The sequence below is a fragment of the Zingiber officinale genome, chromosome 5B (assembly GCF_018446385.1).
Source record: "Zingiber officinale cultivar Zhangliang chromosome 5B, Zo_v1.1, whole genome shotgun sequence".
NCBI classification, from domain to species: domain Eukaryota; kingdom Viridiplantae; phylum Streptophyta; class Magnoliopsida; order Zingiberales; family Zingiberaceae; genus Zingiber; species Zingiber officinale.
Window position 1 is genome coordinate 7,021,759 of NC_055995.1, and position 144,179 is coordinate 7,165,937.

Below are 144,179 nucleotides of genomic sequence, written 5' to 3' on the forward strand. Positions count from 1 at the left end.
CCAACGAAGCATCGAACTAATGGTCAGACCAAGCATCTACCCGCCAAAATTCGAAAGGGAATTCGCTTCCTGGAAAAAGCGAATGCAGGTATTTTTCAAAACCGACTTTGAATTACTTCTTATAATGGAATTTGATTTTGTAGCACAGGAGAGCAAAGAAAAATATCAATGGACGAAAAAGAAGCAGGCCGACTACGTGGCAAACCGCAAAGCACAGTACCATCTGCTGAGCGTTCTTTTGCTATAAGAAGTCAACCGAATCAGCAACTACGACTCCTGCGAAGGAACTTTGGGAGAAGTTCCTTGAGCTGCACGAAGGGACGTCCGAAGCCTTGCAAGACAGGATCTACTTCGCAACCAGCTCACCAACCTACGACTTGGAGAAGACGAAACAACTGCGCATCTCCACTCGAGAGTTAAAGAGCTTATCACCAAACTTTCGAATCTCGGAGAAAAGGTAAGTAATCGAGATTCGCTAAGGTACGCACTAAATTCTTTTCCTAGAAATACGAAATGGGCATCACTAGTAGATGCTTTTTATATTTCTAAAGATTTAGAAAAAATTACTTTAGAAGAATTATTCTCGACATTTGAAGTGCATGAATCAAGATGTGCAGGTACGAAGGAGCCCAAGCACAACGTCGCCTTCAAAGCGTCGAGAGACGAACTTGAGTCAGAGTCCTCTCTCGACGACGAGGAAATGGTTATGATGGTAAGATGTTTCAATAAACTTTATAAATCTAAAAATACTAACCATCCGCAGGGTAGAAAGAAAAGGACGATCCGCTGCTACCACTGCAACGAAGAAGGACACGTTAAGGACAACTGCCCCAAGCTGAGGAATAAGGACAAGGACAAAGGTAAGAAGTCTGTCCAAAAACGCAAGGTCTTAAAGGCGACGTGGGACGATACGTCGTCTGAATTGAAAGTTGAGGCCTTCTCCGGACTTGCACTAATGGCAAGTCATCAAGACGACGACTGCGAGCCAAGCTCTTCTGAAATGAGCATCAAGAGCATCGATGAAGGGAGAGCTACGTCGGAAGATAGCAGCAGTTTAGGGGGAGACACGGACAACGAGATCGACAAGGTAAGTCAGGTACGATTTCTTCCTCCCGATAAACTATTTAAGTTTATTAAACTGTTAACTAAGGATTGCTGTAAGTTAGAAAAAGAAATTAAAATTTTAAAAATAATACTAGCTAAATCTTGCCCTTTAGAAGAGTTAGATAAATTAAAATTAGAAAATGATAATTTAAAAATACAAGTAAATAACTTGAAAAACGGTGCATGCTCATCTAATACAAATGTTAGAAAATTTAATAATCTAAATTGGTATTTTAGATACCACAAGAGACAAATTAGGAATATTTTAAAAAGGCATGTCCCTAAGAAATTTTTAGTTAATCCAGTAGGTTGGAACCTATATTCACTACAAAAAAATACAGTTTTACTGACGGAATTACCGACAGGATTTATTATCCGTCGGTAATATTCGGATTTACCGACGGAAAATTGTTTCCGTCGATAACCCTAAATATTATCGACGGAATTATATATTACGTAGGTATATTCATAAGTTTACCGACAGAATATATAGTTTCGTCAGTAATATTTACGGTTACCAACGGAAACAATTTCCCGTCGATAAACACGCCTAAAAAAACCCTAGCGGCCCTTCGCCTTTCTTTCCACGCGCGCGGACGACGACGACGGGTTCTCCTCCGATCCGTGATTCGTGCCGGCCGGCAGCGGCCCGCTGGCCACTGTGCCACCTCGTGGCTACAAAGTTATTAGAGATGTCGGAGATACGTATGTATTTTTGTTATTAGTAATACAAGTTCATTGGTTTCTTCAATACTTTTCATATTTATTTTTTTCCTTGCAGATTTGTTCCTGATGACCACCGGATAGCCTCTTATATCACTACAAAGTTTAAAGAGCGAGTATGTGCTTCTAGTACTACATGGAGGCATGTAGACTAGGAAATGAAGACATTTTATTACAATGAATTTGTAGTAAGTAAAATTAATATATTTGGTATTCAATAATATATTTATCCTTTCATATACTAAAATCTATACTTATAATTACAGAAAAGATATACATGGGAAGATGGCCAAGAAGAACAATTCAAAGCTACATGGAATAGTTATTGTGCAAAACTTTACAGAGACCTCATATATTATATAAGGAAAAATTGCACTAGGCCGGCGTATATTTCAGAGACGACATGGAGTGCATGGACGATCACCAGGGCTACAGAAAGATGGCGAAAAAATGCAGAAAAGGCACGATCTAATAGAAATACAGAGCTAGTTGGCCGAGCACCGGAATCGCTCGGCATACGTTAGGATCGAAATCTATTGTTGAGCATGCTATGGATTTGGTAATTTAATTTAAAGTTATACTTTCTAACAATTTTTTATTTTATTATCACATTAATTTGTATAATTATGTCCCAAATTATTTGTGTATGCAGGAGCATGATCTGGTTCGGCAACCCACATGCATGGAGGTATTTCTGAAGACCCATAAGAAGAAAGATGAGTCATTTGTCGATTCTCGATCCCAGACCCTACACGTAAAATTATTAACTTTATTACATTTGTTCATGCATTTCTATTTTGATTAAATTTAATAATTGTTATCAAATTAAATATTGATCAATATTATAATTCTGAACGCAAGAGCAAATGACAGAAAGAGTGGCTCAGGTCTCTCAGCCACCATCAAAGGGGTAGGAGCCACAGTCTCTATCCACCGATGCGCTAAATGAGATATATTATGATGTTGTCGATGGAAGGACAAAAAACTCCACCCTCTACGGCCTTGGTTCCCAGGTCAAGTGACATTTGATCGTTTGAGGACTCCTAGGGGCAGTACTAGTTCCTCTTCTTCTAGTGAGGTGCAATCATTAAGACGCGAAAATGAAGAACTGCGCACTCAACTGAAGTCAATGGATGAGAGGATGGCTTCTATGGATCAGTGGAGGGTTGTTGAGGAGAAGAGGAGGACCGACTAGGATACTCTCTTTACCAGTATGTGAGAGATCGTGACAAATTTCACTCGCACCCAGATGCCACATGGTCTTGAGTCCCAAGAGACTCAAAACCCATCAGACCGTGGTGATTAGCATGTTTCGAGGTTTGTTCAACTACTATTTAATTCTTTATTTATCATACAAGTTACATGCAAAATATATTTGATTATTTTATTCTACTCTGCTTATTTCTAAATATTACATTATTATATGTTTCAGGCGTCAGGGTGTACATATTCAGCACGATCATCATCATCTTCTTTCTATCTAGGTATTTATTTTTTAAATGTAAATTCATTATACATATATGTAATATTTTGAATGATACATCGATATTAATCTCATCATAATTTATTGTATTTTATTTTTTACAGGATCTTACACTATTAGTTGTTTTTGGAGTATTTGTTATCATGATATGGATTTATATATTTGAGCACATAAATTCATTATGCTTTGTCCGTCAGTAAACACGCCTAAAAAAACCCTAGCGACCCTTCCCCTTCTTTCCACACGCACGGACGACGACGACGGGTTCTCCTCTGATTCGCGATTCGCCGGTAAGACGCCCGTCACTTTCCTCTTTCCTCTTCCCTCGGTGGCCACTATACCAGCCGCCAGCGGCCCGCCGTCCGCTGTGCTGGCCGCCAGCGACCCGCCGTCCGCTGTGCAGACCGCCGGCGGCCCGCCGTCCGCTGTGTCGAATGCTGGTGAGATATGTTATTTTTTTTGTACTAGTTATTTGTTTGAAAAATTTTGTACTAAATTATTTTTATTTTGTAAACAGATAGCATTTGCTGCTCTACTCCGATTGACCTACACATCTTCAGGTATAATTTAATAAATTATATTTTATATTATTTAGCATAGTTTAATTTAGATTTATGTTATGTTCGTATATTAATCTGTAACATAATATAGTTATTTTGTGTGTTTTGTGTTTGTACGTTAATATTTGTTAATTTCTAATTCTCAATTTATTTGCTAATGTTTGTACATATATTTGCTAATGTTTGGAAACTCTTAATGTTGATTAAATAGTTGCTAATGTGATGTTTGAACTGTTATTTTCTATATAATTTTGTATTGTGTTGCTAATGTTAATGTTATGTATGTGTGTAGATATATTTTTGTATTGTGATGTTAATGTTAATGTTATGCATGTTTGTAGATATATTATTACTAGTACATGCATGCTATGTTATTGTACAGATATATTATTATGGCTGAGCAGCAGACAGTAGCACCCCGTGGCTACAAGGTTATTAGAGTTGTCGGAGATACGTATGTATTTTTGTTATTAGTAATACAAGTTCATTGGTTTCTTCAATACTTTTCATATCTATTTTTTTCTTTGCAGATTTGTTCCTGATGGCCACCGGATAGCCTCTTATATCACTACAAAGTTTAAAAGCGAGTATGTACTTCTGGTACTACATGGAGGCATGTAGACAGGAGATGAAGACATCTTATTACAATGAATTCGTAGTAAGTAAAATTAATATATTTGATATTAAATAATATATTTATCCTTTCATATACTAAAATCTATACTTATAATTGCAGAAAAGATATACATGGGAAGATGTCCAAGAAAAACAGTTCAAAGCTACATGGAATAGTTATTGTGCTAAACTTTACAGAGACCTCATGTATTATATAAGGAAAAAGGACACTGGGCCGGCGTATGTTTCAGAGACGAGATGGAGTGCATGGACGACCACCTGGGCTGCAGAAAGATGGCGAGAAAATGTAGAAAATGCATGATCTAATAGAAATACAGAGTCAGGTGGCCCGAGCACCGGAATCACTCGGCATACGTCAGGATCGAAATCTATTGTTGAGCATGCTATGGATTTGGTAATTTAATTTAAAGTTATACTTTCTAACAATTTTTTATTTTATTATCACATTAATATGTATACTTATGTCCCAAATTATTTGTGTATGCAGGAGCATGATCTTGCTCGGCAACCCGCATGCATGTAGGTATTTCTGAAGACCCATAAGAAGAAAGATGAGTCATTTATCGATTCTCGATCCCGGACCCTACACGTAAGATTATTAACTTTATTACATTTGTTCATGCATTTCTATTTTTATTAAATTTAATAATTGTTATCAAATTAAATATTGATCAATATTATAATTTTGAACACTGGAGCAAATGACAGAAAAAATGGCTCAGGCCTCTCAGCTACCATCAGAGGGGGAGGAGCCATAGTCTTTATCCACCGACGCGCTAAATGAGATATATTATAATGTTGTCGGTGGAAGGACAAAAAACTCCACCCTCTTCATCCTTGGATCCCAGGCCAAAGTGGCATTTGATCGTTTGAGGACTCCTAGGGGTCGGGCTGGTTCCTCTTCTTCTAGTGAGGCGCAGTCATTAAGACGCGAAAATGAAGAACTACGCACTCAACTGAAGTCAATGGATGAGAGGATGACTTCTATGGATCAATGGAGGGCTGCTGAGGAGAAGAGGAGGACCGACCAGGATACTCTCTTTACTAGTATGCGAGAGATCGTGGCAAATTTCGCTCGCACCCAGACGCCACATGGTCTTGAGTCACAGGAGACTCAAGACCCATCAGATCGTGGTGATTAGCATGTTTCGAGGTTTGTTCAACTACTATTTAAATCTTTATTTATCATACAAGTTACATGCAAAATATATTTGATTGTTTTATTCTATCTTATTTCTAAATATTACATTATTATATGTTTCAGGCATCAGGGTGTACATATTCAGCACGATCATCATCATCATCTTCTTTCTATCTAGGTATTTATTTTTTAAATGTAAATTCATTATACATATATGTAATATTTTGAATTATACATCGATATCAATCTCATCATAATTTATTGTATTTTACTTTTTGCAGGATCTTACACTATTAGTTGTTTTTGGAGTATTTGTTATCATGTATGGATTTATATATTTAAGCACGGAAATATTGTGATCTATATATGAATGCTTTGTTTATATTATGTTTGTTTCTATATGTTTTTATAGGTATGGAGTGTTTGTTTCTATATGTATGGATTATGTTAGTTTGTTTGTATCTATATATGGTTTGTTAGGATTTGGAAACTGTGATTGTATGAATTGTTAGTATATGTAAAATATGATTGTGTGTATGAATTGTATAATATGATGTTTATATATATGAAATACCATCGATTGTGATGATTTTATATGGATATAAAATTTGTATACATGGTTGAATGGAAATACAGATAGGTGCTGCCAGTTTTTTTTTTTTAATTTTATGACGGAATACCGACGGAAATCGTATTCCGTCGGTACTTTTGTATCGTAAATTATCGACGGAAATAGCGTTTCCGTCGGTAATTTCCGACGAAATTGGTATTTCTTTCGGTAATTACCGACGGAATGGTTGTTTCCGTCGGCAATTACCGACGGAATTACTGTTTCCGTCTGTAATTTTCGACGGAATGGCTGTTTCTGTCGGTAATTACCGACGTAATTGCTGTTTCCGTCGGTAATTTCCAAAGGAACTACCAATTCTGTCGGTAGTTTACGATACAGGGCAAGTATTTTTTCGATACAGAAACCCTTGGCTCCGACGGAAGTTATATTTCCATCGGAAAACTTGGCGACAACTGTCCAACAGGGTTTACCGATGGGATTATAATTCTATCGGTATATTACCGACAGAATTTTTATTTCCTTCGGGAAAATAGGTTCCGACGCATATCCTCGCAACCGATTATTTTCCGTCGGAAATCCGTCGGTAAGGCCTTGTACCGACGGATATTTTCGTCGATAATCCTGGAATTTTTTGTAGTGATTGGGTTCCAAAGTCATGTTTAACTTGAACTATTAATTAGATTTAGAGCTTTCAGCCGGAAAATTAGACATTAAATTTCTTTATGAGGCTCTGTCTAAGAAAGTGGTTGTTGCTCCAATAACCAAAAATGTCTAGTGCCTCGCCACTACCTGGAAGCCAAAATATTGAAATAAAATATTTAATTAACTTTCTGATAAAGCATTAAGATTGAAATTTAATAATGTCTTACAATGTTTTTCAAACATTTTTTTGGAAAACTTTAAAAAATATTTTTTTATACTTAGAAAAAAGTAAAATTTTTACTTAGAAAAATTTTCAAAAAAATATTTTTGCCTAAGTTAAAATTTCTTCTGAAAATTAGAAATTGCTGCTTAAATTTCTTTTTACTCAGAAAATTTTCTTACCTAAAGTTTTGCTTAGAAAATTCTCAAAGATTTAAGTTAGAAAATTTCTTTCAAAAATATTTCTTTTACAAATTATCTAACTTACAATTTTTTTTAACTTAGAATTTTTTTTAAGAAACTTAGAAATATTATTGAAAATTATTACAAATTTTTAAGTAAAATCATTGAAATTATTTTCAAAATTTTCTAAGTTTTAACCCTTAGATTTTTTTCTTGAACCTCATTTTTTATGTGATCAAAGAGGGAGAAGAAAAAGTATAAGTCTAGGGGAAGGTAGACCAATTTTTTTCTACAATTTCTCTATCTTTTTGCACTTTATTGCAATATTAGTTATTTCTTTTTATGTCTATTTACCCTAACTTAACTTAGGTTGCTCACATCAAAAGGGGGAGATTGTTGGAAACCTAGGGTGATTTTGATGTGATCAACAAGTTAAGTTAAGTCATGTCGTGTTTTAACCTTGTGTCTAAATGTGCAGGAGCTTAGGAGCATAGGGAGTCGAGCAAAAGACGCATTTAGCGAGAAGGACGGCAAGGGAGGGAGTCGACGGGCTCGGTGCATTTGAGGTACGAGGCGTTGCGGAAGAGTACACGGGCGAACGAGAAGGAGGCGCGCGACGCTTCCGAGGGATGAGAAACTGGAGCGGAAGGTTGCTCGAGAAGACCGAAATTGGGTTCGGATGAGCCTTATTTCGGTTGGCTAAAATCACTCAAGCGAACGGAGTTGGAGCGAAAGACCCGGACCGAAGCAAGCAGCACCAGAGCAGAGGACCCAGACCAAAAGTCGACTTGGCTGACTTTAGTGGTCTGTACACTTGGATCCATTCCGGGCGCTCGGACCGTCTGGGCGCTCGGACCGTCTGGGCGCCCGGACCGTCCGAGCGCCCGGAGTTGGATTTTGACCAAGATCGCGTCAAACGCGATCCGTTGTGAAGGGGATAAAATTTTATCCCCTTCCAGGCGCCCCGACCAAGGCTATAAATACAGTCTTGGTCCAAAAGCTTCAAATCAACTCAAGAATTCTGTATTCCAACATTTGTGCACTTCCTTGTTAGTTTAGCTTCTGTTTTTTGTGCTTTCACTGCTGTAAGAGGCTTCTCCGCCTGAAGTAGATATTCTAGTGCTACACTTTCCTTGGATTAACAACCTCCCCGGTTGTAACCAATTAAAAACCCTTTGCCTCTTATTTTACTTTCTGTTTAGTTAATCTATTTTATGCAAGTGTTATTTTGAAAGATCGAGAAGGATTGTTTTTATTTTCGCAGGACTATTCAACCCCCCTTCTAGCCGATCGTCGCAATCCAACATACATATGTTTCTTGATTTATCCTAATGGTCAATAAATCATCCTAAATTCAATGTTACTTGGTCAATATAAATGCGTTAGATTCCATTCCAATGTATATTTGTATATATTAAGCAAGTTTGCCGCCTTTGAGTGTGAGATTAGATTTGTGGAATCAATAAAATTGTTGGCCTACTTAACTTTAATTGAGTTAAAGATAAGAATTAGAATATTATTTAAGCGGTTTTTGAAATAATACAAAGCACTATGCAGAAGAAATATGAGAATGTTTATACATCAACTTATTATAATAGCTAAGTAGAAATAACTATTTTGGTCTAATACTTGAATGAATTCATATGATATTTGCCTTTGTTTTGTTTGATGGTGTTTGACAACCTAACGAGAAATTGAGGATGTTAAGATAGATATATGAATATAAGAAAATGATTTTGTTTCGTCTGCTTTATGGACTATAGCCAACAAAATCTCCTTGTCGCCGGGAGCATTTGGATGAACTTTCCTTACTATTTTTTTTGTAGAATTCGAATCCCACAAGGGTTCTCCTAGTAATTACCATATAATAGTGTGATTCAGTTTGAGCAACTTCATTTCAGCAAACTATGTAGCTTTACACTTACTGGAGTAGAGAAATAAAGTGGTCAAACTATCCGCGATTGTCGATACATTTTTCTCCGGCGAACTTATGGACACCGAAACTCATTGCTGCTTGGTTAACATCTTTACAAGTCCTCTTATGATCTTTCTGAACCACATCACATTCATGATAAACAGCGTTGTCGGCACCATGAAAGTAAGGAAGTAGCCAAATTTGTGCATTTGCTCGATCTGTTAGACGAGGAACAACGCGTCAGAGTTCACAAGTATTGCGATATAATTAGTCAGATAAGAGGGATCCACACCTGATCATAGTACAAGTATAGGTTACAGAACAAGTAGATGAACAGCAGTATTCTTGCCACCTGCATAGAATTAATCTCTTAGCGTTCAAAATCTAACTAGTCGAGAGTTAGCAAGAACGAGTTTATCGTTTATCATCGACTCCGACTACACTTACTAGCCATGCAACGACCATCATCACACCATTGATGGTATATGCCCTTGAATTTTTCATTCCGGCGGTATCGAGGAACCTTCACAAAAGATGGAAAATTAAAGGCGAAGATGTTTTTGAGCAATTTGAATTACGAGATATTGCAGTGTCTTGTAGTTACCATCGTAGATTTATCCCGGGAGTGGTGGCTTCGGAAATGAGGACAATGTATGTGTATAGCTGCCCTTCTCCGGTCGAAATAGCATAAGAAACTGCTATTATCGATAGTAAATGATGGAGAACCTAGAGTGATGTCAAGTTTTCGAGTGTGAGTATAAGAAGTCAGCATACGGACCATCGTAGATTATGATCGTGTACTTACATACTCAATTCCACCGAGGGAAGGATATAGCCAGAAAATCATCGTAAGATCTGTAATGAAGTACCCGATCGAGATCTGCAAGGTCGTATCAAGATATGGACATATGAACCATATTGGAAAGTGAATTCTTAAAAATGTTTATACCCCTAATGAAAAATTAGAGACGCTTGAATTTCTAAATATGATGAGTCCATCCGGGCGATTTGCGAAGAGATCTGAGAAGAATACTAAATAAATTGACATCGCCGTGATGAAAACAGCATGTACACTAGACATTCCCCTGCAACAAGCGGCATTGGTAAATAGGGCAGCTTGCACACCAAAAAAAAGTTCTGAAATCATTTAGTGACTTCTCACCTGTTGTTCCACTCGACTTGCTGGATGTTTTTGAGAGATGAAAATCCTTTGTAGTAAGAACTAATGGAATTGGTAGCATTATATGCCTGAGAATCAGAGACTGTTACGAAGATGAATGAGACACTATCTCAAGCAAGCAAGAAAATACGGCCGGTAAATGTAATATGAGCTCAAAAGTTTTACACTAATAAACACAAGTTCTTTAACAAATGATACAATCAACTAGTAGTGCATATGCCATCTCTCTACTTCAATGAATTTATCCCAATTCAATCTTTTTTATTCTCGCAACCCACTTAGATGAAATTGACCTATCAACTCATAGGGCACAAGTTGTAACCAAACAGTTAGTAAATCAATAAGGAGCATACCATTTTGGACATGAAGATGCCTGCAATTATAGAGGTATATGGGACAACAGGATCTGCTAGCAAGTAGTTTCTAACCAGCTGGTCGACGCGGTAAATGTAGGCCTTCTCTGCTATCATCTTAGAAACTGCATTACAACATATCCAGACTCAACACAATGTGTAAGAATGTGAAGGGTAATTGCAGAACATTGAATACTCCTTGTATCAAGGCTGCAACCAATCATGTCATATATAAGGAAATCCCAGAAGAATACCTGCTGAACAAGCCCTAGTTTAATGAGAAAAAATGAGATCAAGCCTCCCAGTTGATGATGATGATGACGACGACAACAAACCCTGAGCCTTATTTGAAGGTGGCTACCTGAATTTTATTCTTCCAAATCCTCCAACTGCAAGACAGTAGTATTAAGTTATGATACACCTGTGGCTTCGGGAGCACTATGCTCTTCTTTAACTCTTTAATATAGAAGAGGCCTAACATGATTGTATATTATGTTGGAAATAAACACTCAATTATGGAGAGTAAACAGATGTTGTTTTGAAAATGAAACCACTTTCCTAGTTGTATCTGTGGCCGACTGCAAACAGTATGACTAGTATCAGGGTGTTATCATATGATCATTATGAGCCTTTATCACAATCTAGTAAATGTATCTAATTGACACTCGAATATCCTGTGGCTAACGAGAAGGGAGATTGGAGGAGAAATTAACAAGAGAAAACGCCTAAAACAAAGGGAAACTCGTCAGATTTATAAAAAAAAAAAACTTTGTTAATAATAGAGAGATTAATTCCCATACAACTATACATGTATTTATATAGATTCTAGAACCAATAACTAAGAAAGAAAAAAAATCCTAATATATATACTTCAATTCTAATCTTATAGAAAAAGAAAAGACATCTTTCCATAAAAAGAAATCTCTTGGAAAAAAATTGAAATTAACATAATAAGTTGCTAATAGAGACAAATTAGGACAAAAAAATACCAAAATTACCCTAAATACCATAAAAAAACAGAAATTACTAAAAAATAGTAACAAAATCTTTAGAGGCTCGGTTGAGGGCCTAAACGGCAGAATTTGGGCCCAAAAGTTTGTGGTTATGGGTACCAGTAATAAATGTAGATTTTTTAAATTCTGCAAGTGTGAAATTCGACAAAGCATGATTTAGAGTTCCAAGTCAAAAGTTATGCCCCTTTAAAATTTGGGTTGATCTTGCATTAATTACCCCGTGTTGAAAAGAACTCGCTATCAAGTTCAGAGTAGTCTCATCAGCATCCACCGAATAAGAAGTCAAATGCTTCACATTGAAGACATCAAACGTCTTCAAATGACTAGGAAGACATGACCTATAGGCATTGTCGTTAATTTTTTGCAGTATCTCACACAGTCCAATCTTCCGATCCTTGAGCTTGTTATACTCGCCCACAAGGAAACGATCACGAGTCAATACGACTCAAACAAAGTTACTAACATCAAATAGTACCTGACGATGATGACGATCAACCTAAATCTTTTACTTGGTGTTATTCTCTTGAATAGCCTGCTTCAATTGCTCTTGAATACCCCAAAGATGCTCTGTCATCTCATCTATTTAGAACTGAATTGACCGATACGTGGAACAGGAGCTAAGACCAGAACCCCAGTTGGGTTTCGTCCATATACAATCTCAAAAGGACTCAAACATGTGGTCCTGTTTCTGGATCTATTGTAGCTAAACTCCGCTTGAGGTAACGCCAAGTCTCACTGCTTCGGCATAGTTCCCGTTAAACATCTCAGAAAATTGCCCAAACTGCAATTCACCACCTCAATTTGCTCATATGTCTGAGAGTGGTAGGCACTCTTAAAATTCAATTGTATTCCTAGTTTTCCCCATAAGCTCTTCTAGAAATGGCTGATGAACTTGGTATCACAGTTTGAAGTCATGGAGTAAGGAATGCTATGTAAACGCACGATCTCCTTAAAATAAAGATGAGTAATCCGGATAGCATCTAAAGTCTTCCTGCAAGCTATAAAATGTGTCATCGTTAAAAATCTGTCAATCACAACTAGAATAGAATCTGAGGTTCGTTGGGTGCAAGGTAGCCCCAATATAAAGTCCATGCTGACATCGAACTAAGGAGCTTCAGGAATAGGTAAAGGTGGTTACAAGCTTGCAGTGGTGAGAATCCTCTTAGAACGCTTGCATATAAAGCATTGGTCTATAAAGTGGGCTACATCACTGGTTAACTTGGGCCAATAAAAATCAGCAGAGATGAGAGCTAGCGTCTTGTCACGACCAAAGTGTCCATCATTATGAAGTTCACCTATAATCTGTCACCTTAGTGAATAATCTGAAACACACCGAAACATATAACCATTATGCAAAATAAAATCGTAGCAAAGACCATCATGCACCTCATGGAATATCCTTCCAAATGAAAATCTACTGCGTACATATCTACGAAAGCCTCAAAATAGGCAACTTTGGTACTCATTATGGTAAGTAACAAAGAGTGACAACTCAGGGCATCCGCTACACAGTTCCGGCTCCCTGCTTGATGCCTCAACATAAAGGCACACTTTTGCAAATAAGTCACTCACTTAGCATGTCGCCTACTTAGCTTGTGTTAACCATTGATGTACTTTAAGGCTTTGTGATCAGTAAACAAGATGAATTCCCTTTGCACCAGGTAGTGCCACCAATGCTTCAGAGACTGAACAATGGCGTAGAACTCTAAGTCATGGGTAGAATAATTCTCTCGGACAGTTTTTCACTGAAGAAGGCAACCAGAAACCTAGACTGACTCATAACACCTCCTATACCAATGTCAAATGTATCACAGTTGACCTCAAACACTTAGTCAAAATCCAGAAGTGCTAGAACTTCTGCAAATCAATTGAAAATCATCCAGAAGTGCTCAAACACTTAGTGCTTCTTTGAAAATTTCATCCCTTGAGATACTCGGTGATAAGAGCAATTAGAGTTCTAAAGTTTATGATGAATCGACAGTAGAAAAAAAGTCAAGCCATAGAAACTTCTGATATCGTGCAAGGACCTTTGCTGAGGTCACTCTAAGACTACGTCTATCTTTGCTTGATTTGCGTGTACACCATTAATAGACACAATAAAACCAAGGAAAGTTACCGATGTAGTAAAGAAAATAAATAAGCACTCCGTCTTCAACTTTTCAAAAATAGCACGGAGGTGATCAAAGTGGGATGCCCATGTCAGACTATAGACAAGAATGTCGTCAAAGTAAACTACCACAAACTTTACCATGAAAGGCTGCATAATCTAATGCATAACCCTTATGAAGGTGTTGAGTACATTGGAGAATCCAAAAGTCATGACCATCCACTCATATAGCCCATGTTGTGTCATGAATGAATTTTTTCAGTCATCTTCAGGCCTTATTCTGATTTGGTGGTATCTGCTTTTAAGGTCAATTTTTGAGAAAATCTTAGAAATGGATAGTTGATCTAACATGTCGTCCCAGCCAGGAATTGGGAATTTATACTTCACTGTTATCTTGTTGATGGCAAGGCTGTCAATGCACATACGCCACGAACCATCTTTCTTTGGCACTAGTAGGGCTGGAACTGAACATGGGCTCATGCTCTCATGGATATAGCCCTTCTGTAGTACTTCCACCACCTGTCGTTGCAATTCTTCAGCCTCCTTGGGACTAAGGCGATATGCTGGTCGATTAGGCAAGCTTGACCTCGAAACACGGGCAATCTGATGCTGGATATCTCACATGGGTAGTTACCCAGAAGGAAGATCCTCTGGCATCAGCTCATCATAATTTGCTAGCAACTGCTGTGCTTCGGCTGGTAACTCAACGTTCGTAGCTAGGGCTTCGCTCTGGCGCAATAGCAAAGCATAGACAATGCCTCCATGCTCCATCTCATCTAAAAAGCTAGATATAGTAAGCAAATTATTATTCTTGGCTACTGAAATTGGAGTGATTCCTACCCGCTGTGGAGCCAACACAATCTTTTTTCCCTTGAGGTGAAGGGTATATGTATTCTTTCGTCCATCATGAACAGCACAACGATCATACTGCCAAGGCCGCCCCAATAACACATGACATGCGTCTATGGCCACCACATCACACCAAGCACTATCAAAATATTTGTCAATTGAAAAAAAAAAAAAACACAAGATATCGTCGGTTTACTATTACCTCACTATTTTTGTTTAGCCAAAATAACTTGTATGGTTTAGGATGACGGTCAACTTTCAAGCCTAAGCGGATTATACGTTCTCACAATTGTCGTTGTCGATGATCATCTTGCAAATTTTATCTGCGGTGGTGCAGGTAATATGAAAAATATTGGTTCTCAATCAATTTTCCTCCGAACCACCCGTGGAAGACTCTTGCGAATGACCAATGTTCATTAGACGCATCATACACCAGATCGCCAATTGTTGCGGTCTCTTTTTCCATGTCGTCCTCAATTAATAGATTTTTGACTTTCAAGTTTCCTACATCGGTTAGCCTTGTGCCCCTATTCACCACAATGATAACATAATGATAACACGTGACAAGAGTATTAGGATTAACCTATGAAGGTTGTTGCGGTATGGAACGTGAACCAGGGTGAACTAATCTATTGTTTTGGTCGCCTCTGTGGCTAGTGCGCGCTGGTAGACTTCTAACACCATCAAAAATGAATGAAAACTAAGGGGTTCTTGTAAGGGATGACGCAACCCCCCTAAGTATTGTGCGACCATCTTCTCCTCTATCTCGGATAGGTCGTTTCGTGCGGTCAGCTAGTGGAACCCATTAGTATATCCGTCGACCGCTCTCACGTCCTGTCTCAACGAGTGATGTCGCTGAAACAAAGTTTGGGTGTAGCTGAAAGGCAAAAAGTGACCCCTCAGCTTCTTCATGTTTTCCCTGTCATCTATTTTGGACTTGCCTTGTCTGTATCATGAACACCGTATCTGTTTCCACCACGTCGATGCTCGCCCCTTCAATCTGATGGCAATCAGCTTCACCTTCATCCGATCCAGAACCTGCTTATACTTAAGATTTGCTCCACTTCGTTAAGCCAATCGACAAAACTCTCAGCTCGTAACATACAAGAAAATTCGGGCAGTTCAACTCGAAAACCAAGGTCTTCATAAGGCTCCTCCTGAACATGACGTTCCCGACTTGTAGTCTGACGGTAATAAGGATTCTCAAAGGTAGACTTAGATTCTTGATCTCGATCTGAAATCTCCCGACCTTTAAGATTTCGCACCGCCACCATTGATATCATCTACTGGGTTAACTCTGCAACTTGCCTCTAAAAGTCTTCAATCGTTATTATTTCCTGAACACTACGCCCATGGTGCTCGGCTTCCTCAATCATAACCTACCTATTGCAACCGCAACCATGACAACCTTCCATTGGATATGATGCTCGACTTCCTCAATTAGACACGGTCGACTCTGATACCAATTGACGTCGAGCAGGATAGAGATTATCCTGCGGGCTAACAAGACAGAAGATTGGAGGAGAAATCAAGAAGAGGGAATGCCTAAAACAAAGCGAAACTCGTCAAATTTACCAAAAAAAATAAACTTTGTTAATAATAGAGGGATAGTCCCTACATGTGTTTATATAGATTCTAGACCTTATAACTAAGAAAGGAGAGAAATCCTAATATATGGACTTCGATTCCAATTTTATAGAAAAAGAAAAAGCATCTTTCCAGAAAAGAAAATCTTTTGAAAGAAATCAAAACTAACAGAATAGAACGCTGATATAGATAAACTAGGACCTACAAATACTAAAAATACCAAAATTACCCTAAATACCATAAAAATATAAATTCTAAAAATAGTAATAAAATCTTCAAAGACTTGATTGAGGGCATAAACGGAATTTGGACCTGAAAGTTGGCGATTATGAGTACCCCTGTAATAAATATAGATTTTTAAATTCTACACATGTGAGACTCGACGGAGTCTAATTCGAAGTCCCAAATTAAAAGTTATACTCTTTTGAAGTTTGGGTTGATCCTGCATCACTAATTCAACTCCATATCTCTGTAAAACAATACCAAGCCAGGGGTTTCAGCTATCAAACATTTGTATGTTTATCGACAATTTTCCCTGTATTCTACCAATCAGCAAAGAGGAATACAAAATATTCTGCAAAGTAAAAACTTGAAGAAGAAAACAATCCACAAACTAGATCAAAAGCGGTGGAAAACTAACTAGCAAAATCCTTCTTTTTCAATCATTTGATCAGCACTAGGGCACCAGGCCACACAATAAGACTAAAGTAACAGCCTTTCCGAAACAATCTCACTATAAAACCATCATCCACAATCTCAAAGACCAAACTTGCATCATCATCTTCATCGCAAAGCATGTCTCAGACCACCAAAAAGGGGGGAAAAGTACTGGTTTTGGAAGAGAAAAACACTACCTTGAGAAACGAGCTGAGAGCAGACTGCGTCACTAGAAACCAATAGGAGGAGCCGCAGAATCTCAGATGAAGACAAAGAGACAGGAAGAGAGAAGAGGGGTAGCGTGGCGATTGGAGAAGGAGAGAGAGAGACGGGGAAAACGCGAGGGTCTGGGCCTCGGGGGACGGACTAGCGCGCGCCATTTAAAGCGGAGTTGGATTGGAACGCAAGAGATTGAGACGGACGCTATCTTTATTCCCAACGCACATTAATCGCATGACCCTCAACGCAATCGTATAATAAAAATTTATTAATATAAAATAAAATTTAAATTAATAATCAGATTCCAGCTAAAAATTAAATATAAAGTATTCTATTTAATACATATTATTTTAATTAATATATATCGGTCAAAAAAAATAAATAAATATAAAATATTTCATTCTAACCATTTAATAGGCTCGTTGGTTGAATTTTGAGGAATCCAAAATGGATAAACTACGAGTAGCAATCACAGCAAACAAGAAAGAAAGACAAAATACTGCAGGATTGCGACGAGTTCTGAGAATAAATGTGTATTTGTTGATTTACCTTGGATACGGCCAAATCTAGTTGGGTTTCTAAATGCGGCGGATCTTTGTGGGAAATTTAATATTATGACTAATTTAGTAAAAAGAAATCACAGATGTTGGATTTGTAAAAGGCAACTTATGCCCACTAGCAAAGTCAACACGAAGAAAGTTTTTTCTTTTGATTTTTTGACCAATAAATGTATTGCTAGTTTATATACTATATGATAATTTATTGATATATATCAAATAATTAAATATTTAAATCGTTATTTTTAGGATAAAAGAGAATAACCGATACGCAAGGTTCTCTAGCCAAGTGACAAGAAAAAAGTGGATGCTTATTCTCGAGGGAAATCATGTGGGGAATTTGTTTCAATCCACATGAAGAAATGCATTTAAAAATCGATATTAAATCAAGTGAAATTTACAGTTAGAATCCGGTTTTCCTTTGACATGAGGATCTGATGTTTTCTATCCAACAAATTGGGAACATATTCAAAGAATTAACAAGATTTTATAGAGTTGCTTCCTATCCATGATTGCATTCTGATGAAGTTAACTCTCAAGAACATGGTACATATGGCTGCTGCGCCAACAGCATAAATCACCATTTCTGGATTTTGCATGAAGATTTTGCTCAAACAGCAACTAGATTCTGGCTTTCTGTAATTCGCGGCCTTGAACAATATCTCCATAAGAATGTCGGAGTATCAGCAACCACGACAGTGAGGATCGATGAAAGACTTGGGTAGCTGGGCCTTCATCGTCGCCTTTTGAAGGATCTTCTCCTTGGTGCCGAGCTACCAAATTTTGGACCATGGAACGGCGTGTTGGGTGCCCTGGGAGCACTTTGGCTTTGCTGAGTTTTCCTGTATTTCTGGACATGTGGAGTTTCAACTTCGGCTGAAAATAAGGATCTGAGGAAGGCCCCAGGCGGAATGAAGCCGGCTCGTCTTCTTCCCTGAATAGGTTTGTTCGTGTTCCCTGCATCTCCAACTGATGATCGGCCATCAAATGCTGCCTCGGAAAGTGCTCTGGGTAATCCATCATAAGAGAGAATGCAGGCAATGGCATACATTGACGCCCCTAAAGCAGGAGGCAGAACTGCCCGCGGATTCTTTACCTGCAAAGTTGTCAATAAGAATAAATGGACACTTCACTCAAAAGTTATACCTAAGATTAAGATATTTAGTTAAAGCGAGTTAAGTAAAAGAAAATTATCTACCATGCATACAAGATAATAAAAATTGGGGAATTTATTAGGGTCTTATTGCTAATAAATTTATATATTACTTGATTGTCATTCTACATTTATGTCTCTGAGTTTGGCACATTTCCAGGGAAACTCTAATCTATTTTAGAATTATGTTCTTAACCCACTCTTCAGTTAATTTAAACATATTGTAAAATCCCAGCTTAATACTAATACACTGGATTCTAAGAACTCTCGTTGAATTGATTAGTAATTATGCTAACTAATCTGTAGAGATAACAAAAGAAGTGTTCTCTTGAACTAAATTGTTTCTTAGATGAAGTGACAATCAATCTCAATATATTATCCAATCGTAAAAGACAATGAGCAACATTCAAAAGAACACCCCTAATTATCACTACTGTATCATTTAGTATTATCAATTAAGAATGAAACAAGTTGTTACTAATGTCGCATTTAGTGACAAATCCAGTTAATGCTCATTAATAGTTTGAACCAAACTTTCTATCATAAATGGTTATCACTATTGTGTTTAGTGATGATTCTATAAAATCTATTATCAATTACAACGAAAAAAAATTGTTAGTAATGTCATATTTAATGACAGATTCAATTAATACTCACTAATAGTTCTAGCCACGGGACTTAAACCGATGAATCTAGCAACAAAAGTATTGTAACTAAAGGAACTTTTAGTGACAAAAATGTTTGTTGTGAATACAATTCTTATGTAGTTTACTTCATACTGCTATTTTGTCTTTAGAATATTCACAAGAAAGTCCTAATTTCTTATGTAGGTCCCTAACAATACATGAACTATACAAAAGCAAAAACAGTGTCAAGATCCTCATAATTGAGCAAATGCAATAAAAAATTGTTCCTCCATTTACCATGATGGAAACAACATACCAACTCAAATATACAGCACAATACAGTGAGCCATCCCCCGACATCCAAGGAGGGGAACTCTTCACTGTGGATTTAAACATGCTTGATGTTATATGAATTCAATCCTTACATTGAACATTGTGGCACCATGAAGTTCCACTTCTTTCCTTCCCTGGAGGATAATATTATAGCTTCCTTTGATGGTGGCGTTAAATTTTCAAACACCCAGCTCTCGGAAAGATCAATGATCTGCTTGGTTTAGTGCTTGCCTCTAAACCAGTTCGTATTATTAGGAGTTGTACTCTAATACATCACCATAGGTAGGACTTACCAAACACAGGCTGATAAGCACAAAAATAGACAGGCTAAAAACATCAACAGAGAAGATATGCTATCTAGCAGTCTTCCTGTTTGTAAGAAATCATTTCGCTCTGCCATCTCCTAATGTTTTTAATAAGAACTAATAACATGTACTAGATGGAGATCCAACAGATGTCTAAACGATGACTGCGACTTCAAAGGCTGTTGAGGATACCTCATCAGGACACGTGAATGAGCTTCGTCAAAGCTCAGATTTTCTAAGCAACTAGTAAATTGAATAATTCTGTGCCTTGATAAAACTTATCTTATCAAAAGAAAAAAAAAATTGCAAGAGTAAGAGACGATCAAAATTGACAGAAACATTTTGAGATAAAATATGGGTATGAGAAAGAAAATGTATGCTAATTGATGAATCAAACAAACTAAAAATCTGTTTATATGATAATGTTTGCCAAATATCTAGCTGGTCAAAGAAGTTGGGAACTGAAAAAAGCAATTAAATCTATTGTGAAAACTATGTACAATGTCAAAACCATACCTTAAATAAGATTGTGGAAGATAGATGTTCCCGTAGGCAGTATATCTGAGCAACATCAAGGGCTGTTGATTCAAATCTCAACCATCCATCAACAAATACTGAAACATTATTGTCAGGAGAAGACATTATTTCTTCCCCACGTGTACTAGAGGATTTGTTTGGCCCCAACTCATCTCTCTCATTGCTAGAATCATCTACATCTTCATCATTTGCATCAAGGTCATCAGAAGGAGCAACAACCAATTCCTTCGCAAGCAATAATAATGGATATGGATCAACAAGAGAACAATTTTTTATGTACATCCCTCCATCCCCACGAGTAATTTCGTCATAAATAACAAGTGAACAAATAGCCTCCTTACTAAATGATAAATTAAAGTTAGAAGAATGTGGATGTAAGCGAACTTTGGCACCACTAGCAGTTTCCACTACAGTTCTTTTATCATTCTTCCGGCGAGGAAGAAATCTTCCTACCATTGGATAAGCACCAGCCATGAGCACTGCTCGAAGAATACCAGGATCATGAGCATTTAAACTACAATTAGATGCATCTTTTGGAATAAATCCATGTTTTGCTAGCTCACTCTGAAGCTGCTTCCTCATGTTACATAGCATATTCATTGTACCAGATGAGACAAAATACCTAGAACAGAATTGTGATTCCTGACCTCTTTCTTTTGCCTTCTTCCAACAATCAAATGCAGCTACAACAGCAAGTTGATCGCTGCACCCACCACACAAAGAGGCAAGTTCGAGTTTTGCAAGAGCAGCCTTCTTCCTCCCATCTGGAGCCATTGGGAGAAGGAATGGTTCTCGATAATCAGCTGCACATGCTAGAGTTAATGCAGGGTCCAAGCAATTCATCAGAATTGCAAACAAAAGCATCTTGCTAGTTGTTGGATGAACGGGAAGGGAACCAAGCTGCTTCCCAAGATCAGTGAGTCTTTCGTCGTCTGTCAAAGCACCTATATCTTGAAGAACAATAATTGCATTGCGAACTGTTTCTGAAACAGGAGGATCCAATGTTTTTTGTAGAAAGTCAGCTAGTCTACAACTGGGGTCAAGCAATTTTACCTGCAAGGGAAGAAACTAAGAGCAATCCAAACTTTAGTAGTAATTACAACAGAAGAGAGAAAAGAACTTGCCTGCAAGCAAAGTTCCTCAATAGGCATCCTCTTAATTTCAGGAACTTGGTAGTCTGGCAAAGATGCTGCACGAAATTTTGAAAAAAGATGGTAACAGGTTCCTGGTCGACAACGACCAGCACGACCCTCACGTTGTCTTGCACTAGCTTTTGACACCCAAGAAGAATGAAGTGTGGATACATTGCTATATGGATCATAACTTTTTTCCTTCATCCGGCCACTATCTATGACATATACAACGTCATCAATTGTAACAGCAGTCTCAGCAATGTTTGTTGACAGAATGATTTTACGAGCACCAACAGGCGGGCGTTTAAAAACCTTTTTCTGCTCTGCAGACGGAATCATAGAATGCAGAGAGATTATCCAAAACTTTGATTGGTCCTGAAAGAATGGTGATGCAACCAACCTCTCTCTGGTTTGGTTAATGTCATCCCATCCAGGAAGAAAAATGAGAATAGCTCCTTCTATTGGATCAGTGCAAATTTTCTCTAATAGTCGCTCTATAAGAACAGTATCAATGTGCTCTTGATTAACACTTGCAAGGTATTCATTTATTAGCTCCTCATCTTCTACTGATTTTGATTTATCTTTCTCCATATGTTTTTTGATAATTTCATATGTCTGACCTTGGTTCTCACATTCAGCCCAATCTAGAGCACGTTTACCACTGTTGTCACATAAAGAACAATCAGCACCATAAGAAAGAAGCATGCAAACATCACCAACTCTGCCCTTTCTAGCAAATACCATCAAGGGTGATACACCAGTAGAAGAATGCCTGTAGTTGTAGATTCTAGGTGTTTGCTCAGTAGAAATCAACTCTAGTAAAGGATCAAATTCTTCATTAGTTAAAGCCAAACAAATTGCTTCATCTAAGACACTTTTATCTTCTGCAGACAGAGGATTAGATTCCTCAGAATCATTCACTGCCACATGATTTAAATGGTTATCATCCACAGGTTTCAGGATAGAAAGCACATCTTCCAAATAAAAAGTCTTGACCTGAAAAAAAAAACTCAGTTGTTATTAGTTCATGTTACAGAGAACAATAAATACCAGTGGCGATGTAGTAATTGACACAGAAACATTCTCACAGGATATGTAAATCCTGGGACTTGAATAATCGGGCACCCATTGAAGTAATTGGAAAATCGCTCAGCATCAAGAGTAGCACTCATGAGCACCTGTTGGTTTTTAAAGGTACAAATCATTCATCATTATGAGACTAAAAAATGATTGCACATCATGCATGAGGAAATAGTCCAACAAAACGAGCATGGTATGGAACACAAAGTGCCAATGAAACTTGTACTTACCAGTCGTATATGTGGATAAGCAGGAAGCAAATCTCTGATGATCAAAACAGAAAACAGATAACTCAGAACAGGAAATAAACTTTTGTCCTATAAAAACTTTACTTTTATGATATTGCAGAAAAAAAAAAGAATGGTCACTAATTCACAATTCTATCAATCATGAATAATCATACAACAATTTCTTACTGCAAGACAAATTATAACTTCCAATCACCAAAGAAATCCAAATCTAAATACAGGGTTACTTGTCCTTCAGTAGAAATTTGTATAATAATATGTGAGCTCATTAAAGCAAACAAAGGGAACTAAAAGAGCATCCAAGTAGTGCAATCCAAATACCTGAGTATTGTCAGCATAAAATCAGAATATCTATCCCTCTCGTGAATTTCATCCTACAAAAGAATGTGGTTGGCAAGCAACAAGTTAAATGAAATCTAGCACAGAGCCAGCTAAAGCCACTAAAAGATTATTATAGATCTAGTATCAAAAGAAAATCAAATCATACACCTCATTCAATGTCAGTTAGACTAAAGTGAAATTACATTAGTTAAGGAACAACTAAAGCAACCACTTAAGCAGAACTACCAAATATCTAGAAAATGAAAGCCATTAAAAAAAAGCACAAGTGCACGAAGCTCCCTCTAATGCGGGGTTTGAGAAAGGATCTATTGTATGCACCCTTACCTTGCTTTGTAATAGGTTATTTTCAAGACTCGAACCCATGACCTCTAGGTCACACGACAACAACTTTACAATTGTGCTAAGACTCCCCTTCTAGAAAATGAAAACCATTCATTCAGAATATTGTTATTACATTGTATTAGAGAATTATAGGATGAGTTTGTGTGCATATCATGTTCATCAACATGTTTGTCCCTACTATTTATGGTTTGCTACTCAAATCCCATCACAACATTGAGCTCTTTGCAAAGTTATATCCCCGGTACCATTTCAATCAATTAAATCATCTCCCTCTACATGTCATAACATCCACTCTAATAAAAATGAACACCTATAACTATAAATTTATAGATTGCCTATTGAACATGTCCATCCGATCTGAAATTCCTCTCCAGTTTATTGTCAAATGGGGTACACCTAATCGTTCTCAGGTATTAATATATTTCATTGTTCCTTTGTACTAACTCAACACGTCCACTCTAGTGTTCTTATCCATGCTATATTGCATTTTTGAACATGTTGCTTCCTAACACCTATGAGGCATATGACAATCACAGTCTTATGTAAGACAATCACACAAGAAACTCAACCACTCATTATACTATTAATAAAATCTTCATCAATATCTCATTAAAATAGATCGAAGATATCTAACTCGTAAATTTATAGGAATTAACATTGATCTATCTTAATATTTTTCACATTCTTTTCTTATTACTGAAAATGGTGGTGAAAACGGTGGGCGAGTATTCTCCATTGTGGTAGGTTGAATTATAATCTTAACCTAAGAGGCATACAACAATCACACAAGAATCTCATTGTTAATTTAACCACTCTTTTTTATTACTATTAATGATATCTTCGTCATTATCTCTTCATCAAATAGTAAATCCAAAATATCAAAAACTCTTATTTGTAGGAATTTAATATTGATCCATCTCAACAATTTTTTTGTTTCTTATCTAGAATTCATAAAAGACAGCATGCTCTTAATAAAGTTTCTTTAAAAACAAGATATAAAGAAAAATCACTCTTTTTCTCCAAACTCTAGACCTGCAAAGAGGCGTTTCACATAGCTAGCACTGAAGAAGAAAAGGTTAAGAAATCAAGAAAGTTTATTATGCATATTCCACATGAAAAGATGCAATCAATGTGTTTGTTATCCTCATAGGTAAAAGGATAAATTTACTCCTAATGTAGAGATCACTTACAAATTTGTTTTCTGAACTTTTTGGAAACTTGAGGGGATAATATGGCTTAAAAAATGAAGTATACATGAGTTGCTCAATTCTGTTCAAGACAAATGAACACTAAAGTGCTATAAACAATCATTAAAAAATTTACTAAAAGAATATCTTTTTCAGTAAATGCTCTTATTTGTACATTCCAAAAGCATCAAGTCTGTTACTAAACCAGGCCTGCTAATAGACAAATGAACACTAAAGTGCTATAAACAATCATTAAAAAATTTACTAAAAGAATATCTTTTTCAGTAAATGCTCTTATTTGTACATTCCAAAAGCATCAAGTCTGTTACTAAACCAGGCCTGCTAATAGAAAAAGTTCTATCCCTCATAAAACACTATAAGACACAATTCAAACACTACTAGGCTAGAAATAAAAGACTCTCAAAGGCATCAAGTCCATTACTAAACCAGGTCTACTAATAGAAAGTTCTAGCCTTCAAAAAAACACTATAACACACTCAATTAAAAATCTGGCAGACTAGAAATACTAGGCATTACCACAATAACATGGGTTATTCCTTGCAAACAGTCCTCCAGTGAACTGTTTCCAGCATCAATGCTTGAAAAACTTGAACCTCTACTGATCAACAATCTCAAAAACACTCCATTAGTGCAGAATATGATCGAGGAGTGCTTCCCACCCTTGGACTCCAGTCGAATCTGAGTTCAAAGAAATAAAAACTGAACTTGAGTTTGCTAGGTGTATTTGCAACAACAGTTATACAGGACAGAAAAAGTGAGCACAGAAATTTAAAGAATAAAATATAAACATTTCCAATAACCAAGCTGAAAATGCATACGGAGATAACATCAAAACAAAAACGACAAAAAGAACCCAGTACAAACAAGGGACCAGTAGAGTGAATTGCATTGCTATCAGATTATCCTTGTCTAATACTAGAATATGAAACACAACAGAAAGGACCGGTAGAAACTTAAAATCAGTAAAAACAAAATGACATGCAATCTACTAGATGTATTGATATAACTCAATCAAGATTTAAGGGAAAAGGTGACTTTATCTAGTTGTTTAAGTCCATCCACTAACTATTAGCACATATATCATATCAGATTTGAGAGTTAGATTCACTCCAATCATCAACTATAAGTCGATAATCAAGAAAAGAAACTACTGAATATGAACTAATGTCCAAGCATGAAGGCTCTCTTGAAGAACTATGTAGTTTATTTTTAAAAAAAAATCTCATACATTATACATATGCCTATGCTTAAGTGTTAGGTTCCAAGTTAAGCACTTGACGAGCTCACCATCATCTCTGAATGTAATGTGTTCTTTTTGTCATACTGCATATTGATGACACATATGCCAACTCACCGGGTGAAATAACTCAATGCACACACATCATCCACGCACATCAATCAACTATCTAGTGCAATTTTTATGCATCTAAGAATAAGCATCTAAGCTTCCATAGGCAGAGCAATAAACCATGATGGTTATTCAGGTCAAACTTTCAGATAATAGGGATTAGTTTCAGTTAACTACAGGCAACCCATGTATGGCTGATCCTATTATAACAAGAATTGAATTGATATAACAGCTCCTCATTCTCTTGAATTTTCATCAAAGATGATATGATTTGGAGAAATACCTTGATGTCTGAGAACCAAATAGGAACAAGTGCAAATGTAGAAAGTATAAATAAGGAGAAAGAAATAACATAAGGGAAGAGAAGAAAAAGAAATTGTTCCTTGTTGCTAGTCCTACAGCTACCAGAACACTCATTAAACGGCAGTATAGAACTTACTGTTTCTCTTCTACTCTTGGGAAAAAGCATGATACACACAAGATAGATGAGACCCAAATAAACAAGAAAAATAAGAACAGATAACCACTGTCACTCATTAAAACACAGAAAACCAGATTAGGAGTCAAGGACATGCAAATGAAGCAGTAGCATAAAGCACAACTACAATCATGATTTATGAATCATTTGGGGTTAAAAATAAAAAAGATACAAGTTTGGAAGTATAAAACTATATGTTTCAATATATTAAATTCTATTTTGTGTTAATATATTTTAATTTTTGAATATTAAAATTATGGCCATATAGCTCAGGTAGTAAAGTGCCAGTTTTGCTACTTAAATCTAAGTTAGCTTAGATTAATTAATAATTAACTTGTTTATATTCAAGAGTTCAAGTTCATGCTTATATAGAATTTCACTATTAGAGTTGACAATTTTTCATATAATACAAAGAAATTCAACATAAATTGAAAAGAGTATATACATTTTGAGAATTAAACAATATCAAGAATTAATTTATAATGAATTAACATAATTGTCTTAATTTAACTATTATCGAGGAAGCGACTTACCAAGGGCAGTAACTGATAACCCTTGAAGATATTGTGATAAATGAATACAAAATATTAGATTGACGTGGACAATTGATATGTTCATAATTATATATTATAAAATACTATTATTTAATTTCATAGCAAAGCACCCAGGTCTTCAACTTGGTCCCGGTAACGCAGACTGCTGGGCCAGAGGACATGGATTCCAATAGAAATTATCAGATTATCTACTTCTGGAACTTTTAAGTTTTAACCAAAAAAATTCAAAAAGAGCAATTTTGGTAAAATTAGAAAATAGATTCCAAATATTTGCTGATAAAAATGTATACCTTATACCCAACAGTCTCTCCAACAGGTTCCCCTCTTTCATATGAGATCCTCTCAGCAACTGTTTAGACCCAAAATCTCAGATGATAACAGGATGTATAGAATGAAGGAAAAAAAAATTATACTATGAGGTAAAGAAACCTGAAATAGCTGAAATGCGTCTAGGTTGTGTGCATATGATCTTACAAACTTCACCTTTATCCCACATATGTTCCAACAGATACTGAGGAACCTGATTTCATTAAAGGCAATTAAGTGCAACCGAAGCAAATGATAAGAAAATGGGAAATACGCATAAAAGATATCAAATAGTAAAAACCTAAAAGCAATAAGAATAAATACACAGAGACACACATAATACCATTATGCTCCATATTATATCCAAGCAAGTTAAGGGTAGCTTTGGCATATAGAAGTAAGAATGATGCTCTAATGATAGAACCAGGTCGTGCCTGGCCTAGCATGCCTCTTGGCAAGCCAAGGCAAGCAATGGCTATTATCATGTCTAGGTAGATACCCACCCCAAAACCCATCGCCACCACATACTCAAAAGCAAAGCATACAGAAACAGTCTGCATCTGTAATCAGTTACATAGGAAAGTTATATCTGATTAAGACTAAACCCGCTAGAGACCAAAAGATAAAGATAATAACACTGGAAGTCACTGTCATCAACCAAGAAACCATGTATTTACATGGATATGGCAACCACAAGTACCAGCTACCTTGTGGTCCACTATTTACATGATCTAAGGCATTAGCAAGAAGTGGTTGCCTTCATCCACAGATTCTACAATCTTAGCTGATATGTTTGAGAAAAAAGGATCATTTCCTAGAAAACCACATTTTGGCCAAAATTATCAAACATTAAACACTGCATATATTTTTCTAATATATACATATTTCAATGCCATGCATAAAAATACATGTTTCATATTTTGGATAAATCATGAAAATTATTCAACAAACAAGACGAATCTTGAGCAGATGTGAGAAACATAAAAAAAATACACTTTGAACTATAGTATGATCAAATTATTGGAACCGTATGTGCAAGATTCATAAAAGGAAAATAACAAAGGAACCTGAGTAGTTTTTCCACAACCAGTCTCACCAGATATAAGTACAACCTGATCAAAAAGAATATATTAGCTAAACAAATACATCATGAATACATCTAAATAACTATCCACAAAAGGAACAAAAATAATAGCGTTGGTCTGTTTGAGACCTGCTATAGCAGTCATTTAGTCAATAACACGTGATTTTTGCAAAGTTTAAAATCTCCACCCGTGCCATGAACACTAGGGTCTTGGTATTGTATAATGCTAATATGATTTCAATATTTTTAAATATAAAATATATGAACTAAAACTAAAAAATTTAATCTAAATATTTTTAAAATAATATATATATATATAGGATAGTTTTATTAGAGTTTAATTAAGACTATTAAAATTATCCCAACTATAGCTAGGAGTTAATTGAAATTATTAACATAAATTATTTAATTAAAAGATAAGTTTCTTCTTATTCCCCGCCGTGCTCTGCATTGTCAGCCCGCACGAGCCTCGTGGACGCGAGATTCGCGTGTGGCATCCGCACCGATCACAAGGCACATGTGATGCCTTTGCGATGGCCGTGAGGCCTGCACGATGCCTCCGCAACTACGGTACCTTAGGCATACTGATGCGGTTTTGGTGGGCGGGCGGAACAAAATGTTTCGCCAGTCCCAAGCGAGACGACATGATATTTTAAACCATGATTAGCATTAATTCTTAATCAATATGCTTAACAAGTAAATAGTTCAACCTCTGCTATTCTACCCAAAAGTCAGGGCGCTAACACAAATACAAAGAAGAAAAAACATCCAATCCCTTCTAATAGTAGAAAATAACCTATTCTTTGTTATTTTCTTCCTATAAAGAAGTGAATTTGCTTAAATGTACAAGGTATTTTTTCCAAGTTTAAGAATGGTTCCATGCCAGGGTTCCATTCCGAAATGCTACAATTTCAACATTATACCATACCAACGCACTCGGCATGCTTCATCAACATCAAACCATGCCCAAATAAGTTCAAGTTATTAGTCCTTTAATCTCTTTTGCTAGGTGTATTTACTTTTTAAAAATTAAATTAGCATTAGACAAACAATTGAACTTATATAAACACCTGACAGCATGCAAAGATGAATAGTTTAAGTCAAGGTTTTAAATCTCAGCCCGTGACGAGGTTTCAGATTGGAACAATATAGTTTCAATATCTTATCGTGCTAATATGGTTTTGATATTTATATATTTATAGATATATAATAACTATTAGATAAATATGTTTATTGTGTATAATTTAAAAATAGGTTATATATTGATTTTATATAAGTTCCCAATTATTGAATAACTTAATACTATTATACAAAAACAATTAAATATATATTTTTTAAAGAAAATTGATCTATCAATAAGTCGGATTTAAATCGATACATCATAATATGTTACCTTACTAATTAATACCAGAAGGAGTAGCATGAATTAGATGGAAGCATTGATTCTTGCAATATTCTGGTTAAATCAATTCTATAGTTCTCCAACGCCCAAATTAAATAATCATCCCATGCAATGCAATATTGATTTCTCCACATGTCCATCAACATGTCTCGATTCACCATTGGAAGTTGGATTTGAACTAGCATCACTAAAATCAAAACAGGTACGGGCATAGGATAAACATATGTCTCCAGACTCTAGTACGATGGATCACCATATGATACATCAGAGTTATAATAAAAAGGTTGAGAGTATGATGAACTTCGATTAGAATTAATCGCAGTAAAACTCTCTCACATATCTTGATAATTATGAGCTTTTTTTTTTTGTTAGACGCGAAGCGCACCGAGGCGCAAAGGGCTCCTAGAGCCCGAGGCGCGCGCCTCTTGAACATGAGGTTGATGACTACTAACCTTTTGCATATTAAATCATTTTTATTATCCGGATTAACTCTTTGAAAATAATTCCATCCCGGATCTTTTGATATATATGTTGGAGTATCACTACTACCTTCCATGATAATTGAACAAGAAAATAATCTGAAAAATTAAAAATAAAATAAAATTAATATGGTACCAGCAATAGAAAAGTACTGTACACTGTACAGTACCAGCAATAGTAAAAAAACAAAAAGCAAAACAAGACAAATAAAAATAAAAAAACAGTAAAAAAATGAAATATCGGACAGCATACAGCAGACAGCAGCACCAATACGAACAGCATCACAGCAACAAAATTAAAAAACCGGATGGCAGTAGGAACTAGAAAGTAAAAATGCAACCTGCAAAAATTAAAAAATAGCAGCACCAATACGAACAGCAGCACAACAACAAAATTTAAAAACCGGACAGCAGTAAGCAAACACAACCTGCAAAAATTAAAAAACAGAAAACCAAAATAAAACAAAACCGGACAGTAGCACAGCAGAACACGAACTGAACAGAATCACAACAAAGCAGAACACGAACTGGACAGCAGCTCAGCAAAGCAGAACACGAAACTGGACAGCAGCAACACAGCAAAGCAGAACACGAACTGTACAGCAGCAACACAAAGAAAAGAAGATACAGAACTGCAGAAGAAAAAAAGATATAGAAACGAAGAAGAAAAAGAAACGAAGAGAAGAACAGAAAAAACAGGAAAAAAGAAGGAAAACATACTTGGATTTCTTCCTCAGCGATGGCGCGACAGCGATGGACTTGGGTTTCTTCCTCAGCGATGGTGCGACGGCGACGGATGAAAAAGGGTTCAGGTTTCTTCCTCCCTTCCTGCGTTTTCTTCTCCTATTTCCCGTGCCCTAATTCCAAATAACGTTGATTTGGAATGTTTTGATAATTATAGCTTTTTTTTTTGTCTGTCACCCTTATATCGACGTTGATATTGAATAGTTCTATCTTCCTAATCATAATCTTGAGTCGCATGTGTGTAATCTTTCTCACATGTCCATGCTCCGGTGTTGAAGTAGGGGGAACATAATTTTTACAACCACTAGATGCATCACCATTGTCATCACTTCCATAAGTACTTACACTGCTATCAACATCACTATCCTCATTTCGAACTTCTTGTCGGACCATAATGTAAGAAGGTGATGATGTTTCATCACTGTCATCATGTTCTTACTCATCAATTGTATCAAATGGATTTTCACTAATTCTCAATTGACCCCTTCCCCTGTAAGCAGGAGTTTTGCCTTTTTCTTTTTATAGTAAAAATTGCAAGAGTTTTGCCTTTGCTTTTGCCTTTATCTATGGACTTGGTTGAATTTGGAATTGGGATGTATGAGAACGTCTAGACTGAGATATAGAAAATCTAATTTTTTAATCAAAAGCTTCATCATCTTCTTCCTCACCGATATCTCCTCTAACTTGTATTTTTTCAATCTGGTGAGTAAGAAATTCAAATGGTCATGGTGGGTCTCATGCTTCATCAAAGATTCTCAACCTTAATGTTAGGAACCCAAAATTTAGAATGGAAGAACACACAAAACACAGAATTGTATTAAGATTAACACAAACAATCTGGTAAAGAAAACTCTCCACCAACCAAAGCCAATGCTTTCGTCAAAGCCAATAATTCTTAGATACCCTCCCCTTTAACTTCCCTCAAACTTATAACCACACACACTCTAAAACATGCTAACATAACTCCTATAAAGATATAACTGACTCAAAAACATAAACGCCCCTTTTGTTTTATCCTTCCAAGGCTTGTTTCCCTCATGAACCAATATGTTTCACCCATGATCCAGTACTTAGTCCCCATCTAGAACTTAGTTCCTATCATTACCACCTCCTGCAGCTCTAGCCTTGTCCTCAAGGCTAAGATAAGAAAATTGAGTTCTAAGAGTGAAATCATCCACCCACGTTGTGTCAATCATGCTCTTGCCTTTCCATTTGACTAGCCATTGACAAGTCACTTCACCATTATGAACAATGTCTCTACTAGCAATCACATATTATGGTTCTACATCATCTTCTAATGTTACCTCCAATCCATTGGGTAAATATGCTTGCACCCAATAGCTTTCGTAGAGTCACGAATTTTGTTAGAACCCCATCATGTTGTTGTACTTGTTCTACCCATTTGGAAAGACTAACCAAATTTCTTTTGAATTGAATTAGGCCCTATATATGATCGAAAACTACCCAACCTAGTGCTCCCTTAGCTGAAATTGCTCCATAACCTCTCCTTCCCTAATGTCTTTTGAGGGATCTCCCATTCCTCTAGCAATTCCTCGTCAACATCTTTTGCAATGCATATTAACTGCCCTCTAGACAGTGGATTCAACATTCGAACTCTTCTTTTGATCTAAGGTAGTAATCCACTCATGAAATAGCTAATATATTGCTCGTTTGGAAGACACAGAACTTGTGAAGAAATCAACTCAAAATCTTCAATAAATTCTTCCACATTTCCGGTATGTTTTAATGCTGCAAATTCTTCAAAAGGATTCTCATGTCTACACCTTCCATATGGGCTATGAGAGCACGTTTAAGTTTTTCCCAAGTTAGATTAACTTTGGTCTTCTTAAAAAGATTAAACCAATGAATTGTAGTGTCTTTCATACTTACATGTACCAACTTGACCTTCATTTCATCAGAAGTATTCCAACCATCAAACATTGGTAATTCCACTTTTTTAACCGATATCTTGTAGTCCTCCAATTAATCACTTTGATGTTCTTGAGGCTCAGATTGAGATGACTGATTAGCAGAAATGGATGACCCCTTCAATGGTGTTGCTTCAACCCTTGTTCCTAATTGCTTGTTGATCTCTTATAAAAGAGAATCATGTTGTTGTACTTTAGACATCAATCGTTGCATAATACCTCTGATTTCATCCATACTTCATGCATTGTCATCCTCTCTTCTAAAACATTAACCCTATTTGACATCTTTGGCATTCTATCTAAGCATACAACCCCTCGTACATATGGTAGGTCGGACCAATGTTAGGAACTCAAAATTTAGAATGGAAGAACACACAAAACACATAATTGGATTAAGGTTAACATAAAAATCTGGTAAAGAAAACTCTCTCCACCAGCCAAAGTCAATGCTTTCGTCAAAGCCAATAATTCTTAGATACTCTCCCCTCTAACTTCCCACGAACTTATAACCATACATACTCTAAAACATGCTAACATAACTGCCACAAAAATATAACTAACTCTGATCCGGTGGTAAGGTGGGACCCGTCCGGCAGAAGGTCAAAGTGGTCAATGTCCTAGGCATGAGTCCGATCGGGGCGAACTACCTTTCCCGATCAACATGAAGAGTAGCCAGTCCGACACTTCGACAGCTCGGTTAGACACCGAGCTTCCGAAGCTCATAAAGCTCAAGCAGGGAGGGACGAAGGCTGAGCGTCGTCCCGCTCGGCCAAACAGTGGACACAGCCTCGACCCGGCAGGCAGGGCTCCCTCGCCCGACAAGGCGGAGCCAGATAGCAGATCACTGGCCAAGCGGACGCTCGGCCTGGCCATTGTATCACCCGGACGACAGACTGGCCAAGCAGCTCTCCCGCTCGGCCTAATAACAGATGAAAGGGGCAGTTGGCGATGTCTTCCTAGTGACCAGTATCACCGATGGGCTGCATGGTTGGCAGCATGGTCAGACAGAGAATCATACGGTGGAAGCTTCTACTGTCACGTCAGGGATATGCTCGGGTTGTTAAGGTATGGCGTCAGGCACGTTTTTCTGACACGTCCTTTCCATGCATACTTTGAGAAGCGTGCACACCTTGGGAAGCGTGCATGCACCTCCTGGGAGCCCTATATAAGGATCCCCAAGCTTCGACGGAGATATATTCACTACTGTAGATACAGTTACGCTATTGCTCCTTTCTTCTCTACTTCATTCGCTTGCCGCACGTAACTGACTTGAGCGTCGGAGGGCCATCACCGGGGAACCCCTCCCTGGCTCGGCACTAACGACTTGTAGTTGCAGGCTTAGCTTGTCAACGTGAGCGCCAGCTCCCTAGCGTCCGTCGACTCACTCTCGGATAGGATCAAACTCTAAAACATAAACTACCACTATATATTAATTCTGTTCAGGACACTTTTTGTTTTATCCTTCCTAGAATATACAAGTCATGTTTTGGGCTTGTTTCCCTCATGATTTAGTCATGATCCAGCACTTGGTCCACATCTTCTGGAACTTAGTTCCTTTCACTTAACAACGTTCCACCAATCCATCATTAGATCATTCTCAATTTGGATAAACCCAATATCAAATAGATCTACCTCACCAGACTCTTGTTCTTCCTTCTCTTATGTTATTGCTTTTAATTGAAGACATATATTATAATGAATGTAGAACCTGCGACGATAAGAAAGACGATTTCGTAGTTTTGTATAAGGTAGAAAGTTATCAATTCCTTTCACAACCACTTGAAGACGTCTGTGAGAGAATTCGTAGTAAACTTTTTCAAATTTAAAGTTGATCCTCTATATTGTAACCACCACTCAGCTTGTAAGATAAATAAGAATAAAATTAAAATAACATTTATATTTGTTGACAATAATTAGTAATAATTTTTACTATATTTACCTATATCCATTTTATATTTGCATGACACTGCGATAGGATCGCTAAAAGAACCATATGTCTCTTGAAATAATCAACTTTCATTAATAGTCTCAGCAACTAATTCTCTATTTGTTTGTAGTCTTGATATTACATTTATGAGGGTCACTAATAAATCATCATTTGTGTCAAAATTATAACAGTATTGATATGCCGAATTAAGATAATAACCTAAAATATTTAAACATATATATTGTAATAATTTTTAATATTGTAATTAATAATTATATATGTTTAATTATTTTAGATTATTATATAAATCTACATATCGTTATAATCTTGGCATAAATGATAATTTATTAGTAGCCCTCGTAAATGTAATATCAAGACTACAAACAAATAGAGAATTAAAGACTATTAATAAAGCAATCCTATTGCAAGAAGGGGTGCCTTGGCACAACGGTAAAGTTGTTGTCATATGACCAAAAAGTCACGGATTTGAATCCTGAAAACAATCTCTTGAAAAAAAACAGGTAAGGCTGCGTACAATGGATCCTTCCCCGGAACCCCGCATGGTGGGAGCTTCGTGCATCGGGCTGCTCCTTTTTATTGCAATGTATATAAAATGGAAGCAAGTAAATATGGTAAAAATTATTACTAATTATTGTCAACAAATATAAATATTATTTTAATTTTGTTCTTATTTATCTTCCAGTTGAGTAGAAGGGAGCCTTGGGCTCAGTAAAGTTGTTGTCATATGACCAAAAGGTCACGGATTCGAATCCTGGAAACAACCTCTTGCAAAAAGTAGGATAAGGCTGCGTACAATGGATCCTTCCCCCGGACCCCGCATGGCGGGATCTTCGTGCACCAGGCTGCCTTTTTTTATCTTCCAATTGAGTGGTGGTTATAATATGGAGAATTAGCTCCACATTTAAAAAAGATTGCAATACGAATTCTCTCGTAGACATCTTCAAGTGGTTGTGAAAGAACTTGGTAACTTTCTCCCATACTCATACAAAAGTATGTAATCATCTTTCTTATCGTCGCTTGGAGAAGATGATCTACATTCATTATAATATGTCTTCAACTAAGAGCAATAACAGAAGAGAAAGAAGAACAAGAGTCTGGTGATGTAGATCCATTGATATTAGATTTGTCCAAACTAAGAATGATTCAATGATGGATTGATGGAGCGTTGTTGAGACTGAGAATCTATTACTTGATGAAGCAGGAGACCCACCACAACCATCTGAATTTCTTACTCAGCAAATTGAAAAAATATAAGATAGAGGAGAGATCGATAAGGAAAAAGATAACGTGAAACTTTTTATCAAGAATTTACATTTTCTGGATCTCAATCTAGACGTTCTCAAACATCCCAACCCCAAACCCAACCAAAGTCCATAGATAAAGGCAAAAACAAAAGCAAAGCTTCTGTAATTTTTACTAAAAAGAAAGAAAAAAGCAAAACTCCTGCTTTTACGAGAATGGGTCAATTGAGAATTAGTGAAAATCCACTCGATATAATTGATGAACAAGAACATGATGACAGTGATGAAACTTCATCACATACTAACACTGTAGTCCGACGAGAAGTTTGAAATAAAGATAGCGATGTTGATAGCACAGCAAGTATTTATGGAAGTGATAACAGTGGTGATGCATCTAGTGGTTGCAAAAATTATGTTCCCCCTACTCCAGCACCATAGCCATAAACATGTGAGAAAGAATACATACATGCAACTCAAGATTAAGATCATGGAGATAGAACTATTCAATATCAACATCAATAAAAGGATGATAAGATTAATTCTGATCGAAGTTCATCATACTCACAACCTTTTTATTATAACTTTGATGCATCATATGGTGATCCATCATACCAGAGCTTGGAGACATGTTTATCCTTATCCTATGCCCATACCCATTTCACACTGATGGACATGTGGAGAAATCAATATCAATATTGCATGTCATTAGATGATTATTTAATTTGGGCATTGGAGAACTATAGAGTTGATCTAACTAGAATATTGTAAGAACCAATGCTTCCATTAGATTCATGTCACTCCTTTTGGTATTAATTAGTAAGGTAACATATTATAATATATCAATTTTAATTCGAATTATTGATAGATCAATTTTCTTTAAAGCAAAATATATTTAATTGCTTTTGTCTAACAATATTAAGTTGTTAATAATTGATAACTTATATAAAATCAATATACAACTTATTTTTAAATTATACACAATAAACATATTTATCTAATAATTTTATATATATATATATATATATATCGAAATCGTATCGACACCGCACGATACCGAAATCATATTGTTCCGGTCTATGACCGAAACCTTGACATGGATTGAGATTTTAAACCTTGTAAGGATGCTATTCATGAATATGTTATGTTTTCAACGGAGTATTCAATAAAGATATCAGTTTAGTAAATTGATATGGAGGAATATGTAGAGCAAGGACCTGGTTATTTTCTAGTGTTGAAGTAATGGCATGTTTGAAGGATGCAATTGGAAGTTTAGCTCTGTCTTCTATAACCTGTAGAAAACATTCACAACTTGAATCCTCACCATAATCAAGTTGTAATAAACAAGAAGGTTAGCAGCTCAATGGAGACAAGAACAAGTAGATTAACTAATAAATTCAATCAAAATTTTGAAAAGGATAACCTTTCCCAGCTCCGCTGAATTACTTATTCTGGAGGATAACTCTTCCACCTTCTTTGCAATGTCAGACTTGCTAATTGATGGTTTACTAAAGGTGGCATCTTGCTTCCATTGTCGATTACCAATTTTTTCCCTCGTGTTCCTTACTGCATCATCACTCAGATCCATATCTTCAGGTGGATAATGCATGAAAAGATCTTGAAGAATATTTTTTGTATCTTCTGAAAATTGTAAGTATGTAGTAAATTCTTCCTTCTTAATGGATGCATTTTCCTTTTTGTTTTTGTACACAGAAAGGCACCTTCTTTCTCCACGCCTAAATGAGGTTCAAGGTATAAATCCCAGAAAATTCATTCTCACATTACTTCTTAGAAAGTAGAGAAACATGTAGGGAATCATGAATCATAAATGGATGGATCTTCTGATTCAATTCAAATGCCAATGTAACATCTAAAGGAAAAAAAATAATAAAATAGAATTTTAGAATACTACACAAGTTTTTTCTATATATTTAATTAGTTTACTTATTATTTGTGAGAGCAGGACATCGCACAGTATATCTATGCATGTCATCCATGTGGCTATTTAGCAATTTCATGCAACTAAAATAATCCTAATGTTGCTTCCATCTTTCATCTCACTACAGAGCAGAAGGCAAGGCTTGTGACGCAAACCAATGGATACTTCAATCACTCAAAATTTAAAAAAATAAAAATAAAGCATATGTCAATAGAAAGGTTTAATATAGTGAGTCGTGATGGAATTTCAGTCTCTTACAAAAATGATTCAGTTTTGGTATAGTATCTTGAGTTGGTAAGGTTTCAATCCTTAATTTAATTAAAATATTAATGATAACATGATCACTTTTACTTAGTATAAGTTATTCCATTCAGATTGAAATTTCGATACTAAATTTCCTTAGCTGGCGGAGGATATTAGATATCAAGTTGTTATCTTATTTGATTGCTTGTCGCAATTTATTTTAAATTTTGGATGATCAATTAAGCTAAACCGAACCAACTTATTAGCTTCGGGGATCTAGTGTGGTCTAATTAAGTTTTGGGAGGCTTCATCAAAAAGACACAAAGATTACAATCATGTGAGTCTAGCACAGGATCACTTTGGACTCATAACGAATAAATTAGAAGTAAACCAAGTTCATACTTGGGCTAAACTAGTTTAGTTGTGTTAATTAAATCAATTTTTAGGGAGAACATGAAAAAAAATCCTTTGCTCCAATTCATACCCACACTGCTCCACCTCTTCTTTCCCTCCTTCCCTCACACGGACATAGCGTCACCCTACTCCAGCAACTGGTCGCCTGACCTATGACCTTCAATCCTCCTCTATGTTGCTCTCCTCTCTTTCATGGTTCCTCTGTCACCCGATCTCTAACATGACATCTCTTTCTCCCACTGATCTCTCTCAGTGTGACTGTGCTCTTCCCCGCAATCCTTTGCATGGAAGTTGTTGTTGGTAAGGTTCAAAGATCACAATTTGAAACATTTTGCAATAGTTGTCGCCTCGCTTTGCTCCCTTGTCCGAAACACCTCGTGTTGCATCTACATCATCATTAAAGATTCAACTAAGCTCTTTCGAGACTTCATGTTAGTTGGTGGGTGGAATAAATGTTTCACCTGTGGTAATTTGGTAGCTATTTTGAAAAGGTGTATTATATTTTGGAACTAGTAGCATGAAGCTGAAGCGATCAAAATCAAGATACGTCCTTTGGGACACTGCCTTTGATAATTATACTTAAATTGGTAGCTATGAACAGAAACAGCTTTTGATTATTATACTTAAATTGGTAGCTATGAGCAGAAACAGGACTTGTGCTTCCAGTGATGTGGTGTAAGAAATAAACTAATTAAAGCCTAGAGAGACCATCACCAAGTGAATATCAACATGCTACAACAATCAAGTAGGCTAGTGGCTATCTACAATGCTAATAATCCTATTTGCTAGAGTGCACCAACCATGTATAAGTTGATTGACATTTAGTTATAGATGTGGTTATGCCCAGAAAAAAATATCAACACTCCATTTGCCTACTTGAATAAAACTTGCAAATTTCTTACATAGCCAATCACTTTGGCATGCTTTCAACAGCGTACCAATTAGGAAATGATTAATATCTACTCTTCACGCTCTCATTCTTGATTGCCATTCTATTCAGCATGTAGTGATTTCCAGAATAACACTGCATTTATCTACTTTGAAGAACAGAATGCAGGCTTCTGAGTAAACACTTATGTGGGCATAGTATTTAAGCCAGTGACAAAAGAAATAACTAATCCATCAGCTGAGAAATGACATGAGGAATGCTGTGGTAGGTTGGCTAAAAAAGATGCAATATAATGACAGTCTGCATAAGTTCCTATGCTAACTAAATTGAAACATATACGAGATGAAAGTGACATCCATATGAAGTAACTGTAGAAATCATGAGTAACAATCACAGAAATAAAGATAAGTGTCAACAAGAAAACACAATTCTGCAGGTTTACTCTCTGTTTCTTCTACTCACCCTGAACTTTTTGACAGCATACCCATTTTCCTGCACATAATATGGATTACTGCACGTTCTTCTTTTGACAATCCTGGTTCAAATGTATATACTGTAGACAAATACACAAAATTCATAGTTGGTCAGATTAGCATGTAGTGCTAAAAGAAAACATTCAATTATCATGCCAAAAAATAACTTATAGTATTCACATGCATGACCCAAGTATACAGAAACTGATATAACATTTAAACTGTGAGCACAATGATGCAGAGAACAGAGTATCAAATTGTGAATCATGAAAAAAGACCCTTGCATGAATAATGTCCAAAGCTATCCATTGGAAATCCAGGCAAGTACCAAATCAAGTGACTCCAGAATATATGAATCCCAGAGCATTTTATCCAAAAAAAAATATTGCTGCAAGAAGATCACATAGTGTTTGTTCGACACGGACTCCAAAACACACAAATCCTAGAGCATTTTATCCAGAAAATTATTGCTGCAAGAAGAGCACATAGTGTTTGCTCCACACCATAAGCATTCTGCCACATATCACCAATCTTCCACCCATATCTAAGCTCAAGCTTTTCATAATCAATTCTATAGCCCTCTAGATTCAAGCCTCCAGAGCTGTCGCACTAGATTTCAAGTTCATTTTCTACGGAAGTCTCTGTTGACTCTATAGCCAAGTCAACTGTACCTACCAGCTAGAATTACTAAGCCACAGACAAAGTTCATAGATAGTTCTGTCTTACTTCAACCTTCTCAATTGTTTACAAGAGGGACTTTCAGCGAAAGAACTTTGTTGGAGGCTCAAATGAAATTTGAGTTCAGCTCTGAGCATGACAGGCTCATCAATAAAGAAATATCTAGCCACAAAAGCTAAAGTTCTCACAGAATCACATTGTTTTAAGGTGCCCCAACCTGCTGAAGAATCAAGCAGAATTCACTGTGTCGTCAGATTCTCCACAAGACCAAAACTTGACTATTAACAACAGTCAAGAAAGGCGTGACCAAGTTTACATTTCCTATGAGCAACCTGGGTATAAATTAAAAATTGTATCTTTTCCAGCAAACAAGCAACTTTTATGTCATACATGTAAAGAAACGACAGCAACGGGAATCATCACCTTGAAAATTTGTTCCTTTGATATTAGGTCAATTGCTGGACCTATTATAATGGCATAAAGGATAGGACGCGAAGAAGTATAAAATAGCAAGAACAACTGTGACTGGCAACTATACTGGACTAATCGGCCATTACACAAACAATATATTCTGAGATCAACCAAATTATTTACAAGGCATTCGTATACTTCACACAGAGCATCCATATACTTCATCTCTAAAGTGCCTAGGTCTTCAAGTGCTACATGCTTATGTGACTTGCATGCCATTGTACAGCTTCAGCTTAATCAAAAACCAAGAAGCAGGGAAGAGAGATTGGTGTAAGTTCAGCAGTACTTCAAGGTCAGGTTAGCGTAAACTTAAATCTCGTAGAATGGTGACTAGGTATCAGTTTTCTTGCTCTTAGTTCAAATAATCAAATTCTCCAAAGTCTATTTATCAAGACCACGTCAAAGATTCTCTTTTTATTAGCTCTTAACTCCCCGTAGTATGCAGATACATCAAAGAAAATTTTCAATTCTTACACCATCCAACACTCCTATCATTGTTATTTTCAGACAGAGAAAAGAAGAGAGGAAAAGAAGCATGAATCAACAGTCCATAGACGTAGGTAACACTTCAACAAAGAGAATTACTTAGATAATGAGGGGCGAAAGTGAACAAGACTGATTTTTTATGAATGAAACCGGAAGGCACCTTCAGCTTGGGAGCCCCGGAACTCTTCAAGTGTCTTGGAAATCCGAACGCGGGAGGACTCAGTGACGAGGCCCGGCGGCGGCGGCTGGTGCTGCTGCACGCCTCCTCTTCCATCCTTCTTCCCCGTCCGTTTTCTTTCAAGCTCTTTCCCCATGCAGCTGCGAAACGCGAGACGGCGAGAGGGCGCCTCCTCCCGTCGGTGGCCGCCTTTTCTGTTCTTTCGGCCGCCCTCGAGCAGGCCACCTGCCGTTTCGAAACGTAAATGCCCAGGAAACCTAAACACAACGCGGGCGACGGCCATGTCTACGTCTTTCCCAGTCCAAAATTTAAAGATATTGGGCCGTAATGAATAAGCCCATAAAGTAACACAGGATTATCCAATTTCAAATAAAGTAATTATTTAATTTTGCAATAGTTATTATTTTACTTAAATAATTACCTAGATATAATATTATTTTTTACATATGGTTGCAATTTTTTTCCGGTGCACTTACTTTTTACCAATAAAAAAATATCTATAAAAATGTTGCATTTAATAGTCATTCAAAACCAATAAATAGGAATATAATCCGAAATATGATGGCTCGAAAAAGATAAGATTTTACGTGATTCTAAGATTTTCAAAATGAATATTCTAAAGATTAAACAAATAGCATTAAGCAAATGCACCTTTTAAACATGTTTAGTTAAAAATTATTATTAATAATTTTAATTATCTATCAAAGTTATGTTATTTAATCATGAATGTAATTAATATGTTATTTAATCCTGAATGTAATTATGGAGAGCAGATTCTCTAGATCGCTTTTTGCGATCCAAGGAATGATCTCTTTACATGTATTGACGGGGATGAATGATCCTCATCTATTTTATAAATGTGGATCATCTATTTTACCAATGCATGCAAAGACCATCCCTGGATAGTAAAAAACGATCCAAAGGATCCGGTCCCGTAATTATGTTGTTTAATCCTGAATGTAATTAATTCGAGTAATAAATGATTCTCAAGTAATAAAATATACTCGTCATGTTAGTAAATAGAAGATATAATCTGGAATATGATTACCTTGAAAATGTGATATTTTACATGATTCCTAGGTTAACAAAAAAGTTTTCCAATTTTTTGTCCTCAATGAGAATTGCAAAGGTTGAATCAAAAAATATTATAATATATTTTATTCCCCGTAATCTTGGTTATGTGATTATCTAATAATTACATAACATAATCACATAATCAAGACTATGCATATAACTTAACCAAACGCACCCTGATAAGCATTGACCATGGACATTTTGGTTTAGAAAGAACCGAAATATGCCACAATGAGGAGACATTCAAACAACTTGGGGAAATGAATGACCCAAGAATCACAAGTTTCTATATAGTACATGAGCTTTATGGTCTCCATGTTGTCTTCTGTGCACAGATCAGGCCTTCCTTGTCTTTGCCGTATGTCGTTCTGATGTCCCAGTAGAGTGACCTCAAGATTGCCTCCAAGGGGTCCAAGATCTCCAACTTATCGCGGATGATGACCCAACCACCTGGCCTTAGTATCCGATCCATCTCGACGACGATAACTACTGGCTGCTTGCACCTACATTGGATCAGAAATACTCAGCATTGTTGGCTAGCACTTCTACAATGTTATCTCAATGTTTGCATGATAGGCATGTATGGTGTTATATTATCTTTAGTGGGTTCGAGCAAAAAATTCGAGTGATTCTTATAAACCTTGATTGACTACATTGCTACAACCAAAACTTTGCCGAGTGCATACTTGAATTGAATTCTAACTAGTGCATTACCATCAGAAAGTCACCTGTTCTTGAGACGCGAGAATAGATGATCAGCATGCAAAAGATCATAGGACCTTGGATATGTGCTAAACGGTTCACACCAATCGTGATAGATACCGAGAAGCCCACGCTCGAAAATAATAGGAAGAGTATTTGGAGCATGAACAGGGACTACATTCATCACCCAGACTTTCTGAGATGCTAGAGCAGCTGCAAATCTGCATTTCCAGAATTTTTTTAGCTCAAGAACTGATGTGATCTTGATTGGATCAATTGAATTTTGAGAACAAAATGACCGAAGAAACGAGGAAAGAATGAACTAGAAACCGTATGTGAGTTTGAAAATTTCTTGCATACCCTCCATATATTGATTTCATGTCCATCACATTTCTGATGGTTGACCAATCAATCCCCAATCCGCCAAGGTATGATTTGTCAACTACAGCCTTCCAATGTTTATGATCTGCAGTCAACTTATCATGTGAATCAGCTAGCCATTCTGGAAAAGTGTCAAGCCTCTTCGGCCACTCCTCGGGCCAGTCAGTGCCTCGTTCTTCAATAGCTGCTGCAACCTTGTGGAGACATGGTTTTATAGGAGTGTACCTGTGGAAGGAATGATAACAAAGGTATACACCAAAAAGCAAAAACTAATGAAATACGAGTCTAAATAGTATTGGCAAGGAATACCATTTTCTAGCTTACCATGCAGCATCTTGATTTTCATTTTCCTGGCAAAAGGATGGTTTTTTTGTTGCTCTTAGCTCGTATACATCATTTGAAGTCGGCCTCTGGTATACTCTGATGTTTGTTTCACTATCTTCATCAGTTTTGTGGCCGAGATTACTCCAACAAATTGAGGCAATCAATGTCGACATGCCTGGATAAGAAATTAAAGAAAATTACTATAAATAAAACTCCCAAGTAGTTTAGAAGTGGCAGGTTGGACAATGGACACGCCAAGATAATGAGAGGATCGACAAATTATTGTGCTTTGTGAAGTTTGAGTATGTATTATATTATTTCAGACATGCACAAGATTGTAATTAGTGTAAGGAGGTTTATCAATTGAAATCTACTGCTGCAGGGATATAAGCAAGTCACGCGGCGATAAGGGCTTTTGGATTTTTTCATTCTTTTTCTCTCTTTTTAGAGTTGAGATGAGCAGAAGAAGGAAGGGGCTCTTTGTATTTCTGGACTCACACCGCCACCTAGGGAAGGGACTCACGTGATCTCTCTTTCTCTCGTCTCCTTCTGCATGCCGACGTCGGTCGCCTTTTCCCTCACGAAGACTTAGCCCCAATCACGTACGAGCCTCCGAACGCCCCCACAATCTCGCTCTCACACCCTCTCATCAGGCGGCCTCTCTCCCCGTCTATTAGGGACGCCGCCAACCAAACCGCCAAGGGCCATGGACCACAAAGCCTGATGCCATAAACGTTGCCGCCCTCCACCACTGTCGCCGGACTCGCTGCCCTCCACCGCTATCGCCGAACTCGCTGCCCCCGTCAAGCATCCCTGCATCTATCGACAGCCACTATCTCTGCCTCCCCTCTCTTGCCGTAGTTCACCTCCGTTGTCGAGCTCGCAGATGCTTTGGACGACCTCCGGCCGTGCCTCTCTCGCCACCTCTACCCATGACGGATCCGACCTCATGCGACCTCCAGCGCTGCATTGCAAATCCAACTGTCACTTCTGGCGCATATCCCACTATTGTCGCTGCTGCTTTGACTGGTTCCGCTATTGCCACCTCCTTCGATGCAGATCCAACCGCTGCCGATGCTTCCGACACAGATCCCACTGCCGCCACCGCCTTCGATGCAGATTGTTGCCGCCGCCGTCGCTTCCGATGTAGATCCCATCGTTGTCGTCACCCTCGGCGCAGGTCTCGACGACACCACCCTTTTCGTGAAGTCGCCTCCCTCGTCGCCACTTCCGCTGTCTCGCTGTCCTTCCTATGTTGCCTTTGTCGCCGACCTCACATCCTAGTTCTCCCTCTACAATGCAACCACTGGCCACACATCCGGCCACCTCCCTTCCGTCACTACCTCCGACGATAGATCTCGCCGGTGCTACGTACCTCGCACTGTTGTGCTCCACCTCCCGGAGCCCTCCAGCCATCGAGTTGTCACCGTCGTACATCCCTGTTATGCTCGGCCTCCCGGACCTCCAACCTTCGAGTCGTTGCTGCTGTGCACCCCAACTATGCTCCACCTTCCGAAGCCCTCCGCCTTCCGAGCCCTTGTCGCCATGTTGTTGCTTCGCTGACCAGATACTCTAATTCACCCCCACTTTGTGTTATAGAAAGTCCTGCCCCCACGGGCCAAGGTATGCGTACATATTTACACACGTCTATTTTCATTAGCCTACTACTGTGCATCTTTTTCATCTCCCTTGTTGGAGACTAACTTGAGTATCGAAGTGGATTAACCGGGGAACCCCCGACCTCCATTCTAACCCTCTCCTACGCTCATCTACTCCAAGTAGGCTCTCTAAACGATTCATTTCTCCCTACAACGCACGGTGACGCCCTTCTATAGCTCCTTAGGCATCTTCAATGATCCCACCTCCTTCCAGCTCACAGTGACTCCGTCAAGATAGGACAGTTCAGCCCTACCTTCTCCAGGGTCATGACAACTTTGTCGACATCATCGACACATCATTGGTGGCCCCTACGGATTGAGCTCCTTCTTTATCTTCTCCAACGATCTCTGAAAAGTAACGAATGTCAACAACTTCGTTGACTAGTGGATTGACCGTCTATGGTATATTGGCAGAACAAATTGGCGTCATATGTAGGAAACTCTGAGCCAAAATGCTGGAATGATTAACACTATAAGGACCGCTGATAATCGTAACTCCGGTGGAGAAAGAATCCGCGATTGAGAAGCGACCATCTCGCAAGAGAATGTTAATGTCACCGGCAAGATTGAGTCATTCTCTCCTTGATCGAGTTATTCTCTCAGCGAGATCGAGTCATTCTCTCCCTCAGTGAGATCGAGTTATTCTCTCAGCGGAATCGAGTCATTCTCTATTTCAGCCAGATCGAGCAATTAACTCCCTTAGCAAGATCAATATTACTCTTCTCTTCTCAAATTGGCGGATACTTAAGAGTCGAGGGATCGGGATATTATCTCCAGGACATGGCGCATCAAAGTTGTGCATTAGGTTCGAGTGTATTTAGTTATATATTCTGAAATATAAATTACAGCTCTTCCTTGCATCTTTATTTAAAGGTACATCGTAGTCGATGATTATTTCTCTTGGTCTCGGACTAGTGATCTCCATCAATAAATGTCCTTTTTAGGCCCAAACTCCCCCGACTCGTACATAGTTGGGATCGAGATCCTCCAGGCTAAGGTAGTAGATTCCCCTTCACACAAGGGTCAAACGAATATCGTATCATCTTGTCATATTCAGAGTCAGACTCCTCCAACTCGAACATAGTCGGGGTCAAGATCCTCCAGGCTACGGTAACAGACACCCCTTCGCATAAGAGTCGAGTCATGTAATGTCTTGTCCTTTCAAGGTCAGACTCCCCCGACTCAGATATAGTCAGAGTCAAGATCCTTAGGCTGCAGTAGTGAACTCCCCTTTACACAAGGGTCGAGCGAGTACCGTTTTCCCTTGTCGTTTTCAAGGCCCAAACTCCCCAGACTCAAACATAGTCGAGGTCGAGATCCTCCAGGCTATGGTAGCGGACTCTCTTTAGCACAAGGGTTGAGTAAGTACTGTATCGCCTTGTCCTTTTCATGGCCAGATTCCCCCGACTCGGACATAGTCGGGGTTGAAATCGCTGCAGTAGCACAGACTCCCTCGACTCGAACATAACCGAGGTTGATATCCTCCCGGCTATGGTAACAGTTGAGTGCGTACTGTATCGCCTTGTCCTTTTCAGGCTCAGACTCTCCCGATTCAAACATAATCGCTAATCGAATTATTATCTCTCCGACTCTGCGGGTATTCGAGAGTCGTGAGATCAATCATGATTATTCTCTCCCGGCTCAGACATAATCACAAATCGAGTTATTATCTTTTCGACTTCGCGGGTATTCGGAAGTAGTGAGATCGATCATTATTATGCTCTCCCGACTCGGACATAATCCCGAATCGAGTTATTAGCCTCTCTTCGGGAATAGTGGATCAGGCATAATGCTACCAATGCCGGTTAGCCTTCCCCTGAGCACGATGCCAGTAAGCATCTATCCCCGACTCCTCAGTCAAAAGTCATCAGCCTTACGATAGGCTCGCCGACTCTTTCCCTACTCCTCAATCGGAAGTTATTAGCCTTACAACGGGCTCATAGCCTTACGACAGGCTTGTAGCCTTATGAAAGGCTCACTAACTCTTTCCCGACTCCTCAGTCGAAAGTCATCAGCCTTACAACAGGCTCACCGACTCTTTCCCGACTCCTCAGTCAAAAGTCATCAGCCTTACGACAGGCTCACCGACTCTTTCCCGACTCATCAGTCGGAAGTTATCAGCCTTACTACAGGCTCGCCAATTCTTTCTCGAATTCTTAGTTGAGAGCGACACAACTTTACGACATGCTTGAAGCCTTAGGACAGGCTCGCCGACACTTTCTCGACTCCTCATCTGAAGTCATCAACCTTACGACAAGCTCGCCGACTCTTTCCTGACTCAGTCGAGAGTTATCAGCCTTACTATAGGCTCGTCGATTCTTTCTCAACTCCTTAGTCAAGAGTGACACAGCCTTACGACAAGCTTGCAGACTTTTTCCCAACTCCTCAATCAGAAGTCAAAAATCATCAGCCCTATGAGGCTCACCGACTCTTTCCCAACTCCTGAATCGGAAGTTATCAACCTTATTACATGCTCATCGATTCTTTCTTTAATCTTTAGTCGGGAGCGACAGAACCTTACAACAAGCTCGTAGCCATACGACAGGCTCGACGACTCTTGCCCATCAGTCTTACTACAGATTCACCGACTCTTTCCCAATTCCTCAATCGGAAGTAATCGGCCTTACTAGAGGCTTGCAAATTCTTTCTCGACTCCTTAGTCGGGAGCGATTCAGTCTTACAATAGGCTTAGCAATTCCTTCACTTACCGCCACAACACAACAGTTCAATCAGTCAGACTAACACTGTTGGAACCCCAAGGTTGGTTTTGGTGTGATCAACAAGTTAAGTTAGGTTCTGTTGTTTTCTTACCTTGTGTCTAAGTGTGCAGGAGCTTAGGAGCACAGGTACTCGAGCGGAAGACGCAGCTAGCGAGAAGGACGGCACGCGGTGCGTCCGAGGGACGAGGCGCTGCGGAAGAGTACACCGGCAGACGAGAAGGAAGTGCGCGCGATGGTTCCGAGGTACGAAAGCCGGAGCGGAAGATTGCTCGGGGAGCAAGAGACGCAGCTAGCGCGAAGGTCGGCACGGGGTGCGATCGAGGGACGAAGTCTGCGGATGAGTACGCTGGTGGACGAGAAGGGACACGCGGCAATTCCGAAGGACGAGAAGCCGGAGGGAAGCACGCTCGAGAAGATGGGTTCGGGTGAGCCCTATTCCGGATGTTAGAGATCACCCAATCAAGCGGATCCAGAGCAGAAGACCCGGACCGAGACGGGGACTTAACGGAGAAGTGGTCCCGGACAAAAAGTCAACCGGAGTTGACTTTTTGCTCCGGGGCGCCCGGACCCTGATTTTGACCAAGATCGCGATTTACGCGATCTGAACGTTGGGGGATAAAACTTTATCCCCCCAGGGCGCCCGGAACCCTTCCAGGCGCCCCGACCAAGGCTATAAATATAGCCTTGGTCCAGAAGCTCTTCATCAGTTCAGAAATTGTAAACAACACTTGTGTGCTTCCACTGTTTAGATTAGCTTCTTTACACTGCTGTAAAAGAGGCTTCTCCGCCTGAAGGAGCTCTTAGTGCGATCTTCATCCTTGGATTAACAACCTCCCCGGTTGTAACCAAGTCAAATTCGGTACCTCGTTTTTATGCTTTATTTTCTGTTTAATCTATTTTTTATGTGTTAGCTTAATCGTACGAGAAAGGGTTGTGTTTGATTTTTCAGGGCTATTCAACCCCCCCTTCTAGCCGGCCGCATCGGTCCAACAAGTGGTATCAGAGCCGAGGCGCTTCAGGAGGACTAACCGCCGAACGAAGCAACAAGATGGCCGGATCCAACATCCACGCACCAAAATTCGAAGGGGACTTCGCTAGCTGGAAAAGCGAATGGAGGTATTTCTTGAAACAGATTATGATTTATTACTAACAATGGAATTTGGCTATGAAGCACCAGAGGGCAAAGCAAGAAATCAATGGTCAAAGAAGGAGCAGGCTGACCACGTGGCAAACAAGAAAGCAGAATTTCATCTGCTAAGTGTACTTCCAACACAAGAAGTCAATAGAGTCGGTACCTACAACTCGGCAAAGGAGCTTTGGGAGAAATTCCTTGAGTTACACGAAGGAACATCCGAAGCCAAACTTGCAAGACGGGATTTACTTCGTAACCAGCTTACAAACCTCCGATTTGAAGAAGGTGAAACAATTGCACATCTACACTCGAGGATTCAGGAACTCATCACCAGACTTACGAATCTCGGAGAAGAGGTAAGTAACCGAGATTCGCTAAGGTATGCCCTAAATTCCTTTCCTAGAAACTCAAAATGGGCATCACTAGTAGATGCCTTTTACATTTCAAAAGATCTAGAAAAAATTTCATTAGACGAATTCTTTTCAACTTTTGAAGTGCATGAGTCAAGATGTGCAGGTCCGAAGGAGCCCAAGAATAATGTCGCCCTTAAAGCTTTGAGAGACGAACCTGAATCTTCTCTCGATGACGAGGAAATGGTAATGATGGTAAGACGATTTAAAATATTTGTAAATCTAGGAAATCTAACCATCCGCAGGGAAGAAAGAAAAGAACCATCCGCTGCTACCATTGCGATGAAGAAGGGCACGTCAAGGATAATTGCCCTAAATTGAAGAACAACGGGAAGGACAAGGGTAAGAAGCCTATCCAAAAGCGCAAGGCCCTAAAAGCGACGTGGGACGATACGTCGTCGGAATCAGAAGTCGAGGAGTTCTCCGGGCTCGCGTTAATGGCGAGTCATCAAGACGACGACTGCAAATCAAGCTCTTCCGAAATGAGCATCGAAAGCATCAATGAAGGGGGAGCCACGTCCGAAGAGAGCAGCAGTTCAGGGGGAGAAACCGACAACGAGATCGACAAGGTAAGTGAGGTACGATCTCTTCCTCCTAATAAAATGTTTAAATTCATTAAAATTTTAACAAAAGATTGCTACAAATTAGAAAATGAAAATAAAGATTTAAAAGCAATATTAGCTACATCTTGTCCGTTAGAAATGCTAGATAAATCAAATTTAGAAAATGAAAAATTAAAATTAGAAATTCAAAATTTAAAAATTCAAGTAGAAAACTTGAAAAACTCTGCTTGCTCATCTAAAACCAATTTTAGAAGGTTCAATAATTTGAATTGGTATTATAGATATCACCAGGGACAAATTAAAAATATCTCTAGAAAATATGTCCCTAAGAAATTTTTAGTTAATCCAGTAGGTTGGAACCTTTATTGGGTTCCTAAATCTTGCTTAGTGTAAATTTTAAAATCAAAGTTAGCGCTTTAAGTGAGAAAATTAAACAAAAATTTCTTTATGGGCTTTGACTAGAAAGTGGTTGTTGCTCCAATAACCAAGAAGGCCTAGTGCCTCGCCACTGCCTGGAAGCCGAATATTGAAATAAATGTTTAATTAATAAAACATTAATACTAGAATTATTTAATGCTTTAAAAAGTTATTCAAACATGGTTCAAAATTTTGACTTAAATTTTTTTAAATTCTATTTTCAAAAATAACTTTTACTTAGAGTGTTTAGAAAATTTTCAAAAATTATTTTTTCCTAAGTTAAAATCTTAAAAAAATAATAATAATAATAAATAAATAAAATAAATCTCAAAATTCTTTTACTTAAAATTTTACTTAGAATTTATTCTGCTTTTATTGATTCAAAAATATTTTTCAAAATATTTAATTAAGTTTTATTGATTGCAAAATTCTTTTTCTAACTTAGAATCTTTTGACTTAGAATTTTTTTTAAGGTAGCTTTTCAAAATTTTCTAAGTCTTTAACCCTTAGATTTTTTCTTGGAACCCCATTTTTTTTGTGATCAAAGGGGAAGAAAGATAAGTATAAGTCTAGGGGGAGGTAGCCTAAAACTATTTTTTCTTCTATCTTTGTGCACTAAATTGTAAATTTAGTTAGTTTATTTTTTGTCTAGTTAACCCTAGCTTAACTTGGGTTGATCACACCAAAAGGGTGGTTGGAACCCCAAGGTTGGTTTGGTGTAATCAACAAGTTAAGTTAGGTTCATTGTTTTCTTACCTAAGTGCGCAGGAGCTTAGGAGCACAGTACTCGAGCGGAAGACGCTAGCGAGAAGGACACGGTGCGTCCGAGGGACGAGGCTGCGGAAGAGTGACGAGAAGGAAGTGCGCGCGATGGTTCCGAGGTACGAAGTCGGAGCGGAAGATGCTCGGGAGCAAGAGACGCTAGCGAAGGTCGGACGGGGTGCGATCGAGGGACGAAGTCTGCGGATGAGTACTGGTGGACGAGAAGGACACGCGCGACGGTCCGAGGGACGAGAAGCCGAGAAGATGGGTTGGGTGAGCCCTATTCGGATGTCGAGATCACCCAATCAGCGGATCCGGAGCGAAGACCAACCGAGACGGGACTTAACGGAGAAGTGGTCCCGACAAAAGTCAACCGGAGTTGACTTTTTGCTCCGGGGCGCCCAATGGCGCCCGGACCCGATTTTGACCAAGATCGCGATTTACGCGATCCGAACGTTGGGGATAAACTTTATCCCCAGGCCTGGAACCCTCAGGGCGCCACCAAGGCTATAAATATAGCCTTGGTCCAGATTAGTTCATAAATTGTAAACAACACTTGTGTGCTTCCATTTCTAGATTAGCTTGCTTACACTGTTGTAAACGAGGCTTCTCCGCCTGAAGGAGCTCTTAGTGCGATCTTCATCCTTGGATTAACAACCTCCCCGGTTGTAACCAAGTCAAATTCGGTGCCTCGTTTTTATGCTTTATTTTCTGTTTAATCTATTTTTTATGTGTTAGCTTAATCGTACGAGAAAGGGTTGTGTTTGATTTTTCAGGGCTATTCAACCCCCCCCCTTCTACCCGGCCGCATCGGTCCAACAAACACCTCCTTCGACTAAACTTGAAGAGGAGATTTGTGATGCGGGGATATATGCATGTCATGTGGCGAGAAGGACTTTTTGGTCTTTTCCTTATTTTTCGCTCTTTTTAGGGTTGCGATGGCAGAAGGGGCTTTTTTCTTTCTGGACGCACACCGCCACCCAGGGAAGGGACTCACATTATCTCCCTCTCTCTCTCGTCTCCTTCCACATTCCGACGTCGGTCCTCAATTGTCGATTGTCTTTTCCCTCACAAAGGCTTCGACCCCCCCCCCTCCTCAAGTAGGGGCGTTCGGATGCCCCCATCATGCACAGGAGTCTCCTCCTTTACTGCCTCTCCCGCACGCCACCGCCATGGGAGAGGCCGCTGCGCATGGAGGCACCACGCCACCTCTACCTTTTGGTGTCGCTTCCAATGCCCCATGCTCCCGACACCTACAATGGGGATTCCTCATGCAAGGCGCGCCACCCCCTCTCTCTCTCTCTCCCCTTTCTCTCTCTCTCCCACTGCCTCTCTCTCTCACGATCTCCCTATCAGCCACTCTCTCTCTCACCATCTCCCTCTCAGCCTCTCTCTCTCACTCACCATCTCGTTGTCACGCCCTCTCATCAGGCAGTTTGTCTCCCCGTCTATTAGGGATGCCACCGACCAAACCGCCAAGGGGCCATAGACCACGCCGCTTAATGTCGTAGACGACGACGCCCTCCACCACTATCGGCGGACTCGTCGACTTCGCCGAGCATCCCTACATCTACCGGCAGCCACCATCTCCGCCTCCCCTCTTTTGCCATAGTTCACCTCCGCTGTCGAGCTCGCAGCCGTGTTGGACCGCTACCGGCCGTGCCTCTCTTGCTGCCTCCACCCGTGATGGATTCTCATGAAACCTCCATGCCGCTCTGCAAATCCAATCGCAGCTTCCCGTGCAAATCCTATTGTTGTTGCCGCCTTCGGCTTGGTTCCGCTATTGTCACTACTGCTGTCATCTCCGACGCAGATTCAACAGTTGTCGCCACTTCCAGCACAAATCCCATTGCTACCGCCACTTCTGGCGCAGATCCCACTGTTACCGCCGCCTTCGGCGCAGTTTGATGCCGCTAACGCCGCCTCTTGAGTAGATCTAGTTGTTGTCATCGCCCTCGGTGCAGATTTCGACGATGCCACCTATCTTGCGACGCCACCTCCCGCGTTGTCGCTTCCACTATCTCACCGTCCTTTTTGTGTCACCTTCACCTCCAACCTCAAAGCCTAGTTCTCCCTCTCCCTCTATGATGTAGTCGTCAGCCCCACATCCGGCCGCCTCTCCTCCATTGTTGTCTCCAATGACGAATCTTGTCGCTACTACGTGCCCCGCGCTGTTGTGCTCCGCCTCCCGGAGCCCTTCAGCCTTTGAGTCATCGCTGTCATACATCCCTATTGTGTTTCGCCTTCTAGAGCCTTTTGGCTTCCGAGCCCTCGCCACCATGTTGTTGCCCTGCTGACCCGACGCTCTGGTTCACCTCCCACTCTGTGTTATAGAAAGTCCCACTCTTGCGAGCCAAGGTACGTGTACATATTTGCACACATCTATTTCCATTAACTTACTACTATGCATCTTCTTCATCTCCCATGTCAGAGAGTGAATTGAGCGTCGGAGTGAACCAGTAGAGCACCCTCGGCCTCCATTCTAACCCTCTCCTGCGCTCCTCTACTCTTCGTAGGCTCTTGAGACAATTCAATTCTCCATGCAATGCATGGTGACGCAGTGACGCCCTTCTACAGTGCATCTCCGATGGCCCCACCTCCTAGCTCATAGTGACTCCGCCAACACAGGACAGGTCGGCCCCACCTTCTCCCGGGTCATGGCGACTTCGTCAACATCAGCGACACCTCACTGGAGCCCCACGGATAGAGGTCCTCTTTTATCTTCTCCAACTCTGAGCAGTAACGAATGTAGCAAGTTCGTTGATCGGTGGCTTGACCGTCCACGGTATATTGGCCGGAACATCTACCATCAATGCATATTTTCTTAGGCTTCGGAAAAGAGTACATTTTTCCACCTTCAATGGCACTTATGAGAAAGGCAATAGCTCTATATCCAATGGTACCTACACTAGGGAATTCAATTCTCTCTATCAAAACAGCACAAAAAGAGTAAAGTGGATGTTGAATATTAACCAGAGCAGTGAAAGTAGTTAAAAGTTACATTAAAAGAGGGAAGGATAGCATCCCAGCATTGGCGTGTTCAAGGCACCTACCATCAGTTCCCTAAAACATATTTAAATTAAATGAATTTCAGAATTTGAAGTCGTTACTTCCTAGCAATGATTATTGTAGAAATTAATCAATTCAAATACACTGGGAACTCCAACAGAGGATGACAGACAGGTTTTGAGAAAATTAGATAAGGTGTATGTATTTTTGTAAAAGATAATCCAGATACCCATACAATCCAAAAGCTTAAGGTAATTTGCAGGAGACCAATAAACATATATCCATCCGACTTCAAGGTGTGGTAATGTGGTATTAATCACTCCTGTGCCTCGCTGATTTCTTCTCAAGCTAGTCCCTACTGTATGTTTAATAACCACTCGTCTGTCAGTAAACCATGCACATTGCAATGATTCAGGAAAGGCATGCACAACTCAATCTGACAGCATGGCCAATCATCAGAACTTCAAAGTAATCCACATGTGTCCATGTTATACAGAATGATAATTTTGTAGGCTTGGATAATTCAGAAGTCATCATACACAACATCAGTAAACCATCCACTTTCTTTGAATTTGCAAAATTAAAAAAAAAACATATCCAAGTGGATTATGTGACTCTCTAACCATCCTTAAATAAGTAATGGGGTTAAGGTTAACTTTTTGGGAAAATAAACTTCTACATCTCGAGAGTTGCTCGAGACTGACGGAAGTATTTGAGTAATAGTTGTGAATTTAAAATAACACTCATTGAATTGTAAGTTCATAAAGGATTAAAAAGGAGTGATAGCTATTTAGATTTGATTAGTGTATTCAAATTTAAAGGTTTTCAATTGGAATGATGATTCTACAGTAAGATTTCCCTTTAGATCTATTAGCCAAATGATGCCTAATTTGGTACACTAAAGTAGTAAGAAACTAGGACACAAGTATCACATGCACATTAAAAACACCAATTAAGATTGAGACATATATGAGATCGCATTAAAACACCAATTAAGATTGAGACGTAAATGAGATCGCATATGTGCAACTAGGCTTAAAGAGCTCTGGATATGATGTTATTCATAGAAGTAGCTATAAATAAGTTTATTGGAAGAAAGATACTCTTTAACTTTTTCTTCAACATTATAGAACTCTGAAGATATTAGGAAAGTATAAATTATCAATGTACCGAACCTTCTTCAGAATCAATGTCTCCATTTTTGGTTGATGTAATGAAGTATCCTCCAGGGCGTAGAATTCTGTTCATTTCCAGAAGAAGCTTACCACCTACATGTCAAGTTATTCACAAACATCATAAGCATGCTCAACAGAAAACAAAACTTTATAATGCAACATTATTAACTATAGTTATACAGACCACTTGAGTGCCAAGGTATGCCACATTCACCACAATGAATTGCATCAAAAACACTACTTGGAAAAGGAAGTCTTCTTGATGCCAAATTCCCTAGCACTGCAGGGATACCCCTCTCAAGGGTGAGTTGAGCTAGATCTGTCTGATCACCCATCAACCCGAAAGATAATGTTATCACATTCTTTTCCAGAAGAGCAACTCCAAAACCCCCACCAGTACATCCAATGTCCAAGATTACACGGATATTCTTACCCCATTCTATGTCTGGAACCATCTAAATAAAAAAGAAACAATATCAAACATGAAGTTTATCCTTGATATCTACAAAACTGGTCTAACACACTTGATAGACAATTAATATGTATAACGGAGTGGAGCCACTTCTTTAAACAAAAATCCGGTAGAGGGAAGGAAGATTAGGAGCTTATTTTTCAAAGAACACATTGCTGAGATCACTGTGATTGAATGAGAGAAAGTTTATATAAAAACAGCTCATAAGTAATAAGATGATCTGCCATTTGTTCTTCACAAAAAGAAAAAGGTGTCAACAGTGGGGCAGGCTTTTTTTTCTGGTTGGCTATCTGATCTGTTTAATCAGGTTTGGATTGCGGTTAAATTGGTTGAAGAGATGGGACAAATTTGAATTGAGATGCCTGAATAAACAGTTAATTTTGAAAATATGTACATTCTTAAGGTCTCTATTTTCCTTTCTTTTCTTTTTTTTACTCTTTTGAATGTTTCTTGTTGAAATTTTGGTGGTTATTCACCAATACTTGACCAAATTATTCAGATATGGGTAGCCATTTTCGCGTAATGGAATGAGTATGACTAGAGCATAAAACTAGTGTGGCGAGTAAAAGATGGGTATTGGCTTTCTTAGATGCATATGAATAGTAGTGCAAAGTTCCAACAATCAAACATTTGCCATCTCTATAAAAAAATGAACCTCAAAGAAGTTAAAAGATTCTACAACCTTGGCACGAAACACTCAAGACCCAATTTAATCCATACACCAAGTTGATTCCTTGAACACTTAAAAGAAAATAACATAAAAATAGAACCTCCAATTTGGACACTCATAAATACTACTCTGGCAGTTGTTTGTTCAAAAGCAAATTTTTTCAATTACTTAATTCGTTCATGTGAAATAAAGAATTATTTTTTGCTAAATATTAAACAAGGGAAAATTTTGGGACAAATATATCAGCATACCATTCTGAGCTTATCAAAGAGATAATAAAAAGTTTCATTACCTCTTCAATCGAACTAACATACTGTTCAGCACCACCCTTGAACTCAGATGCCTTTGGAGGGATTAACAGATAGTCACCGGAGAGATTCAACCAGTTTTGAGTTTTGATGAATGCGGATAGCTTTGGGTGTTCCAGATTGCTGAACCAAATCTGCTGAAACAAGAAACTGTACATTTTGCCAGAAGAAATCAGGAAGAGATGCATAGTGAGGAAAAGAAAGGACCTTCGAATCTCTCCCAGGCCATGGCTCTGGAGACCTGTAATCCTTTGGAAGAGAAACCAAACACATTAATGGAGTTCGAGGGCAACTCCTCTTATGGTGTCGGTGCCCACCTTCCATATCCACACAGGGGATATAGTTTTGCCCAGTCTTTTGGCCGCAAAGCTTCCATGTATATCGCACTTTTGGATCAAATAAAGGGCCCAACTTTTTCTTCTTCTTAGCCTTGCTATTACTGGCTTCATCACCCCCGCCGACGCCCTCCGTATTCTCATCGCCATCATCTTGCATGTCTTCATCCGTCATATTCTCGTTATCCGCCACTTCTTCTAGTCCCTCCAACTCGACCTTCTCATCATCCTCCGCCTCCTCTACTAGCTCGCTCGTCTCATTCTTAGCCACCACCGCCTGCTCGATCTCTCCTCCTACTTTCTCCCTCTCCTTATTTTTCTCTTTTCTGGATCTATCTTCACTTTTCTTCAAATTATCATCTTTATGCGGCGGAATTGGAGTCTTATTCCGGTGGGTCTTCTTCTGGGTCTCCTTGTGCTTTTTCTTCGCGGCCGTGGTGGCGGGCGGCGCTTCGATTTCCCCGAAGCTGTTCCTTTCCAAGGACACGACGGAGGCCGAAGGGGAGGAGAATGCCCACCAGATAACAACAAAAGCAAGACCCAATAAGAACACCAGCGAAACTTTAACGCCGAAGCCCAAAGGCGGTCGCTTTATGCTCCGCCCCAATCGAGCGCTCACCATGGCTTGCGATGGCCAGCAATAAGCTACGACATTGATCTCCGAAGCTGAAAGATCTGGAAAAAAAGTAGCCCCCTTGTTGAAAAGAAGAAATCTTGAGCTATTCAGCGGTGAATTGAGGCCGCCGGAAAACGAGCTGGTAAGAAGTCCCTCTCTGTGTTAGTTCACGATGGACTATTTCTTTGGTGCTCGAGTAAAACGTAGAACGGAAGCATACGAGTTAAATATATCTGGTATTCACCCAAATACGACCCTACAAATTATTTTATCAAAAAAACACCCCGGCCTTTCCCCCATATTGTAATATACTTTACAAATCAGCTAAACATTATTATACATGACTCTGTTTTCAATCTAATCCAACTATTTAGATTCATTTTTTGCTGGATCGAAATATTTATATAGAAACTTACAATTTAGTAACCACTCATATCCCTCACATAATTCATTATTTTTAATGCATTTATCTCACTCCTTAATGCCACCCTAACTTTCCATTAATCTAATAAATACCCTAATTTTCCTTCTATACCATGTGGGCAATGAATTCATGTCCTTTCCCAAGAAATTTGTGAACTATTCATGTCTACCACTCTTTTCCTCCCTGCTCTATGCATAGAGGATTTGAATATCAAGAGCAGTTGAGACAGAACAGTATTGCATAGTTAAAACAAACAAGAGATTAACTGAAATGAGATCATACAGTGTTTGATTGTCCTTCTGCCTATATTTACCTGAAAGTAGTTTAGTTTCTTCTTTGAATGCTATTGGGCACTAAAGGAAATCCTTTATACCATAGTCAAAACCAATTCATCTATATTCAACTTCAATTTTCATACTTTGATCTTGTGAGAACATTTAAATTCCATGTTTTCCACTTTGCTATAGTAAGAGAGCTTCTAAGAGAATATATAGCTTGACTAGTAGTATCCTGAAGGGTAGAAATTAAATAGCACACACTTCTTTTCTAATGCTACAAGAAAATCATTTGCCTTGTTTGATGGGGTGGTCAAAAATAAAGAACACAAGAAATTCTAATTCCAAACAAAATGCAACACTCAATCAAGGCATAAAAATATTCACCATGAATGCTTTGATGGAACAAATAAAGTGGCTTTATATTATCATATGTTACATTACCTCTATTCATAAACAAGTGATAATAAATATCTGATACAGGGACTCCAGTAGGGAGGTCATATTTTTCATTCTGAGACTGAATGAAGAGATCTTAATAAAGGTTTATGAACACTTGACTGCAGTAGAGTTTTGCTAAGACAACAAATTGCATAAGCATTGATAGAAATAGTTGTGTAGTGTGAAACTACTTAGAGCTAGAGAACTAACTAACAGTTAAACTTCAGCCAAAATGACATTTGGTCGAGGAAAATGTAAACTGCTGCAATAATAGAGGAAGAAAGAGAAAGAATAGAGAAGCAAATTCTCTAAATCAATTACATTATTGATCCAGAATGTAAGTGCTTATTTAACTGAGGAACCATTCGATTCAGTGGCATATAACAGTATGACATGCAGCAATGCCTCATAACTAAATTCTTAAATAAAATTTCAACGATCAAGTTCCTTTATAGCTCTCACTGGGCATCAATATGAAACACTTTGGGCCTTGGCCTCCCAAGATGCAGTGCTAATCCTAAATTACATTAAGTCTCCTTAGATGAATGAATTTGCTTTGCCCCTAAAGGATGTAACATGCATCAAGCTGAAAAATAAATTCCTTACATGTGCAGAAAAGAAAAAAGTAATTGCTTGATACATAAATTTGGATACTAATACACAGCTTAATGATCAACAAGGTTCTTTTCCTTTTCTACAATTTGCATAACCATTGATAATCAAGCATTATTTAAATGGATATTCCAACCGTAGTTTGAATAATAGTATCCATGGTCTGTAATATATACTAAAGAAAATGAGATATGAATTGCTACATTAAAAAAAGGACAATGCTAAATGGCTAGAATCTGGTCAACCAGAATATACTTTGTAAATCATTATTAAAGATATTTTAGTAATATCATCTCTATATATTAATTATATACGTGCATTACAATTTAACTCTGGCCAGCCAGATTCTGACCAAATAAATTTACCGTTAAAAAAATAGAGAAACGAATTGATACACCAATGCCCTGAGAAATCAACCTCAAAACAATTGTTCAAAATTTTTGAGGGAGGAGAAAGAAAAGGTCCATGAAGTCCCTATCAAAAGTGAGATTAGTTAAGAATAGAAAATTAAATCTTGGAATGCACTCTGTAATCTGCATTGGAAAAGTAACCTTGAGAATCCAGTGCTTTGATTAAAAGCACTTTAGGCATAAGTTTATCAAACACATTATTAAAGCCCCAAAGTGCTTTGGCACTCAAAAAGTAATTTAGCAAAGCATTCCTAAAGAACTAGTAAATCCAGAACTTTTGTACTGATTTTAGATTTTTAAAAAAGTTAAAGGCTATAGGCATGCTTATTGAGAAGTACTCGTAACATATCCTTTTGTCACAAAGACCACAGTTTGTCAGAGAAGATAACCCCAAAATTTGGATTTTTCTAATTTATCGACTCATTAGGGATGAATGATCATGCCTATTTTCTAGAGCTGGTGAGTCAAGAAGGTAATCCATAAATCCACATAATTTCTTTAGTTGCTCTTCATACCTAGTACATGCTTTCAGTGATTGAATCTCAACCAGTGGTCTCCATTGCATACAAGATATTTGTAAGAACATAGAGGTATGATATGGGGGATATGACAAGTCTCCACATGTATTAGGAAGGTCAATAGCTATGCTGAGATTAAGTCGAAGTCAAAATAGCTCAACGGGACCGCTCCCACTCGGCTGACCCGAAGCGAGAAGCTTCATTATTCAGTTCAACTTACTCAAGGCGAGAGGTTCCACCGATCCGATCGTCGTCTCAGCTTCTCGACTCAACTCCATCAGCTCAACCCAACCAAGCCCAGCCTACTTGGTCCTAGTGATCGGACACTCATCTCATTTTCCCTTGGCCCCGTTAATCCGATACTCCTTCACTTAACAGATCATGCCCTTCAACCCAACTATCTTAATATCATGCAAGCTGCCATAGTATGTGGAACAACACATAGATTGGTATAGCACGTGGGACAACATGTGGGTTGGCATAGCACGTGGGCATTGTAGAACACGTGGAACAAGATAGTATGACCCCACACATGTACAGAACGTGTGTGACATGACGATAGGTGTCACGGTAGGTATGATGTGACACCTTCCTTACTTAGGTATGACATCCCATCAATCAACACATATGCTCATTAACCACCTCATTTCTTTATAGACTGTTCTTCTCCACTCCCCTTGCCAAAGACTAACTTAAGCATCCCTAGCCTTTATTCTAATCCTCTTATTGTCTCTCTTTCTCAAACTACTACGGAGTTCAGTGACAGGAATCAGCAAACTTTGTCCACTTTCATCCTTTTTTATGTGTGGCATTTCAGAAGGATTGTTTCCTCCTTTGTATACTGGAAGACTCAACATCAATCCATGAAGCATAAGATGGCAAAAGCAAGGACGAGCGATTAGATATTAGCGCAAGGATTATAAAAGAATATGATAAGAGGCTTCCACCTTCGATCTTTGAGAACTTGGCAATCTCCGACTGAATCAAATCGGCATCATGGCCCAGAAGAAGGTATCGCCCGTCGAAGGGGACGGGCGAACGACAATGGATTCCTGCGACGATGCTTCAGTACGTGCCTCGCCAACTCCAAATCCTTCAGACATTCCAGTTCAATAGGACAAAGAAGACATTTGCGGAGTCGCGAATGAGAAGATAATACTGGATGGTGGAGGGGCGAAGGATACTCCATGGGTAGCTACATGGGGAGAAGCGGAACCCGTGGTCAATCTCTTCAGGACGGCGGCGGCGAAGAACTGTCGCTTCTCAGGGACGGAAACGGAGAGGCCGGCGGCAGTTACGCCGTTGTGGCCACCGCCGACCACCACGGCGTCCCACCTCCTGTTTAACGAAGTGCGGTGAGTAGGAAGCGAATGCTATTAATGATCATTAGATTTAGGTAGCTCATTTTGTCAATACGGTCCCATGGTCTAGTGGTTAGGACATTGGACTCTGAATCCAGTAACCCGAGTTCAAATCTCGGTGGGACCTTACATTTTTATTCAATGGGATTGTTTTTTTAAACAGCATAGAATTGTTTTTCTTTTATGGAAATTGTATTCAATTTAAAATTAGGATTTGAATAATGAATGTTTGGGTAAATCGTCGAACATATTGTTGCTGCACTATCCAGGAGGGCATTGTTAGGGTTTCATAGACTCGAGTTTAATCCTTTGTCTTCAAATTTGGTTTATTTCTGTATCTCTTTGTCAATCGGATGGATCAGATTATATTTTAAAGATGTCTTACATATTACGAAGATATTACACACATCTTAAGGATGTCTTGAGATGTAATTTGGTCCGTTCGATCGACAAGGAACACGGGAACAAAGAAAAAAAATTAGGGACGGATTCAACTGTATAGACTCTACTTAATCGTATTTTGTTTGATAAAATATAAAAAATATCATTGTAACTACCAGTCAAATCTTATTCCCCAAACTAATTTTGAGTGGCAAATTAATTGTCAGCCAAACTCATTCTTATCGGAAAATTTCACCATTGATGTTATTTTTAATCAAATATTTATGGGAGGCATCGCGCATCATTAAAAAAAATATATTAGCCATATATTTTAATTATTTTCATTGTATATTGTTAGTATCAATCAGACACTTTTAATAATCCTTATAAATTATAAGGTAAAATGACGTCTCAAATTATGTAAATTATTAATAAAATATTTATTTTAAAAAAAATCAAAAGATGTCTATTATATTATTTATTTCAATGCTATCTTTATTTACAATATTACTATAATAATTAATATTATTATAGTAAAAAGATGACTACACTCATCTACGTGTCTCTTACACCTTGTATCCATATTACATGAAAGAATACACCTTGTCACAATGAAATAAGATAAATCATGGAATCAGATTATAATTTACTGCTAATATAATAATTAATACTAGCGAAACTAGCAGCTACTTAGTTATTACAATGTATAATAGTCGATGCAATAGTATTGTTACCTTGTGACTATTAGATAGTTGTTATAATATTATAATAGGGGTGTCGGATGGGTCAGATTGGGTTTAAATAAAAATTATATAAAAATCTCAATCCGAATCTAATTCAAGTCTAAATATAACCTGAAATCTCTAAATCCGAACTTGAATCCGACCAATCTAAATAACCCGATTGTATATATATATATATACACACACGTACTATTTTTCTTATAATTCTTACTTTTAGTTTAATACTCCATCATTATCATAGAAGATTGATATTGATATATATAAAAGTTTCTTAATTTTTAAAATAAAATTTTGATTTAGCCATAAAATTCTACTAAACCCTAATTTTGAGCCAACCCAGGTCCATTCAAATCCGACCCAAAAATCTTCAATCCTAAAATCCTCCCACCCAAACCCGATTCGAATCTGAAAACCTCCAATCCAAACTAGATATTTTTCGAACCAACTCGGATTGGGTTGGCAGGTCAGATTTATTTTTGATACCCTTAATTATATTGTAATAATTAATACAATATTAAGTAGCTATTATAATTAATTTAAAGCGATTTTTGATTGTTTTAAAAATGATTTCGATAAAGTTTAAATAATTTTGATCACAATAATAAGAATATTTTAATATAATAGCACTGCGCGTGCAATAATTTTGATAAAAAAATAGTTAATTTTTGATTTTATAATAATTATATTGGGAGATTGCTAGTGTAATCATTTATCGGGTCAATGTTGACCAGTTTAACTAAACTCAAGTGAATTCGAACTTAAGTTTCGATGTTTAGACAATATGTTATGGATAACATGAACGATATGTTACTGGACAATATGTGAAAAATATCAAATGTTGGGACATTTGACACCAGCTATAGTGGTGAATAAACAGTCCACCCCAAATCGTTCGTTTGCTTCCTACACTCATTAGTGCACAATGGAAATACAAATATAAAAGATAAACTAAAACAAGAAAGTAAACCTAACACATTGATTTAACATGATTCGAAGATTAAGGCTCCTACTCCACGGCATGTCCGTAAGGTGGATGATCCCAACGATTCTTCGATGGATCAATCCCCAACAAACTCCGGCTAGTAAACGACTCATTCTCGGTGGAGAAATCTTGCCACAAACTAGATTAAGCGCACTTAGATTAGGAGAGCTTGGAGACTCTAATTAGGGGTTAACCACATCTAATTTCATCATGCACCCAAGTTAGTCATCCCAAGCTCCATTATATAGAGCTTGGGGAAAAAATATCCAAGTTGTTTTCCTACTATCAGTCGACTAGTAAAGTCACCAATCAATTGACCTATGTGAAAAATTGACTGTTATATCCCTAACGGCTTGATACTAATCAACTGGTAAAGTCACTAGATTAGGGGTGCAAACGAATCGAGCCGACTCACAAGCTTTTCGAGCCGGTTCGAATAATATTTGATTTGCATTCGAAATTATCGAGCTCAAGCCGAACTCGAATATGTTCGATATTGTTTTCGAGTTGAATTCAAATACTTAATAATTTGTTCGAGCATTCGCGAGTCGCTCGCGAGCTTTTATTTAATTTATTATATATTTATTTATTTTTAGATAACTGAGTAATGAATAATGATTAATGGGTGTGATTACCCATCCATTAGTATTTGTACCTTTCTACTAATCGTATATAATCTAATAATCTTAATGTTTACAAACCCTAGCCCTGCTTCGAGCTTTTTCCCTTCGATGTCGCCACTGCAAGCATCAACGAGTGGAAGGAGATAGCCCTGCTTCGAGCCTTTGACGCCGCCGCTATAAACATCAACGAGTGGAAGGAGGTTGAAGGCGACGAGTCGACCATAGAAAGTTGAGAGTAGAATCACGTTGAGGACTCGAGGTCGTGTGATCGTGATTCTAGTGGTCGGGAACTCGGAATCTAAAGAGTGGAGATCATACGCAAGCTTTTTTTTCCTGCTTCAACGTTCTTCATCAAGGAAAATCTGAGACGTAAGTTTCTTCTTTCTCTTCACAATCTCTATTTTTTTTAGTTAAAGTATAGGAGTGCTCTCGCACCATTTTTAGTTTTTTTGCTTCTTTTTTTAGAAAACATTACTTACTATTTGTTTTAATCTGTATATTCATTTTATTTCTTGATGAAATAGAAGTTGCTTGTGTGAACATGCTTCTAGTTGTTGGACCGCGTTGGCCGACTAGAAGGGGGGGTTGAATTACCCTGAAAAAGTAAAAGAAAACTACCCTTCTCAAACTCTCAGAATAACACTTGCATAAAATAAATAAACAGAAAATAACAAAAAGAAGAGGCACCAGATTTGACTTGGTTACAATCGGGAAGGTTGTTAATCCAAGGAATGTGTCGCACTAATATCTCATTCAGGCGGAGAAGCATCTTACAGCAATGATGCACAGAAAACTAGAAGTTAAACTCCAAAGAAAGCGTACAAGTGTTGAAAATGCTAATTGCTTGAGTTCATTCAGCTTCTTGGACCAAGGCTATATTTATAGCCTTGGTCAGGGCGTCTGGAAGGGTTCCAGGTGCCTGGGAGGGGATAAAACTTTATCCCTTCTTGCATAGATCGCGTTTGACCGTGATCTTGATAAACTCCAGGTTCGGGCGACCAGAAGGGTTCCGGGGCGCTCGGAATGGTTCCGAGCGCCCGGACCAGACCGGACCAAGAAAGTCAACAGAGTTTACCTTTTCTAGTCCAGACCCTCTGCTCCGGTTCCATTCGCCTCGGTCCAGATCTTCCGCTCCGGCTCGCTTGGGTGATTTCAACCAACCGAAATAAGGCTCACCCGAACCCAATTTCGACCTTCTCAAGCAGGCTTTCGCTCCGGCTTCTCGTCCCTCGGAATCGTCGCGTGCTTCCTTCTTGTCCGCCAACGTACTCATTCGCAGCTCTTCGTCCCTCGGTCGTACCCCATGCCGACCTTCTCGCTAGCTGCGTCTCTAATCTTCCGCTCCAGCTTCTCGTCCCTCAGAAACACCGCACGCTTCCTTCTCATCCGCCAGTGTACTCTTCTGTAGCGCCTCGTCTCTCAGACACACTCTCCCGTGCCATTCCTTCTCGCTAGCTGCGTCTTCCGCTCGACTCCCTGTGCTCCTAAGCTCCTGCACACTTAGACACAAGGTTAAAACACCACAGGATCCAACTTAACTTGTTGATCACACCAAAACAACCTTGGGGATCCAACAATCTCCTCCTTTTTGATGTGAGCAACCCAAGTTAAGCTAGGGTAAATAGACATAAAAGTAACATAAAAAAATGGGGTTCAAAGACAAATCTAAGGGTTAAACTTAGAAAATTTTGAAAAATATTTCAATGATTTTTAGAAAATATTTCTAAGTGAAAGAAAATTTCTAAGTTTTTGCAATCAAAATTGTTTTTGAGAATTTTCTAAGCACAAAACTTAAGGAAGAAAATTTTCTAAGCAAAAAAAATAATTTTTTTTATTTCCAAACAAAATATTTAAAAGACTTTCTAAAGCATTATTTAATTTTAAATTTAATGTTTTATCAGAAAGTTGATTAAACATTTTATTTCAATATTTTGGCTTCCAAGCAGTGGCAAGGCACTAGACCTTCTTGGTTATTGGAGCAACAACCACTTTCTTAGACAAAGCCTTATAAAGAAATTAACTGTTTAATTTTCTCGCTGAAAGCGCTAAATCTGATCACAATTTGGGTTATTGATGTTTAAATTTCCATTTTAGTTTGTCATAATTTCTCAAATTTAAAGCAGAAAATTGTATTTGCTCCTTTAACATGTCATTTTCTCTTGTTAGTTTATCGAGATTCTTTAATCGACAATCTGTTGCTAGAGTTTCTTTAAACTCACTATTCTTTATTTTATTTTTAATTTCTAATTCGCAAAAATGTTTCGATAATATAATTTTTAACTTGAAAATAATCTTTCGACAGTATTTTAACCGAATTAAGCAATTGGTCAGGAGGTGGAGACCGTACCTAACTTACCTTATTGACTTTTGATGCTCCCCCTGTTGAGATGCTTTCTTCCAAAGACTCTCTCCCTTCATCGATGCTTATCTGGGATGAGTTTTCTATGTCCTCGGGATGGAATTCGGCTGTTAGGGATGTCTCGACAATTTCCTTCGTCTCAGATTCTTCTGACGATGGCTCAATGTCCATCGAGGAGCCGACTTCAAATGGTTCTTCGTAGAGCTTCAAGAACTTTTCCCAAAGTTCTTTTGCGCTTCTGTATTTTCCGACTCTTTCGAGATTCTGGGTAGGTAGTACACTCTAAAGGCGGAATTCAGCCCTACCGTTTGTCATGAATTCACCGCGCTGCTCGTCAGTCCATTGATGCTCCTCAAGTTCTTCTCCTTTTGTATCCTTTGGGGCTTCATAACCATACGCCATTATTAACAGCATATTAAAATCAATTTTAAAATAAACTTGCATTCATCGCTTTCAAAAAGCGAACTCCCCCTCGAACGTTGGTGGATAGATGTTCATTCCGGCCATCTCATTGGTTTCGTCGGCGGTTAGTCCTCCTGAGGCGTCCTCGTCCTGATACCACTTGTTGGACCGCGTTGGCCGACTAGAAGAGGGGTTGAATAACCCTGAAAAAGTAAAAGAAAACTACCCTTCTCGAACTCTCAGAATAACACTTGTATAAAATAAATAAACATAAAATAACAAAAAGAAGAGACACCGGATTTGACTTGGTTACAACCGGAGAGGTTGTTAATCCAAGGAATGTGCCACACTAATATCTTTTTCAGCCGGAGAAGCCTCTTACAGCAATGGCGCACAGAAGACTAGAAGGTAAACTCTAAAGAAAGCGCACAAGTATTGGAAATGCTAATTGTTTGAGTTCATTCAGTTTCTTGGACCAAGACTATATTTATAGCTTTGGTCGGGGCACCTGGAAGGGTTCCAGGCGCCTGGAAGGGTTCCAGGCGCCTGGAAGGGGATAAAACTTTACCTCTTCTCGCATAGATCGCGTTTGACCGCGATCTTGATAAACTCCAGGTCTGGGCGGTCGGAAGGGTTCTGGGTGCCCCGGACTGGTCGGGGCGCTCGGAATGGTTTCGGGCGCCTAGACCAGACCGAACCAAGAAAGTTAATAGAGTTGACTTTTTCTGGTCCGGGTCCTCTGCTCCGGTTCCGTTCGCCTCGGTCCAGATCTTCCGCTCCAACTAGCTTGGTGATTTTAATCAACCGAAATAAGGCTCACCCGAATCCAATTTCGGCCTTCTAGAGTAGGCTTCCGCTCCGCCTTCTCGTCCCTCGAAATCGTCGAATGCTTCCTATTGTCTGCCAGCGTACTCATCCATAGCTCTTTGTCCCTCGGTCGCACCCCGTGCCAACCTTCTCGCTAGCTGCGTCTCTTGCTCCCTCAGCAATCTTCCGCTCCAGCTTTTCGTCTCTCGGAAACACCGTACACTTCCTTCTCGCCCGCCGGTGTACTCTTCCACAGCACCTCGTCCCTCAAACACACTCTCCCGTGTCGTCCTTCTCGCTAGCTGCATCTTCCGCTCGACTCCCTGTGCTCCTAAGCTCCTGCACACTTAGACACAAGGTTAAAATACCACAGGACCTACTTTGATTTGTTGATCACACCAAAACAACCTTGGAGATCCAACACTAGTGGTCGGTAACTCGGGATCTAAAGAGTGGAGACCACACACAAGCTTCTTTCTCTACCTCAAGCCCTCAACATTCTAATCAGAGGAAATCTGAAAAGTAAGTCTCTTTTTTCTCTTCTCAACCTTTCTCTGATTTTTTTGTTGAAGCATAGAATTACTCTAGTAGTTTGTATCATTCTTAATTTTTTTAAAATTTTCTTTTAGAAGAAATTACTTCTTGTTGTTTTAATCTGCCTGTTCATTTTATTTCTCGAAGAAATAGAAGCTATTAGATATTATTTTCAGTGGAATAATATTGATTTTGATAACTTTTCGAGTTTATAGTTTTGCACATTTAAGTAGAGTAATATTCGTTTCCATGAAATTTATTTGAGAAAATTTATCTCTTGATCTTGGAGATATGTTAATTTCATAGGATAATTTCTCTTTCAATCTTCAAAGAATATGGCTAATTCTGTTATAGCAGCAAATTTAGCTATTCAAGTTTCGTTATATTCAAATGAAATCCCAGAATAAAAAAAATGTAACCAGGCCGGATAACGTCGAGCCTGGAGTGACCGGCCCGACCTCACGAAAGTTTCCCATCGGTCACCAGGGTAAATCGGGAAGCGCTCGCAGTGGGCAGCCAGGAGCCCAGTATCCTTTAGTTGCATGCCCCATTTGGAGGAACAATCGAACCGCGGGTGTCTGGTTGACAACTTGGATGCCCCACCACTGCACCATAACCCTGGGGGCAAATGAAATCCTAGAACAAATAAGGGATAAAGGGGATAGTGTGAATAATAATGTGACTGGGGATGATAATTTAAGTCTTAAGTTAAAAAAACAAAAGAGATCTCATGTATGGTCAGAAATGATTGAGGTTGAGGATCTAAAAGGTGATAAGTATAAATGCAAACATTGTCAACTATTCCTTGTAAAAATGAAGACAGGTACTACAACACACTTAAAACGACACTTGGATCATTGTGTTAAACACTTAGAGTCTAAAAAGATACTTGAAGATAAACTCAAACAACAACAACTATTGTTAGGATTCGAAAGTGTTAATACAACTATGCCACCTTTGTTACATGATGGAAAATTTTGTATGGAACACATGAAAGAAGCAGCTACCTCATGGATTTTAATGCATGAACATCCATTTACATTATTAGAAGAAGAAGGTTTTAATATGTTTTGTAGACCTAGAATGCCTGAGTTGTTAGTTAGTCCTAGGAAAAACATACCGGTTCCACTATACAAAAATTTTGTACAAGTGTCGAACCTTTCCTTAAATAACCTATTGTGTTCTTTAGAAGTTAAATTAGGAATCACAGACGGAACTTAACATCATTGATTCCAAATTTAACTTATCTGTTCTTAATAGTTTAGATTTGAATCGCAAGCGGAACTTAACACTATTGATTCAAATCCACCTACGTTATAAATTCCATTAAATATTAATTTCTAAAATTGGCTTCCAGGACTGCATGGCGAGGCACATGACCTTCTTGGATATGGGAGCAACCACCACCGCCTAGACAAAAGCCTTTTAAGGAAAGCTAATATTTAATTTCCTTAAATAACTCTAGGTTAACCAAAAAGAACAATTGAATCACAAATTCGAAAACAAAGAAAACACAAACTCGAAAAAATAAATTCGAAAAACTAGATCTAATGCCTCTTGTGTTTGGAATTCATACAAAGAAAAATAACTAGTATGATGCAGAAGAAAATTACTAGTTATACCTTCTCTTTGTATGTTAATGACCTCGAGATCTTCTGCCGTATTTCTAGCCTCGCCTTGGACGTCGTGTGGGTGACGATCCTCCAAGATGAACACCACCCAAAGAGATTTCTTCTTCCTCCTCTAAAATCCGGCCACCACCACCAATTTAGGAACCAAAGAGAGCAAGGGAAAGAGAAGGGGAGAGATTCAGCCATCATGAGAGAGCACAAACAAGAGACTAGAATTAGATGCCTCCTCCTCCTCCTTCTTCTTCTCCTTCTCCTCCTTCTTGTATCAGGCCACATAAAAGAACCACAAGCAATATGTGGTCGGCCCTAGCATGATAAAGAGCTAGGGGCCGGCCCTAAGGAGGAGACTAGAGAGAAGAGAGAAAAAGAATTCATTAATTCATGAAGCCTCTCCTCCCCTTCTTTTATAATACTTGCCCAAGACAAATAAGGAAAAACTTTTTATAAAAAAATAAAATCTTCCTCATGTTTTTTCTTTTCCCTTTTAATTTTTTCTTTTCTTTCCTCTTGGTTGAATCAATCACCAATCATATATTTGATTGGATGATGATTTAATCCTACTGGCCGACCCCTTGCTTAGCACCAAACAAGGGTGGCCGACCCCTATAAGGAAGGAAATATATATATTTTTTATAAAATTTTACATGAAGAAATCCTCTTATAAAATTTTACAAGCTCTCTTTTAATTTCCTAAAGTAGGAGTTAAAAAGGAAAGTTTTTAAAAATTAAAACAATGTTTTAAAATTTAAAACTTCTCTTATAAAATTTCCTTTTTTAACATGGTAATAGAAAATTTAAATTTTTAAAACTTCTCTTCCTTTTTTCCTAAACCATGAGGATGGTTAAAAAAGGAAAGTTTTAAAACTTTTAAACTTTCTTTTAAAACATGTGGCCTAATTCAAATAAGGAAAGTTTTTAAATTTAAAATCTCTCTTTTAAAACTTGTAGTTTTTCCTACAAAGAGAAGATTTTAAAAATTCAAAAACACCCCTCCTTGTTTGAATTATTGTGGTCAGACCCCTCTTGTTTGGGCACCAAGCAAGGGGCTGGCCTCTTAAGAGGATAATGTGGCCGACCCTTGCTTGGTCACCAAGCATTGGGCTGACCCCCTTCTTGGACGCCAAGATGGACTTATATTTGGATGGACTTGAGGCTTTAATGAGGCTACGACAGGGACCTAGAGGAGAAATTGGTTTTTACCTTCCAATGAGCTTGAGTATCCCGTGTTCGCCCCCGAACACACAACTCAAGTTCATCGATAATAACTCATTCCACTAGAGAGTTATTATCGCACTACCGCACCAATCCCAAATTACATTATGAGCTCCTTCTTATCATGAGTGTGTTAGCCTCCCTGTGTTTAAGATAATGAATGTCCACTAATTAAATAAGTTACTGACAACTCACTTAATTAATATCTAGCTCCAAGAGTAGTACCACTCAACTTCATCGTCATGTCGGACTAAGTCCACCTGCAGGGTTTAACATGACAATCCTTATGAGCTCCTCTTGGGGACATTATCAACCTAGATAACTAAGACACAGATTCCTTCTATAATAAACAACACACACTATAAGTAATATCATTTCCCAACTTATCGGGCATATTGATTTATCGAGCTAAACCTCACCATTTGATAAGTCAAAGAAATAAATATTAAATATATGTGCTTATTATTATATTAGGATTAAGAGCACACACTTCCATAATAACTAAGGTCTAGTTCTCTTATTAAGTCAGTACAAAAAGAACTTACCTAAAATAGTCCTACTCAATACACTTAGAGTGTACCAATGTAATTTATTAATCAGGATAAACTAATACTTAATTACTACGACTATTCTGATGGTTTGTTCCTTTCCATCTTAGTCGTGAGCAACTGTTTATAATTTATAAAGAACTGATAACATGATCTTCTGTGTGTCACACCACATACCATGTTATTTACAATATAAATTAATTGAACAACTACACTAACAAATAAATGTAGGTATTTGACCATTGTGATTCTTTATTTCTAAATAAATGTTTATACAAAGCTAGGTTTTTAGTATACACTCTAACATGAGTGGACTCGTATATCACGAACAATAGGAAAAAATAGTTGTTTTGCAACATATGAAGCTGAGAAGAATAAATTACATAGTTTGCTGAAAAATGTAACAAAGATTAGTCTCACAACAGATTTGTGGAAGTCAAAAAAATCAAAAAATAGAGTACATGGTTATCACTGGTCATTAGATTGACTCTTCTTGAAAATTGAATAAACGTGTTCTCAATTTTTTTTAATATACCTCCACCTTGTGGTGGTCCTCAAATTTCAAATACCCTTCTTAAGTGTACAAGGACATGGGAGATTGAAAACAAAATATATACTGTTTCTGTTGATAATGCGAGTGCTAATGATGCTGCAATTAAATATATGAAGGAAGATTTCCTGAAAATAAATAACAATATGATTTATGGGGGAAAATTATTCCATGTCCGATGTTGTGCGCATATTTTAAATCTTATAGCTCAGGATGGTCTCAATAAAATTAAGGATATTATTCATGTTATTCGTCAGAGTGTGAATTTCATTAGAAGAATAGATGCTAGACTCATTCAATTTGCTGAAATTGTGAAACAATTGAAGTTACAAGAAAGAAAATTAGTTGATGATTGTAAAACAAGATAGAATTCAACTTATGAGATGTCGAGAACAACAATTGCTTTCAAAGAAGTTTTTCCAAGATTTAAAGATCGGGAACCTAACTACGTTCATTGTGCAATAGAATCTGATTGGGAGAAATTGCTTAAAGTATTTTCAGTTTTGAAAGTTTTTTATCAAGCAACCAAAATTATTTCTGGAAGTGAGTATCCTACTACCGACCTTTTTCTAAATGAAGTTTATCAAGTAAAATTAATCTTGGATGAGAAATCTTGTGATGAAGAAGAGTTTATTAGAAAAATGATGCAAAAAATAAAGGAAAATTTTGATAAATATTGGGGTGAATGCAATTTATTAATGGCTGTTGGTTCATTTTTGGATCCTAGATGCAAAATGCGATTACTTGAATTCACTTTTCTTAAATTTTATAACACATTTGAATAAGAGAGTAATATTAGAGAGGTCCAAAAGCTTTTGTATGCAATTTATAAAGAATATGCAGATGCACCAATTGAAAATCTTCAAGGATCGAAATCCAATTATGAATCTCAATCTAGTAACAACTCAACTCAAAATATTAGAGAGCAAGCTACCTTTTCTTCTGGATGGGCTAAGTTCTCATCTTATTTAAAAGAAATTGAAATGATACAACCTGAAAAATCTGAGCTAGATGTGGATTTAGAGGAAGGGTGTCATAGGCATAATCCAAATGATGCATTTGATGCTCTTGGTTGGTGGAAGCTTAATACAAATAAATTTCCAGTGTTGTCAACTTTGGCTAGAGATATATTAGCAATACCCATTACCACAGTAGCTTCAGAGGCAACCTTTAGTGTTGGAGGTCGTGTTATTGACAAGTATTGTGCTTCTTTAGCTCCTGCAACAGTAGAAATGTTGATGTGTGGTGGAGATTGGTGTTGAAAACGACATGGAGTGACTAAAAAGACTAAGGTATGCCACTGAGAGATTTTGCTTCTGTTTTTAGCTTCCAATCATAAAGTTTATTTTAAAAAATAAATGATACATTTTATTCTTATTGTTGTAGGTTGAAAAGCAGCTTTTGACAATTGATTTACCCATTAATTAAATGAATCATTTTAGGTTGAAATTTGAAAAATCAGTCATGCCACTAAGGTATAAGTTCAATTTAATTTTTAGCCTTTTATATTTGAGTTTACTAACATATGTTATATTTTATCAAGATTGAAGAGGTGGAAGTTATTGAATCGTGAAGTTTCGCTAGAGGGGGGGGGTGAATAGCGATTATAAAAATTTCGACAAGAGCATGCGCAGCGGAAAAGACAAAATTAAAACAATGTTAACACAATAACCAATTTTACTTGGTTCGGAGCCTTTGGCGACTCCTACTCCAAGGCCCGCACCCGAGGGTGCTTTCGTTGGGCAATTCACTAGCAATTCGAATAATCGTTTTACAATTGAAAGTACAGTTGCTAATGAAAAATAAAGCAGTACTGACAGAGGAAGAAATCAAAAAGAAAAGAGTGCATTGTCAGAGCTTTGTGGCGTCGTAGGAGCACAGAAGAGCAGATCACCAATTCAGAGTTGTTGTTGAAGCTCCACCCCTGCCCCATCTTTTATATGAAGCTCGGGGCTCCTCGGATCCCTTTCGGGTGCCCTGGTGGGATGTGGCTGGTCCAACCAGTGAGCTCCACGTGGCGACGACGTGTTTGAATGAAATTTGCCTCCCGGGCGCCCGGATCCCCTCCGGGTGCCTCAACCACCTTTTTCCAGGGAGCACCTTTCCTGCAAAACAATGTTAGTCCGAGACAAATATATAAATTATAACCTGCAAAATAGAGTGTTAGTTCAGTTTATAGTTTAGCAAAAAGAGTATGACTAAGATTCCGTCTTTCCGAGACCGGAATCTAGTCACGATCTCGACTTAGATATCCGAAATGGATCTAAGCCGGATCGACGCCTAATGTTCTCTTCTTGGGAACGCGTCCTCACAGTCACTCCCTTCCAGTGACTTACCTTTGCTCACCTGCCAGACGTTCGGTCAGCCCTTCGACCCGTCTCGACTTCTTGCCAAGCTTCCGGTCAGCCCGTCGACCCGCTTGGACTTCTCGCCAGCTATCCGGTCAGCCCGTCGACCTAGCTGGACTTCTCGCCAAGCGTCTGGTCAGCCCGTCGACCCGCTTGGACTTCGTGCCAGACGTCTGGTCAGCCCGTCGACCTATCTGGACTTATCCTGCACACTCGGTCAGAGTGTTAGATCATGACAAACCTAACTTAACCGGATTTGTCATTCATCAAAACCTGAGTTAGACCGTTAGTGCTAACCGCACCAACAATCTCCCCCTTTTTGATGGAATGACAACCTGGTTAAGTTAGTAAAAATATATGCGAGTAAAAAGAGTTTAAACATTTTGTTCTATCATGGGGTTTAAGTTGGTTTTTGACTTTGACATTTTGTTTTTCTAACTTAACCACCTATCCTTCCCCCTTTGACATTCATTAAACAAGGACATAATTTAAACATTTAAAAATATAGAATACATCAAAAATGTAAGGAATGATGTCTAGTTAACTTGGGGGAGTTTAAATTTTTGAAGACTTGTTTAAATTATTAGCTTTAGCTTTGAAATGCTTTTCAACCCTAAGTTTTTTTAAAATCAAAATTTCAAAACTAAGTTTGTAAAATTTACTTTTCAAAACTAATTAAAGTCAATTGTAAAAGTTTAGTTTTATAAAAGCTCGTTTTCAAAAATGGATATATTAGGTATTTAAGGAGAAAATAATTTTGGTACTAAGTATGAAAATAAGTTGATTTAATTCTCCCCCCTAAACCTGACATAATTTTAAATTAATTTTTTTAAAAAATATTCATAGAAAAGTATTTAAAGTGAGATTTTTAACGTATAATTTTTTTTAAAAAAAATTGAGGTAGGATTTTCTAAAGAGATTTAAATAGAAATTTGATAAAAATAAAAAATTGAACCTCCCCTTGAATTTGTTAATCCCCTTAATTTAATATCCCCCCCTTAAGTTAATACTAAGGTTTGGTTATATTAAATTTTACAACCTCAATATATTTTTGTACCTAAGTGTTAGTAACACTTATGTTTATCGAGTATATTATTTATATAAGTATTTTTATATACTTGGGATAGTTTTTTTTATAAGAATAAGATTATTGAAATTAATGAATAATCAATTATTCTTAATAATAAGTAATAAGTAATTTATTGCAAACTTAATAATAGTTAATCATCAATAGTTTATTGATTAACTTTTATTTTGCTTGACTTATCTGATTAAATTTCGTATTAATTGTCTTAATATCAATGGATAATAGTTATAATTTATCTTTTATTTTTCATTTACTTAGTCTTTAAGTTTTGATTAAGTAACCTAAGTTACGTTTAATTAGGATTACTTAAGTTAGGTTTATTTTGACTAACGTCAAAATTAAGATTTATTGAGTTAAAATAAGGTTTAATTAGTTTTTTTTTAATATAAGATCATATCTAATTAATTTTTTTTTTATTGTTAAAATTTCAGTTTTAAGTTTCATTTTTAATTTAAGCTTTAAATTTTATTTTAAGTTAATTTAAGTTTTAATTTTAAGTTATAATTTAAGTTTTAAAGTTTTAATTAACTTAAGTGTCTTAGTTTTAGAATGACTTTTAATGTCTTTTAAATTTTTTTTTTAAAATGAATTTTTAAAGTAAAAAAAAAATTAAGGATTTTTAAAATGTATTTTTTTTGAGGTTTTTAAAATAATTAAAATGAGTTTTAAACGTTTTTTTTTCCTTTTTTTTTTAAAAAAAATATTATTAAAATAGTTTTTAAAAGAATTTTTAACATAATTTTAAATAATTTTTAAAATAGTTTTTAAAGAATTTTTAAAATAGTTGTTAAAGAATTTTTAAAATAGTTTTAAAAGAATTTTTAAAATAGTTTTTAAAAGACTTTTCAAAATAGTTTTTAAAAGGATTTTTTAACATAGTTTTTAAAAGAATTTTAAAGAAAGTTTTGAAAAGAATTTTTAAGATAGTTTTTTTAAAAGAATTTTTAAACTAATTTTTTAAAGAATTTTTAAAATAGTTTTTAAAGATTTTTTTAAAAAATAGTTTATGAGGAATTTTCAAAATAATTTTAAAGAATTTTTAAAATAGTTTTTAAAGAATTTTTAAAATAGTTTTTAAAAGTATTTTTAAAAAATTTTAAAGAATTTTTAAAATAGTTTTTAAACTAATTTTTAAAATGATTTTTGAAAGATTTTTTTTTAAATGATTTTTAAAAGAGTTTTTAAACTAATTTTTTAAAATAATTTTTGAAAGAATTTTTAAAATGATTTTTAACAGAGTTTTTTTTAAAATAATTTTTAAAGAATTTATAAAATGAGTATTAAAAGTTTTAAAAATAATTTTTAAAGAATTGATAAAATGATTTTTAAAAGTTTATTTTTAAAATAGTTTTTAAAATAATTTTTAAAATAGTTTTTAAAATAATTTTTAAAATAGTTTTTAAAAGTTTTTAAAATAATTTTTAAAGAATTTTTAAAATGATTTTTAAATTTTTTTAAAATAATTTTTAAAAAGTTTTTAAAATAATTTTTAAATTAAAAATTTAAGTTTTAAAATAAATTTTTAAGTTAAAAAAACTTAAGTTTTAATTTTTAAAATAAGTTTTTAAAATTTAAGTTTTAAAATAAATTTTTAAGTTAAGAAAAATTTAAGTTTTAATTTTAAAAATAAATTTTTAAGTTTAAAAAAATTTAAGTTTTAAAATAAAATTTTAAGTTAAGAAAAATTTAAGTTTTAATTTTTAAAATAAATTTTGAAGTTAAGAAAAATTTAAGTTTTAATTTTTAAAATAAATTTTTAAGTTTTTAAAAATTTTTAAGTCGATTTAATTAATTTAATTTTAATTTTAATTAAATTTTAATTTAATTTAAATTTTAATTAAATTTTAATTGTAGTTTTAATTCGATTTTAATTTAATTTAATTTAATTTTAGTTTTATTTCAATCTTAATTTTAATTTAATTTTAGTGTCCTTAGTCATCTCACCCGATCTATGTTTTCAATCAGGGAATCCTATAATTTTGTGAGATGAATTAGATTCAATTTTAGTGTTTGTTTTGAACTTGTGTTAGATTTAGGTTTAGCTTTGGGTTTAACAAATAGACGTTCTCTGGATAAACTTCTGGGCTATGGTGAGTCACTTGGACATCATAAAGTAACCATGCCTTCGAGGTTTTTCAAATAGTCCTATCCACTGGACTTAGTACAAAACCTTGGTCTAACTGGTTAGTATCCATAAAGGGTAGCTTCGGTCAGTTCCACTTAGCCAAATGCACCAGGTCGAAGCCATATCTTCCTAGACATGCATAGACTAAACTTTCCTAACGTACTATCATCCAAAATTTCACCAGTACCATTTTTCAAGTTAACTTTGAACCCTTTTTAACTAATCCTAATTACCCTGTCGGGTAGGTTGGTTAGGGTTATCCTGCCGGGTAGGTTAGTTTTGGAGGTGCCAACTATTCTGGAGCCTCCCCCTGAATTAATGACCATTTAATTTAATTTTGTTCTCAGTTTATGTCTATTTCTTTTGTAATTATATTTTACTTGGTGATAGTTTACATTTTGTTGAGTTTTAATATATTTAGATTTTAAATTTTTTGGTTCAGGTTTGTATTCTGATTTTTTATTTGGTTTATTTGATTTTATGTAATATATTTTATCTCTAGGGATATAATATTGGTTGGGTCCTATTTGCGTGGTCAAACACGCTTTCGGAACCCAAGCCTTATTCGTTGGTTTGTATTGGGTTATTAATGATTTAAATGTTTTATTTGAGTTCGACTTATATCCAAGTCCGGTTTTATTATAACATGCTTTTTGATTGTTTAGTATTAAGTCTAAATTTTTTGATCTAGTAGTAAATTTTTCTAACATAATTTTTAAGTTATTAATTTCTAATTTTAATGATGAATTCTCCTCCTCAAGTGTTAGATCTTGAGTTGGTTTATTATTTACAACTTGTTCCTTGAGGAATTGATTTTCCTCGAGGAGCAATTTGTTTTTATTTTCTAACTTAACAAATTTATTATTTAAGCACGAAATAATTTTAAAAAATTTCCGGTTTAAGTTTAGGAATACCTCTTCGGAACCTTCGGAAATGAGTACGGACTCGTGGCTCGATTCGAGTTCAGACCCGTCTTCCAATTCATCTTCCGACTCTGCTTCACGGGCCATCAGCGCGAGGTGGCTCTGGTGCTTCTGATCTTCTGCTTCCAATTCTTCCGAGGAGGAGTCGTCCCACGTCGCTTTGAGGGCCTTCTTTTTGGTCGGCTTCGGTTTGTCGATCTTCAATCTCGGGCACTCGTTCTTGTAGTGGCCCTTCTTGTTGCATCCGAAGCACGTCACGCTCCTCGATTTGGTTGGAGGATTAATCTTTTGAAGGTCCTTCTTGCTGAAGCTTCTTTTCCTCCTGGCGAACATCTTCCTTACAAGGTTTACCAGATGTTCTTCATCTTCAGAGTTCTGGTCAGAGTCTTCTTCCGGTTCAGACTTGTTATTCTTTTCTTTTGAGGAACTTGCAAATAAAGCTATACCTTTCTCGACCCCGGCGTTAGTTTGCTCATGTAGTTCTAATTCACAAAAAATCTCATCTAATTTTAATTTAGATAAATTTTTAGAGATCTTGTAGGCATCTACGATAGATGCCCACAAGCTGTTGCGTGGAAAGGCGTTTAGGGCATACCTGTAGCGCCCGCCCTTCTTACCCAACCAAAGGCGGCGCTACGTTCTTATACTACTTACGTACATGTTTTACTATAACAGCGGAAGAATAAAAAATTTAAAGAATTTAATTTATTAAGCATAATATCACATATTCTGATTTGTTCAAATGTGCATATATTGAACTTATAACTAAAAATATTAATTTGTCCGAATCGTCCTAGCCGAGCCACCACCACACACATCACTATCTGCTCCTCCTGCTGCTCCGTTGTTCATCCAGCTTTCTCTTTTATCTGCGGTACAAGGAAAGTAAGCTATGAGCACTCATGGCTCAGTAAGTTCCTTTCCAACTCACTAAAACCGAGAATCATCGTATATCAAGAATGGATCAACATATCATCGTCTCAACTAATCATAACATAACATATCATTCTATTCAAACATATCATGCATATTTCTTATTCACATATCATTTCATAGAAGCATGAATATCATATCATAAAACAAATAAATCACAAGCATAAGACATACAAGGGCATCATATTCATATCATAATATCACATGACATTATATCATATCATCATATAATTCAAGCACGTATGAATGTAGGCAATGCATCGTGAATTTGAAAACTTATACTTAATAGTACTTGAAATTAATATCATCATCATTTGGGATCCCGGTTTGTACCACATACATAATGCGTAGGTCCAAGGTAGCAAGTCTTGAGCCCTACCATGCATACATACTAGGCCCGAGTCTTACTCCATCGACCTAGGGCACTCATAAGCCCATTACTGACGAGGCCCGAGTCTTACTCCATCGACCCCGGGGCGTTTACGGAGCCCACCCTTGGTACAAACCATAAAAATAACTTATCATGCATAACTATCATATCATGTCCTTAACAATCTTTCATGCATTTATTCTTTTCATTTCTTTTCATTATGTATAGCATTTTCTATGCTATCACATATCATAACATAACTTCATTTCTTTTCATTATGTATAGCATTTTCTATGCTATAACACATCATGACATATTTCATAATATAACTTCATTATGCATATCATTTCGTAACTAAAGCAATCATGCATTCTAACTTATTATCATATCATTTTCATACAGCATGGCATAGAAATATTTAATTTTTTTGTTCTAGGGTTTCTAGGGCATCTATCCCTTCATGGCCGAACACATAATGATTCATTTAGGTCATACAAACATGTATCACATTCACACATTATCAAGTTTTCATAAGAAGTACTTTTAACCCCTTAGGTTTCATTTCCAAGGCCTCTAGGTCCTTTAAACCTTACTTGGCCGAAATTCATAGAATATAAACTTCCTTTAAGTGGCCTAAAGCATGGGAAACCTAAGTAAATTTCATAGCAAGATTTACTAAGAACATCATACACAAAGTTGGATTTTAAACAAGCTAGGACTCTTGTGATCTTACATGTCATAAATCATGTAACTAATTTTCTACATTCCAATTAAACATGAGAGCATTTAATCATCTTTCATAACATAATATCACAGAGGTCATTGAGCATATTAGAATTTTGTTTAAGCTTCTCTAAACCATCACCTTACCATGGCCGAAATATTAAGAGTAAGGTTCATGAGTTTCTTTCAACATACAAGCATACAACTCTTAAGAACTTTATATCATATAAGCATAGTTATTTAAAATTTAAGGTCCTCCTAACCCTAAATTCTTTCTTGGCCGAAACATGAGAGTGGGGTTCTTTTGGTTCCAATCAACTTCCAAGCAAGAAAACCATAGGAAGGTCCCTAGCATTTCATAGAGGGAACCTTGCACTAGTTTGGTTAGACAATAATTTTTCTAACCTATTTACAATATTTTTGATTGAAATTCTAGGGTTACATACACCTCTGATCATGCATCATATATGTATAAAAACATAGGGGAAAACTTTCTTTCAAGGCATAGAAAAAGAATCCGAAAATCACATGAAAGCCTTGTACCGCAGGTGAGGGGAAGCTTACATTCTTTGCTTAAGTTTCCTAGAGTTGAGAACTTGCTTGTGGACCTTTCTTCCTTGCTTGCTTTGCTCGGCACCAATGGAGGAAGAAGTGGCTAGGTCTTTTGGTGGAGAGGAGGAGGAAGAAGAGGAGGCTTCTTCCTCTTGTGTTGCTCGGCAACAAAAAGAAAGAAAGAAGGGGGAGAGTTGTTGCTCTCGGCAACAAGAGGAAAGAGGGAGGGAGAGTGCTCGGCACAAATGGAGGAGAGGAGGAGAGTGAGTTGAGGATGAAGCCCCCGCCCTCCATGCCTATTTATACTAAAGTGAGGGGAGGAAAACTTGACTTGATTCATCCTCCTCATTTACTTCTCCTCTTAATGAGAAAGAATATGCTAGGGAAATGCTTCTTGAGTTTCTCTCTTTTCTTTCTCTTAATTTCTCTCCTTTCTTTCCTTTAATTATAATTCCCATCTCTCCTCTTACAATATTCACTCCTATCACACTTGGTTAACACATGCATGCATCCACAAGAGAACCAAGGATCAAATCCTTCTCCTAACATATTTTTGTACAAAATAATTCATGTATATGCATTATGCATAAATATTTCATACATGCATATATAATATCTCATATTTCTTTTGTTTACATTAATTCCTTGCATTATAAATCATGTATAGAACTTTATATTCTCAACTTTATTTTCTTTCATAAAGTTTTTAATCATCTAAATCCTTCCCATCGTAACATTCAACGTAGACTATCTACACATTCTTTTCATTACATTCGTACTCTCATTGCCCTTACTTTATCTAGGCTTTCTAGGGTGTTACAAACTCCCCTACTTATTGAAAGTTCGTCCCCGAACTTAGAATAACAATTTCTGCTCCGATTCATTAGATACTGGTGGAGCTTCCAATCTCCCTTGACTTATTGAAGGTCCCTCAATAGAAGTCTGCAGTTGGTGTAACCTTGCGGGACCACCTTGGTTCGGCACATACTGTGGTGCTTTAGTTTTGGTAGGGCAGTCTCTAGACAGATGTCCTTCCAGTCCACAGTCGTAGCATTTAATTTTGCTCTTGCGACAGTCTTTTGCTTTATGACCCTCTATCCCACAGTTGTAACACTTATTAGTGCCCGTACGACATGTTCCTGGATGTTTCTTCCCACATGCGTTGCACTGGAGAAACTTGAGCTGCTTGTTGGACGGACCATTCTCAGTGTCGTTCCGTCGCTTTCCCTTTCCACCGTGGTTCCCTTTCCAGTTGGCCTTGATATTTTCCGGTTCTTCCTTCTGAGTTTGCTTCTTGTCCTTGCCTAGTGCCTTTAGGTAGTGTTCAGTATTCAGGGCACTGCTAATTACCTCCTCCGTGGTCCGCGACCTATTAACTCCACCGGCCACATTAAGTGCTATCTCCGGTCTGAGCATTTTCAGCATAAGCCTGACCCTTTCTCCTTCCGTCCTAACTAGTTCCGGGCATAGTCGTGCCAGGCGATTGAATCTTCTCACCGCTTCTTCCACAGTTAGGTCACCTTGTCGAAATTCGGTGAATTCATCATAGTGCCTACTTGTTACCCGAGTGTGGAAGAATTCTTCGAAGAATTCCGTCTCAAAATCTGCCCAACTCATTTGGTTCACTGGTCTTTTCACTTTCACTCTGTCCCACCACATTCGGGCGTCTCCCGTGAGACAGAATGATACGCATTTGACATTTTCATGCTCAGGCCAGTCCAATAATTCTATCGTGCTCTCCATTGTCTTAAACCAAGCTTGTGCGTCCCATGCTTCACAATTACCAGAGAATTTCTCTGGCCTCAGTCTTTGCCACTGGATCAGATACGCTTCTTGGCGAACCACCGGTGCCGGATTCACTGGTGGTACTGGTGCTACTACTGGCTCCGGTTCAACTATTGGTATGGTTGGCGTACTATTCTGATTTGGGGTAGCAGGATTCCCTTGTTGATTCATCATGGTAGCAATCATCTGTTGCTGTTCCGTAAGCTGTCGTTGTAGCTCAGTAACTACATGTGCCCAATCAGGTGGAGGTGTGGTCTCCTCTGTTCTGGTATTTCGTCTTCTAGCCATACTTATTTTTCCTAAATGATAACAGTATTAGTCTAAGTTATTATTTATGCATTCATGAATATCTTAACATATCATGTCTAGGTTTCATGCCATGTTTAGGTCATCGTTGAGGTATTCTTTCTTAGGTTGTCATATCATCTTACCATTCATACGCGTCAAGATCTAGCCGATGGTATTATCATTCTTACTTGACTCATGCTTAAATTGATACCATTTCTACTCTTTTTATTCATCAAAAGCTTTTATTACATTTTTTTTTTGTTCATAACTTCTTCTCTTAAAAGGCCAGGTAGGTTGTGACTACTCCTGCCATAAAGGACATGATAGCAGTAGTCATCATCAACCCAACCTGTATCGACTTGCCCAGATCATTCTGGGGTGGATCAAGCATTATCGGAGGTTGAATCTCCGATGCCTCTTCCGGGTCGATTATTGTCTCTTCATCCATTCCCTCGTCTTCTTCAACATGTTCGTCCGGTTCCATCGGGTCTTCGTTTAGTTCCCCCTCGAGGTTGTTCAGTCCCCACTCGAAGTCTATTATATCGTTGGGGTTGAAACCCATTTCCATGTATTCAGCAAGGTTAAATTCATCCTCGCCCATCTCAGGAAACTCGTTCTCTCCTTCATAATATTCCATAATTTCTGAATCTTCATCTTCATTATCGTCCGAATTCCCTTCCTCGATTTCCTCGAGATCTTCCTCTCCGAACTCGCCGTGTTCCGGAGATTCCGAGTCGCTCACATAGTTGTCGAAGTATTCCAGCATATCGGGTTCATCCGCAAACTCGAGGTATTCGCCAAAATATTCTACATCCTCCAGATCGTATTCGAATGGGATATAGTCCATTTCTACAAGATTTTAAAGATTCATTATTCCTCTTATGTTATAGCCTAAGGTTCTTGTATCTAGGCTACCATTCATGCATCCTACTTATCGTCATGCACCATTCTCTAGGGTATAGCTTAAGGTATCCTTCCTAGGCTACCATTCATGTATCTTAGAGTATCATACTATTTTGCATACAAATAAATTATGCAACTGTACTTACTTGGAGCGGCGGGAAGGAGCTTGATGTGTGTGTAGTGAGCTGGCAAAACTTCGCTCTGATACCACCTGTAACGCCCGCCCTTCTTACCCAACCAAAGGCGGCGCTACGTCCTTATACTACTTACGTACATGTTTTACTATAACAGCGGAAGAATAAAAAAATTAAAGAATTTAATTTATTAAGCATAATATCACATATTCTGATTTGTTCAAATGTGCATATATTGAACTTATAACTAAAAATATTAATTTGTCCGAATCGTCCTAGCCGAGCCACCACCACACACATCACTATCTGTTCCTCCTGCTGCTCCGTTGTTCATCCAGCTTTCTCTTTTATCTGCGGTACAAGGAAAGTAAGCTATGAGCACTCATGGCTCAATAAGTTCCTTTCCTACTCACTAAAACCGAGAATCATCGTATATCAAGAATGGATCAACATATCATCGTCTCAACTAATCATAACATAACATATCATTCTATTCAAACATATCATGCATATTTCTTATTCACATATCATTTCATAGAAGCATGAATATCATATCATAAAACAAATAAATCACAAGCATAAGACATACAAGGGCATCATATTCATATCATAATATCACATGACATTATATCATATCATCATATAATTCAAGCACATATGAATGTAGGCAATGCATCGTGAATTTGAAAACTTATACTTAATAGTACTTGAAATTATTATCATCATCATTTGGGATCCCGGTTTGTACCACATACATAATGCGTAGGTCCAAGGTAGCAAGTCTTGAGCCCGACCATGCATACATACTAGGCCCGAGTCTTACTCCATCGACCTAGGGCACTCAAAGGGCCATTACTGACGAGGCTCGAGTCTTACTCCATCGACCCCGGGGCGTTTACGGAGCCCACCCTTGGTACAAACCATAAAAATAACTTATCATGCATAACTATCATATCATGTCCTTAACAATCTTTCATGCATTTATTCTTTTCATTTCTTTTCATTATGTATAGCATTTTCTATGCTATCACATATCATAACATAACTTCATTTCTTTTCATTATGTATAGCATTTTCTATGCTATAACACATCATGACATATTTCATAATATAACTTCATTATGCATATCATTTCGTAACTAAAGCAATCATGCATTCTAACTTATTATCATATCATTTTCATACAGCATGGCATAGACATATTTAATTTTTTTGTTCTAGGGTTTCTAGGGCATCTATCCCTTCATGGCCGAACACATAATGATTCATTTAAGTCATACAAACATGTATCACATTCACACATTATCAAGTTTTCATAAGAAGTACTTTTAACCCCTTAGGTTTCATTTCCAAGGCCTCTAGGTCCTTTAAACCTTACTTGGCCGAAATTCATAGAATATAAACTTCCTTTAAGTGGCCTAAAGCATGAGAAACCTAAGTAAATTTCATAGCAAGATTTACTAAGAACATCATACACAAAGTTGGATCATAAACAAGCTAGGACTCTTGTGATCTTACTTGTCATAAATCATGTAACTAATTTTCTACATTCCAATTAAACATGAGAGCATTTAATCATCTTTCATAACATAATATCACAGAGGTCATTGAGCATATTAGAATTTTGTTTAAGCTTCTCTAAACCATCACCTTACCATGGCCGAAATATTAAGAGTAAGGTTCATGAGTTTCTTTCAACATACAAGCATACAACTCTTAAGAACTTTATATCATATAAGCATAGTTATTTTAAATTCAAGGTCCTCCTAACCCTAAATTCTTTCTTGGCCGAAACATGAGAGTGGGGTTCTTTTGGTTCCAATCAACTTCCAAGCAAGAAAACCATAGGAAGGTCCCTAGCATTTCATAGAGGGAACCTTGCACTAGTTTGGTTAGACAATAATTTTCCTAACCTATTTACAATATTTTTGATTGAAATTCTAGGGTTACATACACCTCTGATCATGCATCATATATGTATAAAAACATAGGGGAAAACTTTCTTTCAAGGCATAGAAAAAGAATCCGAAAATCACATGAAAGCCTTGTACCGCAGGTGAGGGGAAGCTTACATTCTTTACTTAAGTTTCCTAGAGTTGAGAACTTGCTTGTGGACCTTTCTTCCTTGCTTGCTTTGCTCGGCACCAATGGAGGAAGAAGTGGCTAGGTCTTTTGGTGGAGAGGAGGAGGAAGAAGTGGAGGCTTCTTCCTCTTGTGTTGCTCGGCAACAAAAAGAAAGAAAGAAGGGGGAGAGTTGTTGCTCTCGGCAACAAGAGGAAAGAGGGAGGGAGAGTGCTCGGCACAAATGGAGGAGAGTGAGTTAAGGATGAAGCCCCCCCTCCATGCCTATTTATACTAAAGTGAGGGGAGGAAAACTTGACTTGATTCATCCTCCTCATTTACTTCTCCTCTTAATGAGAAAGAATATGCTAGGGAAATGCTTCTTGAGTTTCTCTCTTTTCTTTCTCTTAATTTCTCTCCTTTCTTTCCTTTAATTATAATTCCCATCTCTCCTCTTACAATATTCACTCCTATCACACTTGGTTAACACATGCATGCATCCACAAGAGAACCAAGGATCAAATCCTTCTCCTAACATATTTTTGTACAAAATAATTCATGTATATGCATTATGCATAAATATTTCATACATGCATATATAATATCTCATATTTCTTTTGTTTACATTAATTCCTTGCATTATAAATCATGTATAGAACTTTATATTCTCAACTTTATTTTCTTTCATAAAGTTTTTAATCATCTAAATCCTTCCCATCGTAACATTCAACGTAGACTATCTACACATTCTTTTCATTACATTCGTACTCTCATTGCCCTTACTTTATCTAGGCTTTCTAGGGGTGTTACAAACTCCCCTACTTATTGAAAGTTCATCCCCGAACTTAGAATAACAATTTCTGCTCCGATTCCTTAGATACTGGTGGAGCTTCCAATCTCCCTTGACTTATTGAAGGTCCCTCAATAGAAGTCTGCAGTTGGTGTAACCTTGCGGGACCACCTTGGTTCGGCACATACTGTGGTGCTTTAGTTTTGGTAGGGCAGTCTCTAGACAGATGTCCTTCCAGTCCACAGTCGTAGCATTTAATTTTGCTCTTGCGACAGTCTTTTGCTTTATGACCCTCTATCCCACAGTTGTAACACTTATTAGTGCCCGTACGACATGTTCCTGGATGTTTCTTCCCACATGCGTTGCACTGGAGAAACTTGAGCTGCTTGTTGGACGGACCATTCTCAGTGTCGTTCCGTCGCTTTCCCTTTCCACCGTGGTTCCCTTTCCAGTTGGCCTTGATATTTTCCGGTTCTTCCTTCTGAGTTTGCTTCTTGTCCTTGCCTAGTGCCTTTAGGTAGTGTTCAGTATTCAGGGCACTGCTAATTACCTCCTCCGTGGTCCGCGGCCTATTAACTCCGCCGGCCACATTAAGTGCTATCTCCGGTCTGAGCATTTTCAGCATAAGCCTGACCCTTTCTCCTTCCGTCCTAACTAGTTCCGGGCATAGTCGTGCCAGGCGATTGAATCTTCTCACCGCTTCTTCCACCATTAGGTCACCTTGTCGAAATTCAGTGAATTCATCATAGTGCCTACTTGTTACCCGAGTGTGGAAGAATTCTTCGAAGAATTCCGTCTCAAAATCTGCCCAACTCATTTGGTTCACTGGTCTTTTCACTTTCACTCTGTCCCACCACATTCGGGCGTCTCCCGTGAGACAGAATGATACGCATTTGACATTTTCATGCTCAGGCCAGTCCAATAATTCTATCGTGCTCTACATTGTCTTAAACCAAGCTTGTGCGTCCCATGCTTCACAATTACCAGAGAATTTCTCTGGCCTCAGTCTTTGCCACTGGATCAGATACGCTTCTTGGCGAACCACCGGTGCCGGATTCACTGGTGGTACTGGTGCTACTACTGGCTCCGGTTCAGCTACTGGTATGGTTGGCGTACTATTCTGATTTGGGGTAGCAGGATTCCCTTGTTGATTCATCATGGTAGCAATCATCTGTTGCTGTTCCGTAAGCTGTCGTTGTAGCTCAGTAACTACATGTGCCCAATCAGGTGGAGGTGTGGTCTCCTCCGTTCTGGTATTTCGTCTTCTAGCCATACTTATTTTTCCTAAATGATAACAGTATTAGTCTAAGTTATTATTTATGCATTCATGAATATCTTAACATATCATGTCTAGGTTTCATGCCATGTTTAGGTCATCGTTGAGGTATTCTTTCTTAGGTTGTCATATCATCTTACCATTCATACGCGTCAAGATCTAGCCGATGGTATTATCATTCTTACTTGACTCATGCTTAAATTGATACCATTTCTACTCTTTTTATTCATCAAAAGCTTTTATTACATTTTTTTTTTGTTCATAACTTCTTCTCTTAAAAGGCCAGGTAGGTTGTGACTACTCCTGCCATAAAGGACATGATAGCAGTAGTCATCATCAACCCAACCTGTATCGACTTGCCCAGATCATTCTGGGGTGGATCAGGCATTATCGGAGGTTGAATCTCCGATGCCTCTTCCGGGTCGATTATTGTCTCTTCATCCATTCCCTCGTCTTCTTCAACATGTTCGTCCGGTTCCATCGGGTCTTCGTTTAGTTCCCCCTCGAGGTTGTTCGGTCCACTCGAAGTCTATTATATCGTTGGGGTTGAAACCCATTTCCATGTATTCAGCAAGGTTAAATTCATCCTCGCCCATCTCAGGAAACTCGTTCTCTCCTTCATAATATTCCATAATTTCTGAATCTTCATCTTCATTATCGTCCGAATTCCCTTCCTCGATTTCCTCGAGATCTTCCTCTCCGAACTCGCCGTGTTCCGGAGATTCCGAGTCGCTCACATAGTTGTCGAAGTATTCCAGCATATCGGGTTCATCCGCGAACTCGAGGTATTCGCCAAAATATTCTACATCCTCGGGATCGTATTTGAATGGGATATAGTCCATTTCTACAAGATTTTAAAGATTCATTATTCCTCTTATGTTATAGCCTAAGGTTCTTGTATCTAGGCTACCATTCATGCATCCTACTTATCATCATGCACCATTCTCTTGGGTATAGCTTAAGGTATCCTTCCTAGGCTACCATTCATGTATCTTAGGGTATCATACTATTTTGCATACAAATAAATTATGCAACTGTACTTACTTGGAGCGGCGGGAAGGAGCTTGATGTGTGTGTAGTGAGCTGGCTAACCTCGCTCTGATACCACCTGTAGCGCCCGCCCTTCTTACCCAACCAAAGGCGGCGCTACGTTCTTATACTACTTACGTACATGTTTTACTATAACAGCGGAAGAATAAAAAATTTAAAGAATTTAATTTATTAAGCATAATATCACATATTCTGATTTGTTCAAATGTGCATATATTGAACTTATAACTAAAAATATTAATTTGTCCGAATCGTCCTAGCCGAGCCACCACCACACACATCACTATCTGCTCCTCCTGCTGCTCCGTTGTTCATCCAGCTTTCTCTTTTATCTGCGGTACAAGGAAAGTAAGCTATGAGCACTCATGGCTCAGTAAGTTCCTTTCCTACTCACTAAAACCGAGAATCATCGTATATCAAGAATGGATCAACATATCATCGTCTCAACTAATCATAATATAACATATCATTCTATTCAAACATATCATGCATATTTCTTATTCACATATCATTTCATAGAAGCATGAATATCATATCATAAAACAAATAAATCACAAGCATAAGACATACAAGGGCATCATATTCATATCATAATATCACATGACATTATATCATATCATCATATAATTCAAGCATATATGAATGTAGGCAATGCATCGTGAATTTGAAAACTTATACTTAATAGTACTTGAAATTATTATCATCATCATTTGGGATCCCGGTTTGTACCACATACAAAATGCGTAGGTCCAAGGTAGCAAGTCTTGAGCCCTACCATGCATACATACTAGGCCCGAGTCTTACTCCATCGACCTAGGGCACTCAAAGGCCCATTACTGACGAGGCCCGAGTTTTACTCCATCGACCCCGGGGCGTTTACGGAGCCCACCCTTGGTACAAACCATAAAAATAACTTATCATGCATAACTATCATATCATGTCCTTAACAATCTTTCATGCATTTATTCTTTTCATTTCTTTTCATTATGTATAGCATTTTCTATGCTATCACATATCATAACATAACTTCATTTCTTTTCATTATGTATAGCATTTTCTATGCTATAACACATCATGACATATTTCATAATATAACTTCATTATGCATATCATTTCGTAACTAAAGCAATCATGCATTCTAACTTATTATCATATCATTTTCATACAGCATGGCATAGACATATTTAATTTTTTTGTTCTAGGGTTTCTAGGGCATCTATCCCTTCATGGCCGAACACATAATGATTCATTTAAGTCATACAAACATGTATCACATTCACACATTATCAAGTTTTCATAAGAAGTACTTTTAACCCCTTAGGTTTCATTTCCAAGGCCTCTAGGTCCTTTAAACCTTACTTGGCCGAAATTCATAGAATATAAACTTCCTTTAAGTGGCCTAAAGCATGAGAAACCTAAGTAAATTTCATAGCAAGATTTACTAAGAACATCATACACAAAGTTGGATCATAAACAAGCTAGGACTCTTGTGATCTTACTTGTCATAAATCATGTAACTAATTTTCTACATTCCAATTAAACATGAGAGCATTTAATCATCTTTCATAACATAATATCACAGAGGTCATTGAGCATATTAGAATTTTGTTTAAGCTTCTCTAAACCATCACCTTACCATGGCCGAAATATTAAGAGTAAGGTTCATGAGTTTCTTTCAACATACAAGCATACAACTCTTAAGAACTTTATATCATATAAGCATAGTTATTTTAAATTCAAGGTCCTCCTAACCCTAAATTCTTTCTTGGCCGAAACATGAGAGTGGGGTTCTTTTGGTTCCAATCAACTTCCAAGCAAGAAAACCATAGGAAGGTCCCTAGCATTTCATAGAGGGAACCTTGCACTAGTTTGGTTAGACAATAATTTTCCTAACCTATTTACAATATTTTTGATTGAAATTCTAGGGTTACATACACCTCTGATCATGCATCATATATGTATAAAAACATAGGGGAAAACTTTCTTTCAAGGCATAGAAAAAGAATCCGAAAATCACATGAAAGCCTTGTACCGCAGGTGAGGGGAAGCTTACAATCTTTGCTTAAGTTTCCTAGAGTTGAGAACTTGCTTGTGGACCTTTCTTCCTTGCTTGCTTTGCTCGGCACCAATGGAGGAAGAAGTGGCTAGGTCTTTTGGTGGAGAGGAGGAGGAAGAAGTGGAGGCTTCTTCCTCTTGTGTTGCTCGGCAACAAAAAGAAAGAAAGAAGGGGGAGAGTTGTTGCTCTCGGCAACAAGAGGAAAGAGGGAGGGAGAGTGCTCGGCACAAATGGAGGAGAGTGAGTTAAGGATGAAGCCCCCCCTCCATGCCTATTTATACTAAAGTGAGGGGAGGAAAACTTGACTTGATTCATCCTCCTCATTTACTTCTCCTCTTAATGAGAAAGAATATGCTAGGGAAATGCTTCTTGAGTTTCTCTCTTTTCTTTCTCTTAATTTCTCTCCTTTCTTTCCTTTAATTATAATTCCCATCTCTCCTCTTACAATATTCACTCCTATCACACTTGGTTAACACATGCATGCATCCACAAGAGAACCAAGGATCAAATCCTTCTCTTAACATATTTTTGTACAAAATAATTCATGTATATGCATTATGCATAAATATTTCATACATGCATATATAATATCTCATATTTCTTTTGTTTACATTAATTCCTTGCATTATAAATCATGTATAGAACTTTATATTCTCAACTTTATTTTCTTTCATAAAGTTTTAATCATCTAAATCCTTCCCATCGTAACATTCAACGTAGACTATCTACACATTCTTTTCATTACATTCGTACTCTCATTGCCCTTACTTTATCTAGGCTTTCTAGGGGTGTTACAAACTCCCCTACTTATTGAAAGTTCATCCCCGAACTTAGAATAACAATTTCTGCTCCGATTCCTTAGATACTGGTGGAGCTTCCAATCTCCCTTGACTTATTGAAGGTCCCTCAATAGAAGTCTGCAGTTGGTGTAACCTTGCGGGACCACCTTGGTTCGGCACATACTGTGGTGCTTTAGTTTTGGTAGGGCAGTCTCTAGACAGATGTCCTTCCAGTCCACAGTCGTAGCATTTAATTTTGCTCTTGCGACAGTCTTTTGCTTTATGACCCTCTATCCCATAGTTGTAACACTTATTAGTGCCCGTACGACATGTTCCTGGATGTTTCTTCCCACATGCGTTGCACTGGAGAAACTTGAGCTGCTTGTTGGACGGACCATTCTCAGTGTCGTTCCGTCGCTTTCCCTTTCCACCGTGGTTCCCTTTCCAGTTGGCCTTGATATTTTCCGGTTCTTCCTTCTGAGTTTGCTTCTTGTCCTTGCCTAGTGCCTTTAGGTAGTGTTCAGTATTCAGGGCACTGCTAATTACCTCCTCCGTGGTCCGCGGCCTATTAACTCCGCCGGCCACATTAAGTGCTATCTCCGGTCTAAGCATTTTCAGCATAAGCCTGACCCTTTCTCCTTCCGTCCTAACTAGTTCCGGGCATAGTCGTGCCAGGCGATTGAATCTTCTCACCGCTTCTTCCACCGTTAGGTCACCTTGTCGAAATTCGGTGAATTCATCATAGTGCCTACTTGTTACCCGAGTGTGGAAGAATTCTTCGAAGAATTCCGTCTCAAAATCTGCCCAACTCATTTGGTTCACTGGTCTTTTCACTTTCACTCTGTCCCACCACATTCGGGCGTCTCCCGTGAGACAGAATGATACGCATTTGACATTTTCATGCTCAGGCCAGTCCAATAATTCTATCGTGCTCTCCATTGTCTTAAACCAAGCTTGTGCGTCCCATGCTTCACAATTACCAGAGAATTTCTCTGGCCTCAGTCTTTGCCACTGGATCAGATACGCTTCTTGGCGAACCACCGGTGCCGGATTCACTGGTGGTGCTGGTGCTACTACTGGCTCCGGTTCAGCTACTGGTATGGTTGGCGTACTATTCTGATTTGGGGTAGCAGGATTCCCTTGTTGATTCATCATGGTAGCAATCATCTGTTGCTGTTCCGTAAGCTGTCGTTGTAGCTCAGTAACTACATGTGCCCAATCAGGTGGAGGTGTGGTCTCCTCCGTTCTGGTATTTCGTCTTCTAGCCATACTTATTTTTCCTAAATGATAACAGTATTAGTCTAAGTTATTATTTATGCATTCATGAATATCTTAACATATCATGTCTAGGTTTCATGCCATGTTTAGGTCATCGTTGAGGTATTCTTTCTTAGGTTGTCATATCATCTTACCATTCATACGCGTCAAGATCTAGCCGATGGTATTATCATTCTTACTTGACTCATGCTTAAATTGATACCATTTCTACTCTTTTTTATTCATCAAAAGCTTTTATTACATTTTTTTTTTGTTCATAACTTTTTCTCTTAAAAGGCCAGGTAGGTTGTGACTACTCCTGCCATAAAGGACATGATAGCAGTAGTCATCATCAACCCAACCTGTATCGACTTGCCCAGATCATTCTGGGGTGGATCAGGCATTATCGGAGGTTGAATCTCCGATGCCTCTTCCGGGTCGATTATTGTCTCTTCATCCATTCCCTCGTCTTCTTCAACATGTTCGTCCGGTTCCATCGGGTCTTCGTTTAGTTCCCCCTCGAGGTTGTTCAGTCCCCACTCGAAGTCTATTATATCGTTGGGGTTGAAACCCATTTCCATGTATTCAGCAAGGTTAAATTCATCCTCGCCCATCTCAGGAAACTCGTTCTCTCCTTCATAATATTCCATAATTTCTGAATCTTCATCTTCATTATCGTCCGAATTCCCTTCCTCGATTTCCTCGAGATCTTCCTCTCCGAACTCGCTGTGTTCCGGAGATTCCGAGTCGCTCACATAGTTGTCGAAGTATTCAAGCATATCGGGTTCATCCGCGAACTCGAGGTATTCGCCAAAATATTCTACATCCTCGGGATCGTATTCGAATGGGATATAGTCCATTTCTACAAGATTTTAAAGATTCATTATTCCTCTTATGTTATAGCCTAAGGTTCTTGTATCTAGGCTACCATTCATGCATCCTACTTATCATCATGCATCATTCTCTAGGGTATAGCTTAAGGTATCCTTCCTAGGCTACCATTCATGTATCTTAGAGTATCATACTATTTTGCATACAAATAAATTATGCAACTGTACTTACTTGGAGCGGCGGGAAGGAGCTTGATGTGTGTGTAGTGAGCTGGCTAACCTCACTCTGATACCACCTGTAGCGCCCGCCCTTCTTACCCAACCAAAGGCGGCGCTACGTTCTTATACTACTTACGTACATGTTTTACTATAACAGCGGAAGAATAAAAAATTTAAAGAATTTAATTTATTAAGCATAATATCACATATTCTGATTTGTTCAAATGTGCATATATTGAACTTATAACTAAAAATATTAATTTGTCCGAATCGTCCTAGCCGAGCCACCACCACACACATCACTATCTGCTCCTCCTGCTGCTCCGTTGTTCATCCAGCTTTCTCTTTTATCTGCGGTACAAGGAAAGTAAGCTATGAGCACTCATGGCTCAGTAAGTTCCTTTCCTACTCACTAAAACCGAGAATCATCGTATATCAAGAATGGATCAACATATCATCGTCTCAACTAATCATAACATAACATATCATTCTATTCAAACATATCATGCATATTTCTTATTCACATATCATTTCATAGAAGCATGAATATCATATCATAAAACAAATAAATCACAAGCATAAGACATACAAGGCATCATATTCATATCATAATATCACATGACATTATATCATATCATCATATAATTCAAGCACATATGAATGTAGGCAATGCATCGTGAATTTGAAAACTTATACTTAATAGTACTTGAAATTAATATCATCATCATTTGGGATCCCGGTTTGTACCACATACATAATGCGTAGGTCCAAGGTAGCAAGTCTTGAGCCCTACCATGCATACATACTAGGCCCGAGTCTTACTCCATCGACCTAGGGCACTCAAAGGGCCATTACTGACGAGGCTCGAGTCTTACTCCATCGACCCCGGGGCGTTTACGGAGCCCACCCTTGGTACGAACCATAAAAATAACTTATCATGCATAACTATCATATCATGTCCTTAACAATCTTTCATGCATTTATTCTTTTCATTTCTTTTCATTATGTATAGCATTTTCTATGCTATCACATATCATAACATAACTTCATTTCTTTTCATTATGTATAGCATTTTCTATGCTATAACACATCATGACATATTTCATAATATAACTTCATTATGCATATCATTTCGTAACTAAAGCAATCATGCATTCTAACTTATTATCATATCATTTTCATACAGACATGGCATAGACATATTTATTGTTTTGTTCTAGGGTTTCTAGGGCATCTATCCCTTCATGGCCGAACACATAATGATTCATTTAGGTCATACAAACATGTATCACATTCACACATTATCAAGTTTTCATAAGAAGTACTTTTAACCCCTTAGGTTTCATTTCCAAGGCCTCTAGGTCCTTTAAACCTTACTTGGCCGAAATTCATAGAATATAAACTTCCTTTAAGTGGCCTAAAGCATGGGAAACCTAAGTAAATTTCATAGCAAGATTTACTAAGAACATCATACACAAAGTTGGATCATAAACAAGCTAGGACTCTTGTGATCTTACATGTCATAAATCATGTAACTAATTTTCTACATTCCAATTAAACATGAGAGCATTTAATCATCTTTCATAACATAATATCACAGAGGTCATTGAGCATATTAGAATTTTGTTTAAGCTTCTCTAAACCATCACCTTACCATGGCCGAAATATTAAGAGTAAGGTTCATGAGTTTCTTTCAACATACAAGCATACAACTCTTAAGAACTTTATATCATATAAGCATAGTTATTTTAAATTCAAGGTCCTCCTAACCCTAAATTCTTTCTTGGCCGAAACATGAGAGTGGGGTTCTTTTGGTTCCAATCAACTTCCAAGCAAGAAAACCATAGGAAGGTCCCTAGCATTTCATAGAGGGAACCTTGCACTAGTTTGGTTAGACAATAATTTTCCTAACCTATTTACAATATTTTTGATTGAAATTCTAGGGTTACATACACCTCTGATCATGCATCATATATGTATAAAAACATAGGGGAAAACTTTCTTTCAAGGCATAGAAAAAGAATCCGAAAATCACATGAAAGCCTTGTACCGCAGGTGAGGGGAAGCTTACATTCTTTGCTTAAGTTTCCTAGAGTTGAGAACTTGCTTGTGGACCTTTCTTCCTTGCTTGCTTTGCTCGGCACCAATGGAGGAAGAAGTGGCTAGGTCTTTTGGTGGAGAGGAGGAGGAAGAAGAGGAGGCTTCTTCCTCTTGTGTTGCTCGGCAAAAGAAAGAAAGAAGGGGAGAGTTGTTGCTCTCGGCAACAAGAGGAAAGAGGGAGGGAGAGTGCTCGGCACAAATGGAGGAGAGGAGGAGAGAGAGTTGAGGATGAAGCCCCCTCCATGCCTATTTATACTAAAGTGAGGGGAGGAAAACTTGACTTGATTCATCCTCCTCATTTACTTCTCCTCTTAATGAGAAAGAATATGCTAGGGAAATGCTTCTTGAGTTTCTCTCTTTTCTTTCTCTTAATTTCTCTCCTTTCTTTCCTTTAATTATAATTCCCATCTCTCCTCTTACAATATTCACTCCTATCACACTTGGTTAGCACATGCATGCATCCACAAGAGAACCAAGGATCAAATCCTTCTCCTAACATATTTTTGTACAAAATAATTCATGTATATGCATTATGCATAAATATTTCATACATGCATATATAATATCTCATATTTCTTTTGTTTACATTAATTCCTTGCATTATAAATCATGTATAGAACTTTATATTCTCAACTTTATTTTCTTTCATAAAGTTTTTAATCATCTAAATCCTTCCCATCGTAACATTCAACGTAGACTATCTACACATTCTCTTCATTACATTCGTACTCTCATTGCCCTTACTTTATCTAGGCTTTCTAGGGGTGTTACAATACCTTATTAAGTCCCAGTTCTCCATTTGGTGCCCTATTGCGTGGAGTCCGTTGAAAATGTTTTTAATTCTTGCGTGGAGTTGGCTAGCCGTTTCTCCCTCCTGCATTTTTTATGTTAAAAATTCTATTTAAGAGCAAGTCTCATTTTGTTACCTTAGCGTTGCTCGTTCCTTCGTGCAGCTCGATCAGTTTGTCCCACAGCTCTTTGGCGTTCTTGTGTGGTCCGACCCGGTTTAGTTCCTCTCTAGTCAATCCACACTGTAAGGTGTTGATTACCTTGTTCTCTGTTGATGCCTTCTTCTTTAGGTCTGTTGTCCAATCTTCTGGATCCAGTAGATTCCCGGAACTGTCTACTGGTATTTTGTAGGGTCTGGTGATGCTCATCCACTGGTCGAAGTCTGTCTTGAGATACACTTCCATTCGCTTCTTCCAGTACGGGAAATCATCTCCGTTGAAGAGGGGAGGTCGCACTGTGCTGAAGCCCTCGATCTGCGACATTTTTAATCTGCACACACAAAAAATATATAGAGAGGTTCCAAGACTTGGTCTTGGATTAGTAGTGCGGGAAGAATTAAAAAAAAATAACTAAATTGGTGTTGCACCATTTAGTTTTAATTACGACGAAATTTTTTTTCCAAAAGAGTAATAATACCAGTTTGGATTTTTACGAAAAACTGAAATCCGAAAAAAAAAAAAGCAAATCACCCCCTTGTCTGATTGGTGGTTGCACCATATCAGAACGGTACCTGCTCTGATACCACTTATTGGATCGTGAAGTTTCGCTAGGGGGGGTGAATAGCGATTATAAAAATTTTGACAAGAGCAAGCGCAGCGAAAAAGACGAAATTAAAACAATGCTAACACAATAACCAATTTTACTTGGTTCGGAGCCTTTGACGACTCCTACTCCAAGGCCCGCACATGAGGATGCTTTCGTTGGGCAATTCACTAGCAATTCGAATAATCGTTTTACAATTGAAAGTACAATTGCTAATGAAAAATAAAGCAGTACCAACAGAGGAAGAAATCAAAAAGAAAAGAGCGCGTTGTCGGAGCTTTGCGGCGTCGTAGGAGCCCAGAAGAGCATATCGTCAATTTAGAGTTGTTGTTGAAGCTCCACCCCTGCCCCTTCTTTTATATGAAGCTCGGGGCGGCCCGGATCCCTTCCGGGCGCCCTGGTGGGACGTGGCAGGTCTAACCAGTGAGCTCTACGTGGCGACGACATGTTTGGATGAAATTTGCCTCCCGAGCGCCCGGATCCCCTCTGAGCGCCCGAACCACCTTTTTCCAGGGAGCACCTTTCCTGCAAAACAAGATTAGTCTGAGGCAAATATATAAATTATAACCTGCAAAACAGAGTGTTAGTTCAGTTTATAGTTTAGCAAAAAGAGTATGACTTAGATTCCGTCTTTCCGAGACCGAAATTTAGTCACGATCTCGACTTAGATATCCGAAATGGATCTAAGCCGGATCGACACCTAATGTTTCCTTCCCGGGAACGCGTCCTCACAGTCACTTCTTTCCAGTGACTTACCTTTGCTCACCTGTCAGACGTTCGGTCAGCCCTTCGACCCGTCTGGACTTCTCGCCTATGTCCGGTCAGCCCGTCGACCTGCTTGGACTTCTCGCCAGCTATCCGATCAGCCCGTCAACCTAGCTGGACTTCTCGCCAAGCGTCTGGTCAGCCCGTCAACCTGCTTGGACTTCGTGCTAGACATTCGGTTAGCCCGTCGACCTGTCTGGACTTATCCTGCACACTCGGTCAGAGTGTTAGATCACGACAAACCTAACTTAACCGGATTTGTCATTCATCAAAACCTGAGTTAGACCGTTAGTGCTAACCGCACCAACAGAAGCATCAAACTTTTTTATTTTATGAAGCTTTTGCGTATTTTGCTGAACTAAAATTGTTGGTAGCTGAACTGGGAAGGGATATAAGTACAAACTTTGAGTGTTAGTGTCTCAATTCTCAAATGTAGTTTCTTATAATTGATGAAGCAGATAGAATATTATTGGAGGCTAACTTTGTGGAAGATATAAAACAGATATTTAAACGTTTACCAAAGGTATGCTATTAAGTTTCCTAGGTCCTCACAAAAGTGGTGCAAAGTTTGCATAAGATTTATTAATCGTTACATGCATTGTTTGCTCATTCTTTAATGGAATATATAGTCTCCAGCTAACACCAGCTTAACATATAATAATAATATGCAGACAATGCAAATTACTATATTTATCGTCACTGAGACTAAGCAGATTCAATCTACTTCAAACCTTTGGTAGAAGTATCAGTTTTTGCTTGTTTTTATAATGATGGGTTGAAGATGGTAGATTGAAGCAAGGGTAGCAGCATGAACTTTTTATTTTCATTAGTTTTGTATGTTTTGTTAAACTGGGAAATGTAAGAGCAGAATGAAAATGCAGATTAAAGCTGAGATAGATTGATTGTATGAACTTATTATCTTTATTTTTTGTTTGTTTTTCTAAACTCTGAAATGTAATATTAGCTAAACTTTTAATCTGCTAAATTTGGATGTTGGGTGTTGTATGTTTCAAAACATAAAAACATCTTTTATTTTATTATAAATTATTGAACTATCATTTTGTTTATTGGCCTTAGTTTTATGTTTATTGTCCTTAGTTTTTATTTGTCTAGATTTATTTTATTTCTGTCCAAATTATTAAAATGGAAAAGGGTGTTATATTAAATTTTTATTCTATTTTTATATTTTTGATGTATTTATCATTTTATTTATTTATATTCTATTGCATATAATTTTAGTGTAAATGAATCTATTGCATATAATTTTAGTGTAAATGAATCTATTTCGAATCATTCGAATAGCTCGAATTCAAGACATTTCAAGCTAAAATAAAATTTAGTTCGAATAAAGTTCGAATAATTCGAATTGAATTCGAATTCATTTTGAATCAAGCTCTAGTCTATGGTAATTAGTATTTAGAACTTCGAATCGAATTCGAATAGTATATATATATTTCGAGCTCAAATCTGAATATTAATATTTTTATAATATTCGGCTCGATTCCATTCGTTTGTACCCCTACACTAGACGATTACTTCACATTGGCTGAGTGAATAGAGCCCTCTGTTCGCCCCCACCAGTCGACTAGTAAACCCTAAATCTAGGGTTTTACCCTGAGTACAATCTCTCATGCACTCGTCCTCAATCGCACAATATTGACCTTGCTTTCTAGCCTCCTCCATTAGCCTTATGTCCCTCGGATGCTTCCCCATCCTTCACATCTTGCCTTCAAGCGCTTCCTTTGTCATTGTCCTTTATTGTCGTGTCTTCCATTATGAAGAAGTTCCTCACCTTTGGGACATCACCTTGTTAAGAGCTCCTTGATCCGATGCTTTAACCTTGCCAAGAGCTCCTCGCTTCGAGACTTCATTCTTATCAAGTCACACTTGGACTTACATTATCAAGACTATACATTTGGACTTAGACGATCAAGCCTCCACACTTTGACTTATCTTTGTCAAGATGACACTTCAACTTTGCCTTGTTGTACCTATGTCCTACACACTCACAAGCGTATATTAAATACAACAATAACCTAACTTATACCTTTTCCCAAACATAAAAATCTAGAGTTACACCAATTGCTCCAACATCAAGTAGTTCAAGAAGGACCGCTTGTTAAAAAGCAAAGTCCTAATTGTGGTTAGGTAAAGGAAAATTCAAGTGGGTCAAGAAAGACCGCATGTTGGCAAGAAAAGTCCTAATTACGATTAGATAAACAAAGTTCAAGTGAATCAAGTAAAATCAATGTTAGCAAGGTAAAATCCTAACTGTGGTTTGGTAAGAGGAAAATCCAAGTATGTCAAAGAAGACTGCACTTGGTGATCGAAAGTCCAATGGAAAGTTAGTAAAGTCCAAGTGGGTCAAAAGGTTGATTGAACACTTGGTAGAGAAATCCTAACAGGTTATAGTTCACTGGAAGTTGAGCAAGGGAATCCTAGACTCAGGTTAAGTGAGTTAGGATTGGGCAAATGATTATGTAATCAATTGTGTCAAATCCAATCGATTAATGAATCGATTGGGAGCCTATCTTTGCAAAGTAGGAAAGGCTCGGATCAATTAGGTAATCAATCAAGGTAAAACCCAATTGATTAGGTGATCAATTGAGAGAAGAAGTTCGTGAAATAGAAGGTGGTTAGATCGATTGGTTAATCGATCAAGATCTGCACCAATCGATCAAGTGATCGATTGGGAACGTTTCTTTGCGACAAACAATATCTTCTTGATCGATCAACTAATCGATTAATTGGAGTTTTTCGTAAAGCACAGTAGCTTTCTCGTGAGAGCGTAATTGATTGGGTAATCGATTGGGAGAAGCTCACAAGCGAACAGTGGACTTTGTAATTGATTGAGTGATCGATTAAGAAGGTTCGTAATTGATTGGTTAATCGATTAAATGACGAAGAAAAGCGTCGTTGCGATGTTTGGATGACTGCATGCGTTTGGATCTTTCGTGGCAATCAATTGAGGATAAGACCAATCAATTAGGAGCCCCGATCCATGGGATATAAAGGCGTCGACAAAGATTCAAACGCAACTCTTCTTCTCCACTCTTCATCACTGATCTTTGAGCTTTGGAAGACAAGTGTTACTGTACTTTCCAACCAATCAAGAGGTGTTTACAAATTACAAGAAAGCAAGTAAAGTTTTCATTTGTATTGCGTACTTTCTTCTTGTTTGCATTATATTTCTTATTTGTGAGCTTGTACAAGGTTTCTCCACTTTCGGAATATTTCCGAGAATAAGTATTTTCATAGTGGAGAATGTCCTTTGTGTGGATTCTTAGATTAATTACCTCGTTGAGGTGAATACTAAGTAAATCTGGATATTAGCATCACCTTAAGTGTTTTCTGCTACAACTCATTATTGAAAAAATGATTGAAGTTAATCATCTCCTCTAACTTGTCGGAATGTCCTAACAAATTACTCTGGCATGTAGCCATTATACTTATTACTAAAGTATTATAATAAAAAAATTATGGAGGTCATTTTTTTGTTTTTTAATTTTTTTTAAAGATTTATATAATTTAGAATGTATTTTTCAGCTTAACCCTAAATTATATACCTATTCTATTTGACAAATATATAATAATGCCACTCACAAGTATCTCAAATCAAGGACGATTAACCAGCCAAGACCACCTCTTACTCTTGTTTTTGTTTCTTCTGATGTGTCTATGTAGCCAAGACCACCTCTTACTCTTGTTTTTGTTTCTTTTGATGTGTCTATGTTGGTATGATATCGTGGTAGGATATTTAAGTTGTTATCTAAATATTTTTGGTTCGATTCCTAGGTATGATATATTTATAGAAATTTTTCTTCTAAATGAGGGATGTAATTAAAGGATATTGGGCTTTTAGGTTGATCATCACATGTACTTCCTAATTTATCCTGATGACTGATAAAAAATTTCTATAAGTCGGATTGATGATCCTAAGGATAGTTAATACTACTAACTATGATTATCATTTTATTTTGTTCCGATGTACTTAAAGTCACACCTATCCGATTTACATTTTTTCAGTTTTATGTATAAAATTAATTCTGACAAATAAATACAAGATTAGTACCAATTTATTTTTAGAAAGTTTTGGATGATATAAGGATCGATTCTTAGTATGATATATTTATAGATTTTTTTTTAAATGGTGCACATAAGGATACTGAATATCTGGATAGTGAGTCATAAATATTTTTTAATTTATCCTAATGACAGATTGAAAATTGAACTGATTACCAGATTTGGTATTACGTAGTTTATATCATTTTTAATATTTTCAGGATTTCAGTAGATTTATTAAAATTATTTTTATTGATTTTTTTTAGATTTAATATTATTTTGATAATTATTTTTCCCTATCCATCAATAAAATATTTATGACCCGGTCAATGGTATAATAAGTCGCCTTCTCAGTTTCGTGTGTATTGAAGAATTGAGTCTCAGTCTTAGAATTAATAGATTAATTTATTTTTATGAGTAATTAATCTAATAATATTCGATTGATTGATCTAAGAATTGATGCTCTATATAAAAAAAACTTTTATATAATCGGATCTATTCACTTTTTAAAAACCTTTTATCACCTTAAAAAATAATTAAAAAATTAAAATACTTATGATTAGATGCGTAATTATTTTTTATAAATTATTTTTTAAAAAAATTCAGCCATCTCACTTATTTTGGATAGGGTTGTAAATAAACCGAACTTTAGGGTGTTCAAACTTGTTTGATAAGATAATCAAGTCGATCCGAGCCGAACTTAAAATGAACTAAACTTTTAAAATGAGTGTTCAAGCTTGACTTGGTTTATTTTTTATGAGCTTTAGCTTGTTTGAAGTTTGACTTGCGCTTGGTTCGTTTAGATGTTATCAAACTCACGATTCAAGCTTGGTTCATTTAGATGTTATCAAGCTCTCAATTCAAGGTTGTTTGATTGTTTGAAATTTTTAATTATTTGATTGATTATTGAGTTTGATAATTTAAATTTATTTATTTATTTTATTATTTATTTAGCATATTGAAAAGAGTTTTATTAACGAATATGGTTTGTGAATATTGCTCATTAACATTGTTCGTGATGAACTGAACACATATATGTTCAAACTTATTTATTTAACTTAACGAACTGTTAAACTTATTTATTTAATTAATCTTATATATATTAAACAAACATAAATAATTTTTTATTAAATCGAATACTAAACTTATTCACGAATACTTTATTCATTTACAGATCTATTTTAAACATCCGTTTACATAGCCCAATGTTATGAATTTTTTAAACTCTCCAATATTCCCAGGTGGAACTTAAATTCTCGTTATCTAATAATTTCGTCATATGTATTGCCATTATAATCCGGGACAATTTTACACCTGCTATTTCTTTTTGTTTTTTTAAACTGGATCACCGCTCGCCAACCTGTTTGACCAACTCACCCGGCATCACGTGCAACGGCGGACGGACGTTCAATTCCTCGCGCGGTGGATAACCATTAACCGGCAGTTATCTCGCGCGAAAGGGTACAAGCGTAGGTTGGTCAGCGCCGGCACTGGGCCCCGCTCGATCATTCACGTAGAGCATGAGCCAAAGACAAAAGATGCGGTGGTCGTGGCCCCTCTGTCTGTCTGTCTTTTTATTTATTTATAATAATAATTTAATTAATATATTCTGTTTTTTTTTACTGTGAAGAAAAGGAAAAGCAAAAGATAAAGCTAATTGGGAAATCAGAAATGGACCGAGGCATGATTATGATTTATGAAACCCTGCCTCTCTCACTTTTCAGGGAAAGGAGAGGAGAGGGAAATAAAGGCGCATCACATTTACTGCTTCCCCTTTCCGTCGCCGAGATGGCGCCCGTTCAATTGGATCATCCTCTCCTCTGACCTGCCGTGCATGCAACCAGCTGCAATTTTAATTCCCATTAATTTCTTTGTCCTTAATTTCCACACCCCACTGAGATCCAGCTAATTAATGTTTTTGGAGAAAATCAAAAAATAAAAATAAAAATAAAAATAAAAATAAAAAGGCTTCTCTTATTTTCATCAAAAGTGCATTTAATGTTAAATTTTATAATGTTTAAATTTATTTAATAGGATAATTAAGTTAAATCAAATAAGTCAAATTTAAAATGAATTAAGTCCCCTATTACTATAGTCGTTCAAGTTTGATTTAGATTCGTTTTTTATAAATTTAAGTTTAGTTGGTTTATATGTTGAACTTGATCATGTAATTTTATCTGTTTCTTTTTTATTTATTATGCCAATAAGAGTTTTATTGAATTTATAAATTTATTTACTAATAATAGTGAGAAGGAGATTTATGTTGAGAGAAAGGGAAAAAAAATTGAGAGAAAGAGGAAAATAATCAGGCCCAATAGATCCGGGTTGACTTTATCATTATCTTTATATAAAAAGAATAAAATATCCAACGAGATATTTTACATCACTTAAAAATTAACCTTTTAACTTTATAATAATAGATAGTCATATTTTTTTAATTAATATTAAATATCTAATTTTTTAAACCAACTAATTTTAAAATTGAGTGAAAAGATGTATCAATTTTTCTACATATCACTACTTATATATAAACAGTTCATCATTCAATACAGTAGTAAAACTAAATTATTTTAGCTTTATCAAAGTCTCTTAATAGTTATAATTAAATTACTTTAATTTAAATAAAATATATTATAAAACAATATTATTATATAAAAAATATTAATATTTTAAAAATCACTTTATTATTGTAACCGCTAGGAAGGTAATCGATATAATAATATTAAAATAAAAATTTATTTTAGGTAAAGAATTGTTAGGGTGCAAATTTAATATATATATATTTAAAAAAACAGCGATAATGTCAAAAATTCTAGTTGACCACCTCAAATACCAAAATTTCCTTTGAAATATTTAATCAATCACCAGGACAATAAATTGGTTGTCTCCTACTATTAAAATATTTTAAGACATTATAAAAATAAATAAATAAATAAATAAATATATAATAAATCTATTTTTCAATTCATGGTTACACGTAATATTTTATATCGAACTGGACCCGACCGCGTCGGCCGAACCCACCAACTCATCATTGTGCAATCGTCGTCGACGATGGCAGTATCGTAATTTCGAGAGAAACGTCTCCCCCGGTTCGGTTGCACGGATCTTGATGAAGATGGACCGGTCGGATCATTTGGTCGTGGGGAGGTGAAGTGTTCCGGCGGAGCAGCGGAAAGGCTGCCGGTTCTCTGATTCATCGCATCTGCCGGTGCCGCCATTAAAGAAAGGAATTAATGGAGGAGCTCTCCGGGTGCTCTCAAAAGCCTCGCTCGTTTGGCGTTCATGTCGGTGGACGCTTGCGGGGGATGATGGGCTCGGCTGCTGTCTCAGTCTCGGTCTGTGTTTGATGATGGCTGTTTTTGCTTTCGGAGGTCGAGGTGTCTGACTGTCCTTGGTGTACGCGAGCTCGGGCAGCCAATGCCGGATGTTTTTGGCGTAATCTTTTTGTTCGGTCGGAGACGCAGTGCTCAGGCGTTGGCAACCTGGAGTTTCGGAGGAGAGATGCGAATTTAGGGGGGTAAATGAGTGTTGACGGTTGGCAGTCCTGCTATTTGAAGACAACGGTGCGACATTTCTCTAGCAGATTTTGTTTGATTAGGGCTTCATGCAGTGATTCTACAAAATAGAGGAAGGCGCCTGACTGTATTGTAAAGGTCAATCAATTTTGTTTTCCTAAATGATGCCGTCGTGTTTCTTTTCTGTTTGATTTCATCGCGGAGCAGTGAACCGGAAAGGGGTAGCTATTAGCTGTTATCTTTTCTCTTGAGCAAACGGATATGCATTCGCTTAGTAGTAGATTATGTGCTGGTGGAGTGATAGTTCTGATATAGAATCTGCAGTGCCTATAAAGAAATTTTTTTGCATCATATTCGGTCGGGCTATTAGCTCCAAGGAGGGTGTTCCTGGTGAAACTTGATCAGCAATGCCAAGCATTAGAGCTCCATCATCAAAAAGGACTGCAAGTCTATTGGTATGCCTTTCGATTAGTAAAAGTTTGATAATTTTTCAAAAGAGTTACTATAATGCCACATTCTGGTTTCTTTGTGTAGGTGGCAGTAAAATGTAGGCCACTGACTGAAGCAGAACAAAAGCAGTGCAGGCATATTATTCAAGTTACGGATGATAAGGTGTTAACTACAGATTATTTATGTTTTCCCTATTCTTTGTCAAGTAAAATTTTCTCTTTCTGGAGTCCAGCCGTGATGATGATTGCTTCTTACTTCACAGAGCTTAATTGTCTTAGATCCTGACCTGTCAAAGGACTATCTTGACCTCATACAAAATCGGACTAAAGAAAGAAGATATAACTTTGATCATGTATTTGGACCTGGTTGTTCCAATGTGGTATGTGCTATTTATTTATTTTCCTTGTGTTTCTGTTTTATGTATTCCTCCCTCCCCCCCTTCCCTTTTTTCTACATGTTATTTCAGAGCTCCAACTTTCTTCATGAGCTCATAACAGTATTTAATCATGCATAGCGAGCATCGGAGAGTCTGTGCAAATGTGACAGAGCTTAGCTAGATAATGCTACAAATGCATTGACACTTTTATTTTTTAAAGTTGTGAATCTAATTACTGGGATATATTCCTCAAGTGAATTGCTACATTAACTTGACCATCTCAAAGTTTCTTACATTATTAAATTTCTTTTTATCTCTTCACCAGGAAAAGGCTATTACTTTTGTATTGAGGGAGCATGCATGAATATTGCTTGTGAAAGTCACTGTTTATATTTGAGTGATGATTACATAATCGATTTTGTCAACGCATATTATCATGCTATTTTTCAAAATTTTATAAAATTTAATGCACATATATATATATATATATATAAAATGTCTCAATGTATCATAACTTTTTCATCTTTACATTATTCTCATGCGCATCAAGTTCTTTGATAGATATTTTTCTAGCATTTGTTCACTGGAATTGTTTTTGGCATGAACAGGATGTTTACCGAAACATATCATCAACCATTGCTGGTGTCATTCAAGGTCTTAATGCCACTGTATTTGCATATGGCTCAACAGGAAGGTATTTATGTTTCGATATGCGTTTCACCATCCTTTTAATTACCATCCAATTTCAATAAAAATGATTTCTAGTTATGTAATCAGGGCAGCTCTAAGTCTTTATGAACGACAAAATCAAGAGCTACATTATTTGTTTTTGTTGGAAGGGGAAGACTAAAAGCCATCCCTCTGCGTATGTTAATAAGTAGGGTAAATTACAGTGATCAGCTTATAGACATTAGGGAGAAGAGCTACAATTTCTCATGATATTTCTCATTTGGATTCTGGCAGCAATAGATCCTTATGAATGACAGAATCTACATTTTGTTTTTTGTTGGAAGGGGAAAGACCAAAAGCCTCCCCACCATGTATATTTATAAATAGGGTAAATTATATAGGTCAGGTAGGACAAACTTCAATGAGAAGAGCTACAATTTCTCACGATATCTCTCATTTGTTTTCTGATCTATTTGATTCTTTTAAGAAACAGCAAACACTGTGTAGAGATTGATGCTAAGTAACCCAAGGAACATATGGGTGGTTGAAAAAAGCTGGAATTTGTTTCATTCAAGTAATTTCCCTTCTATTCTAGCAAATAAATATTGAAATGATATCCATTTTTCCACAAAATTAGACCTAGAGAGAAAATAATTTCTCCTTTATGTATATTCCTACAATTACAAATACAATCAAATTCTAGTCCTCTCTTCAAATACACCTCGTGGCAAATGGAATTCTCCTGGACTGTTGTTTCATTTGCTAAAAATTGTGGTTAAATAAGGTAGATGTACATGACCACAAAATATATTCAGTCTCTTTATTATACAGTCAAATATCTATATGTTTGACACATCACATTTGACTATGTTGGCTTTCATTTTGCTTCTTCATGTTATTAGAATGCAAGACAACTAACAGAGCTCCTTGCTCTCAGTTTATATTCTGTTTATCATTCTCTTTGTAGGTGATTTTGACTCTTTAATAAAATTGTTCCTTCGTTGATTAAAATACGAATCTCAGATAGTCTCTTTTACAGTGGTAAAACTTACACAATGGTTGGAATCCCCAAAGACCCTGGACTCATGGTCCTTAGTTTGCATACCATATTTGATCTTATCAAGAAGGATAAGACTTCAGACATTTTTGAAGTATCTTGTACATATCTCGAAGTATATAATGAAGTATGGTTCCCCTTTCTTCACTAGTAATATTAAATGTTTATCTTTGTTGTTCTCCAACTTCACAAGCACTAAAATCATTTGACCTTCTGCAATTACAGGTTATCTATGATTTGCTTGAAAAATCTTCGGGCCATTTGGAACTTAGAGAAGATCCCCAACATGGTGTTATAGTTGCTGGTTTAAGAAGCATTAAGGTCCTTGTCCTTATCTTTGTATTTTCTATTTTGTATACATAGTACAAAAAATGCCTTTTGTAAGCAAAGCAGCAACTAGAATTGTCTTCCCCTTTTCTCTTTCTTAGTTGTTTTCTGTTATGTAAATTTAAATTTCTTAAACAATCTGAATGAATTTGCTTTAGTAGTTTTTTACGTTAAGTTTTCTTTGTATAATTAATTTTGATGGCGCAAGAGTTATTTCTTAATCTAGTTCTCTGTGTAGTTGTCCCACGGTAATCTGCTTCAGGTAGTTTGATTCTTGTAAATCTCATTGTTATTTGAATTGCCAATTGACTAAGCTGTTGTCTGTCAACCTTTTTCACTGGTTCTCCCTGACAATGGAAGTAATTTGTTTTCTTGTTGATCAAAATTCATCTGTAATGCAATAACATATTGTTTCAACCTGAAACATCAGCAATGTACCTAACCTTCTCTGCTTGGCGCCATGCTTGTATTGAAAATTTTCTCTTCATATTGTTTGTACTGTGCTATTATAATTGACTCATATGCCCTTCTGTTTTTAACAATTTTTCATATAATCTTTTAATTGTCTGCTCTCTTCAGGTTCAGTCAGCTGACAGGATTCTTGAATTGTTGAATCTTGGAAATAGTAGGCGCAAGACTGAAAGCACTGAAGCAAATGCAACCTCATCACGGTAATCTGTTATCTTTGTGCCCGTTAGTGTCATATACTACTGTACACTAGGATCCAACAGCTGAATCCTTTCTTTTCATTTAATTCTAACCAACGTGATGTTTATTGATATGAAGCTCCTTTATCCATGCTACATTGCTTATTTAATGATTCAATTCTGCCATGCACCTCCCAAAATACTCAATGATTAAGTTTCTACAGCATGCAGACCCACTATACTAATCTTTTCATAAATATTTATGTAAAGTTCGCATGCAGTACTGGAGATTAGTGTGAAAAGAAAGCAGAAAAATCAGTATCAGAGTCGGGTTCTCCGTGGAAGACTTGCATTAGTTGATCTTGCTGGCAGGTGGATGGCTACACGTAGCTTTCTATAGTTTGCCTCTTCCAACATGTTGGCGAGAAAAACTCACAACACTACTCATTATGCACTCTCCATGCAGTGAAAGGGCTTCTGAGACTAATAGCGGAGGCCATAAGTTGAGGGATGGAGCTAATATCAATAAGTCACTCCTTGCTTTGGCAAATTGCATAAATGCTCTAGGAAAGCAACAAAAGAAGGGTCTTGCATATGTCCCTTATCGCAACAGGTGCATCAATTTTTCCAATCAAAATTGTTAATCTAGTTATTGACACCAATATTGTCCACAGCAAGTTGACTCGTATCCTAAAGGATGGACTTAGTGGTAATTGCCAAACAATAATGGTTGCAACTATATCACCTGCTGACGATCAATATCACCACACTATCAATACACTGAAATATGCTGATCGAGCTAAGGAGATCAAAACCCAAGTCCATGTAAGACTGATGTTAATATTGAATTGACTTTGTCGTCATATTTTAATCTTTTTTTACTCTGTTTCTTCATGAAGATCAGTTACTAGAATTGGCAGATTGGGGGATGAAAGTTTGTGTACAGTCCTCAAGCCTTATATTTTTGAAATTACAAAGCATAAATAATAATAGCATCATATAACAGAACACTAGAATGCATTTTTTTGTACTTTTCTGGATATTCCATTTACATGACATTGACGTCCAAAGGAATGGATTTAGCTGGAATATGATGATGTTTGATCTTTCTTAGAAAAACATAGGGACAGTTGATACTCATGTTGCAGACTACCAACGGATGATTGATAGTCTCCAGGTAAACCTATTGACAGAAATATCCTTTTTTATTGGTTTAGAGATTTCTTTAGAAGTCATGGATTGATTGTGTTATGCAGATTGAGGTTTGTCGACTCAGAAAGGAGTTAGCTGAAAAGGAATCACAGTTGAGCACAAAACCTGCAGAAAGGGCTTCGGATGATGAACATTCATGTTTGAATATGTTAAGTCGTGAAACAAGTGAGAATGTACAGGAACACATAAATCTACAGAAGGCTCTGTTTGAGCTTGAAGAAACTAATATACGCAATCGCACTGAGCTTCAACGTCTTGATGATGCTATTGCCATGCAAGAGGTTACATCTGTAATGTTTCCTTGCATTTGGTCATTTGATTTCTATTTATATAAGTTAACTTTTTCTTGATAATTCATATTTGTTTGTGAATCTAGTGGTTATTCAATTACAGCTTGGAGATGCAGAGATGCACTGAGTGAATTAACATCCATAGTATCTTAGACCCGGAACCATTTTCCCTCATCTTGCTATCAAGTTGTGTATTTGATCGGAATATCCACCTTCAGCTTTTAGAAAACTATGATTCTCGAATAAATCCACAATAATATTTTTCAGATGATAGAGTTTCCCCCTTTTTTTTTCATCAACGTTCATGAATTAAAAGAAACAACGCTAGTGATCTCTCAGTCAATCTTTCTTTGGGCCATTACTATCACAGGTTGTGTATGTTATTGGTAATAGGCATTATTAGTATTAGGAGTCAAACATCCCCTATATACATTGGAGGAAACGACAAAAAAATATGAAGAATAGCAGAAAATCCAGAAACAAACAAGATAAAATAAGAGATTAATTTTTCATAGATCAAGATAATTGTTTACATTTATGGTGGCATGAAGAGTTCTTATAGTCACAAGAATAGCATGCAAGAGGATGCTTACTTCCTCTTATAATGCAACTGGTCTAGGGCATACAGTGAAAAAAATGATTGGGTATTAAAGTGAAACCCAGTCGGAGTAGGAAGACCTGATAAACAATGCAAAATAGCAGCGCCAGATAGTAAGGAGTTGAAGGTTTAAATTCTAAACAATAGAAAATTGCTTCGTCATTTATGACTTCCATGCTATGCAAGTTTTGAGTTGCAACGGGTGCTTTTGATTTTGAATATATTGACTATACCCCATTTTTATCTCTCTTTGTGCTCATGGGGCTTATGGAACCAGAGAGCAGTCTAGTAAATTAGCTATGTGGTCGACCTAAATAATCCTGTGATGCCACTTTGACAAGGTGAAGTATGTGATAATGTGAAGTCTTATATTTGTCAAGTTTTTGTTCTATGCTGTTTTTTCTTCCATTTAACCTCTTGGTAAGTGGTCCATAGAAGTCCTTGTGCAATTTGATTTATAATGAAACAAAAGAATTAGTAACACACAAACTACTATCGTCGCATAGAATTTGATTTAATCATCCCTTTATTTACTTGGCAAATGGACTTAGAATGGATGGATAAATGGACCTATCAGCATATGCTCCCTTATTTTTTATCAATCCAAATCTGGAAGATCAAAGAGGTATCAATGTTTTAAAGTTACTTTGGTTCCTATCCGTCCATCCATCCAAAGTAAATAACTTGATGACAATGCTTGGATCTCATCCATCCATCCTGTCATCATTTCATCCAACTTCAGTCATCAATTCTTTATTCGTCAAACCAAGTATGCAAATCCTTGGAGTGCTAATGCCTATTTACTGGGGCTCATTGGTCACTTAACATATTTTGTTTAAAGAAAACATTGTTCTGTCTTGTCACTGAACTTGGATGAGTTTGTGCTTTTTATGCCTTACTGATTGTTCACCTTCAACATGTTAAGTAGTGAACCTTGTAATTTAAAGATTGTAGAATGTTTAGCCATTGACTTATGCCAGTGAGCTTTCTGTATATTTAGGGAGTCGAGAAAGATGGAGCTGTTGTGCGAGCATTAAGATCAAGGAGACAAGTTATCTTGGACAACATCCGTGATAATGATGAAGCTGGTGCTGCTTATAGAAAGGTTGCCCTCAAAGAATCTTTTGAATTGACAGTTTAGTTTACTAAATAATTTTCTTTTTTTTCACACAGGATATACAGATCAATGAAAAACATCGAAATCAGCTACAAAATATGATTGATGAAGCCATCAACAACAATGGCAACAAAACATACCTCCAGATTCTTAGCCAATACCGACTTCTTGTGAGTACTAAAGCAATGTCATATTCAAATGAATGTTTTCTATAAATGATTCAATCTGACGCTTGAAAAAAATACAGGGTATGGCAAATACTGAGCTTCATTTTGAAATGGCAATGAGAGACCAAGTCATACATGATCAGAGAGAAGCAATCAGGACCCTTTGGAATTTGCTTTTGGGATTAGGACTTGACGAACAACAAATTACAGATCTGGCTGCTAAACAAGGTATCAAAATAGAAGTATCTTCTCCTCGAGCAAGTTACCTAAGCATGAAGCAATCACAAGTGGGTTACCACGCCAAAATCCCGCCATTCATACATCCTAGTTCAAACTCTCAAATATATCCTTCTAATGCTTGCATCTTCCAGCAACACCAAGGTTGTAGCTCCGTAGCTTATGTGAGGTCCCAAACCAACAGTCCTACTGTCTGCAGGGAGGAGCACTCTAGTTCTTATTATTCACACTCGCACAATCACTCACACTTATTTTCCGGATTGGGAGAAAGAGGGTCCGGCAGAAGACTGAGTCCATCATTCTATACGCCTGAAAAAACTACCCAAGATGCAAGCAGCTTCTACCCGGCAGTGAAATCTCTACCATCCTTTTGCAGCAAAGAACAGTCATCTTCTGGCAAGGATTTGTTCAATCATCCAAAGGTACTCATTTTGTTCAACATGCATGTCTCCATAGTTTGTACATCCTCATCTCTACCAGGGTGATTTTTGCTTTGCTGTTGAGTGACTTCAAGGAGAGTTAGACGACACCATCTTAAGAATTCATCCATCACCATTTTTAGTTGGGCTAGCAAACCAAGCACCTTGATTGAGCTTGAAACAATGCAGAAACAATATGAATCTGCAGTTATTAGATCAATGATCCCCCTCCCCCCCCCACATTCTATTTGTCACCCTGGATTAAGTTGTCATATTTTAACAGTTATCTCCATATAAGGATGTGATCATTTCCCTCCTAATCTCTTTGATTTTGGCAGCGAGAACCATGGTTTCCATGTAGGCAGAATCTGGAGGGTTGTTCCGTGACTGGATCGAACCACCAACACTCCTACGATGAACTAGCAAGCTATGGTGGTGCCAATTGTGGATTACATGATAATTGTCGTCTCCGCCACTCATCCACAAGGCATCCAGATTTTGTGCCATATGATACAGTCGGTATGAGGCCTTTTAATTCACCAGGGCTCTGATTGCTAGTTTTGTACATTTCTCTTCTCTTTTGTGCTATTTATCCTTAATTCCTGTACATAAGATTCTGTTGATTCTGATTTAGGCATTAGAAGGCAGTACTCTAAATTGTTACCTTTATGTTCTGTCTCTGAATGTCATCAAATTTATTTTTGTATTCAGATCACTTCAAAGTGATCATATACAATGATGATCACAATGACTCGAAGATGGATAAACCAAACAATTATAATCGATATTTAATTTCTTATATTATTATAATGCTCACATGATTATATAAAAATGATGATAGTATAGAACAAGAAATGTATAAAAGAAAATTTATCCATTAGTAATGTATTAAATGGAAATCTATTAATTAATGATAATAAAAAAAATTGGATAAGAATCTGAGCGCAATTATATAAAGACAGTTTTTTTTTTTCACAATTAAATGTTGGCAAAAAATTTAAAAGCCAAAAATAGCGAGAGTTAATTTTTGCTGATTAATATAAAGTGAAGAAACGAGAAAGAAATAATCTTAACGTATATCAATAAAATATAAGAGATTAAAAGGGGCATTCATTGTTTTTTCACAGTGTACTTAAATTCTGTCTTACTCCAACTAGTTCTAGCTCCAACTCCAGCTCCTTGCCAACTAAATTACACATATATTTCTGGATTATTATTGTTTAATTAAAGCCTTCAATAAATACCATTTTTTTATTTTTTTTAAAACTTAGAATAATCACAAATTAATTCCTCGTGATTTATTGAATATATACAATACTGACAAATTGTCTCAATATGAGATAAATCATGAATAATGTGATGTTATAAAAATTCTGAAGAAGGATCCATTATACATAATTTTATCTTATTTTTTATAACAACAATGTAATGTTATATACTTCTAAAATTAGTGATTGGAGTATTGCAAGCCAAATTTAGGGTTGATAATATAAGGTTTTGAAAGATCATTACGATCTAATTAATATTTTTTAAAAATATATATTATTAAATGGTGGTGAATAGAGGGCATGTAATAGATTTTTCAGATCGACATCAAAGATTTCAGAATTTAAATATAAATTTTGACTAAATTCTTGCCTTCAACAGGAAAATAAAAGCTGAGTACCTGCCAAAAGAAAAAAAAAATATATATATATATATTTTGCTCTGAACGTTGAATTCGTGAATTGCATTCCATATTTGGCAGGTCGTCGGACCATCTCGTCTATAAATACCCTCAACCTGAAATGGAGCAGCAAGCAGTCGCCGGAGGTAGCTAGCGGCGATGGTGAGGGGGAGGAAGACGACGAGGGGCAAGCAGAAGATCGAGATCAAGAAGATCGAGGACGAAGATGCGCGCTACATCAGCTTCTCGAAGCGCCGGAACGGGATCTACGCCAAGGCCAGCGACCTCGCCACCCTCTGCGGCGTCGAGATCGCCGTGGTCGTCTTCTCCCCCACCGGCAGGCCCCACTCCTTCGGCAGCCCCTCTGTCATGTCCATCATGGATCGATTCGTCTCCGGCGACCCCTACAGGATGCCCAACGCGATCGCCGGAATCTACCAACGAAAGCAGGTCAGTGTTAATTCGCTCGCCGCCGGCCGCCGGCCGGCGGCGCTTTTTTAAGAATAACTCTGAACTGATTTCGGTCGACGGCCGCAGATGGTGAAGGAGCTGAACCAGCAGCTGACGGAGGTGGTCAGAGAATTCGAGGAGATCAAGGCGCAGCGGGCGGCCCTGGAGCAACGCCGCGCGGAGGCCATCAAGGGCTTGGAGTGGATGGACAACATCGCCGGCATGGGCCGCCAGGAGCTCTTCAAAGCGATGGAGTTTCTCGAGAATATCAAGTTCCGCGCGGAAGCCCGATTGAGGGAGCACCTCAGCATGGCCGGCGCAGGCAACACCAGCGCGGCCGGCGGCAGAAACGCCCTTGTGCCCAGAAACGTCGACGCCTTCTCTGCACCGGCGAGCCAAACTCCCGTCCTCAGAGGTGGCGGTGGAGCTGGAGGATATGTGAACGCGACTCCCTTCAACGGAGGAGGACTTCTCGGTGCTTACAACTACATGAGCATCTTGACCTCCGTGCATCGAGGAGTATACGTCAATCCAGCTTCCATCCATGGAGGAGGCTTCCCTAACTCCCTAGCCATTAGAGGCGGCGGCGGCGGCGGCGGCGCTGCCGGCGGATATATGATTCCTCTGACAGATTCTCTTGCGGCCGCAGAGTCGGAGCCAAACCCACAAGATACAGAGCACTGCTATTCCGGCAACCTCTTCGATCGGATTTGATTGAGCTCCATCTGCAATTCCTCAAAGTTGACTCGTCTCTTGCTCCTTTTTATTTTCTGTCAAAATGGTGAAAAATGCTGGAAACTTTGCCATAGTGTTTGCTTGATTTCCTTCCTGGTTCTTACTGTAGAACTTTGATCCTTCTTTTAAAATTTTTATTTTCAGTAATCAGATATTCTCCTAGTTTGACTTGACTCCAGTCTTCCATTGAGAATATTTAGCAATATTTTTTTTTTGATAAAAGGACTTTCTTGTTTCAGTCGTTTAGTAATTTATTTTTCAAATTATGATTAGTTTCACTTTGCATTCTATGATTTTAAAAAGTTTTTATATGGAAAGTGAGTTAGTTTAGTGCATATGTGTGTGGCCACAAATAAGGAAGGGATTTTAATTAGGGAGAATTAATTACTCTCAATTTTGAGGTTTCACTTGCACTTGTTTGGGAGTTAATGGTTGTCAAATGACCCTAATTGGATTAATGTCTTTTGTTTTGTTTACTTTTGGTTTTAAATTTGAGGTTCATTTTAAGGTTTGCATTGAATCTATTGACATGAATAATGAATTCATATCAATGTTAATCCTTCAATAGCCCTAGGGTTTTGAATTCCATTTCATTCTAAGGATGTTGGTTGCTCTAGACGGATAATCATTAGTATTTTCTGATTTATTTGGCGGACGAAATGTAAGATCGGACTGTCTAATTTAAAATTAATCGAAAGATCTTCTTCTTCATAAGTTTTTAAGTTTCCTATAGCTTCCAAACACACCGATCGTGACGCTTATGCTCCGGAATGCAGCATCCATCCATGATAAACTCATAACCTTAGATATCACCATATAAGATCATCTAAAAAACCTAAAATAGAATCATATAACAAAGCATAAACCTTAATTGTCTACTCTATTGATTTGAACATCATCTCTCTAAAACCCATAGGACCATATGTCATATACCCAATATATTAATACCTCTCTTAATCCTACATTCATTTTTTTTTTTAATTAAACACTGATGTGTATGGTATTATAACACTCATCCATGATTGTGCATTGATTATAATATCATTTGGATGCTCTAATACTAGATGAACTTCCTAATCCTGTCATATCCACCACGGCCAGTCAATATTCAACACGTATGCTGATCATGCTGGGCCCGCTGCCAACCTGACCATGCAACATCATGCATGGACATTCCAATCCAACCCAGACCAACGGTCAATGGCCTCCACATAATGACCAGCAAACCACCACTTCATATTCAATTATTCCAAGTCGATCGATCTCTCTCTGTTTTATAATAATCAACAAATTTAATAATTTCCTTTCATCATCTTTTTCCTCCCCAATCTGGAATCTTGGATCAGGACAACAGAGCTAGCCACAGACAGCAGCAGCAGCAGTCTGCGTGCATGGCTGATGCCCAAAGAAAAAGAGATCCTCTTCAATTTGCTGCCACGCGATGACATCAATGAGATGCCTCATCGACGCACACATTTCGAGATCGAGATATCGCCCGCAGCTTTACTGCACCCAAATCTCGCCAGGAAGCGAGATGGATTGATTCGCTGGACATGACATTTCGTGGAGAAGGAATGGCGTGGCCGGAAAACTTGTGCCCTGTCTTGTCAACGTAGTTTCTGTCTATTTTTGATCTCCGAACAGAAGGGGAATTAAGAAGATTAAGGAAATGTAGAAAAGAAGCATCAAGCACGGTATATTATCCACAGTTGGTCGATCTCGTATAGAATTTCAAGGATTAAATATCAAGTCTCCGCACTTGCATTTCCAACTCAGGGGCTTGTAATTGGAGCCGATGTCTCCCCTCAGATCGGAGGCCATGGCCTTGTTCAGTGCTTGAGGGATCACGGGTACTTGAATTGCCTCGCAGTGGCCGCATCCTCTGCACCTCCTCTCGCACATCGGAGGCCTTGACCCAATCAAAGCTCGCACCTTTTGATCTCTAACGCCCTGCTAATTGATAGATAGACAAAGTTAATTACATAAAGCTATTGGTGTGGTAATTTCTGAGCGACTCACGCTTGCGATTTCCAGAAGCCTGAACGCTTGCAATCTCCCTACAAACAAAGCAAAGCAAAGCTTAATTATTAAAACTTTAGAGAAGGAAGAGTTCAATGTAATCAGAAGCTTGCCTTCCACTGAATGGTTGAATGCAGTGGAACCGCAGAGAAGTATGAATAAAAGGAGAGAGTTGATCCGGTGGAGAAGTCCCATTTCGAGAGAAGGGGAGTTAATTGTTCAGTGTGATCACTGCCTGTTGTATGATTTATAGCGAGAAGAAAGAGAGAGAGGAGATGATGATGGGGTCAAATAGAAGTGGAGCCAGACAGGTATGGAGTGCATTAATGAGCAAGGGAAATGAGAGGGAGTGCGAGCCAGAGTAGCATAGAAAAAGGACAAGAGTTGGCGCGGGGGCTTTACAAGCAAAGCCAGCGAAAGTTGAAAGAACAACCGCAGCTCAGCTGCGACATTGATGTCGCAAAGAAGAAAATGTAATCCCGAGCCGGATGAAAGCAGAGCAGTAAAGCGCATGGATTCCCTGCGCGCTGCAATGGAGAGGGAGGGATCGGGCATGTGCTGCGTTGGGATTCTAATTCTCGAAACGGGACGCTGCTGCTGCTAATGCTGCTGCTGCTAAGAATGCGTTTGTTTTTGTTTTCACTTGGGCATTTTATCGAACAGTTGCATGTCAATATTTTGATACTGCAAGCTCGTGCTCGACTGTGCACGCTTGTCGTTGGTGTAGCGGCAGCAGGTTGGGTCCTGCACGCGAGCAAGAAAGAAGCCCGCCGCGGTAGCCAATGAGGAAATTTGACCGCACAAATCATGTACATGGTAATATAAGATGATAAAAGATGAATATTTTAGTCCCAGCATCTTCATCAATTTGTCTCAAGATTAACATAGAAAAGATAAATTATAGATGACTATTAACTTTTGGAATAATAACTAACAGGTACATGATAATATAAGATGTGATAAAAGATGGGATCCGCTGTCCTAATATTTTCACCACATAAATTATGTACAAGAGGCTACACCCTGCTTAGAATCCTATGGAATTGACCATAGGAATTCAATTCCATAGTTTGGAATGAATTTTTGAGATGAATTTGATATGGAATTCAATTCCAATTCCATTCAAAACGTAAACAGTAAATCAGACCTCAAATGGTCAGATTTGGATAGGGAATTTATCATGAACAACTAAAATTACTTAATTGTCCTTTTAACTTAAAACTCTTTTTTCTATCTGTCGACTCTCTTGTTTTCTCCTGCTTTTCTCCCGTGCGCCGTTTCTCCTTGCGCCGAAAACTTCTCCTTGCACCGTTTCTCCCGTGCGTCACCTTCTTCATACTGCTGTCGGCCACTTTCTTCCGATCGCCATCGCTGCATTATCAATCGAAGGTATGGATGTTGTTAATTTTGTGCTTCGTTGGTTTTGGCCCTTGTTTTGTTTTGTGCTTTAATATTTAACTTGATTTTGTGCTTCGTTGATTTTGTGCTCCGTCGTCACATCATCATCTCTTCTTCCTATTCTCTAATACTTCACTTGATTATTAAATGATTAGTTATGAGGATAAAATGGTAAATATATAAGAATGAAATTCAATTCAAATAGATTCCAAATTAAAGAATTCAATTCAATTTTATTATTCATTAATCCATTCCAAACATAGGAATTGAATTCAATTCCTGTCAGAATTCAATTTCTAATAAAATTCAATTCAATTCCTTCACTTAAGTTGTTTCCAAATAGGGTATAACTGAATAGTTGAAATAGTACCTTTCAATATAAAAAAAACATCTTTAGCGGAGATATTAAGTACGTTTAGTTTCGATTATCATATATAATTTTAGTTATGTAATAATAATAATAATAATATTATTATTATTATTATTATTCTAAACTTTACTATTTTTACTTATTTTGTTTTTTTTATGTTTTTATTTTTTTTACATTTTTCTTACTTTTCTTTTTCACTTTTTTTTCTTTTTACGTTTTTTCATTTTTTAGTTCCTTTTTTTTTTTACGTTTTTATATTTTTTCTTTTAATTTTTTTTCCTTTTTTTTTTTACGTTTTTCTTTTTCTTTATTATGTTTTTTCTATTTTTGTACGTTTGTATTTTTTAAAATGTTTTTCTTTTTTTTTAAAACTTTTTTTAACGTTTTTTTTTTCCTTTTTTTTTGCATTTTTATATTTTTCTCTTTTTTTTATATTTTTTTTTTTACCTTTTTCTTATTCTTCATTATTTTTTTTTATTTTTTTTTTTACGTTTTTCTTTTTCTTTCCCTTTTCTTTTACATTTTTCTTTTTTCCCCTATTTTTTTCTTTCGTTTTCTTTTCCTTTTTTTTCCTTTTTTTTTTAACATTTTTTTTTTTAAATTTTTCTCTTATCGGAGAAGATTTTTAGTAAATTTTTTTTATTAATCCTGTAATTAAAAAAAAATCTTACTTTTTCGATTCCGGATTTCATGTCGTGTCGAACATGGATCATTACTTGGGAATCGTCGATTACATAAATTAAATAGAATTTTCGTTGATAATCTTGGATGGATAATTAAGGTTATCAAAGATAACCCTCAACCAAACACACCCTTAGAATAATGGCGGAGCCAGCTCGGGTTCACCCAGGCTGATCTCAGGATGTGGGTTGACGCCGAGATCATCAACGTCGTCGTTCAAGGCTAGCCGCCGAAGCCGACATAGCCGCACCGGGCTAGCCACCGACACCGACGTCACTACCCCGATCTAGTCATCCATTTTCCTTATTTTTTTTCCCTTTCTTCCATTATTATTTTCTTTTTCACCATAGTTGGCTACCTAGGCTGTACGTTGGCTACCCGAGCTACAACCCGGGTTGCCATGCATGTGGCTTTGCCCTTGATTCAGGGTGCATGTGGTTTAAGGTAATTGGTAATTTAATCTGGTTTGGTTTAGATAATGATCGATTCCTAAATTATCATGCGCATCCACGGTGTCACGAAACATCAACAAAAGAGTTATGTATCTCGGAATCCGATCACCTCCAAAGTTTAAGATTTTCCTTGATTTCGAGATTAACAAAAATCCAATAGAGGACTGTCGTCGAGCACAAACAACGAGGGCGAGGAGCTATGATCGTCGGATCCGAGCATTAGTAGAGCACTGTGGCAGTTTCGAGTGGTAAATGAAAGGCACCCGTGGACAGAGCTTCATGATCTTCCCAAACTAGTCAGGCATTGCAGGAGCTCCATTAGTAGTGCTGGCGTCTCGAGTGGCTTGGTAAGGAGAAGGATGGGGCGTCGGCGACACGCGTGGATGGAGGCGACGCCGACGGATGTGTACTTGGTCGTCGGCTGCTTCAGCAATAACATTGTAGGCGCTAGCGAGGAAGTCAGCGTCTCGCGTGGCTCGGGAATTAGAAGGATGGGGTGGGTGTAGGCTGAGTGCGGCCGTGAGGAATTGAAGAGGAACTACCCGAGGAAGAGTTTAATTAAAACTTAATTTAAATAGGATAGTCAGCTTTTATAAATTCTAATTAATTTATCCCATTAATATATTTATTTTCTTAAAAAATTCTAAAAATCTAATAAATTCTATATATTCATGTAAATTTATTTCCTTATAATCATGAATTATATTATTACTATTTTTAAAATAAAATATTAAATTAAATTATACATTAAAATTTTTAAATAAAATTTTTTATTACATTATCCAACGTCGAACCAGATAATATTGAATTATATTGTATTCTTCATGATCTGATTATGTAGATAATCATATAATGCTAACCTTAAATCAAAGCCATCTTATAATTTTTTTATTAGAATAAATCACCTTGTTCTAGTATTTAGACACAAAGTTGCATGTTTTGCGTAAGGATCCAATATAGTCAAAGTTGTGAGATTGAGAGAGAGAGAGAGAGAGAGAGAGAGAGAGAGAGAGAGATTAATAATGATTCATGATAGGTCGATTCATAGAAAAAGGTTGCAAAAGGTGCTCTTATTGAAGAAGCCATTCACTGAATAGATCATGAAATGATTTAAAGCGACTCAAGCGTCGCAGCACATGAAGACACCTAATGGGAGAAAAAGCATAGTCTGTGGATGGGTGAAGCTAGAGGATTTTCCTCTATGATTGAGTGGCATCATGGATTGGATTAGACTAGACGATGTTGATCAAATCAATTTGGTGGGCAAGAATGTTAGATGGAGCAATAAGTAATCCATAAAATTCAAAGATGGGCTCACTATTAGGCACTTCATATATAGATGATCCAAACACCAAATGCCTTGTTGAAATTGCTCACCACCCTGTAGTCCTCTTAGGTCAATCCAAGCAAATCCTGTTGAAATGAAAAGCTTGTGGAAGAGTAATTGCACTTGGATATATGGAAGAGGAAATAAGAGAACTTGTCTTAAATCTTTGCTTTACGAGAAATCTTGACTTAATTACAAAATGAGAGTTCACTCCTATTTATATTAGTTGGACCTCTTAATCAATGTTTAAGATTGTGCCAACACATCTTCCATTATCTAATGGCTATTAAAGTCTATCTAGAAATCTTTAAACTAGTCCACTATAATCTACTAGTATAGATAATTCTCTAGAATATTCTAAAATAAACTCCTCTATTCTATATCATAGTTATTTAATTTTTTTAATCCAAGTATTTAACTCTTCGAACTGACTAATTCTGGAGGTGATTGATTCAACCCTACAAAAGTTTTCCTTCGGCTATCAAAGTAAATTGGAAAACGCTCACGGAGACCTATTCAAGCGGCCAACATTCTTAGAGTTATTATCCCACTGGAGAAAAATCCCTGCAGTGTGCCGTAGTTGAGACTCGACCCTTAGATGTCTGATTAACAGCTTAAAAGATCAAACCGCTGTACCATTGCCCTGAGAGCTAGATCATAGTTATTCTAAATCATGGGCTTACTTGTTTAATCTAATTCATTTTAGCCCAATCACAATAGCCCAAAATCAATTTTAATTTTCAACACCCCCTCTTAAACTTGATTTTGTCACTCCAAGCAAACTTTGCATCTTGATAAAATCTTCAAATTTGAGCGGTTTGGTAAAAATATCGATAACTTGATCTTAAGAATTTATGTATTCCACTTGCACCTCCTTTTTTATGATGCACTCTATGATATAATGATAATGTATATCAATATGTTTATTTCTATCATGGAAGACTAGATTATTTGCTAGTGCTATTGCATATTTTTTATCAACTTGAATCTTGGTTGTCTCTTCTTGTGATAAACTTAGTTTCTTCAATAATTTTTTGAATCAAATAGCATGGCAAACACATGAGGTCGCAACCACGTACTCCACTTCACAAGTAGAAAGTGTGACAATAGGTTGTTATTCGACATCCAAGTAAAAGTTATATCTCTCATAAAAAACACAAGTCCTATAGTACTCTTTCTATCATCTATATCTCCACCCCAATAGTTGTTACTATATCCTTCAAGTTTTAAATTGTTAGATGATGAATAAAGTAACCTAAAATCTATCATACTTTGATATAGCGCAGAATTCCCTTAGCAATCTTAAAATGGGTGGTAGTTAGAGCTTCTATGTAACTGCTAATAAGTCCAACAACATAAAGAATATTGAGCCTTGTGCATATAAATATCGTAAGTTTCCAACCAAGCTCTTAAAGAGTGTTGGATAAACTCTTTCTTCTTCATCATGCTTTGATAGCTTAACTCCACATTCTATTAGAGTGTTTATTGTCTTGCTATTATCTATCTTAAACTTCTTCAATATCTCTCTTGCATAACTTTCTTGTAAAATAAAGATTCCTTCATCCCTTTGGTTCACTTCAATACCAGATAATTGTTGGTTGCTACTCGAAAAACCTAGAGGTTCCACTGTACAAAAATTTTGTACAAAGGTCTGAACCTTTTCATATCTACCACGTGTTCTTTTAAATTAAATTTTGGATCGCCTGCGGAACTTAACACGTTTGATCCAAAACTTAATCTATTTGTTCTTTTAGGTTTTGACTTGGATCTCCTGCGGAACTTAACACGTTCGACCCAAGTCACCTTAAGTTATTAATTTCATTAAATATTAATTTCCATAATTGGTTCCCAGTACTGACGTGGCGAGGCACATGACCTTCTTGGATATGGGAGCAACCACCACCGACTAGACAAAACCTTTTATAGAAAGCTAATATTTAATTTCCTAAAATAACTTTAGGTTAATCGAAAGGAACAATCAAATCACAAGGAAAAGAAAAAAACAAAAGAACACAACATCAAAAAAACATATTCGAAATTCTAGAATCGTAAGCCTCTTGTATTTGGTATTATTTCCATAAATAACTAGTATGATGCGGAAAGGAAAAATTACTAGTTATACCTTCTAGAAAGACCTCTTGATCTTCTACTGTATTCCTCTTCTAACCTCGGACGTTGTGTGGGCAACGATTTTCCAAGATGAGAAACCACCAATCACCTTCTTCTCCTCCTAGCTAGGTTCGGCCAAAACAAAAGAGCTTCACCAAGGAAGAAGAAAAACACCAACCAAGCTCCAAGGGATGCAAGCTTTCTCTCCTTCTTCTTCTTCTTCTCCAAGTAGTATCCGGCCAACACAAGAACTCCAAGCAAGAGGGAAGTTTCGGCCACCACAAAGAGGAAGAGAGGGAGAAGATGTTGGCCGGCCACACCAAGGAATAGGAGAGGGAGAATAATAGAGGTTGTCTCTCATGAAGGCATCCCTACCTCTTCTTTTATATTCCTTGGCTTTAGCAAATAAGGAAATTTATTTATAATAAAATTTCCTTAACTTTCTTTGACAATAATTAATTAAGAAAAATTTAATAAAATTTCTTAATCAACTAATCATGGCCGGCCACCTCAAATAGAAAAATTAGGAGAGTTTCAATCAACAATTAAAACTTCCTTATTTGTCTTTGGAAATTTTAAAAAATAAAATTTCCTTTTAAAATCCCTTCATGGTTGATAAAAAGAAATTTCTATAATTTTAATTTTCTACATGTGAATAATTTTCAAAAAGAAAAAATAAAATATCTTTTCAATCTACAAATAAGGAAAGAGATCTAATCTCTTTCTTTTAATTTTTTGTAGATATTTTAAAGAGAGATATTTTAATTTTAATTCTCTGTAATAAATTATATCTTCCACATAATAAAAATAAAAATAAAAATTCTTTTTTTTTTAATTTAATGTGGCCGGCCCCCTTCTAGCTTGGGTTCAAGCTAGGGCCGGCCGCCCTAAACCATGCTTAGGCCGGCCCTAGCTTGGTTCCCAAGCTAGCTTGGCCGGCCCCTTTAGGTGGGTATAGAAGGTGAGTATAGGTGGGTATAGTACTCTATAAATAAGAGGCTACGATAGGGACCGAGAGGAGGAATTGATTTTGGTCTCCCGATAAAATTAAGCATCCCGTGTTCGCCCCGAACACACAACTTAATTTCATCAATAATAATTCATTCCACTAGAGAACTATTATTGAACTACCGCACCAATCCCAAATTACATTTTTGGGCTCCTTCTTATTATGAGTGTGTTAGTCTCCCTGTGTTTAAGATGTCGAATGTCCACTAATTAAGTGAGTTACTGACAACTCATTTAATTAATATCTTAGTCCAAGAGTAGTACCACTCAACCTTATCGTCATGTCGGACTAAGTCCACCTGCAGGGTTTAACATGACAATCTTTATGAGCTCATCTTGGGGACATTATCAACCTAGATTACTAGGACACAGTTTCCTTCTATAATCAATAACACACACTATAAGTAATATCATTTCCCAACTTATCGAGCTTATTGATTCATCGAACTAAATCTCACCCATTGATAAATTAAAGAAATAAATATCAAATATATGTGCTTGTTATTATATTAGAATTAAGAGCACACACTTCCATAATAACTGAGGTATTTTTTCCTTTATAAAGACAGTATAAAAGAAACGACCTCAAATGGTCCTACTCAATACACTCTAAGTGTACTAGTGTAATTATATAGTCAAGATAAACTAACTCCTAATTACACTATGACCTTCCAATGGTTTGTTCCTTTTCATTTTGGTCATGAGCTACTGTTTATAATTTATAAGGTACTAATAACATGATCTTCTGTGTGTGACACCACACACCATGTTATCTACAATATAAATTAATTAAACAACTACATTTATCACAAATGTAGACATTTGACCAATGTGATTCTTATTTCTAGATAAATATTTTATACCAAAAGCTAGGCTTTTAGTATACATCCTAACAATCTCCCACTTATACTAAAAGACTAAGCTGCCATATCTGCTGCCAAACATCTGATTCCCAACCCTTCAACATGCCCATCAAAAGCTCTTGCCTTAAGGACCTTAGTGAAAGGATCTATAGATCATCACCTGATGCAATCTAGGCGGCAACAACTTCTCCTCGTTTATACGATTTCTCGTATTGGGTGGTACTTGCGCTCTATTGTGTTTACTTGCCTTATAGACTTATGGTTTCTTCGAGTTTGCTACTGCACCAATATCATTACAATAAATTGTAATAATCTTTGGACAAACCAGAAATCATATCTAAGTCTACCTTGAGGTTATTGATTCATTCAGCTTTTATGGCTACCTCAGAGGCTTGCCATATACTAAACTTCTATGGTAGAGTCCAGAAAAATATCTATGCTTATCACTCTTCCATAGTTATGACTTTACCTCCTAAAGTAAACACAAAACCCCGAGGTTGACTTACTATTGTCCCTTTCCGATTGGATGTTAAAATCCATGCAACCCACAAGAAACAAATTATCTGCCTTATAAGCTAGCATATAATCTCTAGTGCCTCTAAGGTACTTCAATATATGCTTTACCGCAGATCAATGTCCTTATCCAGAGTTGCTTTGATATCTACTAACTATGCCCACGACAAAATAGATATCCAGTCTCGTACACAGCATTTCATACATTAGGCTTCCCATAGCCGAAGCATAAGGAACTGCCTTCATGTCCTTTATCTCCTTTGATGTCTACGGAGACATTTCTTTAGATAAAGTTACTCTATGTTAAAAAGGTAAGAAACCTTTCTTGGAGTTTTGCATACTTAAAACGAGCAAGAATTTTTTTTTCGATATATGAAGCTTGGGACAAGTAAAATATTCTTTTCTTGCGATCCCTTGTTACTTTGATCTCAAAAATATATACATTCTCCCAAGTCCTTTATATCAAATTATTTGGACAACCATACCCTTACTTCTGACAACATTTTGATATTGTTTCCAACTACCAAAAATGTTATCTACGTATAGTACAAGAAATACCACCACGTTTCCATCACACCATTTATATACACAAGACTTATCCGTTTACTCAATAAATCCAAAGGTCTGGATTCCTTTGATAAACCGGATGTTCCAAGACCTTAAAGCTTTGCCTTAGTTCATAGACTGATTGAGCTTGCACACAAGATGCTCTTTGCCCTTTGCAATAAACCCTTCTGGTTGCTTTGTATGGATGCTTTCTTCAAGACTTCCATTAAGGAATGCTGTCTTGACATCCTCTTGCCAAATAGATAAAAGAATCCGGATAGACTTAAGCATGACTACCAGTGAAAAAGTTTCCTTTTTCATCAAGCCTTGCTTTGAAAGTTTCCACCTTCCTATCTATTCATCTTTTCCTATTGTAGACCTATTTTCACCCAATGACTTTTACACCATCTGGTGGTTCTATAAGCTTCCAGATTTGATTAGAATACATATATTCTAATTCTGTATTCATTGCTCTTTGCCAAGATACTGCATCTTTATCTTGGAGTGCTTCATCATATTTCCGGGATCAGACTCATGTTCATTTGGGATCAAGTCCAAAAACTCTCCCAAAACATGAATCCTTTTGGTTGTTTGACAACCCTCCCATTACGATGATGCACTGTCTATAATTGTGTATCAATTGTGATGCGTGTTGCAGTTTCTTGTGATATTTCATCTTGTACAGTTGGTATTAGATTAGACATGTCCTTTATAATTTCTTTAAGAACAAATTTACTTATGGGCTTGTGGTTTATTACATAGTCCTTTTCTAAAAATCGGTCATTGATGCTAATAATAACCTTCTGATTTTTAAGACTATAAACCTACTTTCATTTCTCTAGGATAACTTACAAACAAGTGAATTCCTATCCAACTTATCATTGTCTCTCTTCAGCATATGTGCTGGACTACCCGAATCCGAATATACTTCAAAATAGGCTTATGCCTATTTAGCAATTCTATATGAGTAGAGAGTTCTGACTTTGGAAGGTACTATGTTCACTTCTGTTTCCAGAGTATATCCTTAAAATGAATTTGGTAATTTTCAAAATAACTCATCATCAATCTACTTATTTCCATAAGAGTCCTATACCTTCCTTTTTTTTTTTACACCATTCTGTTGGGGTGTACCAGGTGCAGTTAGTTGGGATTGAATCCCTACTTCTGATAAGTGACTCCTAAATTCTCCCAAGAGGTACTTGTTGGTGCGGGTAGCACTAACGGTCTAACCCAGGTTTTGATGAATGACAAATAGGTTAAGTTAGTTGTGTTGTTGTCTGACACTTTGATCGAGTGTGCAGGAGAAGTCCAGACAGGTCGACGGGCTGACCAGATGTCTGGCACGAAGTCCAGCTAGGTCGACGGGCTGACTGGATAGCTGGCGAGAAGTCCAAGCGGGTCGACGGGCTGACCGGACGCTTGGCGAGAAGTCCAGCTAGGTCGACGGGCTGACCGGATAGCTGGCGAGAAGTCCAAGCGGGTCGACGGGCTGACCGGACGCTTGGCAAGAAGTCCAGACGGGTCGACGGGCTGACCGGACGTCTGGCAGGTAAGTAAGGTAAGTCACTGGAGGGGAGTGACTGCGAGGACGCGTTCCCGGGAAGGGAACATTAGGCGTCGATTCGGCTTAGATCCATTTCGGATATCTAAGTCGAGATCGTGACTAGATTCCGGTCTCGGAAAGACGGAATCTAAGTCATACTCTTGATGCTAATTTTTATTACTTAGCGTATCTGTAAATGTGCTAAACTGTGCTGCAAGGTTTATTTGCCTCGGACTAACTGCTTTTGCGGGTAGGAATGAGGTCGGGCGCCGGAATGGCTCGGGCGCGAGTCGGCGCTGGAAGGGATCCAGCGCCGGAGGCAAATTTTATCCCAGACGACGTTGACACTTGGAGCATGCTGGTTGGGAGTGTTACGTCACATTCGAGCGCCGGAAGGATCCAGCGCCAGGCGGCATAAAAGAAGCCCCGGCGGGAGCTTCAACATATCGGTCTTCGAGAACTCGAGTCCAATCACTCTGCTGCTCTGCGCTCCAACGACGTTCACAAAGCTCCGACGACTCACTCCGGCTCTCTTTTTAATTCATTGTTTGTCGGTTAGCTTTGTTTTCTTTCCTTTCATTAGCAATATTTGTACGTAAATTGTGATTATCCGAATTGCTAGTGAATTGCCCAACGAAAGTACTCAAGGATAACGGGCCTTCGAGTAGGAGTCGTCACAGGCTCCGAACGAAGTAAAAATCAACAGTGTTCATCTCTTTACTTCTTTACTTTTCCGCTGCGTCTTAACTCGAGATTTTCGAATCGATATTCACCCCCCCTCTATCGAATCTAACGGTCTTACAAGTGGTATTGGGATCACCCTCTGATTTGGTGCAACCACCAATCAGACAGGGGGTGAAATCATTTTTTTTAACAATTCCAAACTGATATTATTATCTTTTTGGAAGATTTTTTCTCGTTGCATTTAAAATCTAAATTGGTATAACACCAACTTAGAGTTTCTATTTCTCCCGCACTGCTAATCCAAGACGAAGTCTTGGGATTTTTTTCCAGTTAATTTAGTGTGTGCAGGATAAGATGTCTCAACAAGAAGGCTTCAGCACAGTACGTCCTCCCCTATTCAACGGGGATGACTTTTCGTACTGGAAGAGGAGAATGGAGGTCTACATGAAGACAGACTACGACCAATGGATGAGCGTCACAAGGGCTTACAAAATTCCAGTAGACAACTCCGGGAACATAGTAGACCCTGAAGACTGGACAAATGATATAAAGAAAAAGGCATCAATTGAAAACAAAGCCATCAATACTCTACACTGCGGACTAACACGAGAAGAACTGAACCGGGTCGGACCGCATCAAAACGCTAAGGAGCTTTGGGATAAACTGATCGAGCTGCACGAAGGAACAAGCGACGCGAAGGTAACAAAAAGAGATTTGTTGTTAAATAAAATTTTTAATATAAAAATGCAGGAAGGAGAAACGGCAAGTCAGCTCCACGCGAGGGTCAAAGATATCCTCAACGGTCTCCACGCGATAGGCCACCAAATGGAGAACCGAGACTTAATCAGGTACGCGTTAAATGCTTTTCCGCGAAACAATTTGTGGGCATCAATCGTAGATGCCTACAAAATTTCAAAAAATTTATCTAAATTAAAATTGGATGAACTCTTTTGTGAATTAGAACTTCATGAGCAAACTAACGCCGGGGTCGAGAAAGGTGTAGCTTTATTTGCAGGTTCCTCTAAAGAAAAGAAGAACAAGCCCGAATCTGAAGAAGATTCCGATCAAGACTCTGAAGACGAAGAACACCTGGTGAACCTGGTAAGGAAAATGTTCACCAGGAAAAAGAGAAGTTTCAGCAAACAGGATCTTCAGAAGATCAGTTCGCTAGCCGACTCAAGAAATGCCACATGTTTCGGATGTAACAAAAAGGGGCACTACAAGAACGAATGCCCAAGATTGAAACTTGACAAACCAAAGTCAACAAAGAAGAAAGCCCTCAAAGCAACATGGGATGATTCCTCCTCAGACGAATCGGAAGGAGAAAGGCAAAAGCACCAAAGCCACCTCGCACTGATGGCCCGCGAAGCCGAAACTGAAAATGAGTCGGAAGATGAAGACGGGTCTGAACCCGAAACAAGCCATGAGTCCGTACTCGTTTCCGAAGGCCCGAATGAGGTATACTCTAATTTAAATAATTTTTTTTAGAATTATTTCCTATTTAAATAGCAAATTAACTAAATTAGAAAATGAAAATAACTTACTTCTTGAGGAAAATCAAAACCTCAAGGAACAATTAAAAAATTCAAATCCAACTCAAGATCTAACACTTGAGGAGGAGAATTTATCATTAAAAAATGAAATAAACAATTTAAAGGAGATGTTAGAAAAATTCACAACAAGATCAAAAAATTTAGATTTAATTCTAAATAACCAAAAGGCATGCTACAATAAAACCGGACTTGGATATAAGTCAAACTCAAACAAAACCTTTAAATCATTATTAACCCAACACAAAGCAACTAAACAAGCTTGGGTCCCGAAAGCGTGCTTAACCACGCAAGTAGGACTTAATCAATTCTATATACCTAAAGATAAAATACATTATATAAACTTGAATAAATCAGATCAAAAACTAAAATATAATTCTAAATTAAAACCAAAATTCAAAATTCAACAAAATTTAGATTATCACCAAGTTGATTATAACTATAAAAAGAATCGATACAAACCTAAAACCAAAATTTAAATTAATGGCCAATAATTCAGGGGGAGGCTCCAGAATAGCTGGCACCTCCAAAACTAACTTACCCGACAGGGTAACCCAAACTAATAAACCCGGCAGGGCAATTAGAATTAGAGACCAAGTTTAAACTTGAATCATGGTATTGGTGAAATTTTTGGATGATAGTACGTTAGGGAAACTTGGGCATCGCATGTCTAGAAAGATATGGTTTCGATCTGGTGCATTTGGCCAAGTGGAACTGACCGAAGCTATCCTTAAACGAATCCTAACCAGTTAGACCAAGATTTAGTACTAAGTTCCGTGGATAGGACTATTCGGAAAACCTCGAAAGGTTGGTTACTTCTAATGATGTCCTTGTGACTCACCAAGCTTAGAAGTTTATCCGAAGAATGCCTATTTGTGGAAACCAAAGCTAAGCCTGAATCTAATACAAGTTAAACTAAAAGTCTGTAATCAAACCAATTTCATCTCACAAAATCATAGGATTCCCTGATTGATAATATAGTTCGGGTGAGATGAATAAGGCTTAAAAATTAAGTTCAAAATTTTAATTTTAACCTTAAAAATTAATTTCAAAATTTTAATTTTAATTTAAAAATTAATTTCAAAATTTTAATTTTAACTTAAAAATTAATTAATTTTGATTTAAAAATTAATTTCAAAATTTTAATTTTAACTTAAAAATTAACTTCAAAATTTTAAACTTAAATTAATTTCAAAATTAAGATTTTTTTAAAATAATGATTGATTAAAAATTGATAAACTAAGACTAGTTGTACATCCTTAGAAAACATGTACCCATAGGTTTAGTTCTTGAGCATCTCACCAACATCTTAGGTTTACCTTGCTTGTGTTTGATAAACATAGAAAGGGGTGAGATGCATAAGCCAACTGTCTGGACTTAAGATGCTTATTTCAGTGCATCAGCATAAGTCTGGACATTAAATACAATTCAGATATTAATCAGATTAAAGTTCATCAGTCAAGTCAAACACTGACTGATCATAATTAACTTAATCTGACTAACCAAGTGAAAGCTACTATCTTCTGATAGTTAGTTAGTACCAAATTGGTTAGACAGCTGGTAAGAGTTAAGTATCAAATTCAGGGGGAGAAATAAAACTACTTTAGTTTTTCAAATTAAATTTTAAACTTAATTTTGAAAATCAAAATTTAAAAACAACTTGTTTAAAATTGTGAAATTTTTTTTAATTCACAAACTTTTTATCCTTTTTACCTAGTCTTTGAAAACTGAACTTTTCAAGTATTTTAAACCATGGTTTTGAATCTAGTACGTTTAAACTTTGAAAATTTGATTTTGGAAAACAAATTTTATCAAAACATTCTAAAAAGTAAAGATTTAAATTTAATTTAACTTTACTTTGAAAATGTTCCTGCATCTAGTTCTTAAAATTTGATTTTACTTAGTTTTGACAATTTGATTTGAAGGTTAAATTTTACAAAAAATATTTTACAAATCTTTATACTCCCCCAGTCAACTTGATCTTTTCTTGGATTTAAAAATTGTACTTTTGTCCTTGAATCCTAAACCAAACTCAGTTATTTTTCAAGATTAAGTGTTATTGTTTTAAGTAACTCTACACTATGATTGTTTACCCTTGTTTTTTTTTGATGAATGCCAAAGGGGGAGAAGGGTTATGTGGTTAAGTTAGCTAAACCAATTTAACTTTAAAACCACACAAATGCATGTTGTTTCGTACATATGCTTTCACTAACTTAACCAGGTTGTCATTCCATCAAAAAGGGGGAGATTGTTGGTGCGGGTAGCACTAACGGTCTAACCCAGGTTTTGATGAATGACAAATAGGTTAAGTTAGTTGTGTTGTTGTCTGACACTTTGATCGAGTGTGCAGGAGAAGTCCAGACAGTCGACGGGCGTCTGGCACGAAGTCCGGCTAGGTCGACGGTGCCGGATAGTGGCGAGAAGTCAATGGTCGACGTGGCCGGACTTGGCGAGAAGTCCAGCTAGGTCGACGGTGGCCGGATAGTGGCGAGAAGTCAGCGGGCTGGTGAGAAGTCCAAACGGGTCAAGAGCTGGCCGGACGTCTGGCGGGTAAGTAAGGTAAGTCACCGGAGGGTAGTGACGACGCGTTTCCGGGAAGGGAACATTAGGCGTCGATCGGCTTAGATCCATTTCGGATATCTAAGTCGAGATCGTAACTAGATTCCGGTCTCGGAAAGACGGAATCTAAGTCATACTCTTGATGCTAATTTTTATTACTTAGCGTATCAGTAAAAATGTGCTAACAAACTGTGCTGCAGGGTTTATTTGCCTCGGACTAACTTGTTTTGCGGTGAAACGATGAGGTCCGGCGCTGGAAGGATCCAGCGCCGGAGGCAAATTATCCCGGGCAGCGTTGACACTTGGAGCATCTTGGTTGGGAGTGTTACGTCACATTCGGCGCCGGGCGGCATATAAAGAAGCCCAGGGAGCTTCAACATATCGGTCTTGAGAACTCGAGTCCAATCACTCTGCTGCTCTGCGCTCCAACGACGTTCACAAAGCTCCGACGACTCACTCCGGCTCTCTTTTTAATTCATTGTTTGTCGGTTAGCTTTGTTTTCTTTCCTTTCATTAGCAATATTTGTACGTAAATTGTAATTATCCGAATTGCTAGTGAATTGCCCAACGAAAGTACTCAAGGAGTACGGGCCTTCGAGTAGGAGTCGTCACAGGCTCCGAACGAAGTAAAAATCAACAGTGTTCATCTCTTTACTTCTTTACTTTTCCGCTGCGTCTTAACTCGAGATTTTTGAATCGATATTCACCCCCCCCCCCCTCTATCGAATCTAACGGTCTTACAGTACTTGCCACTATGATCTTACCATAGTGACTTTTACTTTAACATTTCTCCGCATCAGCCTTGTACTCTTTGAACTAATCAAAGTACTTAGTCTTGCGGTACATTAAGTAAATTTATTTGTATCTTGAATAGTTGTCTATAAAATAGACGAAATATTCAATACTACCTCTTGTCTGGATAGTCATAGGATCACACAAATCAGAATGAACCAATTTCAACATTTCTTTTGGCTTCATACCCCTTAGACTTAAAAGCTTCTTGGTTATTTTTTCCTTCCAAGTAAGATTCGCAGGTTGGAAAGATTTCCACTACTAATGAACCCAAAAGTTCATCAGCTACCAATGAATCCTACTTAAGTTAATATAACCTAGCTTTAGATGCCAAAGATATAATTGGTTCATTTCCGAAGGTTGCTTTCTCTTAAAGTTAGAAGATGTGTTACTAATTTCCATTTGTTGCATCGTGGGAGTTATTGGATTATAAATTGTCAACCAACATACCAGAATAGATAACTTCCCTATTTTTCTTGATAACAACTTTGTTATCAAAATAGACAATATCTATTCTATAATAGTTTAGAAACTGAAATCAGGTTCTTTCTAAACTTAGTATGTAAAGATAATTTCTAATAATCCATATTTTATTCCTATTAGAGAATAAACCTCTCCCACTGCAACAGCTGCTATTTTTGCAGTAATGCCCATGTAGACGGTGTTTTTATTTTCATTTAGTTGTCGGGTTTCCTGGAACCCTGCAATGAATTGCGGACATGATTAATGTCATCTGTATCTACACTCCAGGTTCTGGTAGATCACACCACTAAACATGTTTCAACTAATGAATTAAATACACTTATATTGTTCTTAGTTCTAAGAGGACAGTCTACCTTAATGTCCAAATCCTATTTCCAATCAATTATAATTGGGACCACTAAGTCTATCCTAAAGTATATCAGCTAGGGATTGACCATCATCCTAAGAATCACAAAAATATTTGGTTAAGACCAACTCCTTAAAAATCCCCATGAATTTTGTATGCCACGTTAGTGTGGACGTATACAAATTCAAAGAGGAAATTTTATCATTTAATTTTATTATCTCGTCAACCTTACTTTATGACGAATAAAATTAATAGTTGGTCTATCTTTAATCAAATATTTGGTCAAGACTCTAAATTTAAAATAATATTGATTCCTCTAACAATACTATTTAAATTTACCAACACCTCAAAATACCGTGAATTTTGCATGCCACGTTAGTATGGACGTATACAAAATCAACATTTATAAGAGGAGGGTTTTACCCATTAACTATCTTGTCAACGTAACTTTATGACAAATAAAATTATCTCAAACACCGTTAATTTTGTATGCCACGTTAGTGTGGACGTATACAAAATCAATCATTTGTAAGAGGGGTTTTAACCCTTTAATTTTATTATCTTGTCAACCTAATTTTATGACAAATTAATAGTTGGTTTCCTTTTGGTCACACAAGTAATAGCAGTGACTCCGTTGGGGAGGATACTATTAAATGTGTCTAAGTGTATACCATTACTTGATACTAAGTCCATTAAATAGAATTGTGCCCTTCAGTTGGAGAAGATCACACACATCCTAAATAACTTCCTATAACCATCCATAAAGGAAGTTTGATCTAGTGATCCGCAACAAACCCATCCGTTGTGGAGGGAGGCACTCAGAGCCAACTCGCAAGCTTGTTGCATCACTTACAAACCAGTAATGGAGACCATGAGATTTATATACTAATCTCTCTCCCACTTAGTTATTTAAAATGAGGAATTTTAACCTATGCTAGCCTACTAGACATGTATACTAACATGCACACACAGTACAATATAAAAGCAATAAATAGAAAAATCTAATTTTCAACTATTATGACTTTTAGCTATGGTTGTCCTCCGTGTGTTGTCATCCCAAGCTACTGCCATATTTGGCCACCGCCACCGGGTCTAGCTGTCGCATCCATCTTGCTCCTTGTTCCGCTGCGCCTCTGGTCCTTAGAAGGTTCCACGCTTTGCAAGATTCGATCCGCGACATAAATAGAATTTTACAATTTTGATCCTATATTCCTCGAAGGAATGTACATGTAAACTAGATCGAACATAAAATAAAAATTTACATCCATCGATCCTATATTCCATAAAAGGAATGTACATGTAACTAGATCAAAATAAAATCCTAATAAAAACTAAATACAACTCCTGCTGTATTTTATAATACAATCATGCACACACATATAAATTGCCCTTGACATGTCCAAGGGTCCAATCACACACATAAAAAAAACTATAAGCCATAATAGTTGGATCCTGCATCCACAAAGTTAGCACATCCTACTATTAACCTGCTTTTACACTGACATATAATTGTCTGAATACCATAAACCCTTCATAATGCTTGTTGGTTGCTACTCGGAAAACCTAGAGGTTCCATCGTACAAAAATTTAAGTCTGAACCTTTTCCTAGCTACCATGTGTTCTTTTAAATTAAATTTTGGATCGCCTGCGGAACTTAACACGTTTGATCCAAAACTTAATCTATTTGTTCTTTTAGGTTTTGACTTGGATCTCCTGCGGAACTTAACACGTTCGACCCAAGTCACCTTAAGTTATTAATTTCATTAAATATTAATTTCCATAATTGATTCCCAGTACTGACGTGGCGAGGCACATGGCCTTCTTGGATATGTGAGCAACCATCACCGACTAGACAAAACCTTTTATAGAAAGCTAATATTTAATTTCCTAAAATAACTTTAGGTTAACCGAAAGGAACAATCAAATCACAAGGAAAAGAAAAAAACAAAAGAACACAACATCAAAAAACATATTCGAAATTCTAGAATCGTAAGCCTCTTGTATTTGGTATTATTTCCATAAATAACTAGTATGATGCGGAAAGGAAAAATTACTAGTTATACCTTCTAGAAAGACCTCTTGATCTTCTACCGTATTCCTCTTCTAACCTCGGACGTTGTGTGGGCAACGATTTTCCAAGATGAGAAACCACCAATCACCTTCTTCTCCTCCTAGCTAGGTTCGGCCAAAACAAAAGAGCTTCACCAAGGAAGAAGAAAAACACCAACCAAGCTCCAAGGGATGCAAGCTTTCTCTCCTTCTTCTTCTTCTTCTCCAAGTAGTATCCGGCCAACACAAGAACTCCAAGCAAGAGGGAAGTTTCGGCCACCACAAAGAGAAAGAGAGTGTAACGACCACCCTTTTTACTACTACTACTCTCTAAGGATGACCGTTACTTAACTACTAACTCTACTTAACCGGTATGATTAAAATTCTCGAAGAAACCCTACCGAAAAATTCCGGCAAAATCTCCCCTGTACCGGTGACCATATTCAACAATACATGCAATATATACTCAGCCACAAGCGGTTGGAACACATATCAATCAACCACGCAGTATAATAAATCCCAAAATAAAGAAAACAACACACAAATATTTACTTACTAAACTGAACTCATCCTACATGCAATCTAAACAGAATAATCTCAAATGTTTACAATAACTAAAATGCGGAAACTAAAATTAAGACTTCTTTCCTAGTCCCAAGTCTTCCATAGTCCTGGTATCACACATCCTTCGATCTCCTTGTCGCCTTCCTTTCTATATATTTTCCTTTCCTGTATCTGCAGTAAGAGGAAGTGTAGTCTATAAGCAAAATTTGCTTAGTAAGCGCTATCTAACTCACAAAAAATCTCGATATGCATGTACATATATCTATAACATGAACTAACTGAATGCTCCAGCCCAAGGACAACTAAGAGTCAAGAATACTAGGATGCTAAACATGTAAGCTACTTATGCTCTTCTAACAGCGGGAGGAACAAAGCATACTGAAATGCTAAACATGTAAGCAAGTCTAACATAAACATAAACATAGGCATAAACATGAACATGACTTGAACATACTTGCATGCGTACTTATACACCTACTATTGTGATGATCTAGTTGCACTTAGCGGTACCGTAACATAAGTTGTTGATCAAACAACTACTCTAGCGCTAGGTTGGTAGGGATCCGAACTTAGGACCGGAGCCCCCCTTTATTCTGGCGCGCTCACCGGGCTTAGGTCCCCAGATCATACCACCATCCCAGAACATATCTTAGTTGATTCTAGCGCACTCACCGGGCTTAGGTCGCGCTCACCGGGTTCAGGTCCCCGGATCATACCACCATCCCAGAACATATCTTAGCTGATTCTGGCGCGCTCACCGGGCTTAGGTCCCCGGATCATACCACCATCCCAGAACCTATCTTGGTCTTTCCTTTCTTTTCTTATCTTTCTTATACTTTTCTTAAACCCAAAATACTATTAGGGTATCTTTCGTATGCATCTATGAATGAAACTAACTATGTAACATATAATCATGCATAGAATACAAAAGAAATCTGCACATACAATACTTGTCAAAAATCTGCACTAATGCTTAACAGAAATCTGCATACTAGCTTAATAAAAATCTGCATAATAGCTTAACAGAAATCTGCATACTAGCTTAATAAAAATCTGCACTTGCTAACACAATCATAATTATTCTGCAGAAATCCACAAAACACAAACCTACATACTTAATCTAACCACTTTCCTCCTTTGAAATCCATACTTCTCTTATGCAGTCCGATATCCTCAATATCAACAGAAAATTAACGGGGCAAGGCACATTGGATTAAATCCATAAAGAAATCACCAACATCTACCACAACCAAACCCAAAGAGTTTATTACACGTATACTGTTCTCAAACCTTTCTTGAACTCCTATTCTATGTTAAAACAATCTGGCATCTTTACAAGAGATGGAGTAAGATTTCAAGATCCAAACATTTACACTAAACTAATTGCTTCAAGACTAACTATGTACATGAACCACATCAACTTAAGCTAAGTTAGGACTATCTGATTCTGAGTCAAAGAATAAATCTAGACCATATGCTTAACCCATACAACTTAATTTGAGGTGCAGGAATTTATCATGATCTACTAGAATAAAACAATCTATGTTGAAATTTCCCCCAAAATTGTCCAAATACAGAGGCACTTTATAAGAGGCATGAACCCCATTGAAATCTCTTCTAACATATCAACAATTATTTCGGAATCTCCAAATCCACAAGAAGGAACAAAAACAACAACGAATTCAATCTCGACAAGAACTCAGAACTTGCTTCCCATTTCTATCCGAAAACCAAACCAATCGAAAACCAATCGAAGGAACTACTCTTACTGCAGGTGAGAGCAACTTACCTTCGTTTCCTTGACTCACAGTCGAAGGAGAAACCTTCTAGTGCTTCTAGGGTTCGGGTGAGCTCCAAATCTCAGCGATCTCTTGCGTCTACACCTTCTCCTCGCTGAAGGGGTCTTGAGAACGTGAAGATCTCACGGGAAAGGTCCTCGCCGGCTGCCGGAGATAAAGCCCTAGGCTCGGCTCCGTTTCCGCCCGAGCACAGGAACGCCGCGCGCGCAGAAGGGAGAAGGCGAGGGGAAAGGTTTTCGGTTTGGGAATTTACCACCTCAACTTATCCCTCTTTATAATCTCTATATTCTGTTAACTTGTTAAATAATTTTCCTACCTTTTCTAAACAGAACCGACGGTTGGATCACCTGGTTAGTCGGGTTTTGACCAATTCTAAGGTCATGGCTTCGATTCCTCAGCCGCGCACTTTTCGTTTCGATTTATTTTCTGTTACCAACTATTCTTTAAATACTATTTGTTCCATATATGATTAACAAAACAAGCGTAGCTCGGATGGTCGGCTGCATCCGGTTAAAACAAGGTTCGGGTCCGAGGTCTTGGGTTCAAAACCCGGCTTCAACATATATATTTTTATTATTTTTTTTAAACTTCTTTCTCTTGATAAAAATACCAAACGAACTCCAAAAATTCCATAAAAATACTCTAAAAATTTCTAAAAATCTATAGAATTTTTCTAAAACATTTCTAGATTTTAATAAGGTCTTTTAGAACTCTAAATCATGAAATTTGGGGTGTTACAGAGAGTGAGAAGATGTTGGCCGGCCACACCAAGGAATAGGAGAGGGAGAATAATAGAGGTTGTCTCCCATGAAGGCATCCCTACCCCTTCTTTTATATTCCTTGGCTTTAGCAAATAAGGAAATTTATTTATAATAAAATTTCCTTAACTTTCTTTGACAATAATTAATTAATAAAAATTTAATAAAATTTCTTAATCAACTAATCATGGCCGACCACCTCAAATAGAAAAATTAGGAGAGTTTCAATCAACAATTAAAACTTCCTTATTTATCTTTGAAAATTTTAAAAAATAAAATTTCCTTTTAAAATCCCTTCATGGTTGATAAAAAGAAATTTCTATAATTTTAATTTTCTACATGTGAATAATTTTCAAAAAGAAAAAATAAAATATCTTTTCAATCTACAAATAAGGAAAGAGATCTAATCTCTTTCTTTTAATTTTTTTGTAGATCTTTTAAAGAGAGATATTTTAATTTTAATTCTCTGTAATAAATTATATCTTCTACATAATAAAAATTAAAATTAAATTTTTTTTTTTTTAATTTAATGTGGCCGGCCCCCTTCTAGCTTGGGTTCAAGCTAGGGCCGGCCACCCTAAACCATGCTTAGGCCGGCCCTAGCTTGGTTCCCAAGCTAGCTTGGCCGACCCCTTTAGGTGGGTATAGAAGGTGAGTATAGGTGGGTATAGTACTCTATAAATAAGAGGCTACGATAGGGACCGAGAGGAGGAATTGGTTTTGGTCTCCGAGCATCCCGTGTTCGCCCCGAACACACAACTTAATTTCATCAATAATAATTCATTCCACTAGAGAACTATTATTGAACTACCGCACCAATCCCAAATTACATTTTTGGGCTCCTTCTTATTATGAGGGTGTTAGTCTCCCTGTGTTTAAGATGTCGAATGTCCACTAATTAAGTGAGTTACTGACAACTCATTTAATTAATATCTTAGTCCAAGAGTAGTACCACTCAACCTTATCGTCATGTCGGACTAAGTCCACCTGCAGGGTTTAACATGACAATCTTTATGAGCTCATCTTGGGGACATTAT

The 144,179-nt window shown here is 37.4% G+C and overlaps 5 protein-coding genes, 1 long non-coding RNA gene and 1 other non-coding gene across 12 annotated transcripts; 2 read left to right on the plus strand and 5 right to left on the minus strand.

Moving 5' to 3' along the window:
• Positions 1–9,127: 9,127 nt before the first annotated feature.
• LOC121984048 (TLC domain-containing protein 4-like) lies at positions 9,128–17,291 on the minus strand. 2 transcript variants are annotated; one of them, XM_042536805.1, is made up of 10 exons: positions 17,121–17,291; positions 10,965–11,099; positions 10,711–10,835; positions 10,340–10,425; positions 10,127–10,262; positions 9,983–10,057; positions 9,782–9,903; positions 9,625–9,700; positions 9,470–9,529; positions 9,128–9,395 (listed from the first exon to the last, which is right to left on the minus strand). In XM_042536805.1, exons 3-10 carry the CDS (start codon positions 10,825–10,827, stop codon positions 9,267–9,269), a joined length of 801 nt encoding a protein of 266 aa, XP_042392739.1. In that variant the 5' UTR covers positions 10,828–10,835; positions 10,965–11,099; positions 17,121–17,291; the 3' UTR covers positions 9,128–9,266. The 2 variants fall into 2 exon arrangements, with proteins under 2 accessions (XP_042392739.1, XP_042392740.1); XM_042536806.1 differs by lacking the exon at positions 17,121–17,291 and adding an exon at positions 16,907–17,111.
• A 763-nt stretch (positions 17,292–18,054) lies between these two features.
• On the minus strand, positions 18,055–42,564 carry LOC121984049 (DExH-box ATP-dependent RNA helicase DExH6-like). Its single transcript, XM_042536807.1, has 14 exons — positions 42,269–42,564; positions 40,463–40,553; positions 37,939–38,251; positions 37,733–37,807; positions 28,760–28,804; positions 27,816–27,906; positions 27,677–27,735; positions 25,523–25,684; positions 23,436–23,488; positions 23,097–23,130; positions 22,875–22,964; positions 21,778–22,782; positions 20,633–21,706; positions 18,055–18,795 (listed from the first exon to the last, which is right to left on the minus strand). The coding sequence occupies exons 1-14, from the start codon at positions 42,420–42,422 to the stop codon at positions 18,433–18,435; spliced, it is 3,609 nt and encodes a 1,202-aa protein (XP_042392741.1). The 5' UTR covers positions 42,423–42,564; the 3' UTR covers positions 18,055–18,432.
• Positions 31,038–31,530, minus strand: LOC121984050. Its single transcript, XR_006112764.1, has 3 exons — positions 31,378–31,530; positions 31,186–31,252; positions 31,038–31,085 (listed from the first exon to the last, which is right to left on the minus strand). It is a non-coding gene; the product is annotated as an uncharacterized LOC121984050 (long non-coding RNA).
• A 976-nt stretch (positions 42,565–43,540) lies between the features above and the next one.
• On the minus strand, positions 43,541–59,231 carry LOC121984051 (probable methyltransferase PMT28). The gene is made up of 8 exons (XM_042536808.1): positions 58,271–59,231; positions 58,048–58,197; positions 56,798–57,068; positions 56,614–56,706; positions 44,768–44,942; positions 44,423–44,668; positions 44,089–44,283; positions 43,541–43,863 (listed from the first exon to the last, which is right to left on the minus strand). The coding sequence occupies exons 1-8, from the start codon at positions 59,018–59,020 to the stop codon at positions 43,665–43,667; spliced, it is 2,079 nt and encodes a 692-aa protein (XP_042392742.1). The 5' UTR covers positions 59,021–59,231; the 3' UTR covers positions 43,541–43,664.
• Positions 59,232–63,110: 3,879 nt separating this feature from the next.
• Positions 63,111–63,182, plus strand: TRNAQ-CUG. The gene has a single exon. It is a non-coding gene; the product is annotated as a tRNA-Gln (tRNA).
• A 44,772-nt stretch (positions 63,183–107,954) lies between these two features.
• On the plus strand, positions 107,955–118,667 carry LOC121984052 (kinesin-like protein KIN-8B). Of its 5 annotated transcripts, XM_042536812.1 has the most exons (19): positions 107,955–108,767; positions 108,847–108,924; positions 109,025–109,141; positions 109,747–109,832; positions 110,847–110,991; positions 111,090–111,185; positions 111,771–111,862; positions 112,109–112,210; positions 112,305–112,451; positions 112,513–112,663; positions 112,953–113,015; positions 113,095–113,340; positions 114,939–115,043; positions 115,112–115,225; positions 115,303–115,509; positions 115,594–115,881; positions 116,217–116,397; positions 117,626–117,994; positions 118,082–118,667. In XM_042536812.1, exons 1-19 carry the CDS (start codon positions 108,720–108,722, stop codon positions 118,555–118,557), a joined length of 3,111 nt encoding a protein of 1,036 aa, XP_042392746.1. In that variant the 5' UTR covers positions 107,955–108,719; the 3' UTR covers positions 118,558–118,667. The 5 variants fall into 5 exon arrangements, with proteins under 5 accessions (XP_042392746.1, XP_042392744.1, XP_042392745.1 ...); XM_042536810.1 differs by having other exon boundaries at positions 115,303–115,881; positions 118,082–118,666; XM_042536811.1 differs by having other exon boundaries at positions 107,957–108,767; positions 113,095–113,331; positions 115,303–115,881; positions 118,082–118,665.
• A 1,250-nt stretch (positions 118,668–119,917) lies between these two features.
• Positions 119,918–121,332, minus strand: LOC121987228 (EPIDERMAL PATTERNING FACTOR-like protein 2). The gene is made up of 3 exons (XM_042541117.1): positions 120,862–121,332; positions 120,749–120,786; positions 119,918–120,679 (listed from the first exon to the last, which is right to left on the minus strand). The coding sequence occupies exons 1-3, from the start codon at positions 120,941–120,943 to the stop codon at positions 120,461–120,463; spliced, it is 339 nt and encodes a 112-aa protein (XP_042397051.1). The 5' UTR covers positions 120,944–121,332; the 3' UTR covers positions 119,918–120,460.
• Positions 121,333–144,179: the final 22,847 nt, after the last annotated feature.

Bases quoted from the DNA above. Each gene is read 5' to 3' on its own strand.
- LOC121984048 (XM_042536805.1), bottom strand. From the start codon at position 10,827: ATGATAGCAGAGAAGGCCTACATTTACCGCGTCGACCAGCTGGTTAGA. The intron at 10,426-10,710 runs GTATGCTCCTTA...TCTGATTCTCAG, and splicing joins GCATCTTCATGTCCAAAATG to GCATATAATGCTACCAATTC. The intron at 9,701-9,781 runs GTAACTACAAGA...TCTTTTGTGAAG, and splicing joins CCCGGGATAAATCTACGATG to GTTCCTCGATACCGCCGGAA.
- LOC121984049 (XM_042536807.1), bottom strand. From the start codon at position 42,422: ATGGGGAAAGAGCTTGAAAGAAAACGGACGGGGAAGAAGGATGGAAGA. The intron at 40,554-42,268 runs GTGCCTTCCGGT...ATTTGTCTACAG, and splicing joins CCGGGGCTCCCAAGCTGAAG to TATATACATTTGAACCAGGA. The intron at 37,808-37,938 runs GTTATCCTTTTC...TGTTTTCTACAG, and splicing joins ATTCAGCGGAGCTGGGAAAG to GTTATAGAAGACAGAGCTAA.
- LOC121984051 (XM_042536808.1), bottom strand. From the start codon at position 59,020: ATGGTGAGCGCTCGATTGGGGCGGAGCATAAAGCGACCGCCTTTGGGC. The intron at 44,943-56,613 runs GTTCGGTACATT...TTTCTTATCCAG, and splicing joins AGACATTGATTCTGAAGAAG to GCATGTCGACATTGATTGCC. The intron at 44,669-44,767 runs GTAAGCTAGAAA...TTCCTTCCACAG, and splicing joins GAAAATCAAGATGCTGCATG to GTACACTCCTATAAAACCAT.
- LOC121984052 (XM_042536810.1), top strand. From the start codon at position 108,720: ATGCCAAGCATTAGAGCTCCATCATCAAAAAGGACTGCAAGTCTATTG. The intron at 109,833-110,846 runs GTATTTATGTTT...TCTCTTTTACAG, and splicing joins GCATATGGCTCAACAGGAAG to TGGTAAAACTTACACAATGG. The intron at 110,992-111,089 runs GTATGGTTCCCC...CTGCAATTACAG, and splicing joins ATCTCGAAGTATATAATGAA to GTTATCTATGATTTGCTTGA.
- LOC121987228 (XM_042541117.1), bottom strand. From the start codon at position 120,943: ATGGGACTTCTCCACCGGATCAACTCTCTCCTTTTATTCATACTTCTC. The intron at 120,787-120,861 runs GCAAGCTTCTGA...CTTTGTTTGTAG, and splicing joins ATTCAACCATTCAGTGGAAG to GGAGATTGCAAGCGTTCAGG. The intron at 120,680-120,748 runs GTGAGTCGCTCA...ATCAATTAGCAG, and splicing joins GGCTTCTGGAAATCGCAAGC to GGCGTTAGAGATCAAAAGGT.